Source organism: Crinia signifera, chromosome 19 (genome assembly GCF_055691185.1).
Source record: "Crinia signifera chromosome 19, ASM5569118v1, whole genome shotgun sequence".
Classification (NCBI taxonomy): Eukaryota; Metazoa; Chordata; class Amphibia; order Anura; family Myobatrachidae; genus Crinia; species Crinia signifera.
In genome coordinates, this window is record NC_139226.1 from 46,558,582 (window position 1) to 46,680,477 (window position 121,896).

The window sequence follows — 121,896 nt, forward strand, 5'->3', positions numbered from 1 at the left end:
GTTTGCTAACAATATTGCATAGAGGTGATTCAGTATATCCATTCAGCCTTCTGCAGCTATCTATCCTATGGCTTACAGGTAACTCCACTATTGAGCTCTTCTGTCTAGGCCACACACAGTAACCTATCACTGTTACCATAACAACACAGGTGTTCCGCCAATGCGTATTTCACTTTAATGGCTTTATCAGGGTCACACATGACCAGTAGCGGTGCCCGAACAGACCTTCTGAGAGCACAGAGGCTGAAGCAGCACTGACAGACCCCTACCCAAACTTTAGTATGGTACTTGGCAAGGCCTGATACACTTAACAGCATTAAGACATGTTATATTGCTATAAAAAACCCTGCCCCAATCTGCAAAGCGCCTCCCACTTTGGTAAAATATTTGCCCCTTTCAGGGTTGTAAATTGAGGCAGGTAGGAGATATGCTATTCTGCCCTTGCTTATACATACACATAGTCTAAAGGTGGCCATACACACTCAGATTTATCTTCAGATCTGGCTGCTTGAAACAAAACAATGGTTATGGATGAGAGCAAATGACAGTTTACCATTTGCTTGGAAATGTTGGAAAACAGACAAACTGTCACTCATCTATAACCATGTTTTTGTTCCAACCAGCCAGATCTGAAGATAAATCTTACTAGTGTATGGGCACCACTTTATTTGTATACATATCTGGCTGCTGCTAATACCTGTGTGATGACATCACAATGGCCCTGTGATGACATAACAGTGATTCTATGATGTCACAATGCCTGGTGAGCCAGGACGGAACACTAGGAATCATTCTGTTGCCTGGTCCCGACTTGTGCAGTAAGAGCTTTTGAACGTGTCTGATTATTCAGCGTTTTCAGTTCATATATTGTGTTTGGAGAGGAGCAAGGAGAGAGAGGAGGAAGGAGGAGACAAACGGGAGCAGCCCTGCGCTGCGTCCCGTTCTATAGTGGCAAGGTAAGTGCGCTTTTATTTCTATTCATTCTTTTTGTTTGAGCAATTGGGGTTCTTCATGGATTTCTTAAGGGGCGAGGCTCACCGGAAAGTGGGCGTGTCATAGCATAGAAGGCGGTTATGTCCCAATTTAGTGGGTGTTTCAGGGGGTCTTTGCCCAAATCTGAGGGGTTATTTATTATTTATATCACTGCCGGTTCCCAATGACCCCCAACATTTTTGGCGTTCCATATGAGCTAAAAGGGTTATTCGATTCCAGTGGGTTCGTGTCCCCCCCCCCCCCCCCCCCCCCCACACACACACACACAAACACTTTTTTATTTTGGTTTAAACCCTTTCTTTTTGTTGGTGGTTAAATAATCACAACTTGCATGTTACAATGGGCACCGATATTATGCCCACATTTCACTGCAAATGAGGTTGCTGATAAATGGGCTTTAAATAATAAAGCCCTTTATTTCCCCCATTACTCCATTATGGTATTGTATTCGCTGATACCTGCATATCTGTGGTCAGTTGTGTAACACATATTTATACTGATCCTACTAGCGGAGCATTGTGATTCCGGATTATAATCGTATGAATATGAAATGAATTGTAACATTGTGACAGGAGATCGGGGACCATATTCACTTTTTGCTTTTCATGGCGCCCAGAGAGGTTGCGTATAGTAGCGTAAAGGACTCGCTTGGCTGCCTATTTCTGCTGCCTATCAAGCAGGTAAACTCCATCCCGCCAAAGGCACGCCCACCCCGCCACACAAATACCCGCACTATGCTGCAAACGTGTACGCTTACACATTCACACGTAAGCACCCGCATCAAATGATTTTTCCTCTGTTCGTTGTGTTTCCGTCCATTATGACTAGAAGGGATATTTGTGTATAGCTTATTTGTTATTTAATATTTCTATTTTATCTTTAATTAAGGTGACGCAGTTAGTCAAACTTGCTACAAGAGGGGAAATGGCCCAATTGCCATCAGAGAGCCAAACCAAACAAGAACCCCGGGAGAGGCAGATGCCCCCGGCACCGCGGGTAAGACAGGCCCCACCGCCTCCCCGCGATAAAAAGGCACCACCGCCTCCCCGCGAGAGAAAGGCACCACCGCCTCCCCGCGAGAGAAAGGCCCCACCGCCTCCGTGCGAGAGAAAGGCCCCACCGCCTCCCTGCGAGAGAAAGGCCCCACCGGCACCGAGGGAGAGACAGGCCCCACCGGCACCGAGGGAGAGACAGGCCCCACCGGCACCAAGGGAGAGACAGGCCCCACCGGCACCAAGGGAGAGACAGGCCCCACCGGCACCAAGGGAGACACAGGCTTCCTCACCATTGAGGAATTCGACCCCGTCAATATCCACGGTGTGGCAAGAGCCACCGTCACGATCAATGGAATGGTATACGCCCCCATCACCATCCATGGAGAGGCAAGAGCCCCCGTTCCAATCCACGGAGTGGCATGAGAACCCATTCTCAATGGACTGGTATTCCGAGATCCCAGAAACATCCACAGAGTGGCAAGAGTCTCAGGAAGCATCCACGGAGTGGCAAGAGTCCCAGGAAGCATCCACCGTGTGGCAAGAGTCCCAGGAAGCATCCATGGTGTGGGAAGAGTCCCAGGAAACCTACACGGAGTGGCAAGAGACCCAGGAAACATCTATGGAGTGGCCCCCCTTCACCACCCACAGAGTGGTATACGCCCCCGTCACCATCCACGGAGTGGTATGCACCCCCGCCGCCATCCACGGAGTGGCATGTGCCCCCGTCACCATTTACGGAGTGGCAAGCGTCCCTGTCACTGGAGTGGCATGCACCCCCTATACCATCCAAGGAGTGGTATGCACCCCTGTCACCATCACGGAGTGGCATGCACTCCCAATGTAGAGGCGTCCCACTACATTTCAACTACTGTTAAATATGGAATATTGCACATAACAACCAATCAGACTGTATCTATTATATCCTATACGATACTAAAAAAATGAGTAGTCTAGATAATAGACAAATTATTTATTTAGTATTGTCTAGGAGATACTAGATAGAATCTGATTGGTTGTTATGGGCAACATCCCATCTTCAACAGAATTCCTATCTTATACCCCATCATGTGTTATTTCCAACAACAATTTGGGTAATAAAATGAGTGGTGAATAATACTGTATCTCTGTGGTTATTTCCTCATTTGGAGCGTCTCCATGCTGGGTGAATGCTTGGCGGCTACAGTGTCAGAATATGTCAAATAAAACATGTGTACATTTACTTTTTTAAATATGTCTACACACATCTCAGACGGTTCCTTTGTCTATGAGAAGACCTAGCCATTACCCGATAATTCTGTCTGCACACATCTCAGAGGGTTCCTTGGTCTATGAGAAGGACCTAACCATTACCCATGATTCTTCTATCTACATACATCTCAGAGGGTTCCTTGGTTCCTTTCTCCTATCTACAGACATCTCAAAGGGTTTCTTGATCTATGAGGAGACATAGCCATTACCCCATCATTCTCCTGTCTACACACAACTCAGATGGGTTCCTTGGTCTATGAGGAGATGCAGCCATTACCTCATCATTATTGTGTCTACATACAGGACATCTCAGAGGGTTCCTTGGTCTAGGAGGAGACCCCTTGGTCTAGGAGGAGACCCCATCATTCTCCTGTTTACACACATCTCAGAGGGTTCCTTGCTTTGGTCCTTGCAGTATTTAAAACAGCCATTAAAATCCTGTAATTTCAGTAATGTTACAAATGCCTGGGGAGTTCATACAGTAGGTTGCGGCACATTCAAAATATTACCTCAGGAAACAAAATGGCCACTTCACAAAGCGCTGCAGTGAGGCCCCTCGTTCACAGTGACTGATATTTTGCATCTTCCTAACAAGTTTGTGCTAAAATAATACACACAATGCAATATTAGCATTGCTGTCTGTCAAAAAGTGTATTAGTAGGTCGACGATAACTAGGTCAACGGTCATTAGGTCAACCACTATTGGTCGACAGTGAAAAGGTCTACATGCACTATGGTTGACATGGACTAAAGTTTGAGACAAGCAAAAGGTCGACGTGACTTTTTAAGATTTTTAGTGCCTAGGTCAACAACAGTCGACATAGACCCTCAATTAGTGTACCAAGTACCCTCGTATGGTGCCTCCCTCTGTGTGACGGCATATATCCAGTGTCCAGCGTGACATATATCCATTGTCCAGTCTGATGACATATATCCTGTGTCCAGTGTGACATATATCCATTGTCCAGTGTGACGACATATATCCTGTGTTCAGTGTGACATGTAACCATTGTGTGACGGCATATATACTGTGTCCAGCGTGACATATATCCATTGTCCAGTGTGACGACATATATCAAGAGTCCAGTGTGACATATATCCATTGTCCAGTGTGACTACATATATCCAGTGTCTAGTGTGACAGGGGCTGTGTCCAGTGTACAGGGGCTGTGTCCAGTGTACAGGGGCTGTGTACAGGGGTTGTGTCCAGTGTACAGGGGTTGTGTCCAGTATACAGGAGCTGTGTACAGGAGCTGTGTCCAGGGGCTGTGTCCAGGGGCAGTGTCCAGTTTGACGGCTGTGTCCAGTGTACAGGAGCTTTGTCCCGGGGCGGTGTCCATAGGCTGTGTCCATTGTCCAGGGGCTGTGTCCAGGGGCTGTGTCCAGGGGCTGTATCCAGGGGCTGTATCCAGGGTAACGGGCTGTGTCCATTGTCCAGGGGCTGTGTACAGGGTGACGGGCTGTGTCCAGTGTCCAGGGGCAGTGTCCAGTGTGAAAGCTGTGTCCAGTGTACAGGAGCTGTGTCCAGGGGCGGTGTCCAGAGGCTGTGTCCAGTGTGACGGCTGTGTCCATTGTCCAGGGGCTGTGTCCAGTGTGACGGGCTGTGTCCAGGGGCAGTGTCCAGGGGCTGTGTCCATTGTCCAGGGGCTGTGTCCAGGGTGACGGGCTGTGTCTAGTGTCCAGGGGCAGTGTCCAGTGTGAAGGCTGTGTCCAGTGTACAGGAGCTGTGTCCAGGGGCGGTGTCCAGAGGCTGTGTCCAGTGTGATGGCTGTGTCCATTGTCCAGGGGCTGTGTCCAGTGTGACGGGCTGTGTCCAGGGGCAGTGTTCAGGGGCTGTGTCCAGAGGCTGTGTCCATTGTCCAGGGGCTGTGTCCAGTGTCCAGGGGCAGTGTCCAGGGGCTGTGTCCAGGGGCAGTGTCCAGTCTCCAAGGGGTTGTGTCCAGTGTGACAGGCTGTGTCCAGTGTAAAGTAAGAAAAATAAATAAAAGTAATAAATAAAATAAAAACACATTTTTGGAGGATGATGGAGGAGGAAATAGTGGGAGATCAGCAACCTGATAGAAGTGCTGAAGCTGCTACCACCAGTCATGACAAGGCCGATACCTTTTTTGTATTTGCTCTTTGGAGCATTTCTCTTTTTTTGGGATAGTTTATTAAACTGCCACCCTGTCTGCCCCTGCAGTGCCGCTCTGCCAGGTTGGAAGTGTAAGGTCCACATGTATGTGATGCCGACTGCTGTCGCTTAGCTTAGTCATCCAGCTACCTCGGTATACCCTTTTGGCCCAACTACAGTAAATGAAAACAATTTTGTAAGCTGTGAAGTAATCAAAATTGACTAGAAATGAGTGGAAACTAATGTTATTGAGGTCAATAATACTTTAGGGGCAAAAACAGGCCCAAATTCTGTTATTGTAGCCATTTTTAGCATTTTTTCATAAAAATCCAGATCCAAAACCAAAACCCACAAGGGTGGTTTTGCCAAAACCAATCCAGATCCAAAACACGAAGGGAGATCCAGATCCAAAACCAAAACCCGAAAAGTGGCCGCCGCACATCTCTAATTACAGGGTGAGCTGCTAAACTTACACACAATATGTCAGTAGTTACTCACAAAGAGTCAGTAAGCCAGTGCCATACAGATAGGCTGCCATAGATACACACGATGTGTCAGTAAGCCAGTTCTATACAGGGTAGGCTGCTATAGATACACACTATGTGTCAGTAAGACGTGCTATACAGGGTAGGCTGCTATAGATACATGTAATGTGTCAGCAAGTCGGTGCTATACAGGGTAGTAGTGTTCCCGCTAGGCTTATTTCACGGGGCACTGCGCCCTGCCCCTTTTATAGCTGCCGATTTCCGCCCTGCCTGTTTCTGCCCGCCCTGCATAGTTAATAGCCGCTGCCGCGCTAGAAGTCTCCTCCCGCTGACAGTGTAAGCTGCTAGCGTGGCAGCGTGTGGACACTCCCCCCTCAGCCCTGACATGCCGCAGCAGCGGGGGGGACAGTGAGCACCAGGAGATCATGGGGCAGAGGCTGCTCTGTGCGTGACAGTGCGTCCCCTTGAAGGCACCAGCCCAGAAGCCTGCTGGTGGTGACACCTGCTGGCTGGAGTCAGTTCTTGGCCCCCAGGGCCGGTGATGGACAGCTGGGCACCCTGGGATATGCAGCCCTCTCGCTCCCCCGCCGCCGCGCACTTGTTGATGCGCCCGAGTGCAGTGTGTCGGGGGGGTCCCGGCTCATCTGCCCCCTCTCCGTAGGCCAAACGGACTCCTCAGCGCTGCCTCTGGGGGACTTTATGGGGGATATAACCCGCTCCGGAGAGTTACCCCTGCCAGAGGGCTGGGAGCAGGTCATGGACGTGGACGGCAAAGTTGATTATATTGATCACAGATAAGTGTCAAAGGTCTGTTTCATATGTGCAAGTTTATTTACATGTGCAATGCTAATAACCACCATTGTTGGCCATATAATATTGTCCAGTATACATAGGGAAGTTGCAGGAACCCAACTTTAACGTTTCATTTCCGGACGCATTGTTTGCATTATATTGATCCTCTCACATTTTCTGTAATCACTGTATGCATATTGCCAATCAAAATATTGTCCATAATAAATACAGGATGTGCCCAGGGGGTCTCAGGTGGTCAGAAGTAATGTACTCAAAGCCCAGCAGTATTCATAAATTTATCAGGTTTACATGGCTAAACTCAAGGAATTTGTGCTTGAACTAGGCAATACTTAATGGGTGCCAACAACACTATTGCCCATTCTCCATCACTGACATTCGCAGTACGAGTGCATTGCACATGCAAATTGATGGTGTGACACTCCGGTGTCACAAGATGGTTATATAGCATAAAAGTGCTGATGGTGTGACACTCAGGTGTCACAAGATGGATTATATAGCATAAATGTGCTGATGGTGTGACACTCAGGTGTCACAGGATGGGTTATATAGCATAAATGTGCTGATGGTGTGACACTCATGTGTCACAAGATAAATTATATAGCATAAATGTGCTGATGGTGTGACACTCACGTGTCACAAGATGGATTATATAGCATAAATGTGCTGATGGTGTGACGCTCAGGTGTCACAAGATGGATTATATAGTATAAATGTGCTGATGGAGTGACGCTCAGGTGTCACAAGATGGTTATATAGCATAAATGTGCCGATGGTGTGATGCTCAGGTGTCACAAGATGGATTATATACAGTAGCATAAATGTGCTGTTAGTGTGACACTCAGGTGTCACAAGATGGTTATATAGCATAAATGTGCTGATGGTGTGACACTCAGGTGTTACAAGATGGATTATATAGCATAAATGTGCTGATGGTGTGACACTCAGGTGTCACAGGATGGGTATATAGCATAAATGTGCTGATGGTGTGACACTCACGTGTCACAAGATGGATTATATAGCATAAATGTGCCGATGGTGTGACGCTCAGGTGTCACAAGATGGATTATATAGCATAAATGTGCTGATGGTGTGACGCTCAGGTGTCACAGGATGGATTATATAGCATAAATGTGCTGATGGTGTGACGCTCAGGTGTCACAGGATGGATTATATAGCATAAATGTGCCGATGGTGTGACACTCCAGTGTCACAAGATGGGTTATATAGCATAAATGTGCCGATGGTGTGACACTCTGGTGTCACAAGATGGTTATATAGCATAAATGTGCTGATGGTGTGACGCTCAGGTGTCACAGGATGGATTATATAGCATAAATGTGCTGATGGTGTGACGCTCAGGTGTCACAGGATGGATTATATAGCATAAATGTGCTGATGGTGTGACGCTCCGGTGTCACAAGATAGGTTATATAGCATAAATGTGCAAATTGATGGTGTGACCCTCAGGTGTCACAAGATGGTTATATAGCATAAATGTGCTGATGGTGTGAGGCTCAGGTGTCACAGGATGGATTATATAGCATAAATGTGCCGATGGTGTGACACTCTGGTGTCACAAGATGGTTATATAGCATAAATGTGCTGATGGTGTGACGCTCCGGTGTCACAAGATGGGTTATATAGCATAAATGTGCTGATGGTGTGACACTCAGGTGTCACAGGATGGATTATATAGCATAAATGTGCCGATGGTGTGACACTCTGGTGTCACAAGATGGTTATATAGCATAAATGTGCTGATGGTGTGACACTCTGCTGTCACAAGATGGGTTATATAGTATAAATGTGCTGTTGGTGTGACGCTCAGGTGTCACAGGATGGATTATATAGCATAAATGTGCTGATTGTGTGACGCTCCGGTGTCACAAGACGGTTATATAGCATAAATGTGCCGATGGTGTGACGCTCGGGTGTCACAAGGTGGATTATATACTGTAGCAATAACGTGCTGATGGTTTGAAGATCAGGTGTCACCATTTTGACCTTTTAAATTAAAATGTGCCCTCGCGAATGAAAAATGTGCCCTCGCGAAAAAAATGTGCCCTCGCGATTGAAAAATGTGCCGTTCCCGTGATCAGCACCCTGCCCTAAAAAATTTCTAGAGTGAACACTAGGTAGGCTACTATAGTTACACACAATTTGTCAGTAAAACGTTATATACTGTCAGGGGCGGGCTGGGCCGGGGGGCAGGGTGACATGTGCCCCTTGGGACACTCTAACAGGCACTGTTGCGGGCCGCCTTCTAGTTTACCTTCTAGTGTAAGGCAGCCCCCGCTACGGCTCCTACAGTATGCGTGTATATAATACATGCAGCGAGGGCTGCATGGTGCCGGGTGCCGGCGATCAGTAGGTGTCTTTGCGGCTGCTGGCGTGCCGCCTGCCGCTCCCGCACAGGCGAGTCGGCCGCGGCACGGGCGCCGCCATGACAGTCTCACTGTAACACTGCCCTTCCTTGATGGGCAGGCGGGCTGTCGTATGAGCGCGGGCTGAAGGGAGGGAGGGCGGGGGCGCGGCTTGGGACGGCATGTCAGTGGGAGGCAGGTTACTGTCTCTGCTTCTCCTACAATATACGTGTGACGTCACCACGTCACACGCTGGAGAGGCCAGAGAGGAGAGGAGCCGGGAACTGAAGCTGAGCAGGGAGGGAGCAGAAAAACAGTCTCTCACCCACAGTGACTTGTAAAGAACACAGGTGCGTTTTCATTAGCACCTATATAAATAAATATATTTAAAATAAGTATATATGTATATACTGAATATGTGTATATGTGTGTGTGTATATATATATAATATACACACACACACACACACACACACACACACATAGATCTCACAGTCTATAATATATATATATATATATATATACACACACATATACATACATCTCACAGTCTATTTGTATATATGTATATGTGTGTATGTGTGTATGTGTTTGTCGGGTTGATCCTATTAACCCTGAAGGTTGCGGATGATTTGCAGAGTGCGAATCATGACGACACCGGGTGCACTTTAGATGGGCTGAATTCGCTCCTTAGGGGTGTGAGTAAATTTCAGTGAATTCGGCACTGCGAAAGGTGCGAGTTAGGGTTAATTCGGGTGCCGTTTTCAGCGTGAAAACGGCAAATGAACGGCAACTCGCACCCTTTGGGGTTAATAGGATCGACCCATTATATATATATATATATATATCGGGAGGAGATGTTCTGCGTGAGCAAAAAATCAGAGTCGGCACTCTCCAGTAGAAGTATAAATTTTTAGTAAACGAAATACATCACAAATGCTCCAAAAATCATCAACGTTTCATGGCCCAACCGGCCATTTCTTCAGGATGTGGGCTGCGGGTAAAGGTGTGCAGGTGCCAGGGTAGTGCACCTGCACACCTTTACCCGCAGCCCACATCCTGAAGAAATGGCCGGTTGGGCCATGAAACGTTGATGATTTTTGGAGCATTTGTGATGTATTTCGTTTACTAAAAATTTATACTTCTACTGGAGAGTGCCGACTCTGATTTTTTGCTCACGCAGAACATCTCCTCCCGATATTGACTTTGTCAGTAAGGCACCCCCACAGCTGTTACCCTTCCTCCAGAGTGCCAAAGCTCTTTGTATTTATATATATATATATATATATATATATATATATATATATATATATATATATATATGCGCGACAACACCCACTGTTTATCCCAAACGGGCAGTGGGATTGAAAGGCGGCACTCCACAGGCTTAGAAAAAAATCAATTTATATATGTGCAAAAAAGTGAAACCTTAGGACAATGTTTCAAGACCAATGCAGTCTTTTCATCAGGTCCAGTTACATGAATGATGAGTGCACAGGCGATAAGCTTATCGCCTGTGCACTCATCATTCATGTAACTGTGGTTTCACAAATCCGTGGAGTGCCGCTGTTCATTATCGGGGAGCAAAATTTATAGTTACGCCACTGACCGCGGCTACAGGAACATGGCCGCCTCCTGCATGAGGACATGCTCACCAGCATGGGATGTGCAAGTCCCGGCCGGATTCCTGGCTTTGGTCTGCACACTACAGTGTGGCCGCGGCAGACGCCATGTGATGTCATGACACCGTCACTGCTGCCCCACTCGTGCGACACATACTCGGAGGACGCAGAGGCGGCACCGTAAAGTAAAGGCAAAGAGGGCAGAGGGAGCCACAGCAGTAGAGAACTGACCCGGGCCTATGGAAGGCAGGTGTCCTGTAACTATGTATTGAGTGTTATAATGGGGGCCAGGGAGCTGCCTGTGGTGTCCTCGTATAATTATACAGGGGGAGCAGCCTGTGATGTCCTGCCAAGACCCCACAGGCTGCTCCCCCTGTATAATTATACCAGGACAGTCTTGGTCTAATTAAACAGGGGGAGCAGCCTGTGGTGACCTGCCATAATTATACAGAGGGAGCAGCCTGTGGTGTCCTGGTGTAATTATACAGGGGGAGCAGCCTGTGGTGTCCTCGTATAATTATACAGGGGGAGCAGCCTGTGGTGTCCTGCCAAGACCCCACAGGCTGCTCCTCCTGTGTAATTATACCAGGACAGTCTTGGTATAATTATACAGGGGAAGCAGCCGGTGGTGTTCTGGTATAATTATACAGAGGGAGCAGCCTGTGGTGTCTTTTCAGTTTATGCAGAGGAGCAGCCTGTGGTGTCTTCTTGTTATTATGCGGGGGAGCAGCCTGTGATGTAAGGTATAATTATGCAGGGGGAGCAGCCTGTGGTGTCCTGGTATAATTATACAGAGGGAGCAGCCTGTGGTGTCCTATTCTGTTATTTGAATATAAGGGGGCAGCCTGTGGTGTCCTGTTATTGTTCCTATACTGAGGAGCAGCCTGCGGTGTCCTGATATTATACAGGGGAGCAGTCTGTGGTGTCCTGTTATTATACAGGGCAGCAGACTGTGGTGTCCTGTTATTATACAGGGCATCAGTTTGTGCTGTCCTGTTATTATACAGGGGGAGCAGCCTGTGCTGTCCTGTTATTATACAGGGGGAGCAGCCTGTGCTGTCCTGTTATTATACAGGGGGAGCAGCCTGTGCTGTCCTGTTATTATACAGGGGGAGCAGCCTGTGCTGTCCTATTATTATACAGGGGGAGCAGCCTGTGCTGTCCTGTTATTATACAGGGGGAGCAGCCTGTGCTGTCCTGTTCTTATACAGGGGGAGCAGCCTGTGCTGTCCTGTTATTATACAGGGGGAGCAGCCTGTGCTGTCCTGTTATTATACAGGGGGAGCAGCCTGTGCTGTCCTGTTATTATAAAGGGGGAGCAGCCTGTGCTGTCCTGTTATTATACAGGGGGAGCAGCCTGTGCTGTCCTATTATTATACAGGGGGAGCAGCCTGTGCTGTCCTGTTATTATACAGGGAAAGCAGCCTGTGGACTCATTAACCCCTTACCGACGCAGCCTGTTTTTGCCTTCCTGACAGAGCCCTTTTTTTCAAATCTGACATGTATCACTTAAGTGGGGATAACTTTTTTTTGCTTTTACTTATCCCAGTGATTTTGAGATTGTTTTCTCGTGACACATTGTACTTCAAGTTAGTGGTAAATTTTGGTCGATACAGTCTGTGTTTTTTTGTGAAAAATACCAAAATGTCGTAAAAAAATGGAAAATTTTGCAATTTTCAAAATGTTAAATGTTCTGCTTGTGAGACAAATAATCATACCACTCAAAATAGTTAATAACTAACATAGACCATATGTCTACTTTATGTTTCCATCATTATTTCAACCTCCTTTTAATTTTTTTGGACACTAGGAGGCTTAAAATATGAATAGCAAATTCTCAAATTTTCAAGAAAATTTCAAACACTGATTTTTTTAGGGACCAGTTCAGTTCTGATGTGACTTTGAGGGACTTGTATGTGAGACACCCCCATAAATGATGCCATTTCAAAAACTGCACCCCTCACAGTATTCAAAACAGCATTTTGGAAGTTTGTTAACCCTTTAGGTGTTTCACAGGAATTAAAACAAAGTGTAGGTGAAATTTCAAAAATTCATTTTTTTAGCAGATTTTAAATTTTAATACATTTTTCTAAGGAACACAGTAGATTTTACTAGAGAAATGTGACTAAAAATTGATTCCCCCAATTCTTTTGTTTTCATAAATATCCTATATGTGGCCCTAGTGTGCACGTTGACCAAACCACAGGCTTCATAATAGAAGGAGCACCGACTTGATTTTGGAGCCTCCTTTTTATGAGATTATTTTTTAGGCACCATGTAGGTTTCTAGGCACCATAAGATGCTAAAAGTTAGGAACCCCCCACAAGTGACCCCATTTTGCAAACTACACCCCTCAGGGAATTCATCTAGGGGTATAGTGTACATTTCAAACCCCCAGGGGTTTCACCAATTGTGGTACAACTGGGCTGTGAAAATGAAAAATTTAATTTTTTACACAAAAATGCAGTTCTGGCTCAAAATGTTTCATTTTCACAAGGAATGAAGGAGACAAAGCACCCCAAAATCTGTGCCCCAATTTCTCCCAAGTACGGCAATGCCTCATATGTGACCAAAAAATACCATTTGGGTGCATGGCAGGACTCAGAAGGGAAGGAGTGATATTTGGATTTTGCAGCACAGATTCTGGTGGAATGAATGGTGGGTGCTATGTCGCATTAGCAAGACCCCCGAAGCACCAATACAGTGGAACCCCCCCCCACAAGTGACCCCATTTTGTAAACTACACCCCTCAGGGAATTCATCTAGGGGTATAGTGTACATTTCAAACCCCCACGGGTTTCACCAATTTTGGTCCAACTGGGCTGTGAAAATGAAAAATTACATTTTTTTACACAAAAATGCAGTTCTGGCTCAAAATTTTTCATTTTCACAAGGAATGAAGGAGACAAAGCACCCCAAAATCTGTGCCCCAATTTCTCCCGAGTACGGCAATGCCTCATATGTGACCCAAAAATACCATTTGGGTGCATGGCAAGACTCAGAAGGGAAGGAGTGATATTTGGATTTTGCAGCACAGATTCTGGTGGAATGAATGGTGGGTGCTATGTCGCATTAGCAAGACCCCCGAAGCACCAATACAGTGGAACCCCCCCACAAGTGACCCCATTTTGAAAACTACACCCCTCAGGGAATTCATCAAGGGGTATAGTGTACATTTCAAACCCCCAGGGGTTTCACCAATTGTGGTACAACTGGGCTGTGAAAATGAAAAATTACATTTTTTACACAAAAATGCAGTTCTGGCTCAAAATTTTTCATTTTCACAAGGAATGAAGGAGACAAAGTACCCCAAAATCTGTGCCCCAATTTCTCCCGAGTACGGCAATGACCAAAAAATACCATTTGGGTGCATGGCAGGACTCAGAAGGGAAGGAGTGATATTTGGATTTTTCAGCACAGATTCTGGTGGAATGAATGGTGGGTGCTATGTCGCATTAGCAAGACCCCCGAAGCACGGTGAAATGATTAACCTAATAATCCATAGATGTGTGGTATATTTTAAAGCACTCCTTCATACATAGGCCGGGTTTGTCGGGGCAAGTTTCACAGTGGAAAATAGTTTGCTTTCGTATTCCCTTTTTATAGCAAACTTTGCACCTTTTTTGTGTCCTGCCCTTTTTTCCAGTGGAGGGGATTTCGTTAGGAAAATGCTGCCCTGATACAATACGGGGGCCAGTACTAGAAGTACTGGGGCCAGTACTAGAAGTACTGGGGCCCTCTGCCTGCTGGTTCCCAAATATTAGGCCCTTTATGACTTCCTCTTGAAAGTGCATAAATGTCCCCGTCTGGCTGGTAGAACGGAATAGTACGTAAGCGTTATACAGTGCCATCTGGATGATATACACGGCCAGCTTCTTATACCAGATTTTTGTTTTCCGCAGGGCACTGTACGGCTTCAGTACCTGATCTGAAAGATCCACTCCGCCCATGTACTTATTGTAATCAAGGATACAAATAGGTTTTGAGGTGTGGGTACTGGTACCTCGTACAGGGACGGAGGTGGTCCTGTCTCCGTGAATTGTTGTCAGTATAAGGACATCCCTCTTGTCCTTATATTTGACCAACAACATATTTTCGGTGCATATTCCCCTGCTTTCACCCTTTCTCAGTAATTGGGCAACGTGCGTTTTTGGGAGGCCTCTTTGGTTCTTGCGCACAGTACCGCAAGCTGCTGTACCTCTTGAACCAAGGGCCTTAAACAGGGGGATGCTGGTGTAAAAGTTATCCACATAGAGGTGATAACCCTTATCCAGGAAGGGGTGCACTAAATCCCAGACAATCTTTCCACTAACACCTACGAGGGAGGGGGGGCATTCTGGCGGTTCAATTCTTGTGTCCTTCCCTTCATATACCCTAAACCTGTGGGTGTACCCTGAGGTACTTTCGCACAGTTTATACATTTTTATGCCATACCTTGCCCTCTTACTGGGAAGGTACTGGCGGAATTTAACCCTTCCTTTAAAATGTATAAGTGACTCGTCTACACAAATTAATTTTTGGGGGATGTACATCTCAGCAAATTTGGCGCTGAAATGATCAATGACCGGCCTGACTTTGAATAGCCGGTCAAAGGTGGGATCATCTCTGGGTGGGCACTGTGCATTATCGTTGTAATGCAAAAATTTAAGGATTGTCTCAAAACGAGTCCGGGTCATGGCCATACGATGAAGTGGGGTGCTGTACAGAACATCTGTACTCCAATATTGCCTAATTTCTGGCTTTTTAACTATGCCCATATGTAACACCAGACCCCAAAACGTCATCATCTCTACTGCATCTACAGGGGTCCACCTAGCAAATGATGACGTGGGGTTTTGGGCAATAAACTGCTGGGCATATAAATTACTTTGGTCCACCATTAAATTTATAAAATCATCAGAGAAAAAGACTTTGAAAAAGTCAATTTCTTTGAGGCCTGTACTATCAAATTGGATTCCTGGGTTGGCCAAAAACTCAGGAACCTGGGGCTCAAAATTGTCTGGTGGTGGGGTCCATATGAGATCAATCATTGGGGGGGGGGGTCTCAGCTGCTCTACGGGGGCGTCTTTGAGGGGGTCCCTCATCACTAGAGGAGGAAGAGGAGCTTAAGACAAATGCCAATTCATCGCTTACTTCACTGGCTGTGTCAGTGTCAGAGGCAAGAAGGGCATATGCCTCCTCCGCTGAAAACAGTCTTTGCGATGATTGGGACATTTTTATTATTTTTAAGTGTAGTGTATAGTGTAGGGGGGGGTACAAACTTTATTTCAACACGGGGGGTATGTAGTGTGTATGTAGTGCTTTAACACGTGTAAGTTAAAAGAAAAAAAAAAAAAGCTCCTGCGCCAAAAATTGAGCACAGATGTTGGTCAGTAACGTCCGTCACTGATCAGCGCTCAGCGGGCACAGGACACCCACAAAAGCACCGTGGGTGTAAAAACAATTTAAAAAAAAAATCCCACAGCACTCTCCAAAAAAAAAAAATTTTAAAAAAAACTGCTGATGAGGCAAAGGCAACAGAAATTTGATAAAAAAAAAAAATATTAGATCAACCCTGTGCCAAAAATGCTGATCAGTGATGTACGTCACTGATCAGCGCTCAGCGGGCACAGGACACGCACAAAAGCACCGTGGGTGTAAAAACAATTTAAAAAAAAAATCCCACAGCACTCTCCAAAAAAAAAAAATTTTAAAAAACTGCTGATGAGGCAAAGGCAACAGAAATTTGATCAAAAAAAAAATATTAGATCAACCCTGTGCCAAAAATGCTGATCAGTGATGTACGTCACTGATCAGCGCTCAGCGGGCACAGGACACGCACAAAAGCACCGTGGGTGTAAAAACAATTTAAAAAAAAAATCCCACAGCACTCTCCAAAAAAAAAATTAAAACAAACTGCTGATGAGGCAAAGGCAACAGAAATTTGATAAAAAAAAAAATATATTAGATCAACCCTGTGCCAAAAATGCTGATCAGTGATGTACGTCACTGATCAGCACTCAGCGGGCACAGGACACCCACAAAAGCACCGTGGGTGTAAAAACAATTTAACCCCACAGCACTCTCCAAAAAAAAAAAATTAAAAAAACTGCTGATGTGGCAAAGGCAACAGAAATTTGATCTAAAAAAAAATTTTTTAGATCAACCCTGTGCCAACCCTGTGCCAAAAATGCTGATCAGTGATGTACGTCACTGATCAGCACTCAGCGGGCACAGGACACCCACAAAATCACTGTGGGTGTAAAAACAATTTAACCCCACAACACCCTCAAAAAAAAAAACTGCTGATCAGTGATGCAACACTGATTAGCAGTGAGGGGCAGCAGGCACACAACTGTGGGTGCAACCTGACAGGGTATATATAAAAAAACAAAACCCTGCACCCCAAAAAAGGTGCTGATCAGTTAGGTGAATCAGCACAAAAGGGAGGCAGCAGAGGGCAACAGATACAAAATTATATCACACAATTTCTGACACAATGACGCTGCTGCAGCAGCAGCAGCAGCAACACTCGCACCAGGAAGTCACAGGAGCTGGCAGCACGGATGCCACCAACGCTGATCAGGTCAGTATAGGGCACAGATGGGCACGGAGACCGCTCTGCACGCTGTTCCTGACCGGAATGGCGGCTGCAGAGCTGTCTCCAGTATTTTCTATGTGGTGTAATGGCTGTGATTGGTCCGTCGTTCCGACGGACCAATCACAGCCTTTTGGGGGCAGGTGGGGTGAGGTGGGGTGACACCAGTGTCACCCTTACACCCGGTGGTGATTGGTGCTGTACTTTACAGCACCAATCACCACCGATCCTTGTGTCACCGGCGAACGTTATTCGCCGGTACACAGAAAACGCTGTAATTGGCTGTTCACATTGAACAGCCAATCACAGCGATCGCCGAAGGGCGGGGGCAGTGATGCCCCCCCTGGGCAATGAGGGAAGATGTCTGCTGTCAGGGACAGTTAAATGGCATGACGTACATTTATGCCATGTGTCGGGAAGTACATCCCGACCATGACGTAAATGTACGTCAAATGTCGGGAAGGGGTTAAAATGGAGGTTTTTCGGTAAAAAAAATATGTATTAATAAAAAAAGATAATAATACCATGACAGGCTGCTCCCCCTGTATAATAACAGGACACCAGAGGCTCTGGTGTCCTGTTATTATACAGGGGGAGCAGCCTGTCGTGGTGTTATTATCTTTTTTTTATTAATACATATTTTTTTACCGAAAAACCTCCATTTTAATGATGCGCTGTTACTTATGGGCCAGTGCTCTGGACTTGCCCCCCAGGCTAAAAGTTGCCAGCCAGCCCCTGGTCATCTCTGTATCAGAAAGTGGACTGTTTGAGAGATTGAAAATTATTTTGCTTTGCTTTTCCCTCTTTTCTTGGTTTTTGAGGCCCTTGAGCCACTGGCCACCTCTTCTGATTGGTCGTTGGTAACCCCGTTCCTATAATGACTGCTTTTTAAATGTATGTAGCTATTGCTATCTACTTTTTTATTATGCATATACATATCAATAATTTGATTATCAGACCAACTACTAGCATCCAAGACTAAGTCTAGAAACAGCTTTATCCTGATCAATATTAGAAGTGAATTTTAAGTTGTAATCATTATCGTTAATATCCACCATAAACTCTTCAAATACAGACCTATTGCCCTGCCACACGATAAGTATGTCATCAATATAGCGTTTAAAGCATTTAATATGCTCTTTGTACTTAATTTTAATAGCTATATTATTTTCCTTCCATTGGCCCAAATAAAGGTTTGCTGAACTGGGTGCGTAGGGCGCCCCATGGCAACCCTACAATGTTTACTTTTTTGTCTATGTATATTTGTTCTTTATATGCTTATTAGTTATATTATGTTTGTGTTGTGTTTTTTAATAAGTATGTGATTATATATGTTTGCCTGCAATCAGTTTCTGGCACACATCATGCGAGCAGCCATCCTTTGGCTGAAGAAAAGTTAAGGAAGGGTATACAGGGGGCTGGCGCTTGGGGACGCCCAGCGTTTCCTGGGAGCGTGCACACAAAAAATAGTGGCTGCACCCATAAAAACGCTGGGCCTCCCTATGCGACCACAGGCGAGTCGATGCCTGCACAGGGCTAAACCACTAGCTTGAAACGACTACCACAAGTGACTACCACAAGTGACTACCACAAGTGACTACCACAAGTGAATTACTCTGCACTTCTGACTTGGGTGCAATTTGGGTGTGAGGGAGGTATAGAAGAGTGGAAAGGGATTGTGGCCCCAAAGGGATTGTGGTGCCTACTCAACTGTGTACCACATATGTGAAATGACCATTTTATATACAATCATCTCTGGAGTAGCGATACAAAGAGAAGAATTTATATATAAATCCTAATCTCATACATTAAATAAATTCAAGGGTGCATTTACCAGTCTTTGTCAAATATTCTTTATTTTAATCATCATAATGGCAGGAATCACATCCACATCTTTTTGGTCCTCTGGACCTCTGTCAAGATAAAGGGGTTATTTAATTTGATCTGTCCCCCGTGCGTTCGCAAGGGGGACCAATGTAGGCACAGTGAACTACACTGCGAACTACAGTGCGGGAGGCGACGGCGGTGGGGTGCATAGCCCATTGGAATGCACATCATTTCATGGGCGTTCCCATGGAAACACTGGGCATTCCCATGGTAATCAGCTGGTGATGCGGGTGCTGGGGGCGGACATCTGATGTTGTCTGATGTCAGCTGCCGCCTGCTTCCCGCACAGGGCGCTCGCAGAGGTGTCTCTGATCTGCGAGCGCTGGAGAAATCATATGATGGTCACCGCAGCTGTGCGAGGGATCGCGGAGTGCGAGGTTGGGGTGGCCGGCACTGCGAGCGGTGTTTAGTCCACATGCAGCGCTGCGAATTGTGTGTGAACCAGAATAAGGTCCAAGGTATCTTGAAATATTACGCTAGGAGGTTAATTAGCATATGACTACCTATGTGAGAATGTACCAGGGTGCAGTCAAGAGTCTCCCAGACCCCATAGTAATAAAAAGAGGTTGGGCCATGAGGCCACACCCCTTGCCACAAGGATATGCCCATTGGCATGAGTCCATGCCCTCCTTTTGCCAGCATACGTAGAGGGTTAGTTTAGATGAGCACCCCTAATCAGAATTTAGACAGTTGGGATACCAGGGTCGGTATTCTGACCAAGCGCATTCCGTAATGGCTCAAATTCAAAAGTTGGGCAGTATACGGCCGCTGAAATGTATTGTAAAAACACTCCCAACGTCTCTGCAACAGATGTTCCTTCACATGGTAAAATGCAAGAGAAATATAACTCATTAATACACACTTCTATGGCGAGTAGTAATGTAATAATTCTATATTCCTAACTAGGCCAGGTATCAGAGCAGAGAATTAGACAGGGACAAATCCAGTTAGAGTTGGGGCTCTTGCTCTATCCATGAACCATTATATTGTACAGTACACAAGGGACCGCAGCACGAGATAAGGTCGACCCAATGAAAGTCGACATACATTAGGTGTACCACTAAGGCCAACAGGGCTTAGGTCAACACCTGAAATAGGTGGACATGATTAAGGTCAACACAAGCATTAGGTCGACAATGGGAAGGTGAACAGTCAAAAGGTTGACTTTTTTTTTTCACGACTTGCGCCAACAGGTGGTATCTCATACCCTACCATCCGCTACGGTGTGGAGGGAGAATATAATAGTGTGCTGAGTGCAACGAGGCACCATGCCATAAGTATGGTGAGCGCAGCATCTCCGCGGTACACTTAGGCGATTTCCATGTTGACTACGTTGACATTTTGTGAAAAATCATTCTTCACCTAATTCTTGTGTCATCCTTCCGACCCTGTCGATCTTAGCCATGTCCACCTATTTCAGGTGTCTACATAACCCTTATCGACCTTCAGTGGTAAACCTAATGTATGTATGTATGGCCTTCACTGAGTCAACACTATGACCAATACCCCACAGAACAGCAGCGCAGTAATTATTTGCATAACAATCATCGGGAGCGAAACGATGTGTGTTTTGATCATGTCCAAGCAGCAGCAGCAGCTCAGCTCTATGAGAAGTGGGCGTGATCGCGCGTCACGTCACGGTGTGGGCGGAAGCGTCGACATCTTGTTGCAGCTCTGCCAGCACTCCATCTTCTTCCTCTTGTTCTGCATCCGGAGGTGAAAGGGCGTAGGCTCCGGGGCGTCTTTTGCTGCTTGCTGCTGCTGGCCGTATAGCGGGGACACCAGAAGGGAGGCCCTGGCCGAGTCAGGCTGAAGTAGAGGCCGCCACCATAAGTGTCAGGAAGCAGGGGAGGGACTGACAGCTTCCCCAGCCTGCTCGCCGCCTCACACACAGGACGGAGCAGCAGCTGTGAGGTAACAGGATAGTGTCTGCCAATCATTGTGGGCTTCCCCTGTATCTGATGTATGAGCCCTGCTTAATTCTAATGCTCACAGATCTGTCCTACTAATGCTTCCCAAGGCTGAGCCCAGATGCACCCGCATTGCCTGATCAGTGGCAATGTCAGCCCATCGTGCATGTCCCCAGCCACACAAGGAGTGTCCCCACAACCTCCTCCTCCCTGCATACACCTACGCCTGCTGCTGCAATGGTGCATATGACAGGCAGGGAGCCACCAGCATCCATGCTGCCTGCAGGAAGGCAGATCACATACATACATACATGCAAGCACACATCTGTGCATGTAGTATGGTAGCTGTGTGAGCCTGCAGATGGGGAGGCGGTGTGATCTGTCAGAGCTCCTGTCCCACCCAACATGTGCAGAGCTGCCAACATTGGATGTATATCATTCCTGAGCCTGAGGGCTCTTTGCTGAGCTCCACTACATTGATTATTATCATTTATTTATATAGCACTAGCAAGTTCGGTTGTGCTTTACAATTGGGAACAGTGTAATTAAACAAGCCTGGGTATTGACAGGCAGATCTGAGAGGGAGGGCCCTGCTTGCCAGCCTGCAATCTATAGAGCACACATTCAGCCCAGTATGAGACACCAACCGTAAGGCGGATATGATCAGATCTTAGTCATGTTACACATAATCCACAATATGTAATGCATCCCGCAGGATACAAGCCAACAGCTGCCATGAGAGTAGTTATATGTATGTTTGACAGCAAAGCAGAATGCCAGGCCCAGGCGGTGCTCCATGTAAATAAGGTATTGTTGGCAAATCCATATGGGTTGTCTAATTCATAGCTCTTTCGCTGGGTACATAGTGGAGCGACAGGGATTCTTTCCAACATTGAAATTAATCCCCATCAGCCCAGGTACACACTGGATCGTTGTTAATGGAGGATGAAAACGATCACCGTTCCGATGCGCCTGGATGTCATATCGCTCAGTGTGTACCCAGCTTTGCTGTAGCTCTGTACGAACATTTATTTAGTTTTGACAGACTTTTGTTGGGTACTGTAGATCTCGTCTCTAGCAATGCATTGCTCAGCAGAAAACAAGGATTGCAGGAAATGGGACTATAGCTGCCCGTTGGACAGAATTCTATGTGCTGGCTTGGATTGCATCATGTGGTTTTAACAGCTATTGGGGAAGGACATTTAAAATGTGTCCTGCAAATAAAAGTACATGTGCTGGTGCACTTAGATTTCTGATTGTAGACATGTTTCTTTTTTTATATATTTTATTTAGCTTTTTTGCATCTGTTTAGAATTGATTATATTTACTTTTGGAGATGGATAATGGTAACGGGTATAGCTCTGGACCATGGTGTTTGCTTCCGGTCCACATGCCCAAGCCCCGGGAGTGAACGATGAGTTTTACACTCGCTGGGGCGTTCACTCCAGGATAGGCGGGCAAAGAGCAGACACGGGACCATCCAGCATTCTAAGGGCATGCCCACAAAAATGCAGGCATACCCCTGCGATCACAGGTGTGTCCATGCCGCCTTGCGGCTGATGTCACATGACGTCGGCACCCGCCACAATTTCGGCCCATGTCCTACCAGGATAAAAGTAAGTATAGACATACTTTATCTACAAACGGAGGTAATATCCATCGATGGTGAGTGACCATTGATTGATTTTTTTTCCCCTCTGTTTGGCGCATGCAAGTAGATGTGTAAGCGTACATATCCACTCGCATGCTAGTGCTCAGTGTGCAGTGGGTGGGGGGGGGGGGGCCTTGGATGTGGCTGGGGGGCAGCATTTACTTGCTCTCTAGGCAGCGAATATATGCTGCCTAGCGAACAGGTCTGAATCGGGCCCCATGTTCTGTGCATTAATCGGCTTTTAGTTCTGTGGTTATACTGAAGGTGTAGGGAATATAGTTGTCTGCATTTATTTATAATTCGAGAAAACTAGGGGTTATTGTTACATGGTATGAGTTAGAGTTGCTCCATGTTGCCTGAGACCTCTGTATTGGAAGCTCTCTAGGGAGCTGATTCTGAGTCGCATCTTTTGCTAAGCTCGCGTGCACAACTTTATGCCAGTGATGGTAAAAGCCCCTCCCCTTGTGTACAAGCGATCGTCTCACTGTGCAAGCCCACTATGGGTGTGTCTGCAGTCACGACCAATGGGATGTGCACCAGCCACATGTCACTGCAGAAACTCCATCACAGTATGGTCTCCAGTGTACACAATTAAGTATCTGAGCGTGCAAACTCACAACCTACCCATCATACGTGACCTCTGTGCTCCTATTTAGTCTCCTCCCCGTGCCCTCAGCCAAAAAGGTCATGCGACTGTAGGCAGACCCTGTCAGACGCACGCACTGCGCCGGTTTATGTGCAGTTGAATGCAACTCCCAATAAGCCCCCGCTTGTCTTGGATTTTAGGGGTGATTCAGGTTGGTTTGCAAACGCCTTCTTTAATGGACAAAACCATGTGCACTGCCGGTTGGGCAGATGTAATGTGCAGAGAGAGAGTTACATTTGGGGGGAGTTATTTGTGTCTGTGCAGGGTAAATACTGGCTGCTTTATTTTTACACTGCAATTTAGATTTCAGTTTAAACGTACCCCACCAAATCTAACTCTCTCTGCACATGTTACATCTGCTCCACCTGCAGTTGCTTTTTGCAAGCCAACCTGTGTTAGGCCATTTATCCTGTAGACTCAACCTGAATAATTCTCACAATGCACAGGCAGACTTTACTGCAATAATCTAAATCCCTCAGGTGTTTATACATAACTAAATGTAGTCACATGGCATCTGATTATCTACTCGCTTATTCTTTACCAGCAGTACAGCGGTAAGTCAGGATAATGTGTCTATATACTGTATATCTCCGGAAGGTTGATTGAGGGATACAAAGGTCTAATTTTTGTAGGTTACTGTACTACTGCCCCTGTCTCCTAATGTTCTGCTAAAGTGCTTGGTAACTTCCAGTCTTTCATGCTTAGTGCATCATTGTTGGCTTATCAGCGATTCCCTGTATCTGTTAATGTTCCATTTAACATGAGGGTAATATATCTTATACTGTCAACCTTATCGCTGTATATTTGCATTTATTAACAGGAGTGGGTGCTGCCACATTATTATATGTATTAATGATCTTTCAAGGATAAAATTAAATAACAATAATTTCATGCATTTTGCAGATGATATAACAATTAAAAAAAATTCTAGTGTTCATTCTAGCACCCTGCACATTTCAAAACCCACGCAATTTCTCTTTCCTGCCTGGGGTGTCGCTGTCTGCTGTGGTGTCTTTATCACATTGTGGCCTGTATCTCGGTACAGGGCAGACTGTGCAAAAAGCACCAAAGCAGACAGCGACACCCCAGTCAGGGAAGAGGTACTGCACCGGATTTCCCATTTCATTGTTAATGTGTTAACTCAGGAAAACGGGGCAGTGGAAATGGGGACATTTCAGTGGATACCCACCAACATCCCAGGTATGAATTTTTGATGGGAAAAAGGTATAAGCGATATTGTTTAAAGTGTGTACACTATGAATGGTGTGTACACTATGAATGATATAGGCTCCCACTGTCGTCATCTGTAAATACAGCTCGATTTGATTATATCAATGACCGCGTGAACCCAATGTCACAGAACAATATCGTTAAGCATGTATGCACTATATAGTTTGTTTGTAGAATGTTCTCATTGGAGATGGCCTCCCAAATTGATGGATTGGGTGTATTAAAGGGTTCACACGAGCATGGTCATCCCGATCTGTCCTGTATCACAACATCCGCAGTACGGTTGGTAGAATTGGCGCCTCACAGCACTGATGTTATGTATATTCTCCCAGTGCTTGCGTGGGTTTCCTCTGGATAATCTAGTTTTCTTTCACAATCCAAATATATACTGGTAGGTTTAATTAGTTCCCTACGGAGAAAAAGAATGAACCCTAGTGTGTACAGGGCAGACTAGATGGTGGTTCTTATCTGCCATCAAATTTTATGTTCCAGTTGTCCAATATATGGTGTGTACCCAGCTGAAGGAAGGCTTGGTTGTTATGACGTAGCAAGATTAGAAACTGGAAGTCAGTGCTGTTCTCTCTCCATGATACATGCAATAAGTATGTGGTTCATTACACAGTCTCTCCAAAGTGTTACAAGATAACATGCTCGCTGCCCTTTTGTATAGAAGTCTGCTAACCACCAGGTCCTGCTAAGCGTTGCCTTATTTGTTGCTGGTAACCCCGCTCGAAGCAAATGCTTTGAAAACTAGTCTGCTACCTTGTGATTGCCTCTGTGTATGTACATGTGTGAAAGAAATGTATTTTCACACGCTGCCAACAGATGGCAGTGTTTTGGAGATACACAAACTGACACTAGACATATATATAGATTACTATAATGCTGGGTACACACCAGAACGATTTGGGCTCAATTCCCCCAATTTCGATGCATTTTCAACTGATTGTATTTAAAATAAGAAGAATTGAGCATGTTTTCAATGTGCTTCCGATCTGATGCGCGTCCCCGTTGGTTGTTTGGTCGCTTTGGAGATTTTAGCTACTGCACTAAAGATTCATCAAGATCATGAGCAGATCATATGTTCCAACAAGATTGTGCGACCATCGTACGATTGTCTCACGATCGTGGTCGTTCTGTTGTATACCCAGCATAAGGCTTCCCTACCTTCCCAGGGTTTGCTGCTATAGTATGTTGCATTACAGAACCAATTTGTTTACTGAAAGAAGTTTTCTTCTTAATTGTAAAATGTCATCTTTTTACTTTCAGTTTTGCCGCTGCCCTTGTGTCGACAATCATTAGGTCGACGTGGGGTTAGGTCGACACAAGCATCGGGTGGACAGTCAAAAGATAGACATGGGGTTTTTTGAGCCGACAGCCGGTATTTTATGCCCTACCATCCACTAGGGCTTGGTGGGACAATAAAAGCATTGCGAGCGAAGCGGTGCACTGGAAACTGTTTCCATGTCGACTATGTCGACATTCGGGTAAAAAAACCCAGTGAAAAACCCCATGTCGACCTAGACCCATGTCATCCTAACGGTGTTGACCTAATGACTGTCGACCAACTTGCTGTAGACCATACGATCCCAACCCGTACCTACTTCCCCACTTTTGGTATAATGTATGTGCAGTGGGCAGCTTTGATAGACCCAGTGTGTGTGTGTGTGTGCAGCTATTGGGTCTTATTCAGGCCCGACTACCCCAAAAAATAACAATGTTGTGTAATTAGTGCCTGTGTTGACATTTGACATCGTATAAGTAGACCGCGTCCCCTCACCTGGCTCGCTGCGCTCAGCACACTATGTTCTCACTCTATGCCCACTGGGATAGTAAAGTAGGAACCAAGTTGGTCTAAAACACTCGCATAGGCCTTTTGAGTGTTGAACTTAAGCTTGTTTGCGACACTGTGATTGTCGACCAGTCTTAGGGGTCAAACCAGACATTGTCGACCCAGGGTCCGGATACCATTTGGAGAATGAGGCGGCGACGGCAGCCATTTCACAAGTGTCTTTGCGTGTGAAGGATAGGGTCTTCATCTTCCTTTGGCGATTTCCTGGCGTCTTAGACGGAGTTGCGGTGTTCGACCTGTTTGAGCTGATGGGTCACACAGGCAGCAGATAGTGTCGCAATTGGTCGATTCAGCATCCTTTACTGGGTCACATGCATGCAAGAGGTACCTACTTCTACCAGATTCCTCCTGCTACATTACCATATCTGTGTCTCAGTGCTGCTTCCAGATCATTGCTCTGTCCAAATCCAGCCCATTGCATCTCTATGTCTGTAATTGCCACTGTGAGGGTTCCTGATTTATCTCTGTTGCCTCAAAACACATTAGATTGCTGTTTAGTGTGTAGGTGGGGCCTACACACTGTGCGATTCCAGGGAATTTTCAAAGTGATCTGACTTATGGTGCCCATACACTTGTGAGATATAGGGTACAATCTTGCAATTTCAATATATCGCAGCGACACATTGAATGTATCGCACGCCAATCGCATATGTCACCCGACACGATGCACGGGCTTTTGGTAGAATCTCGCATCTCAAGATATTATGTGCTGCACATAATATTTATCGAATCTCATGTGCGATGGAAGGTCGATTTTTCAACACATTCGAGTGTGATCTGTGCTGTTTTGACATCATTTCCTGGATGCTTTCATGCCAGAAGAAGCTGGACATACACAGGCACACAGCTCCAGATGTACGTCGAAGGGAAAAAAGCACTTCAGATGTGTTTTATTGCATGAGGAGCTTCAAGGGAAATCGGAGCGAGGTATCAAATCAGGCATCTGATCGCACAAGTGTATGGGCACCATTAATTTAACTAGGTTGCTTAGAAAAATGCTCTTACATTGCTCCGCGTGTAAGGGCCATAGTGCTAGCAATACTCGTCCGCATCGCCCTGTGATTAAGATCCAGCATGCTGGATAAATCCGGTTAGATGGACGGTCAGGAACAGTGTTCTCACCGGAGAACAGTTGCCCTGACAGGTCGCTGAGCACACACCACTGTGCATAGCTTTATGCTGAGCTATCCCTACGTGTGTAGGCCCCATAACTTGTCTCTGGAACAAACCACACATATTAGACCGCTTTAATTTTAAACAGCAATTTTGATATCCGTTTGATTACACCCCACCCAAATCTAATCTCTCTGTACATGTTACATCTGCTCACCTGCAGTGCAGCATTGGCTAGTTGCTTCCTTTCTATTTTTTTTTTTTTTTCTTGCTTTTATACCTCAGTAAGGCTTATGGTCTGTAGCTAGGCATATGCAGCTACGAGCGGTTCAGACTTATGCATTTGCCGCCTGGCACTTGCTGCTGTAATTGGGCACCATTTCCGGGCTATCGTGATCTGGGCACACGCAGTGATCAGTTTGAATTCAGACCAGGCACACGGATTAGACTGTTGCACTTCTATAATGCTACAGAATAGACTGATAGTTCCTACAGCGACATTGATACGTTCAGTTCCTCAAGCAAATATCCATGTTTATGTCCGTGCACCCAAAGCAGATGCAATTGGTGCTTACTTGCTAGTGGAACAGTATTCCACCAACAAAATTGATCAAATACAATTGACCCAATTCAGCAACAGTCAAATCCTGTATGGTGAACCAAAGTGGCTAGAGTCTGCAGCCCTGCCTGCTGGTGGCAAGGAGACCCAGATGGCGTCTGCACTTGGGCTTTGTCTGCAAACTGCCACCTCAAACACCTCCATACATCACCCTTCTGGACTCACTGGCAGTTAATGTGGTTCCTCTATTTGAGTTGTGGACTGTGCTGCAGCCCTACCGCAGCATAAGCCACTGTCAAGGAAGTCCTGGAACAGAGCATTTTGTACCTGGTGGAATGGGTCATATTGGATGGTTTGCTACTTGGTGTAGCTGACGCCAAATTGCAATCATGCAGTTATATACAATCTAGCGCGTATAGTCATATATTTTTAATCACATTCCTACAAGTCCAATGACGGATGTTTCCCTTCTAAATGATCACATTCAGGCTGCATTGTCAGGCAAGGTGCCCAGTTTCAGAGTGTAATTCCAAAATGTACCTGATAATAATCTGATCTAAATGATTACTATTGCACGAATTAGCCAGGAAATTACAGATTCCACGAGTCATCTGTGCTATTGGGTCAAAGTAAAAGGGGTGTTTTTTTTTTTTTTTTTTACCAATTACAATGGCCGACATGTTACTTACGTGTGTTCCCCTCAGTGTAGATGTCAGGCTTATGCTGTCCAAGCACTTATGCGACCGGATTCGATGCAACATCGAAGTGCGATGTTCATCGCTTCCGATTGCGTCTTATGGTGCAAAAAGTGCCCTTTTTCAGCACCCGATGTCGCATGCCATCTTGCGCTGACACAGGTGCTTAAAGAGGGCGGCGGAGTTGCATATCGCTATGCAGAGGCCTGCTAGCGCTCCTTCACGGCGCTAAAGTATCTAGACCGGCAACGGTCCCTCCGGCCTCCTCACCCCAAACTGAAAGAGTTCTCTCCGCCTCCCACCTGCGGCCGATCACGTGGTTAAAAACCACATGTGATCACTCCTGCAATTCAATGGTTATTATGTGCAGGACGTATTATCTATCGATGCAACATTTGATGGTGGGCCAGAGCATCGCATCGCATGGTCCCTAAAATGTGCATACAGTCATTCGATTTATGGAACAGATGTGGTAGAAATTGAGTGATTGCATGCATTATCTCACAAGTGTATGGGCTGCATTACTGGCTTGCAGCTAGTGTATGTCATACATTGTGTGTCATGTCATCACGTTATCTAATCTAAGCACTCTGAACTTTGTCTTGTCCACCAAGGACATGCTAGGGATAAAGGTTCTGCTGCTTCTTTCAAGTCAGTGGGCTCTTCCCTATGTAAGCTAAAAAAAAATTGTTTAGCTCACCGTAAACTCATAAGGTCCATACACACTGGGCGACTATGCCCAGCGTGTATGGACGGCGATGATGACAATCACAGCTGCGGGGGAAAGCCGCTCAGTGCATACACACTGAGTGGCTTTCCCCCTGCCCGGTGCCGATGGAGGGGGGAGGGCGGCTTTCCCGGCGATGTTGCGGGAGCGCACAGCAGCGCTCATCGCTGGGGCAAACACACTGGGCGGCTTTGAGCCGAAAGCCGCTCAAACAGGCTGTTTTGAGCGGCTTTCAGCTCAGTCGGCCAATGTGTATGGGCCTTTAGGCTTTATACAAACTGAGCGACCCTGTCCGCGACCGATATTGGCCCTAGGCGGACGATATTGAGTGGACACACTGAACGATATCTGTAAATGATATCGGTTAGTGCCTCACCGGGATCCGCTGAACATGCGGGTCATTTGGCTATATAGCCAAATTGACCTTCATGTTATCGTATGGGAGGGGTTGTTACCAGAAAGCACCTTTCTGAGCGATGTTTTACAATATCCTCTAGTGTGTATGGGGCATTAGGGCCAAATGTCCTAATCTTCAAAAAGTTATAATGTAGAGTGATAAACTACTAGCCAATCAGCTCCTGTCATATTTCAGACACAGCCAATAACCCGACAGTTAGGAACTTCACTTCTCCACTTCATTCTATTTTGAAGCGTAATAATCTAGCCCAATATATTTTGAAATAAATGTATGCTTTTTGTCATTTTTATGTACACTGATACCAGCATTTAAATAGAAATTCATCCAACCTTTTATGGGCAACCTACTGTTCCTGCATTGTAGCCGTGTAGCTGCACTGGTTTTTCTCCAGCTGAAACACCTACCAGCACTCACATGTTATTGCGGTGGAGAATTATTAAAATCTAAGCAGTATTTCAGCTAAAAGCACAACAGTTATAGATGACGTTCATTATTGCTGAATTATAAGATAACATTTAAACCGCTATGAAACGAACATGGCCATTCTCAGAACTAAACTTGTTTCTATGATCTTTACTACTGATTCGATTGTGGCCTAAAACAGTTATGCATGCCAAATAGTAACTGTGAGTAAAAAAACAAAGGGGCAGATGTATTAATCCCGGTGAAGTGATAAAGTGGAAGGTGACACTGCGCCAGCCAGTCAACTCCTAACTGCTATTTTTTCAAACACATCCTATTGGCTGGTGTGTTATAACCTTCCACTTTATCACTTTACCAGGCTTAATATGTCGTCCCCATACACTCTGGACCAGTGGTTCTCACCCTCGGGGGCAGATTTATTAAGTTTGGTGAAGTGATAAAGTGGCTGGTACTTTATCACCGGCCAATCGGCTCCTCCCTATCATTTTTTTAACCCATGCCTGTAACTACACAATGGCTAGCTGATTGGTCGGTGATAAAGTACCAGCCACATTATCAATTCACCAAGTTAAATAAATCTGCCTCTTGGTCCTCAGGATTCTCAAAGGATTTTCCAGGTCTCCCGACAGGTGCACTCATTATTCACTGACACATTTTAAAAGATCCACAGGTGGGGCTAATTACTTCACTTGTGATTTTCTGTGTGGAGACCTGGAAAATGTGAACTGTTGGGGGGGCACTGCGGACCGAGATTGAGAACCACTGCTCTAGATGATCTACCGATCTAAACTAAAAATATGTATTGTCCAGTGTGCGCTCAATATACTTAACGATGTGCGCTCCTCTGGGACATTAACGATGACTACTGTCCTCTGTACATGCAGGTCAGTGTTGACTAGATCGGCAATGGCTTCATGTTAAAGTAAGGGCCTGGGTGACGTCACTGCACGATATTGTTCAGCGTGTATGCACTATATCGTATGTCCGGGAGATCCGCTGATATCGCTCTTATCAGCGTATCGTCTAGTGTGTAAAGGATCATTCTGACACCTTTCTAATATGTTGTGATACATCTTTAAACATTATACATCTGTTTTGCTTTTTACTTGTAGGCATTGACACAAGATTCACAAGGAGCCGTCAGCCTTTCATGTTCCAGAGCAAGTAACCTGTATTTACTATTTGTCGGTTTCTTCATGACTTTTGGAAAAAGGAAAAAAAACTCTTTTATCTGGATTATTGACCAAATTTTAACAGTGTGAAGAGGTCGGACTCTCCTGCACCCCCCCAGACTGTAGGCATTGTATGATGATGTAGGATGTGTTCTCATTAACATCATAGGATGCATCCGTTCATTGGAAAGGTAAGTGCACATTTCATTTTTCATTGGTGAGCGAAAGTAATGTACTGTGTTGTAAGTGTATTTGCTACCTTTTATTTGTCATTGTGCTTTTTATAATGAATTCATAGTCTGCTGGTAAGCTATTGTCCTCACACACTATCAGGAACTGTATAATGGTAAGGATGAGTTTAGTCCCTCCCATCTTCCACGTGGTGTGGACCCTTTTACAATACTGACGCTGGCATCAGGAAGGAGGGAATCCTGACAGGGTTCAGGGGAGTATACTTACACTTAGGGGGATATTCAATCTCCGGCGAGCACCTCCCATCGGGGGAGATGCCCGCCGGGCCCTATTCAATGCTTTCTTCCCCGACAGCATTGAGCAGGGTATCTCGGCAGAACGAGCCCGACATCACTAGCTGTCGGGCTCGTTCTGCCGGGAAGTGACGAGCTGCCGGCTGCAGCTCGCCTCTTCCCGGGCGCAACTCGCGGCCACGCCCCCCTTTCGCTCCCCGGCAGGCGGGACATTGAATCCCGCCTGCGTGTTCTCGGTCGAGCTGACCGAGAACGGGACTGGGTCGCGGCGGTCGAGCAAGCTCGACTGCCGTGACCCTAACATTGAATACCCCCCTTAGCCTGACTCTAACCCTTCCCACTAGGGCCTAACTGCCCCACATTGCAACCATAACCTTTACCTGTTTGATGTACTTCCATACACGTTCTCTTGGATATAGGATAGGCTTCCAGAAAAGGGGGTAATGGTACTTCCAAACTGCCCAAAGTCTGTTTGATTTAGGACAATTGTAATTGTCTTATTATAGTCTACTGTGAGTATTCAATCCCGGATTCCAACCGTCAAAGGCCCAGCAGTCGGAATCCGGGTTGTTTTTCATTCCTTCTGACAGGAACTCAACAGTCTGTATTCAATGTACCGAGTGTTGGAAAGTCTGCAAATCAGCAGATTGTCGTAGAACGGCCGTGAATTGGACAATCGGCGGCCGTTTCTGACCAAACAGATCCGACTTGTTTTAAAGTCTTATATCTTCTTTATTGTGGTTTCCTATGTTTTCTCCTAAAGCATATGTCTCTCTTGATGCACAATATATACATAATTATTATGAATATAAATATTAGTCAACATTTTTGTGTTGGTGATTGTTGCCTATTGGGGCAGAGCAGCTGGAAGTAAGTTCCTAGTATTTTATTTGGCATATTACTGGCAGGTACAGGACATTTCTTTCCCTGTGTTTTTTTGCGCATTAATATTCTATGGAATTCCTTCTCCTGTGTGTAATTGTGCACATCAGTTTGCACCTTTAGGCCTACACAACCAACACGTTACTGTCCAGCACTAAATCTCAATGGATGGAAAGTACGGCCATGTAGAGGAACTTTGCAGCAGTTGATATGTAACTACTAAATTGGAAAGATATACTGCACGTACATTACAAAAGGTTACATACAGCACCATCTGTCTTCCTTCAGCAGGCCAGGTGTATGTAGCCAAGACTGCGGAAATCCATGAACCAGGTAGCCACGACCACTAAATGTCTTTATTGATACAAATGGGTGCAGGTGTTGTGTAGCTATTTGAGCACAGTGTTACATTACATATCATCTTAATCCCTGGTAAAAGATGCTGGGCACGCACTATCCGAAATACATGATAACATTATCATTAAGGATATTATCGTGCTTATAGTTTAAGTTGGGTGGATACTATGCGGTTTTAGCCAAGGATATTATCTAGCATTTCTTTCAATATGTACCCACTATATCGTTAATGATGAACGCTCCCACGGGATGTTAACGATACCCCTATCGTCTGAACATATTAATTCTGCAGCTGCATTCTCTCACACTACTGCAATCCTCTATTGTGAGTCTGAGCAAATTGTATATTGTAATTGTGAATTTATCAGGTACACTACTTGCTGCTTTATTGTATACTCCCATTCTCCGATATAGGTGCAGAATGCAACGTCGATTCTCAAATGTATCTTTGTGTTTTTACACTGCGTTTGCACAAGAGATGGGTGTACTCAAGTTTAGGTGAAGCGGGGTCTTGCACAACTCTAATTCAGGGATGTACACAACCTTTTGTACATTGCGATGCTTGCAAGACCTGCCTGTGGCAATGGTCGTGGTACCTCCTAAGCCACAGCGTGGATGATCTGCGGATTCCAGTGTCAGTTCGTCAGCCCTACCTTTCTGGGCAAGCCGAGGCCAGTGGCGGCATCCTTGAACCCTTGCAGAGTGAAAACACAGCCATCACTAGTTACCTGAGGGTTGGTCAGATGGCCAAGGTTTCTGCAGATGGTCCAGTGCCGTGTCTTCAGGTGCAGCAGCGACTCGCAGAACCCAGCAGGAGGCATCTACACTACATGGAAGAAAGTCATTGGACACCACATGTCAACGGAAACCATGCGTTTATATACAATCAATAGGGGGTTGGTCCACCTTTTGCAGAAATAACAGCAGCTACTCGTCGTGGTAAACTTTCCACAAGTTCGTGTAGCACACATAGGGGGATATTGTGCCATTCCTCCTGCAGTACCGTCACCAACTGTGGTAGTGTAGTAGGGCGAGGTGATCGCTACCGCAACCTGCGCTCAAGTTCGTCCCACAGATGTTCTATGGGGTTCAAATCAGGGCTTTGCACAGGCCACGCTAGTCGGGTGACACGATTTTCATCATACCACTTTTTGTAGCCCTCGAAACATGACACGTCGCATTGTCGTCCTTGTACACACAATCCTTGTTCCCATAGAAACACCACAACGTAGGTAACATATAGTTGTTATCCAGAATATCTCGTTATGTGGCCGATGTCATGTTCCCATGCACCTGTACGAGTGGGCCCACGCCATGCCAGCAGAAACAACCCCAGAACATGATGCCTCCACCTCCCAAATTTTACTGTTGGCACTACACATTCGGGTAACAAGCGTTCTCCATTCAATCACCATATCCACACTCTCAACAATGTAAAGCGTGATTCATCGCTCCATAGGACTTGTTTTCATTGCTCCACCGTCCAGTTTTTCCGCTCCTTACACCAACGAAGTCTCTGTCGTGTGTTGGTTTTTGTGATCAGAGGCTTGTGAGCCGCAGCTCGACCATGATAACCGAGTGCGTCTCGTGTCTTTCATTTTATCAGCAAATCATCTGCTACGACGCTTGCTTCCATATTTATACGTGTAGGAAGAGTCCATATTCACTTTGTCAGGAAGATGCCATTATTTCAGAGTTAAACCAGGGTGTCCAATGACTTTCTTCCACATAGGGTATATACACAAGAGCCCAACTCTTGCATTATCCAATTCATACAGCATCTGCATACATAGGACTTGGGCTCTCGGCTGCATCTCTACTTGTAGATGAAGGCGTGTCTTTATGTAGGCCAATTTTACACAGGGTGCGCTAAAGGGATTGTGGAATATTTTATTTATTTATTTATTTGCAGTTTCTTATATAGCGCAACAGATTCCGTTGCGCTTTACAATAGTAAACAGTGATAAAACAAACTGGGTAACAACAGACAGACATGGAGGTAGGAGGGCCCTGCTGCAAGCTTACAATCTATAGGGATATAGGAGGGAAACACAAGGACAGGCACCAGTAATAGCATAGCAGTCCCAACAAGTTACAAGTCCAGAAGGGAAGCTATATAATACATAAGTGCCTCGGAGGGTTATGCATGTAGAACTTAAATATGATAGGCTTGCCTGAAGAGGTGAGTTTTCAGGGAACGCTTGAAAGTTTGGAGGCTAGCGGAGAGTCTAATTGTGCATGGAAGGGCATTCCATAGGATGGGAATATGCAGTGTTTCTTTTCAGGCTCTTTGCACCAGATAGGACTGGCACGGGTGCATACTGCTAATGGTGTTGGCTGTGTGTCCAAGCCAGTGGCATAGATGCATACTAACCTGCGGTTAGTTTTGTGCATGCAATGCAGCATGACTGTATCACACAGAACACAAACCACATTTATTGAAGTATTTTTGGATAGTATCTGGCTACTTTTCTCTTAATGACCTCTAGAAATGCAAAGGTTTCTAGACCTCTCAGTAGTTTTTTTTTTTATTTATTTATTTTATATTCTCTGTCCGTAACTGAGATGAGTTACGCGTCCTGACAACTGGGGTGCCAAACAGTGACTAACCGGGGTGGGTTAGCATTACCCTGAAGATAGAGGGGTTGATTTAGGCAAAAGGAGGAAGGCGGCTCTTGGGGGGGTTGGGAAGGTTAAAGGTAGGCTGTGGGGAAGGAGGGTTAGGCACCTAGAAGGGGGGGGGGTTAGGTGGCGTGGTACAGGTTTGTAGGGTTAGGCTGCCGGGAAAGGAGGGTTGGGGGGCAGGAGGAAGGTAAGTAAACTTGCCTAACCCCTGTTGCAGTCCGTCCCTCAGGTTGCCGGCTTCTGTATTCTTACCGCGGTCATCCATAAGTATCCCTCTAAATTATACTTCATTGTGCCTGCATGATTAACAAGTGTATCGGGCTGCAAGTGTCTTTTGACCACTACACTAATGCTGGGTACATGAAGTATCAGCTGATCTGCCGACATACCTGGTGATTTGTAAGTGCGTTCCTACCATCACAACTGGGCAGGTGAGCATTTAAATGATATTACTCAGTTGAGGGTGTCGGTTACTGGTGATCTCTGCAGCAAGTCCGACCGCCTGTATGCGCTACCAGGCGGCCTGGTGTATTTGCAGATCTATCGACCATTGGCTGTGCAGCAGAGCCAACATGATAATGTATGTGAGCAATGTACAGGCATACCAGGGGTACGCTCCTGCCAACAGGCCCACCGTACAATGCCCATTTTCAAAGGCTTGGGAATAGTTGGTGGGCTTTATCGTGATAGGCCGAGATTAACAGGAAGTGTTCTCATTGTCCTGGTTTGGCCAGAGGTTTGTAGACAGCCCAGTGCTAAGTACCAGCACTCATGCCTAGCCCCAAAGCCCAGCTCACATCTACCGCCTCTTTGCTTGCGCTCAAATCAATTGAATCCCCCCCCCCCACTGTTTCCCATATTGAACAGTAGTGTATGGTTTTTCTTGCACGGAATAGAAGATGCTTTTAGGCAGTTACTTCCTTTGTACGGCAGCTACCAGAAGAACCCTCTGTAGAGAGAGACCAGGAATGAGGATACGGGAAGATTATCTTTATAGATCTACAAACAAAGAGATGATCTAGTTAATCATTGTATTGTAATGCAATCTGGGTTTAGTAATTAAATGTAATACTATTTTTACTTCCTATGCTCCTTTTCCCGGAGTTGCTATGGACAGCTGTCTCCCACCTCCTCATTTTCCCATTACCATCTTTCAGTTGTTGCTGGCCTGAATTCCTGGTGTAGCTGTAATGTAGCATGTGGGAAGTCTGCTAGATCAAACTGGCCAAATGGAACATGGGTTTTTATTTTTCTTCAGTGCTGTTATTCAGCATAATGTTCTCACAATGAAACTAGTTGGGCTTTAGGGTGTTTTTTTTATATAGAGGTGTACCTTTTGTTTAATAGGCAATTAGGTTGCTGTTGCTTATTTTGTAAATGTGGAAAGTAGGATATATAAGCGAAATGTTTGCTGCAGGTGCTAATTTGTGCCAGAATTGTATCATGATTTCATCTATTTATTTTATTATTATAATTTTTCAAATTACAATTTAATGTAAAGGGCCGAATGTTATAGGGTGTGTGTGTGTGTGTGAATCAGAAAGTGAGAGCTTTTGGTAGAGTTTGCCCATTTTTTTTTTTTCTTTTTAAAGCGGCAATTAATTACATGGCAAAATCATTTTTTTTTTTTTCTCCTTGTGTATAAATGATTGCTGCTTTTAAAAGAAAAATGTGAAAACTCTCCCAAAATCTCATTCTGAGTCTCACACCCTATTACATTTGGCTCGGGGTCTACTATTGTTGAAAGTCTTGGTTGCATCTAGAAACTTACTCTTGTGTACTGATGCATAGAATCCCAACAGGGGCACTGTAAGCAACCTAACCCTCTACCCCTACCCCCTGTTCCCTCCCATTTAGCCAGCGGTGTAGCTAGGTGCCATGGTGCCCGGAGCAAGGGCATATTTCGCGCCCCCCTCCTCCCGGTAATGAATTGGGGGCATGGCTAACTTGTGTTGGCATGTTACATTTGAAATATATAAGACACTGTAACGGAATCTGCTGCTCTATATAAGATGCTGTAACGGAATCTGCTGCTCTATATAAGATGCTGTAACGGAATCTGCTGCACTATATATAAGACGCTGTAACGGAATCTGCTGCACTATATATAAGACACTGTAACGGAATCTGCCGCGCTATATAAGACGCTGTAACGGAATCTGCTGCGCTATATAAGACACTGTAACGGAATCTGCTGCGCTATATAAGACGCTGTAACGGAATCTGCTGCGCTATATAAGACGCTGTAACGGAATCTGCTGCGCTATATAAGACGCTGTAACGAAATCTGATGCGCTATATAAGACGCTGTAACGGAATCTACTGCGCTATATAAGGTGCCGTAACGGAATCTGCTGCGATGTATAAGACGCTGTAACGGAATCTGCTGCGCTATATAAGACGCTGTAATGGAATCTGCTGCGCTATATAAGACGCTGTAATGGAATCTGCTGCGCTATATAAGACACTGTAACGGAATCTGATGCGCTATATAGGACGCTGTAACGGAATCTGCTGCGCTATATAAGACACTGTAACGGAATCTGATGCGCTATATAGGACGCTGTAACGGAATCTGCTGCGCTATATAAGAAACTGTAACGGAATCTGCTGCGCTATATAAGACAATGTGACGTTCCCCCCCCCCCCCCCCCCCCTGGCATTTTGGTAAGACAAATACAGCACTGCACTTTATTTATCTATATATATATCTAGACATACATACATACATACATACATACATACATACATACATACATACATACATACATACATACATCCATCCATCCATCCATCCATCCATCCATCCATCCATCCAAGGACAGGGCACTCACCAGACTTTCTTACAGAGTTCTATGCCAGGGGTTACCGAGCCCAGCGCCGATCCTCTGTGTAAATCCCAAGAAGAAAAAAGCAGCCCAGTCACCGCATAATTCCAGATATATCATAAATCCGCTGTGAGCCCAGATCCTTTCCCCAGTGATGGGCGGCGAGTGTGTGCAGCTCGCTCCAGCACTTGCGCTATGCAGACATATCTGCGTTGCCGCCTCCAGACGCGCAGTGAATGCTCCAAAGTTCATTATTATTTGCAGGATGCCTGGTCTGTACCCAGCGGAGCCTCTGGGAGGGATTACTGCACTGCCTGCTAAAGTCTTCACAGCCGGGCAGAGAGCTGCCAGGCTGCATTCATTCAGTGTCAGGGAGGACACTGCAGCAGCAGCACTAGATCCCTACTCCCGGCTATTTTAAATCTTGCGCTGCTGCAGTCACCTGCTGGGTCCGCGAACCAATCAGAGCTCGCTTGTGGCCCGGCAGCCAATCAGGAGACCCCACTCCTGATTGGCTGCCGGAGCGCTAACGAGCTCTGATTGGTTCGCGGACCCGGCAGGTGACTGCTGCAGCGCAAGATTTAAAATAGCCTGGAGTCGGGATCTAGTCTAGTGCTGGTGCTGCTGCAGTGTCCTCCCTGACACTGAATACAGCCGGGCAGCTCTGTGCTCGGCTGGTGAATTCTTTCGGGTGGCGGCGGAAGGCAGCTAAAGTAAAAAAAAAAAAGTGTCAGAAATGGGGCAGGAGTCAGGCGCCGGGAAGGGCAGGCGCCGCCGCCGGCACACGCTGCCCACAGTTGGTGTATGGGAAACATGCAGGGATGATTTGCGGAGGGAGGGAGGGCGGGCCGGCGGCGCCATTCCACCAATCGCCGCCCGGAGCATGAGCTCCGGTGGCTCCGCCCTCCCTACGCCTCTGCATTTAGCAGCCTAACCATACCCTCCCCGTTACTGCCTAACCCTATGTCCCGCCCCCTGCTAGTGCCTACCAGCTCCCTAATCAGGCTGTCTGTATTCCAGCATCTGCATCCTGATGCTGTTCAGGGATCCTGTGCCAGTATCCTTATAGCAGTCTGGATGCTGGCGTCCGTATACTGAACGTCTCATCCTAAACGCTGGGTTGCTGACCACATTCCCATTTTAGGAAGTAGGTAGCAAAATGCTTGGCCTTGGGTGCACTACCCTCTACTTCGCATGGGTTTAGCTGATTTACAATGAACACCATTAGTAATGGACACATGTGGCACTCGTGCCTTTCTGCAAAACAATTGAATACCTTTTTGTTGGGGGGTTCCCATCACAAATTAAATTCTCTCCTATAAATGAATAATGATTAAAGGAATTGTTATGACCTCTTGCAGAGGTGTCCTCATACATGTAGCCCCAATACACTACGCAGTGGGAGATGCCTGCTGCGACATGCGATTTAGCCCCATTAATGAGGGTTTAAAGGGGTGTTGGCCTTGGGCTTTATCATTTAGGAATATTTAATTGCAGACCCTTTCTGTACCCGAACCCCTTTTTAACACCTGTTTAACAAACAGAATCCTTGAAAGTATATAGGAAGTAATATCGGTACTTATGTATTATCTGGGCTCCCGATTTTTTTTTCATTGAATGCCACTACTTAAGGCATGCAATGCAATGCGATTTTTCATTGTAAAGACCTGATTTTTTATTGCGCTTGCCACACTATATAAAATCAACTCCATGCGTAGTTGGATAGTGGGGGTATGAAATCACCCATGGTTGACTATACAATTAAAAATTGGGTCTTTACATTGAAAAATTGCATTGCATTGTATGCCACTATATTGCATGCGATGCAATGCAATAATCGGACGCCCAGATAATACATAAGTACCGTAATATCTTCTAATTATATCTAAAGTTCATCCTGTAGATGTTGTCCTGAATTACTGTGCGTTTAAACCTCCCACATACTTCGCTGTGTGTATGTGGGAGGGACCCGTTTTATCTGATTTCCATGTTTACCATTGGTAGATGGACAAAGGGCATCTATGTGATATTGGTCTGGGGTTTCCACGCATTGTGTGGTTGGCCTTTACCCCCGCAGTTCCAGGCACAACCAATTAGTCTATTACTATGATTCATCACGAGAAACTCCTGCGTCTCTTGTGCCTTCTCTGCGGCGTATGTCCTGCCAAAATAAAAAAAATAACAAAATGTTCTACAATGAAATATTTCAGTAGTATTTTTACTGCAGTGTGGGTTTATAAAAGTGGAGTTTTTTTATCCCATAAGTTGCCAACCCATAATATTCTACCTGTCATTTATCCGGAGTCTGATGGCTTTTGGCACCTCTCCACTTCTATTAACTCACATTTTAGTAAATATGCCCATACGTTTTCCAGTAGTAGTCTGTAATGTGGTTTGGCGTATTGTATGTAGGCGAGCGTTCTTTTCTCTGTGTGCCTCATTTAAATACTGTTCCCTAGTTTTTGAATGAGTGAATCGCACTCCAACGGCTTGTGAATAATGTGTGCATGCTCCCTCCTCGAAACTCCAAATACTCCACAGTTTCAGAACCCCCAACACCCTATTTCTGACCCATAAAAAGAGATGCTTTACTAATGGGACAACACGTAGCGATCACTGGCCATTTTCTAAGCGATCTCACTAGAACGCTTAGAAAATGCCCCTATGTCGCTCCATGTGTAGCAGCCATGTGCATCCCTGCACGATGCTATCGCCCTAGCGATTTAATATCCAGCATGCTGGATGAATCTAATTGCTGGCGTCAGGGCCTGTGTTCTCACAAAAGAACACTGGCCCTGACCAATCACTCAGCAGCGCATTGCTCAGGACGCTCATCTCCCTGTGTGTAGGACACATGATGTATATGTGACTCTCTATATTTGTAGGGCAACGGCACAGCCTGCTCGGTGTAGCCTGTTCCTTGTAGGATCGTCTCAGTCTGGTGCTCGTTAATCCCCCCGTATTCAATGTGGAATTCATGTCTCTGTATGTGAAACTACATATAAATATGGTCATAGCGTTGTAGTAAAATCTCCTAAGCAACTTTTAAATTGTTTTCTTTATTACGCTACTGTTCATTGTTAATCTTTCTTGCAAACCACAGTAGGAAGGAAGGAAGGAAGGAAGGAACGACTACCAATAGCAAATATTTCAACACATTGCTTTCCTATCAGTTACATCCCTTTAAACCTTTCTGACTGGTCAGCTTGGGAAGCATGTATACATAAATGGTATCCGGATGGCTGACCATGTCTAGGTCAATGCTGACAGAAGATCTACACATGAAAATATCAATGTGAGGGTTTGGTGTGGGGGGGGGGGGGGGGGTGTTTTCTAATTCATATATATATATATATATATATATATATATATATATATATATATATATATATATATATATATATATATATATTTTATATTATTATTGTTATTATTAACTTTTTTCATCTGTAACCATCTACTTCAGGCATTCCCAACCACGGTCCTCAAGGCACACCAACAGTGCAGGTGTTAGTGATATCCAGGCTTCAGCACAGATGGTTTAATCAGAATCCCTCAGATACTAATTAAGTCACCTGTGCTCAAGCCTGGATATCTACAAAACCTGCACTGTTGGTGTGCCTTGAGGACCGTGGTTGGCAATGCCTGATCTACTTGGACTTTTGCAATGGTAAAGTGGCGAGCGTAGCAGTTTAGTAATTGGGGGTCCACATGCGCAGGTATTGACATTTCACGCAATATAGATTGTAAGCTCCGCTGGGGCAGAGACTGATGTGACTGGCTGAAATACTCAGTGTAATATGTGCGTGTTCTATATAATTAATATTAGTAATTTTGCAGTGAAAGGGGATGGCACGTGGGTGTTTTTTATTGGTCTATTGCCTGTAGTTGTGATAGTTTTACTGCTCGAGCATTTTTTTTTAAATTGAGAGAGAATCGGCTGATCTGATTTATCTAATGATTTAGTGCGACTGCCAATGCACTGCATGATGTGCCCATATGTCTGACCGTATTTGTTCTAAGAGATATTGCTGCCACACGCCACCTGATGATATTGACCATCCAACCAAAATATATATAAGGCAGTGTGTACCCAGTAGGGATGCCCCCCCCCAAACCATTGGCACTTACCCGGGCGGTGGTGTGGGAGCCTGCTGGTGGTGAGGCGTGAGAAGGGCTGTGCAGTGTGACCCCTGACATCAGGTCATGCTGTGTACAGTCGAGGTCAGGAGGTTTTTTTTTTTTCTGTTCTCAATGACTAAGCTTGTGTGTTCGTTACTCCACAGGTTGATAATGCAAACTGTGTTTTTTCCCTTCCTCAATCCCTGTTATATGAATGTGTGCCTAAAGGCGACTAGAAATGTACCCATCTTCTCCTACTGACATAATCATGGGTGTGGCAGGTTGCCATTCATCTGCCACCCTGTTCATTAGGCTTCCTCACCGGCACCTGGAACCACTTACTTATGGGTGTATGGTACAGCTACAGAAGCACCGGCCCGCAGGGACTGCAGCTGGTTCCACCTGACCGATTACTTATGGTTAGGGCAGCAGGCAAAGCTTTAAATCTGGGTTCAGCATAGGACACCCAGGAAACAAGTGAGAAGGGTGAGTCCTACCTGCAGCTGACAGGTTACAGCAGGAACTTACAGTAGGCTCAGGCAGAACCTTAATGTAGAAAGATATGTATTCACCAGTTAAAGGCCTTGGTTATAATCCAGAAAATGTGCAACATGACACGCAAACAACACATGCATATATACACACACACACACACACACACGCTGTACTGCTCTGATTTGTTCTATTTCACATATGTAATCAGCCGCTGGGGACACCAGGTCTGCACTTTTTGTGTTATCTAATAGTATTAATTAATGTATCACAAGAACCAACGTATCCTCTGAACTTGGATGCACACCGCAATCTGCAGTTCATTACATTAACTTTTTATAAATGGGATATTTTCACATAAACTTCATACACTGACACAGAAGATATTCACCCCCCCCCCCCCCCCATATGTTCGTTCAGGCTATAGAAATGTATTTGGCCTCAAGCCTATTTCTTAATTAATATGGCCTCCTATTCTGAGCCAGAGTATTATCTCTAACATATCTGTAAAACAAATACACCTTTCACATTTACAATAATGTGCCTCTTTATAAAAAAAAAAGTGTGTATGTGTGTGCGTGCGCGCTGTAACAACAGGCGGCACTCTTGGACTGTATTAGGATAAGGGATACCAGACTCCCAGATGTGTTCAACGTTCCGATTTATTCAATCGTCTTCAGTAACAAGTGCAAAGGTTATAGACAGGACAGAAAACCATGTGACCAAGAAAATGTGCTGTGCCAGGTGATGTCAGCCTGTAACAGGTGCATAAAGTTATTTAAAATGCAGCAGCCAGTTTTCATCTGATGAAACAGCCGTTTGGTCCACCACAGCGTTTATTGCCTATGATGTTGAATGGGAGCTGTCAAATCTAGACATTCTACTTTTCCATAGCTGCAGTGCCATACTTGGCATTCAGACATTTGAGAGGTCTGCTTCAATACTTTAAACATTCACATTCTTCTTTACAGTGTGCACATAGGGGGTTATTCTGATTCACTCGGAAAGGCACAATCACTCTCTAATGGACAAAATCATGTGCACTGCAGGTGGGGCTGATGTAACATGTGCAGAGAGAGTTAGATTTGGGTGTTTTATTGTTTCTGTGCTGGGTAAATACTGGCTGCTTTATTTTTACACTGCAATATAGATAGATATCAGTTTGAAGTACACCCCACCCAAATCTAACTCTCTCTGCACATGTTACATCAGCCCCACCTGCAGTGCACATGGTTTTGTCCATTAGAGAGTGATTGTGCCTTTCCGAGTGAATCGCAATAACCCCAATAGTGCTGCTGCTTCGTGCATCAATTGTACATTCATATTCATCTCTCAATACATTTTTTACTTAAGATGCTTATTTATAGTGAGCATTGAGCTGGGCGGTTACCCCCTTCATCGCCACATGACTGGACATTCAAATCTGGGTGAAAGGTGTTCATTGCCCATGATGCCTGAAGCACACGGATCAATCTCTTCTTCATCCATTGAATTTGTGCATGAGTGCTCGCTACCCTTGTGCAATATTGGCTTGCTGTACAGTGCGGCAATTGGCATCGGCAGATGTCTTCATCCGTAATTGAATCCCCCAACTTTGCTACAAAAAGTACATGAAAAAGTGGGAAAACCACACTCTAGACTCCAAAAAGTGGCAACTGGAATAGCAAGATCATATATAGAAGACTATTAGTGGCCATGGGGAAAATAATGGCAGTTAAAAGGTGTCTAGTATGTGTTCTGTTTTTTTTATATTTGTGTGTTTTATTAGAGGTGGGTTAAGACCTGTACAGACTACACAAGTTTTTAAAAGATTTTTTTTTTTAAAGTCCAGTGTTAACACCCCCCCCCCCTTGCCCTGTTTGTGCATGCAGCTCAATCTCGCTATATTGTCAGTGAACCAGTGACGCCATTGAAATGATATCGATAGGCGATATTGTTAAGTCTCTAAATCGACGGTGCCGCTAGTCGGCTAGTGTGTACATGGCTTATGTAGTATCCAGCAAGTAGTGTTCAGCAAATTTAAAATCTTTGCATCATTTTCGGGTGTAGAAAAATGTGTTTTATGTAAATTTTGACAACGCTATTAGAAACTATAATTTATGGAATCCTATTAAAGGCAAAAGGAGGGAGCTGTTGTTGCCTTGACTTTTAAATGCCGACAATGATACCCGATCTTGCACCCTTCACACAGATTGTCTGCTGCCATATGGGCCAGGGAACAGATTCCTACCGCTGTAAAGTGCGCTCGCTGCTGCAATTATTCACCTTCGCATAATAATCACATTTAAAAGGATTGACCCCGCCCTACAAGTTCAGGAACACCTTTTACCATTAATGCAGGACCTCCTCACCTGCACATGAGGAGCGAGAGGGCCCTGCTCGTTAGAGCTTACATTCTAAAGGATGCTAACAAGTGCATTATCATTCATTGGGACAGGTGTACCAGGGGTTCTGCAATGGCACATTTTACCTTTTTTTTTTTTTTTAAATAAAGATTTGCTTTCCGTTTCACCTACTGAAGAGGATGAGCACAACCCCCCCACCCCCCCCCCACCCCCCCCAACAACAATGTTTTTATTTTTTTATTTACCAGCAAACTGCAGTGAGATATTGAAATTGACTTACATTCTTACAGCTAATTTGCATTGCATTCGTATCCCGGACCCAGCTTCCTCCTAATTAAATTGACCCCATATAAACACTTTGATAGTAATGTATCGCTATGCCTGTACATCTGTGTATTTGCATCTATCTCTTTCATGTCGACTCACAAATCCTCCTCCTTTCTGTCTTTCAGATGTTGCTGTAGTGCGCTCACCATGCCCAGAGAGCACATTGCTGGGAAGTCTATCAGGACACCTTAGCCCACTTGAAACAGGAGGCAGTCTTCTTCGTCTTGGATGCCCTGAACAACGCTATTTCCCCATTTGTCCAGCTGCTGGCTCTCTGCTGATGCTGTAGGCAATCTTCAGCCTGAGAAGGTTTCCCTGCAGACTATAAAATAGTATTAGGTGTTTTTTTCTTTTCTTTTTTTGTGTGCGTTTTGCCACCGTTAATTTGACCAACATGTCTACCTCGTCGCTGCGCCGCCAGATGAAAAACATCGTCCACAACTACTCCGAAGCTGAAATCAAAGTGAGGGAGGCCACTTCAAACGATCCATGGGGCCCATCCAGCTCTCTCATGTCCGAGATTGCAGATCTCACCTACAATGTTGTGGCGTTCTCTGAAATCATGAGTATGATTTGGAAGCGACTAAATGACCACGGGAAAAACTGGAGACACGTCTATAAAGTAAGAGAATCTACACCTGATGCTATAGACTTTGACCAAGCGGTTTGTCCTTTGTACAGTAGAGCTGCTGTGTCATGTGACCTGGTAGAACCTTCGCCATAGTCACACCTTCTAGATTCTGCTGAACAATGGAGATGTTATTGTGTATAGTGACATTGATTCTTGTGGGCTTTAGTTTAGGAACCAAAACGTAGCCCTGAGAGGAAATGACTAGTGAGTAATTCTTCACTTACTGTACGTTATTGGGAAAGTACCATGACCACATTACACACAAACCTTGCAAATGAATGTTAGACACGGTTGATATAAATAATCAGGGATGGGGAACTTTTGGTCCTCCAGCTGTTGGGCTACACATCCCAGCATGCCCTGCTACAGTTTAGCTATTTGGCCATGCTAAAACTTCTGCAGAGCATGCTGGGATGTGTAGTTATACGCAAAGGCTCCCCATCCCTATAGATAAATAGCTATAAATATTGTGCTTTCTTTTTCTCACTTCTTGTAGGTCAAAGTAGAATTACTTTGGTGTAAAAGTCAGCGTTTCATTCTATAGTCTTACTTTTGAAGAATAGCAAGTGATGGAATAGCCTCCCATCAGAGGTGGTAGAGGCAAATACAGTAGTACAATTTAAACATGCTTGGGATAGGCATATTGATATCCTTACAAAAAATAAGGATCAAATATGGTTTGAGATAACATGTTTAAAAAAGGGGCAGACTAGATGGGCCAAGTGGTTCTTATCTGCCGTCAAATTCTGTGTTTTTTTCTATGATGTATTGCTGCATTTAAACAGGGCCGGATTAAAGCAGGGGCAAAAGGGGTCTTTTTTTTTTTTTTTTTTGCTAAAGGTTTTATGCATGGAGTGGGGTAGTGCTGCAACTTCACCTATCTGCCAATGTGACAATGATTAATAGTGCTGAGCATGGGGTGCCAAGGCACACTGTCTGCACAAGTGTGCAGTACATTAATGAGAGTTGACTAAGTTCCAGGACACTTTGCACAAGATGGCAGAGGCTGAGAGGTTTATACTGAGCTCTGATTGGTGGAGCTCATTACATGCTTCTCAGGCCCATGGAGGACAGCAGCAGCAGCCTAGTCTTGGGAGGGTTTTTAATCAGAGGCAGCACTGACACTGTGAGGTCTCCTACAGAGTAAGCAGTTACCCATTGACCAAGTTTATACTGTCTTTACTCTGTGTTTTGACATTATACTATTCTCTCATGCAGTTTGTGGCCAGTAATGACAAGTGCAAGGGGGCCCCCGAAGGCTTAATCTGACACTGCATATAAATAAAAAGTAGCTAGAGCCAATCGGAAGACCAATCTGAACAAATAATTATATAATTGTAATTCTGCGCCTCTACCATTTCTAAGGGGCCTACACACAGAGATTTTGCTGACCGATGCTAGATTGCTCAGCACGCAGAGATGTGTCACTGCTGTGTGCTGAGCGATCTGTCAGGCCAGTGTTCCCCGCTGAGAACATTGGCCCTGACTGGGGATTTAAGTAGATTTATTCTGCATGCTGGATAGTAAATGGCAGGCGATAGCGTCCATGCGGAGATGCGCATCTCTATGGCCCCAACACACTGAGCAATGTATGGGCATTTTCTAAGCCTGGGGTGGGGAACCTCCGGCCCACGGGCCATAAATGGCCCCTGTAGCCAGTCTGACTGGCATGCCCACATGCCCGACTGCTTCTCTGGCAGCCAGTTAATTAGCGGCGGCAGCGCTGGCAGTGGATAGTGGGGTGGAGTCATTCTGCCTACGGGACGGGTGACGGAATTTTTAAGTAGATATTTTATATATGGCCCCCGAAGGATTTTTTTACATTACAAATGGCCCTGGCCAGTAAAAAGGTTCTAAGCGATCTAGTCAGATCGCTTAGAAAATGCCCTGAAACTGCTCCGTGTGTAGGCCCCATTAGATATACTTGGTACTCTGCCTAGTAACTTCATGTCCTCATTCTGTACGCACATTTCCCAGGCCCAGTACTTTAATTTCCAACCCAATGCATAAACCATGACTCTGATCCTGGTTCATCCATCCTACATATCAGCCTGTCTCTGAGTATATCACAAACCAGATCCGCTAGATCGTGTATGATGCGCCCCATGCATGTGTTTGTGTTATACTCCAGCATGCAAAGTTCTGCTGCATTCTCGGCATATTTGATTTTGGGAACATAATATGTCTGTCTCCACTCTCCTACTATTCCCCATAGCACAGAGTAAAACCACGTTATTCATGGCACGGCTGATCAGCTGATAATGGGAACCGCTTTGGGGGGAATGTATGTAGCGGCAGTCATTTGCCACAGTCTGGTTAATGTGACAGGGCCAGTCAGTTATCTCCGAAGTTCTAGCTGTGCCTGTGTAATCCCGGCACTAGAACACACGTCTGCTTAATGTCTATTTTCATGGTTTTCTGTGTGTTTGTATATTGTGACATCTTGCCGTAGGCTAAATGATGAATATATACCGCCTGATTAACTACTATATATGCTGCAAACACCTGTCGTTGTTGTTTTTTAATAGTTTTTTTTTCTCTTTTAACTCATTTTGCCAGTCTACTATTTTATTGCTTACCAAATAGTAGACCATACCTTGAACACACCATGGTAATGGGGATACGGTCATTAGTTTGACCCCATTTAGGTCAACATGCATTGGGTTGACCATTGAAGGTTGAATTGTTTGGAAGGCTCACCAGCATTAGATAGACAATGGCACGGTGGACAGTCAAAAGGTCGACATGCATTTTCACGGTTTTTGTAACCGCAGCGGTACAACATGTCGACATTCGAAATAAAAAATGTGACAAACTCACTTCGACCTTGCCATTGGCGACTTATACCCCTTTCAGACCGTACTTATTACCCGGTATTTTGCAGGTAATATGTGCGGTCTGAAAGGTCCAGAGTGATTTTACCGTTTTCAAATAACTGGTATTTTAAAACGGTAAAAAGCAGGGTCCTACCTGTTTCAGACCCGTTTTTTTTTTTTGTACCCAGGCAACAGTGAGCACTATTGGTCCCGCTTCGTGGATATTTAATGAGCGGGACCAGCACAGTGCTTAGTTAATGAGCGGGACAGCTCATTAAATATGCACATATGTAATGAGCCATTCAAAACATATGCGCATATGTAATGAGCCGGAGCAACTGATGCTCAGGCCCCCTACCCTAGTGTTACCCTTAGCACAGTCCCAGCATCCTGCAGCTTGTGACTGGTCTCCATTCATAGCCTGCAGTCCCGGGATTATCTCCTTCCTGCCTCTCATCATGCTGCTTTCACACCACAAACCTGCTTTAGACCCTGTATTTACATACGGTGTAAAAGGGGTTAAACTTGCTCTGACCCGTGGTGGTGGTAGACCCGATGCATGTTCACCTAATTTGGGTCGACCCAATGACCCCCTACCCATGGAAATGTATTTTCTCAATACTGTTCATCTGAATGATGTTTGGGTATATTTTATGTTTGATTTCTCTGTAGGCTATGACTCTAATGGAGTATTTAATCAAGACTGGCTCCGAGCGGGTCGCACAGCAGTGCAAAGAAAACATCTATGCCATTCAGACACTGAAAGATTTCCAGTACGTGGATAGAGATGGGAAAGATCAAGGCGTGAATGTCCGAGAGAAGGCGAAGCAGTTGGTGTCTCTACTGAAGGACGACGAGCGGCTGAAGGAAGAACGAGCACATGCCCTAAAGACTAAGGAGAAGCTAGCGCAGACCTCTACATGTACGTACCAATAAGTGTACCAGTCACATCATTGCGTTCATCTCCGGAGAAGGCATGCAGGGCATAGAGCGTTGGGGAACCGCAGATGATCATCCTGTAATCCTGCAGAGGGTTCCGTCACTAGTGTAGGGAAGTGCCTGATCACGTCTGTGTCGCGGCTGCGGGGACTTGTTCTGGGTATGGATCATTAGGTCACCACAATGTTGGTAGAAAGTCATAAGGTCTACACCACTAGGTCGACGTACAGGAAGGTTGACATGAGTTAGGTTGACAGTCAAAAGGTCAACATGGGGTTTTTCACATTTTTTTTTGTCCCGAATTTCGACAAAGTTCACATGGACACTGAAATGTAGCACCGCGTCCGTTCGCTGCGCTCGCCATGCTTCAGGCACGCTGTGCTCGGCACGCTGTTCTCCCGCCACGCCCTAGTGGATGGTAGGGCATGAAATACTGCCTGTCGGCACGTCAGCTCAAATTATTTTTGAAAAACCTCATGTCGACCTTTTGTCGGACAACCTGCTGGTGACCCAATGACCTTGTTCTGATGACTGTTTTGTGCACCTGATGCTTTGCTTCCATAAGCCATTATGCAAAGCATTAAATATGCCGTCACATCCACTTGCATACAAATGCGGGGAGTGGAGGTGGCCTTTTGGAAGGAACGAACGTTTTATCTGCTTTCTCGGCAGCCTAGCAAACGGCTCTGAATCAGGCCCTATGTGAGAGTCTGCTATATATGGCTGCTTCCAGTAAGGGATAGTAAATACATGCAGAATGGCAGAGACTCCTACATTCCTGTAAAAACTAGATCCATTGCAGTACAAATGCAGGCTGTGAATAATGCCGCACGTCTCCTCCACCTCACTGCTGTGGGCCGGCTGATTGCCGATTCATCTCTGAACTGTTCAGTGCTTTTTTCATTGTTCATGTTCTGTTTCCATTAGTAAGAAACCATAAACCATTTGCAGTTTCCCTAAATCTGCCATGTGTACTACATCTGTGTGGTATAATCTGTGAAAATAACTTGTTGAAAACATTGGTGTTGGTGTATGTGACGCGTCTTATCTAGTGCTAGTGTAGAACCTCATGCATATTCTTCTGTTCTTCTGTCAAAACTATGGTTCTGTACATCCGGTCTTAGAGCTGTATTTACTGAAGTTTGATTTTGGTTTTTAGTCTATTTTAAGGTGGCTTGGTGTATTCAATAATCCCGGTATTACTAAAAGCAAAAATCCCCTAACAAAACAGAAATTTGACTTGCACACAAATTGAACTTCAAATAGACCATCGGTACTTTACCATAGACCTCAATCGGATTAGTTCGTTTACGAACAGTCGGTTTGAAAATAGAACTTCCTAGTTCTAGAAACAATTAACCAAAAATCACCATTTACAATAGAACCGCGAGAAACCAATTTTTTTTTTATTAAATTTATGTGGAATTGTCTGAAACCTCAATGGTTATGGTATAAAACATCTACAATGTCTAGGTCTACAATCAAAATGGTTGACCACTATTGGTCGATAGTCACAAGGTCGACAGGGCCCAAAGGTCGACATGAGTATTTAATGTTTGTAGGGCGTCTAAGTGTACCGCGTCCCCTTGCAAGGCTCGCTGCGCTCAGCGCACTGTTTTATTCTCCCACCACGCCCTAGTGGATGGTAGGGCATGAAATACCGCCTGTCGGCTGGAAATTTAGCACAAAAAAAGAAACATGTCGACCAAATGACTGTCTATCTACGGTCATTCTAATGTAGGGTACACACCACGACGACCCGCTCACGGTGCACATTGTGAGCGGGTCGTCAGTGTTTCTTCAGACCCGCTCACGATGATGCGAGGGGGCACGAGCTGCTCACGATGTGCACCGTGAGCGGGTCCGATCCGATGGCGACCCGCACCCGGCAGTATGGTCGTTATTCAGATCCTACCTGCAGCAGGTAGGATCTGAATAACGACCGACCTGCGGGACCGCACATCGGATCGGTATCGGTCCACACCAGAACAGAAAAGGGCCCAATCACCACACAATCTACATCCAATTGGTTGGAATTGGATCTAGATTGAGGGGATCGGGCCCTAGTCGTCCTGGTGTGTACCAGGCATTAGATCAGTCCGGATACCAACCTCCAATGTGATGGGAAAAACCTAGGATAGAAGCATGTGGGGCACTGGTTGCATAAACCATGGCTTTATAAATGCCCAGCAATGCTTTAATAAATCATTGTATATGTAAATTAGCCCAGGAATGAAGGGATTTGTGGGGAATACAGTAAAGGTGGCTTGTGTTGACCAATCGGAATGCTTTTGTATACTTTTTATATGGTTTTTGAGTCCATTTTCAGTCTATTTTTGATCTGTTGAGGGTAAAAAACACACTTAGAATTTCAAGTAGAAACCAGTGCACCATCAAAAGCAGAATGATTATGTGGGGATGTGGATTCTATTCTGATCAACTTTAAAGGCACCCAAAATCGACTTTTAGGAAATATTACCAGATTTATTTTTAAGAGATCGCACAGAAAGGTCCTTTCTGGGAGATATCATTTGGCGGTGGCTTCTTCCCTTTGGTGTGCCCCCCCCCCCCCCCTATATATCTCTGCTGCATGTGTGTGTATTGTAGTGATGTTCCTGCTGCTGACTGGCACTGGCAACAAGCCTTCACTACTTTGTGGGGGGTCTGTGTGCAGGGGAAAATGTCCTGAAATCGCCCCATGCGTAGGCCCCATTACACTTTGTGGGTTATTCTGGTTGATTCTCTTAGATGCGACTTTGCATCCTTGCGAGCCAACCTAACCCCGCCTTGCGAATGGCGGTACGCCGGCCCACCATTCGCAAGGTGCGGCCCTTCACAATGGGTGTTTTACATAATCATCCAGCCTGCAGGGGCTCACCCACATCATTCGATGGTCGGCGGCCATCGAATGATGTGGCTGTGCCGGTGTTCTCTGAGACACCCTTACATATGCATGCACGTTCAGAAGGAAGTGGGCGGGCAGCTGACATCCGGTGATGTCAGCAGCCCGCCCTCGGTGCCCACATCACGGCCTCATTAGCACGAGAATGCCCAGCATTCTCATGGGAACACCCATGAAACACTGGGCGTTCCAATATGCTAATTGGGCCACCCCACGCCCATCTCGGCCTGCTGTCCTGGGTGCGTGCAAAACTGTGGCAAGGAATGATGGGACTTGTAGTTTCACAACAGCTGGAGGGCCATAGTTTGGACATGCCTGGTGTACATGTTCTATTTATTGGATCAAATTCGATATTTCCTTGCTTGCAAAATCTGTATTTCTTTTCGATATAGAGAAAACGGGAGTGCGAATCGAACGTGTATCGAAAGCGTCTTAAAAATCTTTCTATATGATTTTGCTTCTATATGCAAAATCGAAGCGCGTATACACCCCTTAAAGAGGTATTTGTGATGGGCCACTGCACTAATGGTGTTACATTTTACAGAGCAGTTACCTAATTACTGTGTAATAAGAGGTAGTTACAAAGGTTTGAACTTACGGTAACAAGGCATTCAGGGGATAAGAGATCATCATCTGTAAATGTGTGTTTTTTTTTTTTTTTTGTTGCCTGCAGAGGAAGTTGATCATTAATATGAGTGTTTATTACGCTCTGGACGGCAAATTCACCTGCTGAATGAAAGCTATATTATAAATGCAATTAGATGACATTATTGGTATGGTTAATTTGCTAATTTGTGTGGGTTAGAGATTTTTTTTATTTTTAATGATTTTTGTGTTCTCCTACAGTGCTAGACTGATTACTGTGCTCCAGTGTTTTTGTCTTTTATTGCAACTTTTTTATTTTTTTGCCCCACCCTGCAGAAAGATCTTTAACCTCTCTTATCTAATCTCAGAATGTCTTTTGTTTCTTTTTCAAACCTATAAAGTATTAATGTTTTCTGGCTGCAGTCCTGGGCACTTTCTTTTTTGTGCCCTTTTCACTACATAGCACTGCGGTTACAGATGTAGTAGTTTGGGGATGTGTTTAGGGGTGGAGGGAGGGTTAGGGTTGTGCTTTTTGAAGGGGGGGTTAGGTTTAGGCAGCGAAGTACAGGAGGTAGGGTTAGGCATTAGTGGGTAAAGTTAGGGTTAGGGGGCAGGGGGAGGGTAAGTTTCCTTACCTGACCCATGATGTGATTCTCGGCAATGGTATTCTGACCACTGGCTTCCCAAAACGCCAGTCATCAGTTTGTATCCCAGTATTTTTGTGTAGATCTTCCATTGGTTTTTGTCTTCATTACCTCGTGTTCGTGTACTGCAGAATTTTATTCAAAACCTTCCAGTGCTGTTGCTTTTATACATTTTATAATTTGAAGGAGAACCTATAGCATATAAATATAGCTCTTACTGATGCACTTAGATCATTATCATAAAGGTAAAAGGCTGAAGACAGAGGTCCTACCCCTTAATATATATAATATATAAAGGATCCATGCCCTTAATATATATAAACTCCACACAGAATGAAACTTATGGTTAAAAATGTATGGTGGATGTTCGTTGCACCGACGGCTGCATTGTTGATGTATGTCTACCATCGTACTGGCATGGAATTGATGGAGAAACTAGAAGATGGCTTTTGATGCACCGCCATGTGCTTAATGTTTATTAATCCAATAAATGCATTATGTCCCTTTTTCTATGTATACTGGCCTGGCTTGGTCAGCAGACCACCATCACAGTGGGACCCACATAATTTGGGTTGCACTCCCACAGACTCTCTAGCCCCACATTGCACAATGGTGCTGACGGTACTTGGACACAAAGGAACACCCTCGTCACACACCTCCCTGTTACTCCTCAGCCACAGGCAAAGCACCCTGACTGCAGGTTAGCCCAGCCGTCATACACAGCCAGATGATGGGAGTCCTTGGTTGATGAGCCAGGAATCCCGATGACGCACAAGGCCCCGCAACTGTCAGTCAGTCCAGACAGGGATGTTGACGTATGGTCCAGCGCTGATTTTGAATAATGTTGGTGCAATTTCTGTATATGTATCGAGAGTTCTCAAGAGTGGAAGAGTTGCTCTTAGTAACATATCGTAGTATAGAATGCACTTTAAAAAATTATTTCGTGGCACATCTGTGAATCATGAAGGATAAAGTTTCCCTTTGGGGTAACTTATTATTGCAACCGTTATACAATGTTAATGTTTTTTCCTTACAGCGTCTTCAGCATCGTCAACGGTCAATCCAGCAACAGAAGCCGAGCAGGCCTGGCCACAGAGTAGCGGAGAAGAAGAACTACAGCTCCAGCTAGCTCTGGCCATGAGCAAGGAAGAAGCGGAGCAGGTAAGAGCAAAGGTAAATATAAAGGGGGGGATCCTGGGTTAAAAAAAAAAAATGTTTTCATAACTTGCTGATTGCTTCTAATTTAAAGACTTGCTTTTTTTTCAAAGAAAGTGGTGTTTGTTTTTTATTGTTTTCGTATCTGTTAGAGAACAGAAGTTCATCATTTATTTTATGTTTTTTACCTTAATTGGGAACCAATTTTCTCTAAAGAAATGGGTCACAATTAAGATGGTAACAATACTCAGAGGTGCAAATCTTCTCAATCATATTAACTTATCAGACGTGATCTAATTGTCTAAGATAAACCTTGATGGTTGCTATGGCTTCTAGCTAACATTTGCACACTTGAGGAATGTCCATGACTTTCATAATCAATGAGGTTCATAGAAATGTATGTTCCGTAATAATGCAAAAAGACCCCGGTAATCTAGTGTTGGTGTTTTACTGAAGGTTTTTTTATTTTTTGCATTCTTTACGAGATGAAAAGCCGCACTACAGTGAGACGCACCCTGGTGTTCCATTCACAAATAAAAAAAGTTTTTCTTACCCAGAACATTTATGTGTAAAACCTTTGCTGCAGGTAACAGCGGGACTTGTAATCGTACGTATGTCATGTGTTTTGCACCTAAACAAAAATTTGGCATAAAACCTTTTGATCGAGACAAGTAGGCCACACATGGAGATCAAAGAAAAGGGCACTGATGGCATGCATTGGAGAGCGCAAAAGGCGGGAAATGGGCCTCCCCGAAAGAGCTTTCATATCAAGGGGAAAGGCTGGATATTTGGAAAGGTGGTCTGGGAATAAGAGTTTATTGTGGGTAGAGTGCTGTTCGGAGCACTGAGGTTTTAATGAAAGTTAGATGTGAGGTATCAGTGGGATCCAGATGGGAAGGGAGGTTGGTTCAAGATGGTTTGATGGCTGTATGGGAAGGCCACAGTAGAAGTTAGGTGGAGGGACGGGTGGGAGGGAGTTTGGACAGACTGTGGAGTGAAAGGAGCTCAAGAAAATGGGTCGAGTGGCATAATTAAGGATAGTATTTACATTTCTTGAAAGGTGTAAAGGAGGCTAGAGAGGAGGAGGTTACAGTAGCCAGATGAGACATAAATGCATGAACTACGTTTTTTTATTTTTTTTTTATTTTTTTTATGTGGCATCAGTGGTGAGTGAGGACCTGATATTAGAGATGTTGCAGGGGTCAAAGTAGCAAGACCAAGTGTATGTCGGAGGGAATGAGCCCGAATAGTGGAGCTCCTGTTGGGAACAGCAACTTCAGTATTGCAATGCTTAATTTTGGAATGCTCCGGGTCATCCAGAAAGAGATGGCAGAAAAGCAGTTCGAAACCTGAGAGAGGTTAAGGCATGAGATTCATTTGATGATAATAATCATACAAAGATGATTGTAGACTGGTGTAGATGAAGAGGTTTGCAGGAAGGAAAATGTGGGGTAAGAAGAGGAGGGGGGACAAGAACCATTGGGACACATGTAGTGGTGTAAAATATATGGAAGGTAGAGTTTGAGGTCAAAGCGGAAACTGAGCTGGTAGAGCGGTAGTCATTTAACCATGAGATGACCATGCCTCAGAGAATGGTGGACCCGAGAATTTGAAGGTTGTCCGCCGTATAAAATGCTGCAAATAAACCAAGGATGATGAGAAATGAGAAGTGAGTCGAAGTTGGCGGTAAGAAAGTCATTGGTGACCTTGATGAGAGTTTGGGGAGGTAACCCTCAAACCATATGCAAGTATCAACACTGCAAGCTCCAAACACCGATTTTATTATTTTCACTTTCTTCTATTTGATGCTTAATAATTCCTTTCAATGTACCAACATTGTTTTGTTTGTACAGGATCTGTTCTCAAGTTATCAAGCATTATCTTGATTAAATCTGTATTTCTTCTGTGTAAAGGTTTTCTGCAGATGATTACCATACAGTAGCTCCAGCTGAAGGTCAGAGTCTCAAGAGTTGTCCACATAAAGAACCTATTTCATTTTATACTAGGTTGGCACTACAGCACACACCTAGCTGGAAGTTAACTGTAGAGTTTGCCCAATTAAAAAAAAATATCATGGTCTTCCTATTTTGGACCAATGAAGGGGACCACCTACCACACTCAGCTCCACCCAGTATCATGAACTTTGTGTCCTTCTCCCTTACCTCCCATTGCAAGCATGTGCCATTCGTTGCTGAGATTTTATTTTTTTTCCCCCCTTTTTCTCGGTTTATATTTTAACAGGTTTTATTCTTGGTTCTTATTAGTTGGTTTTTATGGCCACAATATCCTCCGCTTCAGCACATTTTAGTTTTTTCAATGCATTTTGCATTTAGCACACTTGTGTGGTTCGGCAGCATGCAATATTCTGGTTATGGGAAAAACAACGTCGTCACTGGCCGTGTATTTATTCTGGAGAACCCGGTTTAAATATATAATGCCAAGGCTATAATGCTCTATTAGGGTAACCATTCACAAGAGTTTGGCTGTTTTTAAGACCGTTCTATTTCTCTCCGATATATTCTGATGAACTTGCCGGAAAATCTGCATTTCATGCAATGCAAAATGGAATGCCGATATTGGCTATTTACAGTACCTCTGTAAATTAGATTTAGTCTATAACTCTTATATTCATATTGGGATCTGAAGCTGTGGTGTATATATGGCTGGATATGGTCTTTTATCTCTTATCTGTCTTCATCTGCCTTCCTACCGTCCATGGTTGTGTTTTTATTTATTTTATTTTTTCTTTCTAGATTTTTTTTTTTTATTCTTCCCCCTCCCCCTACCATGCTGGTGTCTTGTGCTTTTATTTTGTTTTTCTTTCCCAGCCCCCTCCTGCTGTGCCCGAAGAGGAATTGCAGCTTCAGCTTGCACTTAGCTTGAGCAAAGAGGAACACGACAAGGTAGAGCTGATGAGTTTTGTACAAAGAACAAAACTATAATTATAATGGCAATTATAACAAATCACTCCCTTGACAGCAGTCCCTTTTGTCTTGCTGCTTTTTCTGCTGTATTTTTTTAATTTATTTTTATGAGGGAGAGGATGAAGGTGGGGTGCTAATTAACCTCCACTAACCCTTTCTGCTTCATTATGCTGACCAATTTGCTTGGATTGAGAGTTGGAGAAGAGATCATGATTACCATTGCCCAGTAAGACATATCTTCTACTGGATTTCTAGAAGTTCTCCATTAATATATCCTATAGATTCAAAGTATAGATTACCCGCCTATACACTTTTTCTTTCGTTCCTTGTTTTTTTTTTTTTTAAAGATCGTTGGCGTTTTTGAAAAAACATCACATTGTGCTTTTATTTGGAGTGGAGCATAAAATGCGCTTCAACTAAATCAAAAAGATGAATCACATTTTGTAAGTTATACACAGTTGACCATAAAAGCAAGTTCCACGTAGGAAGAAAAAGATAAGTGTATTAACTGTGCATGTGATATTAAAGGTGGTGCACTTTCACTGTGTGCATAAAAGGCTCTAAACAAATAATGTACACTATTAAAACTCATTACAGTAAATGATCGGAGTAGAATAACACCAAAATAGCTTGTAGTTTATTACATGCAAATTGAATGATGAAAAATAAAAAAATAAGGTACACCAAGAGAGAAAAAAAAAGTTGTGGCCAAAAAAGCTGCAATTTGCATTAATGCCCAACTCTGAACAGGGTCCATGGTCTTTTATATGAGGAAATACATATTTTTAATATTTAATTGCACGTTTATATTTTGTCAATATGATAAAAAAATTAAATTACAATTCAACTACCATTATACATTAATTTGTATTAGGGAAGTAAAATGTAAAAAAAAAAAAAAATTTATATATATATATTTGTATGTAACCTCCGTTTTTCTACATCGATAAACTATTGCATTGTCAGACTTTTTATGCCCATTTTAACAGACTTTGAGCATACTTCCAAAGTAATACGGACTGCCCTTTGCATTAGCCTTACTTTAAAATGATATGGATTTTTTTATTCTCCAGCCCCCAAAATAGCTCTGCTTTGTCGTCTTGGTTTTTTTCTTTTTCTTTTTTTTTTTTATATACTTTTAGATAAATGTGCCATTGATTTGCTGTATATTGCACCTTTTTTTTTTTTTTATCATTTTTTTTTCATCACCATTATTTTTTTCTTTTACACGTCTACACCACCTAAATTCTGTGTGTGTGTGTGTACCAATTAATCCTTAACCATTCTAACATTTTTCACCTTTCTCACTTCAGAGTAATATGTATTTAATATTTTGGCTTCAGCCGGTCAATAATTACATAGAGTACAAGGTTATGTTTGGAATCTTGTTTTTTGATGTATGTTCTCAATGGGTATTTAATAGTCCGTATAATTGTTTCTTCCTTTTTCAATGTAATGGTGAATTCAAAACAAAAATGGTCACTTGTTGATTTTAATGATTTATTGACATAATCTTAAAACTGTGCTTTTAAATTTTGATTTCTTGATTCTGGGAAAATGGCATTAAAAGGTAAGTATAAAACCGTGTAAATCACAACACATTGCCAATGCTTACCAATTGACAGGTAAGAAATCTTTGCAATTCATAGAAGGGAACCTGTTTTTGCCGTTTATTTGAACATGTTTCACTTTAGTAATTTATTCAAAAAATTTAAGGTTTAATTGTTTTGCTTTTTAAAATCAGTTTTTTTTGTATTTGGTACAATGCTGCATAAATGTGCTTGGGTTACTAATAGTGGTTCATGAAGTTTTCCTTTTTGCTCTGAGGAATCTTCATATACTGTACAGTAGTTGTGTTAAATAATGTGCATGTTGATTGAAATAGTCTGTAGAATTTCATTTTGGAGAGAACAATTAAAACACTCTTTTCGCTTGGTCACGCTAAAGACCGTACATGTTTCCTAAATCCTTCTGCTGTCTGGCATGCGTTGATGTTAATTGTTACCATCATTCATCCATCATAATACAAAGCAATTGGCTTTATTAAATAGAAATCTTAAACTTGCATATGACACCACAATTTTCCCATGTGATGGGAGTTATCTATCGCTGCTATATGACTTTAAGGTCCTCTGTGGCTTCTCATTTGCCCCCATTGCGGTCCCTACATAATGAGACTTGCTTGTGTTACATAGAGTTGTGAACTAAAGAATACAAGAACAAATGTTGTCCAGTCATATCTCTTGCATCTATACATATTTTGATGTTTCGATTGGCTATTAATTAAGGTTCATACAGATGAGAGCCGATAGAATGTTAGAATTCTACCATTTATTTAAAGAAGGAAGAAAAACTGGCAGCACGTTGCTTTGTGTTCAGTTGGATCTACAGTCATGTGAAGAATATATGTCCATTTGTCTAAACGTTTGTATTTTATATAAGACTGTACCTCTGCAGATGTATATGTTTTGGGATTTCCATTCTTATATAGTTGCATAACTTCTTTTTTTTTTTCTCCTGTTGTTCATACTGGTGTATTAGTTGTTTTTAATCCACAGTCCTGCTAATACCACTGCGCTTTGTGCGCTTGTCCAAGTTACAACAAGCAATGTTAATAGGAATCCTGGTGCATAATCATATGGAACATTTTCCTACAATTTGCCCCTGGTCTTCTAGGTCTCCTATTGCAGCTAAAAATAACATGCGTAACCACTGTCCTGTTGTTTCCACTACTTTTAAGCATGCTCTTACTGACGAACTGAGACGTGATAGTACAAATGCAGGAACATTGTTCAGATGCCTAACAACAACATTAACCAAAGTTAGTCTTTATTTTTTAAACCACTATCCACTAAGCTCTATTATAGGACTAAGAAAAGTGGACAGTGGCCTTTATAACTCATGAGTTTTGACACCTAGTTATCATCAAGTATATAATTCTCCTTCAGAGCTTGCATTTTTGTACACCCTTAGGCTTCCATAAATGCTGTTGAGTTACATACCAAGCTTATAAAGTGTTTTAAGCCTCTCCCTAGTTTTTATATAAAAAATTCAACGTCTGGTTCAAAGAAAACCATACCTAATGTTGACTTGATTTGTTGAGTATAAAAAGTTTTTGGTCTATAGCAAGATTCTAAACCAGTCGATCCAGATACTCCAATTCACTATTAGGTTAGTAGGATTGCTGCAGTCCAGATTTGGTCAAGTAGGTCTTGTTGCCATTATTTGTCCATATTGTCACAATTAACCAGTTGTGGCTTCATTATAGTTACCATTTTTGTGTCACTTTTTTCCTTTTTTAAAATATATTTCATTGTTAAATATTTGCTTGTATTCTAAATAGGAGGAGAGGATCCGGAGGGGAGATGACCTCAGGCTCCAAATGGCCATTGAAGAAAGCAGGAAAGAAGCACCGTCTAAGCAGGAAGAGGTGACCTCTAATTTGTCCTAAAACTTTTATATGATGAGTAAACTGTGGATTTAGTAAAGATCATTCTAGTGTTGGTCCCAAAGGAGCAGATTCCACACATTTTGGTGTGAAATAATTAATCTGATGATGTTGTCAATATCAAACAACAAAACGCATCGATACATGTCTTTGGGACAACTAACAAATCCTCGTGTTGGTGAATAAAAATCCCTGTATTATGCTGCCAACATAGAACTTAACCCCTTCCCTGGCATTCTCGAGAATTTTCTGGGCTATGCTTCAGTGCCCAGACTATGAAACCTGGAAAATTCACAGGATTGGCGGGCAGCGCCGCTGAACTCTTCTTCTATTTTAAAGGGGCAGACTAGATGGGTCAAGTGTTTCTTTTCTGCCATTCATTTCTATGTTTTTATATAATAACCTATTATGCTGCACATTTAGTTGATATTACCGGCTGGATGTAACCTCATCTGAGCCATGCTGGTTGCCGTCTGAACTCTGACTTTTTTTTTTTTTTAAAGGGATGATCATTTACAAGGCAAAACAATGCCTTGTAAATGATTGCCCTTTAAATAAATGTCCAAGCTGGGCCCGGCATTCTTCACAGCTGCCGGACTCTTACATCCAGCCTATAATATCAAAAAAATATGCAGCATTATTTTATTTTATATTTTTAAAGTTTAGTTCAAAAGTTGCATACAGACTACTAGATAATGTGGAACTGATACTGACTATATGCCTGGTTACATAATACTAATGAAATCATAGGTTCTCAAACTCAGGGCCCCAAACAGTGCTGGTCTTCCAGATTTCTTCACAGATTCACAAGTGAAATAACGAACTTCACCTGTGGATCTTTAAACATGTGCCAGTGAGTGATGAATACACCTGTGCACTTGCTGGGTGAACTGAAAAACGAGGGCTGTTTTGGGGCCCTGAGGACCAAGTTTGAGAACATGCGAGTTAAATTAAAGACCATCAATGTGCGTGTGTATTTTATAGTTGACTCGTATATGCCTGTACATGCGTTGCAGCAGTGCGCTTAGGTATGGTCATACAATGTAATTCCAATGGAACGCACGTGCCCACCTGCTTACTGCTACAATGTATTCACAGGTGTGATGAGGGCTGCTACATCTGTATTTTGCTGGTTTAAAGTCCATATAGCCTGCATTTTGTGCCCATCTTTAAAAAGGGCAAGGGATCGGGCAACGGGGAAGTCTTTTTGTTATGTAGAATGTGCCACTTAAACCAACAGTTGTTTTCTTTTTTTTTCTTATTCCTGTTGATTTTATCTTAAGTATTAGGGATGAATACTTTTTATCTAAAGTTATCTTCCTTGGTTGTGATTGTACCTAAAATAGTTGTGATATACTCTGTGAAACCTTACTTTTATGATAATAATCATGATCTTAATACAATATTATGTTTGTGCTTTAGTCCTCCTTAATGGACTTGGCAGATGTCTTCAGCTCTCCAGCTCCTGCGGCCGCTGCTTCAGACCCGTGGGGACCTACAGCTGCTCCACCATCAGATCCGTGGTCCGGAGCAGTCGCCCCTTCTGCAGCGCCGGTTGTCTCTGATCCTTGGGGAGGTCCGCCAGTGGCTACAGGTGCTAGCACCGATCCGTGGGGAACTGGCCACCAGGCAAACAGCGCTCCCAGCGATCCCTGGACCGGGACCCCAGCCGTTTCCTCTGTAGATGCAAAGTCTGTCTCTGACCCGTGGAATCCAGGTGGTAGGTTTGTTTTATTCTTGTGAGACTGAATCATTGTCTTACCTAGTGGTCCAGAAAGACAGAGTTTGCTTTTGTAGGGATAATCATGTTCACTAGATCAGCCACACAGGTTTCTTAGGTTTGTATGTTCACGTTAAATTACTGCAATTTTGCTTTTATCTAGTCAACATTAGTTGAGTCACTCTGTGCAAAATATTCCCCTCCTAGTGCAATATGCCCCTTACACATTATGCCATATAGAATGAGACAAAAATCACATTATGCCACACAGTATGAGCAAAAATCACATTATGCCACACACAATTATTTTTATACAGATGGAGGGGGAAGGGGGAACATAATAGATACAATCTGATTGATTGCTATAGGCAACATCCCAACTTCAATAGAACGCCCGTCTTAGTAAATGTACCCCTTAGGACGTCTACAGCCAGTCACTTCTTCTGGAGCACTACAATGCATCAAGTTTTTTTTTTTCCTGGAAGATTGTTATTGTACAAAGCTGGCTACACCGTGACTGGATTATCAGTTGATCTATCATGGACATGTTGGAAGCAATATGTCGGTTACCTGTAATGCCTGCAGTGCATTACAGGTAATGGCCAATATACACTGCTCAAAAAATACAGGGAACACTAACATAACACATCCTAGATCTGAATGAATGAAATATTCTTATTAAATACTTTGTTCTTTACATAGTTGAATGTGCTGAAATCAAAATCACACAAATTATCAATGGAAATCAAATTTATTAACCCATGGAGGTCTGGATTTGGAGTCACCCTCAAAATTAAAGTGTAAAAAACACACCACAGGCTGATCCAACTTTGATGGAATGTCCTTAAAACGAGTCAAAATGAGGCTCAGTAGTGTGTGTGGTCTCCACGTGCCTGTATGACCTCCCTACAATGCCTGGGCATGCTCCTGATGAGGTGGCGGATGGTCTCCTGAGGGATCTCCTCCCAGACCTGGACTAAATCATCCGCCAACTCCTGGACAGTCTGTGGTGCAAAGTGGCATTGGTGGATGGAGCGAGACATGATGTCCCAGATGTGCTCAATTGGATTCAGGGCTGGGGAACGGGTGGGCCAGTCCATAGCATCAATGTCTTCGTCTTGCAGGAACTGCTGACACACTCCAACCACATGAGGTCTAGCATTGTCTTGCATTAGGAGGAACCCAGGGCCAACCGCACCAGCATATGGTCTCACAAGGGGTCAGAGGATCTTATCTTGGTACCTAATGGCAGGCAGGCTACCTCTGGCGAGCACATGGAGGGCTATGTGGCCCCTCCAAAGAAATGCCACACCATTACATACCCACTGCCAAACCGGTCATACTGGAGGATGTTGCATGCAGCAGAACGTTCTCCTTGGCGTCTCCAGACTCTGACTCTGTCTCTGGCTCAGTTGAACCTGCTTTTATCTGTGAAGAGCACAGGGCACTGGTGGCGTATTTGCCAATCTTGGTGTTCTCTGCCAAATGCCAAACATCCTGCACGGTGTTGGGCTGTAAGCACAACCCCCACCTGTGGACGTCTGGCCCTCATACCACCCTCATTTTGCAGGGCTCTGGCAGTGCTCCTCCTGTTCCTCCTTGCACAAAGGCGGAGGGTAGCAGTCCTGCTGCTTGGTTGTTGCCCTCCTCCTGATGTACTGGCCTGTCTCCTGGTAGCGCCCGCATGCTCTGGACACTATGCTGAAAGACACAGCAAACCTTCTTGCCACAGCTCGCATTGATGTGCCATCCTGGATGAGCTGCACTACCTGAGTCACTTGTGTGGGTTGTAGACTCCGTCTCATGCTACCACTAGAGTGAGAGCACCGCCAGCTTTCAGGTGACCAAAACGTCAGCCAGAAAGCATAGGAGCTGAGAAGTGGTCTGTGGTCACCACCAGCAGAACAACTCCCTTATTGGGGGTGTCTTGCTAATTGCCTATAATTTCCAACTGTTGTCTATTTCATTTGTACAACAGCATGTGAAATTGATTGTCAATCAGTGTTGCTTCCTAAGTGGACAGTTTGATTTCACAGAAGTGTGATTGAGTTACACTGCTCAAAAAAATAAAGGGAACACCTAAACAACACAATGTATTTGCAGATCTATTGGCACATTGTGCTCTGTAAACACACTGCTGCTGGTGACTGACATGTAAATGCCTGACACTTAGGGGGGTATGCAATACCCGCCGCTATTTCCAATGGCCGGATCTCGACAATTCACAGCCGTTTTCGCAGACACGCCCCTTTTCACCGATCGGCAAAAGATAAACTGGCGAGTGGGTGGTAAACGTGCCAGGGTCCCGACTGTCGGGACCTATCAACAGTCAGGACCTGGGATTGAATACCCCCCATAGTGCTCATTCTACCACTCTGCTTCTTTAAAAACCCGTGCAGTTTCTTATTTCTGCCTGGTGTCACCTTGTCTGTGGTGCTTCTTGCACCATGTGGTCTGTATTTCTGCATTGAGGATTCACTTACAACAAAAATACTAATCCTAAGTACTTACTATGTTGTTTATCGGTTCATGCACGAATTTAGGAAAACGCTCTGCAATCTGGGTACAAATTAAATAGTCGCTGGATTTCATCACACAATGGCCTTACGCCAGTGTACTATGGGCCCTGCACAGTTTATCAGGCCTGCGAGCTTGCAGCTGTGTAATCAGGAGTCTGAATAACCCCCTCTGCTTTATGACTAGTGGAAATCATAACATTACTTAGTGTTAGTGTTTTATTTTTGTACTACTATTCCTGATATCACCTTGTTCTTCCTGTGTAGGAGCTGCAGCTACCGGTGCCCCACAGAACCATGATCCTTGGTCTTCAAGCCCGTCTATGGCCGCTAAGCCAGCTACAGACCCTTGGGCCCCAGCTGCAACGTTTTCTGATCCGTGGGGAGGATCGCCTTCTAGGCCAAGTACAAATGGGACCATGGGTACGTTTTCGTTCTATTAATCACTTTTGTGCAAACAAGTGTGTTGGGATACAGTCATTAGGTTGACCCTGTTTAGGTCGACATGCATTAAGTCTTGGTTTTACTTTTTTTTTGGCCCAACATGCGCCGACAGGTGGTATTTCATGCCCTGCCATCCACTACGGCATGGTGAGAGAATAACAGTGTGGCGAGCGCAGCGGCACACTTAGCCGGGGGTCTATTAGTAGCAAAAAAAGTGAAAAAGTCATGTCGACCTTTTGACTGTCATCCTTCCCTTTGTCGGCTTAATGCTGTGTCAATTTTCCAGGTCATCAAACATAGCCCTGTTGACCTATTTCAGGTGTCTACCCAAGCCCTGTCGACCTTTTGTGGTCCACCCAATGCATATCAACCTAATTGGGTCGGCCCATTGTGACCCATACCCAATGTGGGTACTTGTGGAGTATCACGGCTCCCATCGCATGCATGTGATGGCATGCGATGCGATTTTGGCCGTTTTTTTACAAAATCGTATGCGATCGCATACAATTTTGCACTGAAAAGCATCCAAATGCATTGGAATTAGTATTAAACATGTTCAATGGCCCCCAACTGGCGTTTTTGAGGCTGTACTACCCCCACTATCAACGCGAACCCGAAGCGTGGCGAGCGGCGGCGGTACGCGTCCTATGACCTTTTCATACCCCCACTATCCACGTCGGCATGGAGTTAAGAATAGAAAGTGTGGTGAGCCACCGAGCCCGAAGCGTGGCGAGCGGACGCGGACACCTGTGAAGCCCGTGAGGGGATGCGTATACTCGCCACGCTTCGGGCACGGTGACTCGCTGCGCTCGCCACACTTTCTATTCTCAACTCCACGCCGACGTGGATAGTGGGGGTATGAAAAGGTCGTAGGACGCGTACCGCCGCCCCTCGCGGGCTCGCTGCGCTCGCCACGCTTCGGGCTCGCGTTGATAGTGGAGGTGGTACAGCCTCAAAAATGCCAGTTGGGGGCTATTGAACATGTTTAATACTAATTCCAATGCATTTGGCTGCTTTTCAGTGCAAAATCGCATGCAATGCGATTTTTTTTGGCATACGATGGCCATCGTGGGAGCCGTGATACTCCACAAGTACCCCAATGTGTTCTATATTTGTATAAGTAATATATTGTAATGTGATGTTTTTAGATTCCAATGTGCTGTGGTGTGTGTTTGTTTTTGTTTTGTTTTTTAAATGCCACAAATATAGAGAGTTTATTTTTATAACATTCATTGACTCTTTATACAAGGCACACTTTTGTTATGACCAATATAATACCTGTACACATACCGCTGTAACAGAATGCAGCTATATTTATACCGTTACAGCTTAAATACGCATCAGAGCCACCAGCGCCCACTCTCTCCCGGCATTACTAGCTATGGCAGTAGCCTTTGCGCCAGAGGGAAGACTGTGGGGAAATATTGGCAGGCGGTAGGTGCAGTCTATATAACAGAGGACGGGGTAGCGAAAATTGTATGGAGGCAAGCGGTAAAGACACACTGTGTATATACATATAAAGGAGGACAGGAGAGGGGCAATATGGCTGGATGAAGAGGCAGTATGTGTATCGCTAGAACAGGAGAAGAAGTTTCGGGAGAACTATTATGACGGGACTTGGCCTTAGCCCATTGGGTAAGATGGGAGAAGGACTGTAGTAGAGTAGCCTGGAAGGAGGAGAAGAAAAGTCGAGGAGAGCATTCTGAGAGTGGATGGTGACAGCTGCACATTACTAGCCGGGAGAAGGTTATAGGGTACTTGTTTCCTAGCAGGACGCCACCGATTTTGATTGTATTGATCGGGTCGGAAAAATCGCGTCAATCGCATGCCAACCAAATCACATGCGATGCGACCGACCCGATTTTTACATTGGAATCAATGTAAAATGGTCCCTGAGACCCGATTTTACATTGATTTTCAATGTAAAAAGCCCCCAACCCCCCCCTGATGGTTGAAATGGCCCCCCATTGTTAACGCCACCCCACTATTGACGCCGACCTTTTCATACCCCCACTATCCACGTTGGCGTGGAGTTGATTTTATATAGTGTGGCGAGCCACCGAGCCCGAAGCGTGGCGAGCGGACGCGCATAACTTCACAGGTATACGCGTCCCCTCGCTGCGCTCGCCATGCTTCGTGCTCGGTGGCTCGCTGCGCTATCCACACTATATAAAATCAACTCCACGCCGACGTGGATAGTGGGGGTATGAAAAGGTCGGAGGACGCGTGCCGCCGCCGCTTGCTGCGCTCGCCAAGCTTCGGGTTGGTGTCAATAGTGGGGTGGCGTTAACAATGGGGGGACAGTAACCATACTTTCTAACCCTATACAATGAGAAATGGGCCATATTGGCCCATTTCCCATTGTTCCTTATGTAAAATCGGGTTGATCAACCCGATTTTAACTTTAAAAATAATTTAACATTATTCTCTATGGGAAAATCGCGTTGGTCGCGTCGCGGCCCATTATAGTGGGCCGCGATGGACCCAATCAACGCGATTTTGTCTTTCACTGGCAAATACACTGGTGATTGACATAAAATCGGGTCCATCGCGTCGATCGCATGCCTTAAGTACCTTAAACTTAAGGCATGCGATCAACCCGACAGGCGCCGCGCTAGGAAACAAGTACCGGTTATAGTATAATGGTGAATAGGTGCCTGTGACCAGCGACGATGGTCCAGTTCTCTGTCTGGAGGCCCAGCAGCTTCCAGGGTGCCATAAGATGTAGCAATGGAGGCTGTTACATATGGCAACCTTGGGTTATGTGAAGCAGCCTGGTTCATACTGGCTACTTGTGCCAACATGAACAGTATCGGCCTTCAGGACGGCAAGCCTCATTGGCTGCTGCACGTCTACTTCTGCAGCAGCCACGATATACCTGTCAAGTGTCCACGGTCAACGCTGTGGGCATTCCTGACCTATGGGATTATCCTGATTCCAAAAGAATCTTATGAGACCGTGCTGTCATATTATACCCACATGTGCTTTCAGAAGAATATAAAGTAAATAATAACATTGGTTATTCGCAGTAGTGCCATATCTTGGAAGTAATTGAAATAAATGTACAGCATTATTTATGACACGTGATCTTTAGAGAGAAGGAAAGACAATCACCAATTAATAAGTTATGGGAATCTGTCCATGCCACCACTTTACTTCCCCTGTACATCAACTTACGGAAAATCTATTGGCACAGAGGAGCGTTATTTCATATATAATAATGTACTCAACCATGTATAAATGTTTGTATAGGTCACTTAATATAATGGAAGTATTGAATTCATTTTAATCCTTATTTCTTTGCTACTTCTTCTGGCAAATCTTGCTCCTGCTAATTGCTGCATATGAGCGAACAAAGAAATGTATGTAATTTTCTGTACTTGGTGGTTAGACTTATGGTGCTTCGCATTCCCTATGGTAATATCTGCCCCCCCCCCAGAATAGGGATTACATCTTACTGTATATTTTACTTTTACAGTACCTGCTAATTAGTCAAGATACAGTAAATTACTATTCTCACGCCACTGCCAAGAACAGCTGCATCAGATAGAAAACATTATAGACGTATCTATACCTTTTTTACCCATATGAAAAAGGTATTAAGAGTTATGGGGTCAATTAATTTAGGTGCGAATTGCAAAAGTTTCCATAATGAAGCTCTCATACATGGTATGAATGTGCACACTCGGGAAATACTAGTTTTGGTTAGAAATGTGCGGAACTCACAGTTTTGGTGTGTAACTCGTCTGCAAAAGTGCATGAAAAAGTGGTGGACCATCCTGGGCAGCCAAACAGTGGCAGCTGATTGCAGGACCTTACAGTATATGCACTAGAGGTTCTTAAAAGGTGTCAAAGTTCAGCTGTTTGCAGTTTTTATTTATTTTTATTTTTACATTTTTCATTTTTCATCCATTTAAATTCCTTTTACGCATTTTGGGGTACAAGTCATTTTTCAGTGTTGAACCCTTTGAGTGCCAAGCTAATTTGTCACAATAATGCGGCTTTCACACTGCCAAACCTGCTCTGACCCAGTTTTTTAAATGTTTCTTTAACCGGGTCAGAGCAAGTTTAACCCCATTCACACTGCATGTTGTAAACGATATATTACTGGTTAATTACCGTTTTTGTACCTTTCACATTGAACCCGTTGTGAAATGTACACGGTAATTAACCAGCAATATACCACGCATTCACCAAAACAAAGCAAAGGGACCCCTCTGCCGGGCATTAGAGCTGCAACGCCGGCAGTAGGCAGATTGGGTTCAGGGGGCGACCTAGGGGAGGCAGCCACAGGTGTTGGTAAAGCAGCAGCCCCCCCACACACACACAGCACCTAGTAACACCCCCTCCCTCACCTGGTACTGGCTGCAGATCCAGGCAGCACGGTAGACAGCATGCGAGTGCATATGAATGAGCCGCTCATTACTTATGCGCATATGAATGAGCCAGTCCTATCACGGTTCAGAGCCGTTCACACTGCATAAAAAAATGGCTCTGAACCGTGTAGGACTCTTTTTTTTTTTACCCGTTTGCAATAACCGGTAAATGCAGACTGGCGCATTCACACTGCAGCTCTAAACGGTTTAAAAGGCTAAAAAAAAAAACATCAATATACCGGTTAAGAGCTGCAGTGTGAAAGGGGTATTAATGTGAAAATTGCTAAGCAAACTTTTTGATTTTACCCTTACAGTGCCACTGTTGCTGTGAGAGATCATCAAAATATCCATTAAAAATGCCAGCGCCACTCACAGCGACTCTTCTCTTTTTGGGTGCAATATTTAACTGAATTTCAGTTAATTGACTTGGCTGTATTGGTATTTAATTACACAAAACCGTCGCTTTGAGCGATGCTGGCATATTTAGCGGATATTTTGAGGATTGCTCACCGTAACGTTGGCGCTCAAAGGGTTTAAAACCATTTTGTAAACCGTTGGAATTAACCCTTTTGCAAATTTTAAAAACCCCTGTCCCATCAGTAACACACTTTTTAGAGGAATTCACCTGAAAATGGACTTGTCTTTATTGGCCGAAGTTTGTCGTTTTCCCCCACCATTGAGGGATTAGTCATTCTGAGGGTTCACTAGAGGTTCCGCACTGTCTTCACATTTTACCTTTATGTAAAGATGTAAGGAGCCTGTCCAGCAATCCTTCAGTCAACTTCTTTTGTTGTCTTCATTCAACATTTTTTTGACCTGGGAACAAAAGTGATTGTGTATGGCTTTCAATGGAGTTTGTATATGGCGTTACACAACACTTACAGCTACACAACTGAATGATGTCTACACGGCTGGCATTGTGTCGGCGGCACACAACGGAATGATGGAACGATTCCTTGTTCTGTCCATCTTTAAACTACACTGGATACAATGCGATATCTTGTCATTGGCTGTACAGCATAGCCAACCAGAAGATATTTCATACGACTACAGGAACGCACAATCGTGATATACGCTGCCCAATATATACATCAAATGTCGTTCTGATCCTGCCTGAAAGGATTGCCCCAAAAACTGCATACCTAAGGTACCTTGGCATGTGTGCAGTACATGCACCAATTTTGGTAAGCATGTATGTCCTTTTTTTCTATTACATGTACTTTGTAAAAGCGCTGGTATTTTAGCTTAATATTAGAATAAAGGTTAATTTTTATTTAACTAAGATATCCATTATCTTTAAAGTGTGCCCCAAAAACTCAGTGTTCCTTTTGTGATCCTAGTCACTCATTTTTTCAGTTTTAGTGCTGAACATCTTTGGGAGCACCACCAACCGGACACCGCTGGTGATTACTGTCAAATGCAGTATTGATGTTGGTCGTACCTAATTAATTATTTCCCTGATTCATATCCCAGCCAGTGCCTATCGGACACATCTTTTTCTTTTATTAGAAATTTTGATTTATGATACTTGTTTGGCTATTATTTTTACTCTTGAGGTGTCTCTAAAGACCAGCACCATGTTGCATTGTAATTCAGTTCCGACCTACCTAGGGCTACCAGAATTCCTGCCCATGTTGCAGCTTTACAGTTGCATCTGTATCCTAACGTAATAGGGTAACCACCTGTTGGAGAGGTCATTCACCTTCTCAGTTGTTTTGATGCTGCTAGCAAGGGGCGGTGCTACCAAACCTTTTGCAAATAATGGCAAGCTGGTTGAGTTTAGTAGGGCAGGGGCTATACCATGAGCAATGTGTATTTACTTTATATAAGGATTTTGTCCTTTTTTCTTTCACTACGTTCATTAATGCATAAAAATGCACACTATATAAAATCAACTCCACGCCGACGTGGATAGTGGGGTATGAAAAGGTTGGAGGACGCGTACTGCCGCCGCTCGCCAAGCTTCGGGTTGGTGTCAATAGTGGGGTGGCGTTAACAATGGGGGGACAGTAACCATACTTTCTAACCCTATACAATGAGAAATGGGCCATATTGGCCCATTTCCCATTGTTCCTTATGTAAAATCGGGTTGATCAACCCGATTTTAACTTTAAAAATAATTTAACATTATTCTCTATGGGAAAATCGCGTTGGTCGCATCGCGGCCCATTATAATGGGCCGCGATGGACCCGATCAACGTGATTTTGTCTTTCACTGGCAAATACACTGGTGATTGACATAAAATCGTGTCCATCGCGTCGATCGCATGCCTTAAGTACCTTAAGTTATGGGGTCAATTAATTTAGGTGCGAATTGCAAAAGTGAGTTTCCATAATGAAGCTCTCATACATGGTATGAATGTGCACACTCGGGAAATACTAGTTTTGGTTAGAAATGTGCGGGACTCACGGTTTTGGTGTGTAACTCGTCTGCAAAAGTGCATGAAAAAGTGGGGGACCATCCTGGGCAGCCAAACAGTGGCAGCTGATTGCAGGGCCTTACAGTATATGCACTAGAGGTTCTTAAAAGGTGTCAAAGTTCAGCTGTTTGCAGTTTTTATTTATTTTTATTTTTACATTTTTCATTTTATTTTTCATCCATTTAAATTCCTTTTACGCATTTTGGGGTACAAGTCATTTTTCAGTGTTGAACCCTTTGAGTGCCAAGCTAATTTGTCACAATAATGCTGCTTTCACACTGCCAAACCTGCTCTGACCCAGTTTTTTAAATGTTTCTTTAACCGGGTCAGAGCAAGTTTAACCCCATTCACACTGCATGTTGTAAACGATATATTACTGGTTAATTACCGTTTTTGTACCTTTCACATTGAACCCGTTGTGAAATGTACACGGTAATTAACCAGCAATATACCACGCATTCACCAAAACAAAGCAAAGGGACCCCTCTGCCGGGCATTAGAGCTGCAACGCCGGCAGTAGGCAGATTGGGTTCAGGGGGCGACCTAGGGGAGGCAGCCACAGGTGTTGGTAAAGCAGCAGCCCCCCCCCCCACACACACACACACACACACACACACACACAGCACCTAGTAACACCCCCTCCCTCACCTGGTACATTACTTATGCGCATATGAATGAGCCAGTCCTATCACGGTTCAGAGCCGTTCACACTGCATAAAAAAATGGCTCTGAACCGTGTAGGACTCTTTTTTTTTACCCGTTTGCAATAACCGGTAAATGCAGACTGGCGCTTTCACACTGCAGCTCTAAACGGTTTAAAAGGCTAAAAAAAAAAACATCAATATACCGGTTAAGAGCTGCAGTGTGAAAGGGGTATTAATGTGAAAATTGCTAAGCAAACTTTTTTACCCTTACAGTGCCACTGTTGCTGTGAGAGATCATCAAAATATCCATTTTGATTTATGATACTTGTTTGGCTATTATTTTTACTATTGCTAAAGACCAGCACCACGTTGCATTGTAATTCAGTTCCGGCCTACCTAGGTCTACCAGAATTCCTGCCCATGTTGCAGCTTTACAGTTGCATCTGTATCCTAACGTAATTGGGTAACCACCTGTTAGAGAGGTCAATCACCTTCTCAGTCGTTTTGATGCTGCTAGCAAGGGGCGGTGCTACCAAACCTTTTGCAAATAATGGCGAGCTGGTTGAGTTTAGTAGGGCAGGGGCTATACCATGAGCAATGTGTATTTACTCTATATAAGGATTTTGTCCTTTTTTTCTTTCACTACTTTCATTAATGCATAAAAATGAATAGAATACATTTAAAATTATTGTATGGTTCCTGCACTACAGATGTGACCGGCTTTTTCTTTGCCGCCAGCAGGTCGCGATTGCAATGTATGTGTGAGCAATTCCAGCGCACATTCGAGGGCATGGTGGTCGTAGCAAAAAACTTGTCCCAACTGTGTTCTGTAAATAGAACTTTAAAATATTATTTTACTTCTGCACTTAACCTCCCATAAAGCCATTAGATATTTACAATTTTTATTTATTGCCTGGTTTCCACCATATATTGCAAGTATGTAAAAGCCATGTTTTACATACAGAATAGGTATCCAACTCATTCTGTACAAAAAATATCCTAAAAAATACATCAAGTTTGGATGGGGAAGAGTCCTGGCAGAATAGACTTATTGGCAATGTGATAAAATGCCACATCTGCTTTTGGTGCTAGTGGGGAGTGGCTCTCTGACCAGGGGGTGGTGGCTCTCTGACCAGGGGGGGGGGGGGGGGGGGGAGGGGGGAGGGGTTGCTCTCTGGCTCCCTGGTAGTGGGCCCTGGCTTTCTAGCAGTGAAGTCATTTAAATGTTTTTCTACTTGAGACTCCATGGCAGACCTGAGGTGAGGGTTACATCTTGGTCAGCTGAGTAACGATGGGAAACGTTGACAACCCCTGGAGGTATATACCGTGACTCTTCCTGTCACTGCTTGTGGATGACACAGAAGTGGAAATAAATTGGGTGTACTTTTTCCCCTGTAAGGTTCTTTGGAGCAAAGTGCTTTTCTTTGCTCATAATACATTTGGCTGCATGTACCTCCATCTGTATTAAGCTCCTAAGTGGTCAGTACATGTACCTGCTACATATTAGTTTTATAAGACTAGTAAGCCCGAAAGCTAGTCTGCTACCTTCTGTGTGTTGTGCATGTGTGAGAGAGAGATGTAGTTTCACTCTCTGCCAGCAGGTGGCAGTGTTTCGGAGACTCATGGACACTAGACACATATATAGGTGATATACCTACTGGCAGCTGTACCTATGTTTACCTAATTCTAATACACTCCCTTCCTGTACCTACATGCAGCTCCCCTCCTATGTTTCATCCCTCTGGTCATAAATGTAGATACAACTCTTCCTCAGCCTCCTGGTCTCTTTCCTGTTTCTACATCTGCGCTAGTTAGAGTAGGGCTACTTCTGAGAGGACTCACCTAGGACAAAAGCTGCAGATGGTAGATGTCCCACCAGGACAAGGGTTGGCTCGCAAGGGCTGTTCTCCACTAACACATGTAATAGACCTTGCGTACAGATATTTTTTTAGAACTTTGGAAAGGCCTGCACTAAGCAGCTATGGCCTAGAGCTGTACAACTACAGTCTGTGCTGCTGGCTTCATAAGGGCAAGTCTGCGCTCAGAGCAAGATGTCGGAAACCCATTAGGCCGGCTACATCACAGGCTGCTGCCTAGGGAGCCTGCCCAATGAAGCTGAAGGGCATCCATTCTCGGTAAGCCCAGTGGATAGATTTAAAGCGTACCCTTGAGTGACTCGCATCGCTTGTCATGATTCATGCAAAGTTCCTTTTCCAGATCCACATGGATGTTCAAGTATGAAAAAAAAAAAAAAATTGTGAACAGCTTATGTCAACCTTTTTTCGTGTCGACTTTTGCCATGTCAACCCTTTGACAATGTTGTCCTAAGCACGTCGAGATTTTGGTATTGACCCATTGACTTTTGGCCTATACGTGGTAGACCGATCATACAGATCCCAAGCCCCTTCTAGGTGTGTTTACTATTTTATTTATTAACCGTTTCTTATATAGCGCACACATTCTGCAGCACTTTACAGAGAATATTTGAACATTCACATAAGTCCCTGCCCCAGTGGAGCTTACAACCTATATTCCCTACCACATGTACACGCACACACATTTCTAGGGTTAATTTTGTTAGGAGCCAAATAACCTACCAGTATAATTTTAGATTGTGGGAGGAAAACTGAGAACCCGGAGGAAACCCACGCAAGCACCAGTAGAATATACAAACTCCACACAGTGAGAGCCATGGTGGGAATGTAACCCATGACCTTAGCGCTGTGAGGCAGTAATGCTAACCATTACACCATCCGTGCTGCCCAATAGAGGTTTCATTTATTTGTCATTTCCTTCTGTTACTAGTGTTTAGCCTGTCAAGGGGAGGAGAACCAGCAACACTCATTACTGTGTTTGATTACGTATTGGCTGCATCCCTGTGAAATACTGTGCTGAAGTACTGTAAACCTCTCAAGGGGATAACAAGACAAGACACCGATAGATGTGAATTATATAGAAAGCCTTTCCTCAGAGAAATTCATTTGAAGACTAGAATAGTGGGAAGTATAAATAGGTGGGGAGAACATTTAACCCTGAACTAGTAGATGTATTCTTTAAATCCATTAATCAAACCGAATATGCATTAATAATACAGTATATGTTTTCTACATGTAAAATACAGGATTATTATTTTTCTAAGTAAAACGTTACATCTAGAGCTTTATTGTACATACTGGATATGGAATGTAATCTGTTGGAGAATTGTCCAACTACCGTATATACTCCAGTATAAGTCGACCCAAATATAAGCCGAGGCACCTAATTTAAAACTGGGAAAAATGAATGACTCTGGTATAAGCCTAAGGTGGGAAATGCAGCAGCTACTGGTAAATTTCCCTGCTGCGGCTGCTCCCACTGCATACGACACCGCAGGCTGCTCCCCCTGCATAGGACACAGCAGGCTTTGCCACTTCTTTCCCTGTACAGATGCTATTATTAACTGCTCCACCGGGGGGTTTGCGGTTGCCGCTGACCGGCTCCACGGGGGGAGGGGGTGTTCGGCAGCAGCTGACCTCCTCCTGCGGCAGCGGGTGACTTACTACACGGGTTGCGGGTACCGCTGCCCTGCTATGCTCTGTAGCGGCCAGGCCTCCTGCACTAAGTCCTCATGTCCTAAGTGCAGGAGGCCGGCGGCCATGTTCCCTAAGCCGCAACCATGTTATTAAAGCCACTGACTTGAGTATAAGCAGATGGGGTTATTTCAGAAGAAAAAAAAAAAGGGCTGAAAAACTCTGCTTGTATGTATATACGGTAATTTCAGAAGATGAAGCTATAGGTTTTCCTTCAAGAGCATGAGAACACGGATTCTGACTACGCACAAAGTATATTTACGGAAGCTCTGTAATCAGCAAAATTGCTATACAATTACAGGACGGGGGTAATTTTATCAGCAAAACCACTCTACAGTTACAGGATGGAGGTCTACTTAAAGATCCTAGGTCAGAAAAGATTTGTACTGATTACATGTTTCCATGGGTAAAACAAGTAACATGGCAAAGATGCAGAAGTTGCATTGACAATATGTATAATATTTAATAAAACTAAAAAAATGATTTGAAGACTAGAAAATGGACTGGCCCTTTTTAAAAAAAATTAAGACTATTAGGTTTGAGGCTCAGAGTGCATAGTTACAGTGGGGGCAGCAGATCAGCAATTTTAAATACAAGATGACTACTGTAATCTGTCCATTGAAAGGTTTCTGAAATCGAACTGGACATGGTGATTTAAAGAGGTACTGAAGATGGTACACATTGGTTATCTGTGGTGGAATACAAAGCAACGACTCAAGAACGCCAGTGCCCATCACTTGGCTTGATGGTGACCAGATAATTCACCACTTTAGCCCGTTCTGTCTCTGTGAAGTGTCGGGAATGAAAGCCTGACCTGAAGAGGGATCAATAAGTTGTGAGAGGGGGCGGGCTTTGAGAGAGGGTTGGGTGTCAATCTTTTGTTTCGGAATTTGCTTCATTCCTGCATGCTTGAACAGTGATGGCGAGATACCAGTAGAGGAGAGCCTACAGGTTTTAGTTCAGGTTGGAATGTGCGTGGGAGGCGGATCTTTACTTATTTATATGGATTTAGGATCTAGAGGGTTCAGTTAGGAAATTGAACATTAACACGTGTGTGTGTGTGTGTGTGTGTGTGTACATGTGGTAGGGAATATAGATTGTAAGCTCCACTGGGGCAGGGGCTGATGTGAATGACCAAATATTTTCTGTAAAGCGCTGCAGGATTATGTATGCCCTATATCCGGGGGTGTGGTATGGGACTCCGACAGTCGGGATCCCGACAGTCATTATGCCGACGTTGGGATCCCGACTGGCCGGAGTCAGACAGCATGGCGAGTGCAAAAAAGCCCCTTGCGGGCTCGCTGCGCTCGCCACGCGAGCCACCTATTCTATCCTCCCTCTATGGGGGTCGTGGTCCCCCACGAGGGAAAATAGCGGGTGGCCGTTGGTCACCCGGCTGCCGGCGTTTTGACAGTCGGGATGCCGACGTCGGGTAAATGACTGTCGGGAACCCCTCCGGCACCCATATCCGGGTTTCTCAAACTCTGTCCTCAGGACCCCCCAACAATGCACATTTTCCAGGTCACCCGGCAGGTACACAGGTGCACTCATTACTCAGACACATTTTAAAAGATCCACAGGTGGAACTAATTATTTCACTTGTAATTCTGTGAGGAGACCTGCAAAACATGCACTGTTGGGGGTACTGAGACTGAGATTTATTAAGCTCGGTGAAGTGATAAACTGTCTGGTTTTTATCACCGGCCAATCAGCTGCTACCTGTGAAGCTACAGGCTTGGTTTGAAAAATTACAGGTAGGAACTGATTGGCCGGTGATAAAAACAAGACAGTTTATCACTTCAACGAGCTTAATAAATCTGCCCCTGAGAAACGAGTTTGAGGACCTGTGTCCTATATAAATAACTAGTGGTAAGCCATGTCTAATTGAGACATGGGTTATTATTACAATAGAGTTGACAGTCGCATAAAACTCTGAACAATTTATGTAAAGTATCATTGAAGCGGCCTCACTAAAACGCCCAGGCTCAGTGAAACCTGTGTGTCTATGCGGCCACCTGCCTGAGGCAAGTGAAACAAAATCCCAGATAGGCAGCTACTTGCGTCGGCTTAGTTAGTTAATTCGATAGCCCCCAGGAATGCAGTTACCCATGGTAAATTGCTATACTCCTATAGTATGACTGAACCCCCCCCCCCCCCCCCTAGTTGGTGAGTATTTGGAGTAAGGAGATGCTGCCATTGATGAGTCCATGCTATTTGTTACATGACTTGGACTTCAGATGTGCCCTCATACACCTATCCATGGAGAGATTCCCGTCTTGCTTCCTCACCGTTATGCCTTAGTATGGATTTAGTGTACTAGTATTGTCTACTTTTGCTTCAACTTTGCTATATTTTTTTTCCTCTTGTGATTTTTATGAAAAAGTAGCACAATGGAGACAAATTAATTACCTCAGTTTTCTGTCTGTTCATTTACAGGGCTCAATCCAATTACCTGTGAAGAGGGAGAGTTGTGAACACTGGCAAGGCAATTTGTCCCACCCCTATCTGGCCTGATCTCCCTCCAGACTACGTTTTGTACACAGCTCTATGGGGCTGTGAATGAAAATCTGCGAGTCTGGCTGTGGCGTAGGTGCTGCATAGTGCCGCACTTGTACCGCAACTTCATCACAGGTAATTGGATTGACCTCATAGGTGAAGTACCACTAGAAGCCACATGACGGACCAAATTACTCCTTTGTGTGATAAAGGATGTCCTAACAGAAAGTGAAAGCAAGTTTTGCAGGGACACTGATTTGTTTCAAACTTGCTGGATATGTAGAGAGGGAGCTGGGAAGACTGAGATTGGAGGTAGGAGCAAATGGTGACTGGGGGTGGAGAGTTTGGGCTAAAAACTGTCTCCGCTCAATGTGAAAGTACATTGTAGAAGCCGTCATTTTGACAAGCTTTTTACTAGTATTTGATAGCATAGTTGATGGCGTGCTAAGCGTATCGGTTTGGCGTGATTGAAAGATAGGTGTACTGGATGTGGACACCGCAATATAGCCTAATTGGTAGCAGTCCTCTGAAACGGAAACACTGGATTGGCCTGTTTGCTGGACGCCTTAATGAGGGAAATATCTGCCAAAAACAACACATTATTATTATTATTATTATTATTATTTTTGTTTCCACAGGAAATATTTGACATTCTGTTTTTGTTGCCAGAATTTGGTATTGGTCACTTAATCTGTAATGTGCGGTGTACCCGTTTGGTGCAAATCGGGCGATCATTTTCCTTCATTGTTTTTAATATATTGACTGTCCTTTTTGTGGAGTTTGTTTTGTTTTTAACATGTTTGTCTTTGTGTATGTGCCTGTCTCTGTCCGCCCCACCTGCCTCCTTAGCCAGTGCCACCTTTGACCAGTTCATCAGTTCTGCAGATAAGGATGAGTTTTCGGATTTTGACAACCTGAGGACTGCCCTACCCCAGTCAGGAAGCAGCACAGGTTTGGGAATGCTCTCTTTCCTACCTGCTTGCTTACTGTGATTCCCTTTTGCCGCTTGCTTTATTGCTTTGTGCGTGTCTTCAATATATTGCTCTATGCTTCTCAAGGCTTTGGTTTTGTGTTGTTTTTGCACTTTTTATGTTTCAAATCCTCAGGGACCAATCTGTAAGGAATTAATGATTTTTTTTTTTTTGTATTTCGCTTGTTTTTTTCTTTTCTATTTTCTTCCTTTTAAAAGGCATGCAACATGTGCATCACATTCAATGCTGTTCAGCTTTTAAGAGCCATATTTTGTTGATTTCACACATTCTGCTAGATGGTATTTTAAAATAGGTAAATCTTTCTGGTTCCTTTTGTAAAGCTGTGCGCAAAATTATAATTATTATTTAGCTTTATGTGTATGGCGCCGCAAGGGATCCCTAGCACCCAATTACAGAATACATAAACGAATGGTACTTGTGTAATATCTGGGCGCCCTCGCTGCGCTCGCCATGCTTCGGGCTCGCTGCGCTCGCCACACTATATAAAATCAACTCCATGTGAAGTTGGATAGTGGGGGTATGAAATCACCCATGGGTGACTTTACAATGAAAAATCGCATTGCATGCCTTAAGTAGTGGCATGCGATGAAAAAATCTGGCGCCCAGATAATACACAAGTACCAAACGAATAAGCAAATCAGTGACTGACAGTTGAATACAATAGAGGACAGGTACAGGGTACAAAACCATAGCTGCATCAGCGGAGGACACTGGAATATAAGTATCAGGGTTGCAGAAACCCGCAGGATTTGGTGCCATCGATGGTTTAAGTAATAGAAGAAAAAGCACACGAGGGTCCTGCTCGTGAGAGCTTACTGTGTTACCTAAAGTTAAAGTAGGCCTTTGATCTTTTACAGCCCGTTCTTATTGGACAAGATATAGGGCCGGATGTGTTGTGGTGTGATGCAGGCCGAACTTGGAGGTTCTTTTAAAGGGGATAACCATTTGCAAGGCAAATTTATGCCCTGTAACTGACTGCCCCTTAAAATAACTTGGAGCCCCCTCATACCTAATTATACACCAACCCAGAGCACCTTCAATGCCAACCCCAAGTCTTTATGCCCTATATGCCTGCCTGGAGACCACCTTTATGCTCATTTTTATTCCAGCCAAAACCCACTATCATATGCAAACCCTAAGACCCCGGATGCCCCAATACGCGTTCTTGATTGCAAAATATCCTTCCTGTGGCCTGTTTCACCTCTTCAACATTTCTTCCCTGGCTCGGCGTGTCCGTCACTCTGTAGTCCTGACTGAGTTGAAGATAGCAGGCCAGATGATGGTGCAGACTTACATAGGCCATAAATACTTTCTACAAGCAGGCAGACCACATGGGGGTGCACAGATGCCCACAAATTTCACACACCATTCTTGTGGGGTGAGTAAAGGTGCCCATACACTAGTAAGATTTATCTGCAGATCTGGCTGGTTGGAACAAAAACATGGTTATGGATGAGTGTCAGTTTGTCAGTTTTCCAGCATTTCCAAGCAAATGGTCAACTGTCATTTGCTCTCATCCATAACCAGGTTTTTGTTCCAACCAGACAGATCTGCAGATAAATCTGTGTGTGTATGGCCACCTTAAGACTTTGGCCATTTCTGGACTGTCCAGACAGGATAATAACCATATCTGTGATTGTAGCTTATCTTCATAAAGTAGCAGTCACGGTTTGTGTGTGTGTGTGTGTGTGTGTGTGTGTGTGTGTGTGTGTGTGTGTAAAGCTGGCCATACATCAGAAAGATCGATCTTAAGATCGATTGCGCTCATGATTGTGTACAATTTCCCTTGAAATCCCCGGCAGTCCTTGGTGGTTTTTGGACACACAATCTACTCACAATCCATCATACAATCAGTCATACAATACATCTGCTGCATGATTGTGCACACAAGATGTGCACACAATCTGCATACAATCCATCTTATGATTGATTGTATGATTGTGTACACAAGATGTGCACACAATCTGCATACAATCCATCTTACAATCGATTGAGATTGTATGATTGGGTACAATATCTTTCTGATGTATGGCCACCTTAAAGAATGGGTACCCCAGACTGCACACTCTACTAGGGTCCCCTGTTAGGTGGGATCGAAGTTTTAGAAATGCAGAAAAGGGTTCAGAGGGCGCTCCAAAACAATGAACAGTTTTTTAAAACCTAAATTTAATAAAATATTAATAAATAAAATGTTATTCAGTGTAACAATGCAATGAAGTAATTTTGTTCACAGATGTCAACATGTGAACGAATGCGGACCAACGCGTTTCATCACGACCGTGACTTCATCAGGGGCAATATAAGCAGAAACCACTGCAAATTACAATAAGCCATAATGAATCATACAATACAATATTCATAATATTTACACAGTACTTTCTAAAATGTGAATACACCACTGATAATTGAAAAGGAGTATTTGGAATATTTGTCTAAAGGTCTTATGAATAAGCTACATATCTAATTAAGAAGGGTATGCTACTCATGAGACCTTTAGACAAATATTCCAAATGCTCCTTATCACTTCTCAGTGGTGTATTCACATTTTAGAAAATACTGTGTAAATATCATGAATATTGTATGATTCGTTATGGCTTATTGCAATTTGCAGTGTTTGATGTTTATATTGCCCCTGATGAAGTCACGGCCGTGACGAAATGCGTTGGCCGCATGCGTTCACATGTTGACTCTGACATCTGAACAAAATTACTTCATTGCATTGTTACACTGAAATTTTATTCATTGATTAATATTTTATTAAGTCTATGTTTTAAAAAAAACTGTTTTGTTTTTTTGTAGCGCCCTCTGAACCCTTTTCTATATATATACAGTGTGTGTGTGTATATATATAGGTGTGTGTGTGTGTGTGTGTGTGTGTATAGATAGATAGAGATATATATCTATATCTATATATATATATATATATATATATATATATATATATATATATATATATATATATATATATATATATATATATATATATATATATATATATATATATATATATATATATATATATATGTAATGTCCTGCGGCCAAGCAACTCCACCAATAAGTCCTCTAGGTCCCGGTGCAAACCAATAGCCTGTTCACAGGCATATGCAAGTCACGTCCCACTGTCGGTGCAGTGAAGGCAGCACACGGTCAGAATATAAACGATAAGGCAGGAAACACTTTCAGCAACGTTTCGATTTTATTTTCAAAATCGTCATCAGGCATAAAACATAATGACAAGTGCTCACCTTATATCCCCCACTCCATCCTGCACGCTCCAGCACGTCTCCCGCCGATGGACTCACGCATCACCAGTGCGCGCCAGCGTCGCGTCCGTCGCCATGGTCACGTCGTCAAACGTGATTCCCACACCATGGCAACCGGCGCTGACTGCTAGCGTCACACCTCGTTCAGCGGAGAACCAGCGTACGGGCTCCAAAGTGACATGCGCACAAATTTAAAAACAAACATAGCGGAAGTGGTGATGGACATAATAGTAAAGACACGGAGGCATATCAAATACATATTACAATCAAAATAATAATTGTATAAACATCAAATGACGGTAGTATCAATTCAAAAGAATAACTCTACTGTCAAAATACACAATCGAATAAAAAACATACAAAACACATAAAAATGCAAAAAAATCCAAAACAGAAAAATCTCACGGTAACCCAATCAACCCTCATATACTAGAGAATAGGTTTATAAGAGACAGTTTATAAGAAAGCATGTAGCCCTAAGTGATCGTTCAAGCCATAAGGGACCATGGTTCTCAAACGGTGTATCCACCTGGATTCACACCGGAGGAGAGCCAATGATCTATTGCCACCTCTGAGACGCGCTGGAATGTGGTCTATAATTATATAGTGCAGGTTTGCCATACTGTGACCGGCTAGGGCGAAGTGCCTCGCCACCGGCTGGTCACTAGTACCAGCAAGAATGGCTGCCCGGATGGCAGTACGGTGTCCAGCCATCCTATCCCTAAGATTTCTATCAGTTTTGCCTACATAATGAAGGCCACACGGGCAGGAAATTAAATATACAATAAATGCAGTTGTACAGGTGACTTTGTCGGATGGAATAACGTTTTCCTGAAAATGGATGACAAAAACTATCCCCCACAGTCATACTTCTGCATGTAATGCAATTTAGGCAACGGAAGCATCCGTTGCGTCTTCCCAGAAAGGTGGTAGCCCGAGGCATGGTGACAGAAGATGTAATGTCTGTCCGTACCAGCCAATCACGGACATTTTTGCCCCGGGTGTAACATGGCATAAGTGACACATCCGTCAATCCCAGACTCTCATCGGTGCTCAGCAGTGGCCAATGTCGTCTGGAGATTTGGCGGATAGTATCACTCGCCGTACTAAAATGATTCACCCATGGCATCTTTTTGCGGGTCTCTGCATTTTTAACCTTCGGTACCAAAAGTGCTTCTCGTGGCTGAGACAAAGCTTTGTTTTTAGCACTCACCAGAAGATCATAATCATACCCACGTATAACAAAATTTCTTATCATATCATCAATCTGTAGGGCGGCCTCATCCCTATTAGTGCATATTCTGCAAGCTCGAATAAACTGGGAGTAGGGCAACCCAAATTTAAGTGGTCTGGGATGATGACTGGCTGCATGTAAGATCGTGTTTCGATCAGTAGCTTTCTTAAAGAGGGAAGTGGTCAGTATCCCATTATCCAATTGCACTGCTACATCCAGAAAATTGACTTTTTTAGGATGAATCTCAAAGGTAAGTTTTAATGGAGATGTCGACTGATTGTGTCGCCCTATCATGTCGACAAATTCCATTTCAGTGCCCGTCCACATGAGAAAAATATCATCGATGTATCTGACATAGAAGAAGATCTTGTCAGATACATCGTGATTGCTGAAGAAAATTTGTTCCTCTGCCACAAACATATACGCATTGGCGTACGATGGGGCCACATTGGACCCCATCGCACAGCCAGAGCGTTGGAGGAAGAACTTCCCATCATGTATAAAAAAATTGTGTGTGAGCAAAAGCTCCAACAGACTGCAGACAAAATCAATCGAGGGTCCAACATATGACATATTACCATCCAGAAGTGATCGTACTGCCCGTATACCATCATCATTGGGGATGACCGTATATAGGCTGGATACGTCAATAGTGCATAGCAGACATTTAGATGGAATATTGATCAAGGCAGATAATTTGTTAATAAAGGACGTAGTGTCCAACAGATATCTCTCATGCTGTACAATACAAGGTTGCATTAATGTGTCTAAAAATACAGCACTGTTTTGGAACAAAGAATCATTAGCGGCTATGATGGGCCTACCAGGTGGTGTACTGGAGTTTTTATGTATCTTCGGGAGCGTGTACATGACCGGTACCACCGGCCATGCAGGGATAAGAGCATCCCCCAAAGATTTCCCTATGACCCCATCAAACATAGCCTGATCAATCAAATTTTTAAGCAAGATTTTGTATGGACCAGAAGGATCCCTCTGCAGTAACATGTATACCTGTGAATCTGAGAGCTGGCGCTCAATCTCAGCCTTATACGTAACAAGATCTTGTATCACTATTGCCCCGCCCTTATCTGCGGGGCGAATAGTGATATCACGGTTCTCAGATAGTTTCTTTAAAGCTCGAAATTCACATTCTGAAAAATTGCTATTAACATGTTTATTAGTGGCAGAATTCACAAAAGTCTCGACATCATGGTTCAACATTCTAGAGAACATTTTTATAGACACATTGTTGGTTAGGGGGTCAAATTTAGAGCGAGGCTGCAACTTTCTCAATTGCATGGGGATTTCATCAACCCGGGGCCCACCCCCAACAATAGCAACAGTGTCCCTTTTAGCAAAATGTTCATGTAAACGAAGTTGCCTGTTTAATCGATATTTCTCGATCTGCCAAGTAAAGTCATTAAACCGTGTCGTGGGTACATAAGATAAACCCTTACTTAGAACTTTAATCTCATCAGGGGATAAAGAGTAGGAAGAGAGATTGAAAATTACCGTGGCCTCCTGTTCAGTGGAGGCCTGCCGGGTTTTCTTCTTTCTCTCCCTCTTACCGCCTCTTCTGGTCTTGGCTCGGGGTCGCTGAGCAGTTGATGACGGGTACGCACCCCTAAAGGGGCCAGAGGCCTAGATGAGGGTCCCCCCCGTTGATGATGCTGTTCATAATCCGAATCGCTCGTGGTATAATTGTCCTGAGAGCGGCCGGCACGGGAATAGGGACGGCGGTATGGTCTTCTATGACCTGGGAATTGTCCTCTATTGCTGTTGTTATCGGATTTGGTCCAAGCATAGACTGTGTTGTTGTCATAGTCGCTGGCTACTTTCTCCAATTGAACTGTCTCTTATAAACCTATTCTCTAGTATATGAGGGTTGATTGGGTTACCGTGAGATTTTTCTGTTTTGGATTTTTTTGCATTTTTATGTGTTTTGTATGTTTTTTATTCGATTGTGTATTTTGACAGTAGAGTTATTCTTTTGAATTGATACTACCGTCATTTGATGTTTATACAATTATTATTTTGATTGTAATATGTATTTGATATGCCTCCGTGTCTTTACTATTATGTCCATCACCACTTCCGCTATGTTTGTTTTTAAATTTGTGCGCCTGTCACTTTGGAGCCCGTACGCTGGTTCTCCGCTGAACGAGGTGTGACGCTAGCAGTCAGCGCCGGTTGCCATGGTGTGGGAATCACGTTTGACGACGTGACCATGGCGACGGACGCGACGCTGGCGCGCACTGGTGATGCGTGAGTCCATCGGCGGGAGACGTGCTGGAGCGTGCAGGATGGAGTGGGGGATATAAGGTGAGCACTTGTCATTATGTTTTATGCCTGATGACGATTTTGAAAATAAAATCGAAACGTTGCTGAAAGTGTTTCCTGCCTTATCGTTTATATTCTGACCGTGTGCTGCCTTCACTGCACCGACAGTGGGACGTGACTTGCATATGCCTGTGAACAGGCTATTGGTTTGCACCGGGACCTAGAGGACTTATTGGTGGAGTTGCTTGGCCGCAGGACATTATACATTGGTGGGCTCCGATGCAGGAGAGGAGACCATTTGGCCGATAGCACCCCAGAATTTATCTATCGATTCCAGGACTTCATTCATCTTTTGATGTTATTGGACATTGTCCATTGCTTTTAAATTCCATGGCGGAAGGAGGGTTTAGTGAGGATGCGGCCGGAGGATGCATTAATTTGGCCAAACTCACACAAGGTATCCTGATTACATTCTCTGAGTCGGAAGCTGATGATATGCTTTTCAAAGAGGTTGGTGATGATATGACTGCCAAGACTCCTGAAGCCATCTACCGTGACCTACTTAAGCTTAAACAAAGGGAATTGGACTATTTCTATCATGGCGTGACCTTGACTAACTACTACAAAGAAAAACAGATACCCCGCGGCTTTAGAGTCAAAAATTGCCCCACTATAGTCCGACAGAATCTGGCCTTCTGCAAAAGGTGGATAGGGGTACTTAATAAATGTAGTTTTGACCTAATGCTTCTTGTCATCGAGGAAGCGGGTCGTGAACTTAAAGAGGTACGCAATAAGATCGCCAGCTTTGAGACTGAACACAAACAATTGCTTGAGTCTGCGGCTGAACAGTGTGAGAAGCTTAAAGGACAACTAGCATCTTACAAAAATGATCTCCTCCAGTTTAAAAGAAAGAAATTGGAGAAAGTAGCCAGCGACTATGACAACAACACAGTCTATGCTTGGACCAAATCCGATAACAACAGCAATAGAGGACAATTCCCAGGTCATAGAAGACCATACCGCCGTCCCTATTCCCGTGCCGGCCGCTCTCAGGACAATTATACCACGAGCGATTCGGATTATGAACAGCATCATCAACGGGGGGGACCCTCATCTAGGCCTCTGGCCCCTTTAGGGGTGCGTACCCGTCATCAACTGCTCAGCGACCCCGAGCCAAGACCAGAAGAGGCGGTAAGAGGGAGAGAAAGAAGAAAACCCGGCAGGCCTCCACTGTACAGGAGGCCACGGTAATTTTCAATCTCTCTTCCTACTCTTTATCCCCTGATGAGATTAAAGTTCTAAGTAAGGGTTTATCTTATGTACCCACGACACGGTTTAATGACTTTACTTGGCAGATCGAGAAATATCGATTAAACAGGCAACTTCGTTTACATGAACATTTTGCTAAAAGGGACACTGTTGCTATTGTTGGGGGTGGGCCCCGGGTTGATGAAATCCCCATGCAATTGAGAAAGTTGCAGCCTCGCTCTAAATTTGACCCCCTAACCAACAATGTGTCTATAAAAATGTTCTCTAGAATGTTGAACCATGATGTCGAGACTTTTGTGAATTCTGCCACTAATAAACCTGTTAATAGCAATTTTTCAGAATGTGAATTTCGAGCTTTAAAGAAACTATCTGAGAACCGTGATATCACTATTCGCCCCGCAGATAAGGGCGGGGCAATAGTGATACAAGATCTTGTTACGTATAAGGCTGAGATTGAGCGCCAGCTCTCAGATTCACAGGTATACATGTTACTGCAGAGGGATCCTTCTGGTCCATACAAAATCTTGCTTAAAAATTTGATTGATCAGGCTATGTTTGATGGGGTCATAGGGAAATCTTTGGGGGATGCTCTTATCCCTGCATGGCCGGTGGTACCGGTCATGTACACGCTCCCGAAGATACATAAAAACTCCAGTACACCACCTGGTAGGCCCATCATAGCCGCTAATGATTCTTTGTTCCAAAACAGTGCTGTATTTTTAGACACATTAATGCAACCTTGTATTGTACAGCATGAGAGATATCTGTTGGACACTACGTCCTTTATTAACAAATTATCTGCCTTGATCAATATTCCATCTAAATGTCTGCTATGCACTATTGACGTATCCAGCCTATATACGGTCATCCCCAATGATGATGGTATACGGGCAGTACGATCACTTCTGGATGGTAATATGTCATATGTTGGACCCTCGATTGATTTTGTCTGCAGTCTGTTGGAGCTTTTGCTCACACACAATTTTTTTATACATGATGGGAAGTTCTTCCTCCAACGCTCTGGCTGTGCGATGGGGTCCAATGTGGCCCCATCGTACGCCAATGCGTATATGTTTGTGGCAGAGGAACAAATTTTCTTCAGCAATCACGATGTATCTGACAAGATCTTCTTCTATGTCAGATACATCGATGATATTTTTCTCATGTGGACGGGCACTGAAATGGAATTTGTCGACATGATAGGGCGACACAATCAGTCGACATCTCCATTAAAACTTACCTTTGAGATTCATCCTAAAAAAGTCAATTTTCTGGATGTAGCAGTGCAATTGGATAATGGGATACTGACCACTTCCCTCTTTAAGAAAGCTACTGATCGAAACACGATCTTACATGCAGCCAGTCATCATCCCAGACCACTTAAATTTGGGTTGCCCTACTCCCAGTTTATTCGAGCTTGCAGAATATGCACTAATAGGGATGAGGCCGCCCTACAGATTGATGATATGATAAGAAATTTTGTTATACGTGGGTATGATTATGATCTTCTGGTGAGTGCTAAAAACAAAGCTTTGTCTCAGCCACGAGAAGCACTTTTGGTACCGAAGGTTAAAAATGCAGAGACCCGCAAAAAGATGCCATGGGTGAATCATTTTAGTACGGCGAGTGATACTATCCGCCAAATCTCCAGACGACATTGGCCACTGCTGAGCACCGATGAGAGTCTGGGATTGACGGATGTGTCACTTATGCCATGTTACACCCGGGGCAAAAATGTCCGTGATTGGCTGGTACGGACAGACATTACATCTTCTGTCACCATGCCTCGGGCTACCACCTTTCTGGGAAGACGCAACGGATGCTTCCGTTGCCTAAATTGCATTACATGCAGAAGTATGACTGTGGGGGATAGTTTTTGTCATCCATTTTCAGGAAAACGTTATTCCATCCGACATAAAGTCACCTGTACAACTGCATTTATTGTATATTTAATTTCCTGCCCGTGTGGCCTTCATTATGTAGGCAAAACTGATAGAAATCTTAGGGATAGGATGGCTGGACACCGTACTGCCATCCGGGCAGCCATTCTTGCTGGTACTAGTGACCAGCCGGTGGCGAGGCACTTCGCCCTAGCCGGTCACAGTATGGCAAACCTGCACTATATAATTATAGACCACATTCCAGCGCGTCTCAGAGGTGGCAATAGATCATTGGCTCTCCTCCGGTGTGAATCCAGGTGGATACACCGTTTGAGAACCATGGTCCCTTATGGCTTGAACGATCACTTAGGGCTACATGCTTTCTTATAAACTGTCTCTTATAAACCTATTCTCTAGTATATGAGGGTTGATTGGGTTACCGTGAGATTTTTCTGTTTTGGATTTTTTTGCATTTTTATGTGTTTTGTATGTTTTTTATTCGATTGTGTATTTTGACAGTAGAGTTATTCTTTTGAATTGATACTACCGTCATTTGATGTTTATACAATTATTATTTTGATTGTAATATGTATTTGATATGCCTCCGTGTCTTTACTATTATGTCCATCACCACTTCCGCTATGTTTGTTTTTAAATTTGTGCGCCTGTCACTTTGGAGCCCGTACGCTGGTTCTCCGCTGAACGAGGTGTGACGCTAGCAGTCAGCGCCGGTTGCCATGGTGTGGGAATCACGTTTGACGACGTGACCATGGCGACGGACGCGACGCTGGCGCGCACTGGTGATGCGTGAGTCCATCGGCGGGAGACGTGCTGGAGCGTGCAGGATGGAGTGGGGGATATAAGGTGAGCACTTGTCATTATGTTTTATGCCTGATGACGATTTTGAAAATAAAATCGAAACGTTGCTGAAAGTGTTTCCTGCCTTATCGTTTATATTCTGACCGTGTGCTGCCTTCACTGCACCGACAGTGGGACGTGACTTGCATATGCCTGTGAACAGGCTATTGGTTTGCACCGGGACCTAGAGGACTTATTGGTGGAGTTGCTTGGCCGCAGGACATTATACATTGGTGGGCTCCGATGCAGGAGAGGAGACCATTTGGCCGATAGCACCCCAGAATTTATCTATCGATTCCAGGACTTCATTCATCTTTTGATGTTATTGGACATTGTCCATTGCTTTTAAATTCCATGGCGGAAGGAGGGTTTAGTGAGGATGCGGCCGGAGGATGCATTAATTTGGCCAAACTCACACAAGGTATCCTGATTACATTCTCTGAGTCGGAAGCTGATGATATGCTTTTCAAAGAGGTTGGTGATGATATGACTGCCAAGACTCCTGAAGCCATCTACCGTGACCTACTTAAGCTTAAACAAAGGGAATTGGACTATTTCTATCATGGCGTGACCTTGACTAACTACTACAAAGAAAAACAGATACCCCGCGGCTTTAGAGTCAAAAATTGCCCCACTATAGGCCGACAGAATCTGGCCTTCTGCAAAAGGTGGATAGGGGTACTTAATAAATGTAGTTTTGACCTAATGCTTCTTGTCATCGAGGAAGCGGGTCGTGAACTTAAAGAGGTACGCAATAAGATCGCCAGCTTTGAGACTGAACACAAACAATTGCTTGAGTCTGCGGCTGAACAGTGTGAGAAGCTTAAAGGACAACTAGCATCTTACAAAAATGATCTCCTCCAGTTTAAAAGAAAGAAATTGGAGAAAGTAGCCAGCGACTATGACAACAACACAGTCTATGCTTGGACCAAATCCGATAACAACAGCAATAGAGGACAATTCCCAGGTCATAGAAGACCATACCGCCGTCCCTATTCCCGTGCCGGCCGCTCTCAGGACAATTATACCACGAGCGATTCGGATTATGAACAGCATCATCAACGGGGGGGACCCTCATCTAGGCCTCTGGCCCCTTTAGGGGTGCGTACCCGTCATCAACTGCTCAGCGACCCCGAGCCAAGACCAGAAGAGGCGGTAAGAGGGAGAGAAAGAAGAAAACCCGGCAGGCCTCCACTGTACAGGAGGCCACGGTAATTTTCAATCTCTCTTCCTACTCTTTATCCCCTGATGAGATTAAAGTTCTAAGTAAGGGTTTATCTTATGTACCCACGACACGGTTTAATGACTTTACTTGGCAGATCGAGAAATATCGATTAAACAGGCAACTTCGTTTACATGAACATTTTGCTAAAAGGGACACTGTTGCTATTGTTGGGGGTGGGCCCCGGGTTGATGAAATCCCCATGCAATTGAGAAAGTTGCAGCCTCGCTCTAAATTTGACCCCCTAACCAACAATGTGTCTATAAAAATGTTCTCTAGAATGTTGAACCATGATGTCGAGACTTTTGTGAATTCTGCCACTAATAAACATGTTAATAGCAATTTTTCAGAATGTGAATTTCGAGCTTTAAAGAAACTATCTGAGAACCGTGATATCACTATTCGCCCCGCAGATAAGGGCGGGGCAATAGTGATACAAGATCTTGTTACGTATAAGGCTGAGATTGAGCGCCAGCTCTCAGATTCACAGGTATACATGTTACTGCAGAGGGATCCTTCTGGTCCATACAAAATCTTGCTTAAAAATTTGATTGATCAGGCTATGTTTGATGGGGTCATAGGGAAATCTTTGGGGGATGCTCTTATCCCTGCATGGCCGGTGGTACCGGTCATGTACACGCTCCCGAAGATACATAAAAACTCCAGTACACCACCTGGTAGGCCCATCATAGCCGCTAATGATTCTTTGTTCCAAAACAGTGCTGTATTTTTAGACACATTAATGCAACCTTGTATTGTACAGCATGAGAGATATCTGTTGGACACTACGTCCTTTATTAACAAATTATCTGCCTTGATCAATATTCCATCTAAATGTCTGCTATGCACTATTGACGTATCCAGCCTATATACGGTCATCCCCAATGATGATGGTATACGGGCAGTACGATCACTTCTGGATGGTAATATGTCATATGTTGGACCCTCGATTGATTTTGTCTGCAGTCTGTTGGAGCTTTTGCTCACACACAATTTTTTTATACATGATGGGAAGTTCTTCCTCCAACGCTCTGGCTGTGCGATGGGGTCCAATGTGGCCCCATCGTACGCCAATGCGTATATGTTTGTGGCAGAGGAACAAATTTTCTTCAGCAATCACGATGTATCTGACAAGATCTTCTTCTATGTCAGATACATCGATGATATTTTTCTCATGTGGACGGGCACTGAAATGGAATTTGTCGACATGATAGGGCGACACAATCAGTCGACATCTCCATTAAAACTTACCTTTGAGATTCATCCTAAAAAAGTCAATTTTCTGGATGTAGCAGTGCAATTGGATAATGGGATACTGACCACTTCCCTCTTTAAGAAAGCTACTGATCGAAACACGATCTTACATGCAGCCAGTCATCATCCCAGACCACTTAAATTTGGGTTGCCCTACTCCCAGTTTATTCGAGCTTGCAGAATATGCACTAATAGGGATGAGGCCGCCCTACAGATTGATGATATGATAAGAAATTTTGTTATACGTGGGTATGATTATGATCTTCTGGTGAGTGCTAAAAACAAAGCTTTGTCTCAGCCACGAGAAGCACTTTTGGTACCGAAGGTTAAAAATGCAGAGACCCGCAAAAAGATGCCATGGGTGAATCATTTTAGTACGGCGAGTGATACTATCCGCCAAATCTCCAGACGACATTGGCCACTGCTGAGCACCGATGAGAGTCTGGGATTGACGGATGTGTCACTTATGCCATGTTACACCCGGGGCAAAAATGTCCGTGATTGGCTGGTACGGACAGACATTACATCTTCTGTCACCATGCCTCGGGCTACCACCTTTCTGGGAAGACGCAACGGATGCTTCCGTTGCCTAAATTGCATTACATGCAGAAGTATGACTGTGGGGGATAGTTTTTGTCATCCATTTTCAGGAAAACGTTATTCCATCCGACATAAAGTCACCTGTACAACTGCATTTATTGTATATTTAATTTCCTGCCCGTGTGGCCTTCATTATGTAGGCAAAACTGATAGAAATCTTAGGGATAGGATGGCTGGACACCGTACTGCCATCCGGGCAGCCATTCTTGCTGGTACTAGTGACCAGCCGGTGGCGAGGCACTTCGCCCTAGCCGGTCACAGTATGGCAAACCTGCACTATATAATTATAGACCACATTCCAGCGCGTCTCAGAGGTGGCAATAGATCATTGGCTCTCCTCCGGTGTGAATCCAGGTGGATACACCGTTTGAGAACCATGGTCCCTTATGGCTTGAACGATCACTTAGGGCTACATGCTTTCTTATAAACTGTCTCTTATAAACCTATTCTCTAGTATATGAGGGTTGATTGGGTTACCGTGAGATTTTTCTGTTTTGGATTTTTTTGCATTTTTATGTGTTTTGTATGTTTTTTATTCGATTGTGTATTTTGACAGTAGAGTTATTCTTTTGAATTGATACTACCGTCATTTGATGTTTATACAATTATTATTTTGATTGTAATATGTATTTGATATGCCTCCGTGTCTTTACTATTATGTCCATCACCACTTCCGCTATGTTTGTTTTTAAATTTGTGCGCCTGTCACTTTGGAGCCCGTACGCTGGTTCTCCGCTGAACGAGGTGTGACGCTAGCAGTCAGCGCCGGTTGCCATGGTGTGGGAATCACGTTTGACGACGTGACCATGGCGACGGACGCGACGCTGGCGCGCACTGGTGATGCGTGAGTCCATCGGCGGGAGACGTGCTGGAGCGTGCAGGATGGAGTGGGGGATATAAGGTGAGCACTTGTCATTATGTTTTATGCCTGATGACGATTTTGAAAATAAAATCGAAACGTTGCTGAAAGTGTTTCCTGCCTTATCGTTTATATTCTGACCGTGTGCTGCCTTCACTGCACCGACAGTGGGACGTGACTTATATATATATATATATATATATATATATATATATATATATATATAATCACACACACTTTGAGAACTAGGCGCATGTGTTGACCGCTTGTGACCTCCAGGGGTAGCTCGGAGTGTCTGGAATCATCTTCTATATATAATGTTCATAAATTGATTAATGCCTATTTATTTATTGTTTAAAATGCATACCGCACATGAACAGTACTGTATAGGCATGCTCTGCGACTTACAGAATTTCTAAGCTAGCATTCCGTGGTCTACCTTTTATATAGGAAATATAATCTATCTATACACATTTATTATTAGAATAACAAATGTGAGCGACGCTGCCATTTTTTTTTTTTTTCAAATCCTGAGCATTTCTCGCAGATGTTGGCATTCAAAGGTTTCTTTATATTTGTATGTTTTAAAGAGCATTGGACATTGGCATATCCAAGTAAGGCTGTAATGGTGGCCATTTGGGCGGTTTCGGAACATTGGGTGGCAGTTTATGCAAAGTCCTATATATTTGTACAAAGAGCAAAGGATCAAATAATTTTAAGGTTACCAAAAATGTTAAAGGGGCCGACTAGATGGGTCAAGTAAGTGGTTCTTATTTGCCGTCTGTTTGTATAAAGCATTGATCCTATTTTAAGATGTCAATGACAAAAATAAAAATAATGTTCATATAATGTAAATATCCATAATAAAAAGGGTTAGTAATGATCTCTTCTAGAAATATTGTAGATTAACCCCTTCCCGACATTTGACGTATATATAAGTCATGGCCGGGAAGTACTTCCCGACACATGACGTATATATACGTCATGGCTTCAAACTGTCACTGCGTCTAGAGACGCAGTGACAGAGGGACGATGTCTGCTGTCCCTGACAGCAGACATGTCCCTGCGTGCCCAGGGGGTGCTGCGATGCCGCCCCCCCGTCGGCGATCGCTGTGATTGGCTGTTCAGTGTGAACAGCCATTCACAGCGTTTTCCTGTGTTACCAGCGAATCAGACGCTCGGTAACACAGGTGTCAATCACCGCCGGGCGTCAGGGGACATGAGGGGGTCATCGGTGATGACGACACCTCACCCCACCTGCCCCCAAGGCTGTGATTGGTCCGTGGGACCCACGGACCAATCACAGCCAAGGCGCGACATTTAAACTAACGGTGACTGCGCTGCAGACGCCATTCCGGTCTGGAATTGCGTGCAGAGCGGTCACCGTGCCTATCTGCCGTGATACTGACCTGATCCTTGCAAATACTTACCTGATCCTTGCAAATACCTTACCTGATCACCTGATCACTGCTTGTAGCGTGCTGGATGCTTCCTGGATCTGACTTCTTGTGACTTCCTGCTGCTGCTGCAGTGTGATAGAGAGAGATAGAGAGAGATAGTGACAGAGAGTGCTATATTTTGTGTCTGCTACCCCCCCTTTTTGGGGGTGCAGGGTGTTTTTTTTATATATATATAACTGTCAGTGCTGCTGCTGCAGTGTCATAGAGTGATAGATAGTGATAGATAGTGAGAGATAGTGATAGAGAGTGCTATATTTTGTGTCTGCTACCCCCCCTTTTTGGGGCTGCAGGGTTTTTTTTTATATATATAACTGTCAGTGCTGCTGCTGCAGTGTCATAGAGTGAGAGATAGTGAGAGATAGTGAGAGATAGTGAGAGATAGTGAGAGATAGTGAGAGATAGTGAGAGATAGTGAGAGATAGTGAGAGATAGTGAGAGATAGTGAGAGAGAGAGAGAGAGATAGTGATAGAGAGTGATAGAGAGTGCTATATTTTGTGTCTGCTACCCCCCCTTTTTGGGGCTGCAGGTTTTTTTTTTATATATATATAACTGTCAGTGCTGCTGCTGCAGTGTCATAGAGTGATAGAGAGAGAGAGATAGAGAGAGATAGAGAGAGATAGAGAGAGATAGAGAGAGATAGAGAGAGATAGAGAGAGATAGAGAGAGATAGAGAGAGATAGAGAGAGATAGAGAGAGATAGAGACAGAGAGTGATAGAGAGTGCTATATTTTGTGTCTGCTACCCCCCCTTTTGTGCTGATCAGTATATCTGTGCTGATCAGCAACTTTTTGGGGGTGCAGGGTTTTTTTTTTTTATATATACCTGCCAGTTGCACTGTCAGTTGCACCAAAGGTTGTGCACCTGCTGCCCCTCACTGGTAATCAGTGTCGCATCACTGATCACCTTTTTTTTTTTTTTTTTTTTTGAGGGTGCTGTGGGGTCTTTTTTTAATTTTTTTTGATCAAATTTTTTTGATCAAATTCCTGTTGCCTTTGAGCGCTGTTCAGTGACGGACGTTACTGACCAACATCTGTGCTCAATTTTTGGCGCAGGACCTTTTTTTTTTTTTTTTTTTTTTTTTTTGCACTACATACACACTACACACTACATACTACATTGAAATAAAGTTTGTACCCCCCTACACTATACACGTGTTGAAACATTTCACTACCAGAAACACAAAAATAAAAATGGCATCCCAAATGTCATCCCAAATGTCATCCCAAATGTCATCCCAGTCATCCAGAAGAATGTATTCAGCGGAGGAGGCATATGCCATGCTTGCTTCTGACTCTTGACACAGCCAGTGATGCAAGCGGGGAATTTGAAGGATTCGCCTTAAGCTCCTCTTCCTCCTCTGGTGATGAGGGACCCCCTCAAAGACGCCCCCGTAGAGCAGCTGCGCCCCCCCCCCCCCCCAATAATTGATCTCGTATGGACCCCACCACCAGACAATTTTGAGCCCCAGGTTCCTGAGTTTTTGGCCATCCCAGGAATCCAATTTGATTCCACAGGTCTCAGAGAAATTGACTTTTTCAAATTATTTTTCTCTGATGATTTTATAAATTTAATGGTGGACCAAACTAATTTATATGCCCAGCAGTTTATTGCTCAAAACCCCACGTCATCATTTGCTAGGTGGACCCCTGTAGATGCAGTAGAGATGATGACGTTTTGGGGTCTGGTGTTTCATATGGGCATAGTAAAAAAGCCAGAAATTAGGCAATATTGGAGTACAGATGTTCTGTACAGCACCCCATTTTACCGTATGGCCATGCCCCGGGCTCGATTTGAGACGATCCTTAAATTTTTGCATTACAACGATAATGCACAGTGCCCACCCAGAGATGATCCCACCTTTGACCGGCTATTCAAAGTCAGGCCGGTCATTGATCATTTCAGTGCCAAATTTGAAGAGATGTACATCCCAGATAAATTCATTTGCATAGACGAGTCCCTTATACATTTTAAAGGAAGGGTTAAATTCCGCCAGTACCTTCCCAGTAAGAGGGCAAGGTATGGCATAAAAATGTATAAGCTGTGTGAAAGCACCTCAGGGTACACTCACAGGTTTAGGGTATATGAAGGGAAGGATTCAAGAATTGAACCGCCAGAATGCCCCCCCTCCCTCGTAGGTGTTAGTGGAAAAATTGTCTGGGATTTAGTGCACCCCTTCCTGGATAAAGGTTATCACCTCTATGTGGATAACTTTTACACTAGCATCCCCCTGTTTAAGGCCCTTGGTTCAAGAGGTACAGCAGCTTGCGGTACTGTGCGCAATAACCAAAGAGGCCTCCCAAAAACGCACATTGCCCAAGTAATGAGAAGGGGTGAAAGCAGGGGAATATGCACCGAAAATATGTTGTTGGTCAAATATAAGGACAAGAGGGATGTCCTTATACTGACAACAATTCACGGAGACAGTACCACCTCCGTCCCTGTACGAGGTACCAGTACCCACACCTCAAAACCTAATTGTATCCTGGATTACAATAGGTACATGGGCGGAGTGGATCTTTCAGATCAGGTACTGAAGCCGTACAGTGCCCTGCGGAAAACAAAAATCTGGTACAAGAAGCTGGCCGTGTATATCATCCAGATGGCACTGTATAACGCTTACGTGCTATTCCGTTCTACCGGCCAGAGGGGGACATTTATGCACTTTCAAGAGGAAGTCATAAAGGGCCTAATATTTGGGAACCAGCAGGCAGAGGGCCCCAGTACTTCTAGTACTGGCCCCCGTATTGTACCAGGGCAGCATTTTCCGAACGAAATCCCCTCCACTGTAAGAAAGGGCAGGACACAAAAAAGGTGCAAAGTTTGCTATAAAAAGGGAATAAGAAAGGAAACTATTTTCCACTGTGAAACTTGCCCCGACAAACCCGGCCTATGTATAAAGGAGTGTTTTAAAATATACCACACATGTATGGATTATTAGGTTCATCATTTCACCGTGCTTCGGGGTTCTTGCTAATGCCACATAGCACCCACCAACATTCCACCAGAATCTGAGCTGCAAAATCCAAAAATCACTCCTTCCCTTCTGAGTCCTGCCATGCACCCAACTGGTATTTTTTGGTCACATATGAGGCATTGCCATACTCGGGAGAAATTGGGGCACAGATTTTGGGGTGCTTTTTCTCCTTCATACCTTCTGAAAATGAAAAATTTTGAGCCAGAACTGCATTTTTGTGTAAAAAAATTTAATTTTTCATTTTCACTGCCCAGTTGTATCAAAATTGGTGAAACCCCTGGGGGTTTGAAATGTACACTATACCCCTAGATGAATTCCCTGAGGGGTGTAGTTTGCAAAATGGGGTCACTTGTGGGGGGGTTCCACTGTATTGGTGCTTTGGGGGTCTTGCTAATGCGACATAGCACCCACCAACATTCCACCAGAATTTGTGCTGCAAAATCCAAATATCACTCCTTCCCTTCTGAGTCCTGCCACTTTTTGGTCACACATGAGGCATTGCCGTACTCGGGAGAAATTGGGGCACAGATTTTGGGGTGCTTTTTCTCCTTCATACCTTCTGAAAATGAAAAATTTTGAGCCAGAACTGCATTTTTGTGTAAAAAAATGTAATTTTTCATTTTCACTGCCCAGTTGTATCGAAATTGGTGAAACCCCTGGGGGTTTGAAATGTACACTATACCCCTAGATGAATTCCCTGAGGGGTGTAGTTTGCAAAATGGGGTCACTTGTGGGGGGGTTCCACTGTATTGGTGCTTGGGGGGTCTTGGTAATGCGACATAGCACCCACCAAAATTCCTCCAGAATCTGAGCTGCAAAATCCAAAAATCACTCCTTCCCTTCTGAGTCCTGCCATGCACCCAAATGGTATTTTTTGGTCACATGTGAGCAGGGCCGGTGCAAGGTTTCGTGACACCCTAGGCAAAAAGTCTAACCTTGCCTAGTGGTGGCGCCGGCCCTGCATGTGAGGCATTGCCGTACTCGGGAGAAATTGGGGCACAGATTTTGGGGTGCTTTGTCTCCTTCATTCCTTGTGAAAATGAAAAATTTTGAGCCAGAACTGCATTTTTGTGTAAAAAATGTAATTTTTCAGTTGCACAGCCCAGTTGTATCAAAATTGGTGAAACCCCTGGGGGTTTGAAATGTACACTATACCCCTAGATGAATTCCCTGAGGGGTGTAGTTTGCAAAATGGGGTCACTTGTGGGGGGGTTCCTAACTTTTAGCATCTTATGGTGCCTAGAAACCTACATGGTGCCTAAAAAATAATCTCATAAAAAGGAGGCTCCAAAATCAAGTAGGTGCTCCTTCTATTATGAAGCCTGTGGTTTGGTCAACGTGCACACTAGGGCCACATATAAGATATTTATGAAAACAAAAGAATTGGGGGAATCAATTTTTAGTCACATTTCTCTAGTAAAATCTACTGTGTTCCTTAGAAAAATGTATTAAAATTGAAAATCTGCAAAAAAAATGAAATTTTGAAATTTCACCTACACTTTGTTTTAATTCCTGTGAAACACCTAAAGGGTTAACAAACTTCCAAAATGCTGTTTTGAATACTGTGAGGGGTGCAGTTTTTGAAATGGCATCATTTATGGGGGTGTCTCACATAAAAGTCCCTCAAAGTCACATCAGAACTGAACTGGTCCCTAAAAAAATCAGTGTTTGAAAGTTTCTTGAAAATTTGAGAATTTGCTATTCATATTGTAAGCCTCCTAGTGTCCAAAAAAATTAAAAGGAAGTTGAAATAATGATGGAAACATAAAGTAGACATATGGTCTATGTTAGTTATTAACTATTTTGAGTGGTATGATTATTTGTCTCACAAGCAGAAAATTTAACATTTTGCAAATTGCTAAATTTTCCATTTTTTTCCGACATTTTGGTATTTTTCACAAAAAAACACAGACTGTATCGACCCAAATTTACCACTAATTTGAAGTAAAATGTGTCACGAAAAAACAATCTCAAAATCACTGGGATAAGTAAAAGCAAAAAAAAGTTATCCCCACTTAAGTGATACATGTCAGATTTGAAAAAAAGGGCTCTGTCAGGAACGCAAAAACTGGCTCTGTCAGGAAGGGGTTAAGGGGGCTGACCTCTTGTAGGTTATCAAAGCAAATAAGTTTGGTACTTGTGTAATATCTGGGCGCCCGATTTTTTTTTTTCATTGTATTGCATTGCATGCAATATAGTGGCATACAATTCATGCGATGCGATTTTTTTTCATTGTATTGTCACCCATGGGTGATTTCATACCCCCACTATCCAACTACGCATGGAGTTGATTTTATATAGTGTGGCGAGCGCACACAGAATACATGTAAAGTAATCCGCGCCCCCTCGTGGGGCTCGCTGCGCTCGCCACACTATATAAAATCAACTCCTTACGTAGTTGGATAGTGGGGGTATGAAATCACCCATTGGTGACTATACAATTAAAAATCGCATCGCATGCCTTAAGCAGTGGCATGCGATGAAAAAATCGGGCGCCCAGATAATACACAAGTACCATAAGTTTATATAGGGTTGGCCATATCAAGTACTATGACACTAGGGGTAAATTTACTCACCGTCCGTTCAGTTAAAAAACTAATGGAAATCGAGTTTTGTGTATTAAAAAAAAAAAATGTGTATTTACAATGGAGGGTATACGATCTCCGCTGATCTTTCCGCCAGGTAGAAATATCAACAGTTTTCAACAAGAATAGGTCTACTTTATATTCAATCTATTCATTATCGGCACTGTTTTTCCGACTCAGAAGTTTCCGACAGCCGGAAAGTCCGCACATCGGCGAAAAACTGCATCACATTCGACGTTCCAGCGGCTGTTTTCAACAATGCAGTTCTGCTTTTTGACAAAGTTGAATCTGCATAGGCGAGTCTCGGTCGGGATTAAATACTGGTGCCTGGTGGAAATACCAGCCAAGATTGAATACCCTTTGTCTGTTTGCAGTAATAATTGAAAACTGATTGCAGTGTAGGTCGGTTTTAACCTTTCCAATGAAAATAGAGGACAAAATAGACCATGAATAGGCCAATACTTCCTTGCGGTTTACTAGGGTGCCAAATGACTGACTATCGTTTTTCCGACATCGGAATCCCGACTTACATGGGCTTTTTTCCCTCGTGGGTGTCCACGACCCCCATGGAGGGAGAATGGAATAGGTGGCGAGTGTAACGAGCCCGCAAGGGGTAGAGAGTGTTCGCCCCCCTGCCGGGCTTCTGACAGTCAGGATTCCGATTCCTGGCATGAGCTGGTTGGAGATAGTTGGTGTTAGCTGTGATTTTTAAAATTCTGGAAGTCCTCTTGTCATTTGCTGCATATTCTAGTCTCAATCCCCTTGCATACGAGGCGATTAGTTAACCGTATCGACAGTGGGCAAATCATATAGCACATACCCACACTGTACAATATTGTTTCATGGGATTGTTCATTGATGTCACCAGGTCCGCCGCTGTGCATGCATGTTGGTCGTTAACGATATTGACCATACATACTAAAGATTTTTTTTAAAACCCCCTCTGAGCAATATAGTTTATAAACTCGTCTAGTGTGTATGGGGCTTTCATTTAAATTGGTCTAACTGTCTGCGGTTTTATTTTCTTCTACATTCCCCATGGCAGCCTACTATGGGATATTTCCCTTTTCCTAGTTTCAGACAGGTAGCACTTTTTTTTCATACAGGAAGGACCACCCCCTTTAGGTATATAGCTCAGCTCCACCCTTCATCCTGTGTCTTTTTTCCTGTCTCCTTAGTTAGACAGTGTAAGGTAGTTTGTTTGTTTGAGTGCTTACATTAGAAGGCATGGGGAAAGGATTATATGGTAGCCAGCCCTATATGGTTTTCTGGCATCATAGTATGTCCCAAGGCTTTATCCCCGTTGGCAGGCCTGGGAAAATGGCTAAGGTAATATGGCCAAAATGTCAGATTTACCTGGGTATGTTGGCGCTTGTGGTCTGGAGGCTCAGGAGGAAGGGTCACAGATCTGGACACGGGAGCAGAAAGTTACAGGCGCCATCTTGGTGCACCACTATGTATGGGGATGACCGGAAGTCCTCCAGCTAGCGTCAGAAGTGAGGCGGAGGAAGTGGTGGAGGCCATCTTGCTCCTCCATATATAAACATATGCTGTACTATGGCGGACGCCATATTGCTACACCCAATACTGCAATGCTGAGCAGGTGACTCATTTTCTCCAGGTATTTATCATAGTGCCAGGCAGTGGGGTCCCACCAAGCAGTGGCAGCAGCTGGGAACTTGTAACGGCATTTTGCCGGGTGGCTGGCTGGATGCGGCTGATAAATGTTTTGAAATTGAAGATTCGTGTTTGGTACAATCGCACAAGACTGTGTTTGATAGTTCTAAATGATCTTGAGGCCCCCTCTTTGAACTTGTAGAGACCAAGACAGAGCAATGAGTTCAGGGGTGTGCTACTACTGACAAATTAGAAGTCCTATTCCATATTTGCGCATTTTCGGAAGCAGACAGCAAAAATGCACGCTCGGCACCTTCAGCCGCACGGGCGTGTTGTGTGTGTGTGTGTGTGTGTGTGTGTGTGTGTGTGTGTGTCTGTCTGTGTCCGTGTGTGTATACATTAGATCAGACTCTCAGCGCTAGCCCCTGTCGGGGCTGTAATACATGTATTGCACAAAAAGTCTATTCATGCCTCCCTCTCTGCCGAATGTCTGCCTTATATAGGTGCTTGATAATAGGCTATGCGGTCAAATTCTTGGTGATCGGACGCTGGAATCCTGACCGGCGTAGTGCCGGCACTTTGTACCTCGATGGGTGTCCACAACACCCATAGAGGGACAATAAAATAGTGTGCCGAGCGCAGCGAGCCCACAGGGGGGGGTGTGTGAGCCACGGCCCCCCTTGTCGGGATTCCGGCGCCGGTATTTCGACCGTCGGGATTCTGACCGCTCGGATTTCATTCTGATCCCGATAATAGAAGCAGGGCACCCTAACACTGCTGGCTATTAACCCTATGATTTCTGGCTAGGCAGATATCAATAGGCAGCCTTGCATGGCAAACAGGATACTATATAGAGCTTGAGAGCCGCATCTAATACACAGAGATTTAACTGTGTGTATTAACCTGTATTATTGCCTAAATTCAGGACTGCATTGTTAATTCTGCCACACATCTATGAAATATGATCTCTATCAGTGCCATTAAGTGGCCTAATTAACCCATGATTTATGCTTATATTGGATGTGTTCCTGTTTGTGAAACTGGCTGACAACCTAAATACTATTATACACTTTGCACCATATAGAAGCACAATTTATATGCAATATACTTAATTGTTCCTCATTGACACAGTGACTTAGAAGCAATTATTATTATTATACCGGCAGAAACTTCACTTAATAATTGTTTCATGTGTCTACAAAGGGATACGAAGTTTTGTTTTCCTTTTAACAATCAGTACTGATATTTCTCCTTAGCTAGTGATACAAAGATATCCCTGCAGGGAATAATCACATACGAGCTAAATAAGAGGAGAGCAAGAAACATTATTTAAAATTTGTATTCATATATTACAAAAGCTGACTTGAGTGCTGTACAACAATAGTCATAACAATTAAACACACACGGCCCGCCCGCATGGGCAGTTTTAAACACACACCATCTTCACTTGTTTGTCTATATATATATATATATATATATATATATATATATATATATATATATATATATATATATATATATACACACACACATAAATAAAGTTTTTTTATATTTTCTGTCTGATTTATTTACTTGGTGCACCACACCATGACAAATCTGTTTCTTCTTCTCTGTGGAATATTTTGAAATGACTGGCTGGACACTGATTGGCTAAGATAATTCTCTCAGCCAATCAGTGGCCTCCCATCTGATTGGCTGAGAGAATACTCTGAGCTAATCAACGCCCATCCAGTCATTTCAAAATATTCATCAGCCACATCCTGCCGAGCCGCCTGGCAAAATGCCGTTACAAGCTCTCAGCCGCTGCTTGGAGGGACCCCGCTGCCCAGCACTACAAGCTGCCCCCCCCCCCCCCCCACCACCACTGCCAGCTGGCCAGACCTGGCCACTAGGAGCTGCCCGCCCCCCGCTGCACGGACACCACTGCTGGCTGCACATAGGTGTGTGCCAGCGGTGCTTCACCGCTGGCACACACCTAGTATTGGACCAGTCCCATCGCGAGTGCTAAAAAAAAAAAACGCGATGTGCCACTGATGGGTCCGATTGCGAAACATTTTATCTTCCGCCGGTGCAACCACACCGGGTCTGATGCGCACAGACCCGACGACATGTCACACACAGCCGATTTGGTCCGATTTCACGACCTGATCCGTCGGCATCGGACCAAATTGGCTCCGTGTATGAGAGCGTTTACTCGATGACTGCGATAGAATCAAGCCGATCAGGGCCAAACCGGACGTCACATGACTTTCCTTCACATGCCTGGGCACACCGGTTTTTTTTCCTGACACTCCCAGAAAACAACCAGTTACCACCCCGATAATCCCGGCTTCCTGTCAATCAACTTGCGCATACATACCACAAGCCGTAGACCTGCGCAGTATATTGCCACTTATTATTTTTAGAAGTTTTAGAAATGTATGCCTAGGTATTCGGGAACACATCTGTTTTATTGACCATTTTTGTTTTAAATAGACCAAATTAAAGTTGGTAAACAGTTTGGGTAAAATGTTTATCTTAATTGTGAATACATTTTAGCAGAGTGGTATGAGGGAGAACGAGGAGATAAGGGGGCACATTTTTCAGTGAGTTTTAGCTATTTAAATCTCATTGCATATGATAAATATTGCTGCTTCCAATCATCGCCTAACTCTTAGTGGTTCTCAAACTCAGTCCTCAGACCCCACACAGGTCACGTTTGTCAGGTCACCTGACAGGTGCACTCATTACTCACTGACACATTTGAAAAGATCCAAAGGTGGAGCTAATTATTTCACTTGTGATTCTGTAAGAAGAGCTGCAAAACATGCACCGTGTGGGGTCCTGAGCACCGAGTTTGAGAACCTGTGGTCCAACTCGTTTACAAATGCATGACAGAAGCTCATTGGCTGGGACACCATTGATCATCTACAAAAGTTTTAAATAGCTAAAGCTTGTTACTTTAGTAATTGGGCTTCATAGCATTTACTGGGAGAATCTCTGGCTGCTTTATATATGGAGAGACAGGGGAACAAAATAGTTCCTAGTGTTTCCGGGTTTATTTTTTTGGTACTTGTGTACTAGCACGGCGCCCATCGCATCTCAGGCCATAAGGCATGCGATGGTATGCGATGCGATTGCAGCTGATGTTATACAATTTTAAATTGTATACCATCAAATTGTATGGCATTATATCGCATATACAATGGTATGCGATTTAAAATTGTATAAGCACCCTAAAGGGTTTTCCCATGTTAAAAGTGGCCCCTATAAGTTAATTAAACGTGTTGGGTGCTTACTATGTTAAAAGCACCCCCACTATCAACGCCAACCCGAAGCGTGGCGAGCGGCGGCGGTACGCGTCCTACGACCTTTTCATACCCCCACTATCCACGTCGGCGTGGAGTTGACTTTATATAGTGAGCGCAGTGAGCCACCGAGCCCGAAGCGTGCCGAGCGGACACGGAATACAGGTAAAGTAATACGCGCCCCCTTGCGGCGCTCGCCACGCTTCAGGCTCGCTGCGCTCGCCACACTATATAAAATCAACTCCACGCCGACGTGGATAGTGTGGGTATGAAAAGGTTGTAGGACGCGTACCGCCGCCCCTCGCGGGCTCGCTGCGCTCGCCACGATTCGGGTTCACGTTCATAGTGGGGGTGCATTTTACATTGTAAGCCCCCATTAGGGTGCTTATACAATTAAACATCGTATAGGGGGCTTATACAATTTTAAATCGCATTGCAGTGCATCGGGTGTATGCCATGCGATGCGATTATATGTCATGCGACCAAATATCGTGGGCGCCGTGCTACAAGTTCCATTTTTTTTATTGTTGCATTTGTCTAAATGTATGCGTAAGGCCATCCATCATTATAAAGTCTAGTTTAAAATGGCAAGTGTCATTTAGAAATGTGCGTGTATAGCTTATTGCAAAATATTATTTTCTTGCCTTTATTTTGGATTGTGTTATCCCAAATGCTGGGCAGCTTTACAAAGCTACTGCTACCCTTGTGTACATTCAAATACACACCCACTCTCGCTATAAAGTCTTCATGTCAAAAATGTGTTGCATTATGGGAAAATGTGTGCATGACACTTTGCATTTCTTTGGCTGTGTATTTGCATCTTCGATGATTTGAACCTGGTGAGATCAGTATCCGGTCATGGGATCTAAATTGTATAGATCGACCATGTTATGCTTGACCGCGCTTTGTCGAACCTGTCTAGTTAAGATAGTCCTCTGCATCTAGATCGACCGTAACAGAAGAGCGACGGGAGCATTAGAGCGACGGGAGCATGGTCGACATGAGTTATTTGTGTGTTTTTTTTTGGGTTCCGGCTGCCACAGGTCGACTCTGTTCATACCTTACTATCCAAGTGGACATAGAGGGAGATTATAGTGGTGTGCCGAGCCTAAAGAGGCACTGTGTCGACCGCGCTCCCGTTGCTCTAACGCTGGCATCTAACTTCCATTACTGTGCATCTAGAGGCGGTGGACTTTGTTTAGGCGTCTAACTAGACGGGTTCCACTAAGGGTTGTGGACCATAACATGAACGATCTAGACCGTGTCGATCCGCTGTACCGTAACCATTCTTACGGCCTTATGCGGCTTTTGCTTTACTCTTCCATTCCATAGCAAATCATCTGGTACTGTAAGTAATGCGGATCAGGTGCTGTCTGAACTTGCTGCATCCTACATTTCCCTCCATCAAGTATTTCCCTGCTACTCTTGGATTACTGTGCTAGATCTTTGATGGCGTGTTTTGTTTTTATTTTGTTACTTCATGGTACACTTACTGTATATACACTGTGGGTATGTTTTTTGTTTGCTACCAAGGTTGCTGTAATCATTTACTAATTGTTATCCCTGGTTTCCCCCCCTCAGGTGAGCTGGATCTTCTTGCTGGGGAAGTCCCAATGTCGCGTTCCCTTGGATCCAGAAGCCCAGATGCCTTTGACATGGCAGCAATGAGCGGGTCACTCTCTGAGAGCAGCAAGTCTACACGGAAAACACCTGAGTCTTTTCTGGGGCCTAATGCCGCCCTGGTAGACTTGGACTCTCTAATTTCAAAACCCACCCTACAAAACACAAAGACCTCGAATCCCTTCCTTGTAACAGGTGACTGACCTAAAGACCAGTAACTTTATTAAAATAGATGTACTGCCTCATTATAATGATACATAGGAAAGTATATTAGAAATGCTTATATGGAACGGTAGTGCAAGAAAAAGTTGAATGGTAATGTCTTACCTCTAAGATCAGTCTTCTCAAATAGAACCATCAGTTTATCCCAGGTAGGCATTTTTTACACTCACCTCAGATCTCCATGGAAATACACTCCCTTGGGGCAGTAGGTACACTTTGATTAGCACAATGCTCTCTGTAGCCAATCACCCTTCAGCTGATCTGGTATACTTGCAGAGAGGGAGGGACAACTTATACAATGGAGCCACCGGTGGTAGAACAATGGACTGTCTTGTACAAGCTAGATGCTGTCTAGGTTTAGGAGCACCCATATTGCAATACACCATTGCTCAATGTACACCTGCCAGGCCCGGCAACAGAGGGAATGGCCGTCTCCGGTACCCAGTAAAGTGACTACCGTCTGGCGCCACCATCTGCACTGTGGCTGCAATAATATGGGACATCTTTCCAGCAATACTCCCACCTTCCCTCCCTTGCTCCGCACCACTACTCCCACTCTCTCTCCCTGTTCCACACCACTATTTGTCAGCCATATAGGATGTGAGATACGTGTATAAAAAAATGGGGGTGACCTTCCTGGACCACAGAACAGTGACCACTTTTGACTGGTGTCAATTGGCCAAATTGATGTGGAAAAATGAGGAAAAAAAAAAGTTGCTTGTGGGGCAATCGGTGACTATTTTAAAAGGGGGGGGGGGGGGTCAACCAATCAGATGCACTGTATAATTTTATATAAATGCAGATTATAGATGGAATAAGGTGGAATTTGTGAACCAGGCATTTTCCTGTGTAAATCAGGTATCCGATGAAGCATTTCAATGTTTATTTAGTGCTTTCTGGTTAGATTCTGGATAATGTGTAGCTGCCGCCTCCTGTACATCCTCCGCATTTACCTATCTCATCCTATGCTTTATCTTAGGAGTAGCCAGTTCAACCGCAACAAATCCATTCCAACCCAACCAACAGTCATCTCTAACCTTGAACCAACTTCGTTCCAGCCCTGTGATGTCATTGGGACAACAAGTTACGCCAGCTGGACAAACACCTGCAGCAATTCCTTTTAGTTCTGTCTCACCAATGGTGTCCGTGTCCCCCCTGGCACCGGGAATTCCTATAGCCAACGTGTCGCCAATGGTTGGGATGCAGCCTGGAGTGAGCTTGCCTGCAATGATGGCACCGCAGCAGTTAGTAACACAGCCACTAATGCCCAACCTGTCCGCACAAGCTGTGACGAGTACCACCAACCCTTTCCTGTTATAACAGCCTGTGTGATCATTGAGTTCATAATGGTGATGACCGGGGTGGATGGGTCAAAATGGTATCTCTATGCTACTACCACAGAATGTTCCTGTACCCTTCATCTTTTGTGGCAAACCTATGTTGGCAGTACACGTTATCTCTGGTGTCTGCTTCCTCTTCACTGTGCCTCTGAATACCAAGAAATAGTATTTCGCCCTCCCTGCAGTACAGGTAAAGGTGTTTTTAGCTAGAAGACCATAGGTTGACTATTCTTTTCTGCAGGTTGATTGATAATCGGTAGTATTTTGCCAGACGTTGCTGTCCGTGTTCTTTCAGTTCGTCCGCCCCTCATCCTTCTTGCATTAATTAGCAGCACTTCACAGTATGGATGGTTTTGTTTGCTTCTGCATAGTAGCAATCCAAGGGTTATTCCGTTGTGAACTAAGTGATATTTGCTTTGATCATCTATTTTTTTTTTTCCCCCATTTAAATAAGTGTTACTTACCTACACTGTTTTACCTGCATTTCCAGCCCAAAACCTCACTGAACGTCGTCCCCTTACTCCTCCCTCGGTTGTCCCACATGTAAATACAGCATATTGCTCTAGCACCTCTGTGTTACTGGACCACCTTAAAATATTGCCCTATTTAGACATTTCTATTCATAAAACACTAAAAACAAAAAAAAAATTAAACTAAGCTCTTTAAATGCCAGAAGCGGTTGTTTGGTGTGACGGGGAAAATTGCCATAATCGCAGGACGTTTCCTATTTATTACAATGAATTCATGAATGCTGATTTAAGTGGATTTTTAACCCTTGAGTTTATTGCAATTCTTTCCTATTACCATTACAAATCAAATATGTGATAATGACCTGTTTGATAACCACTTAATAAACTGATGGCTTTGCTTGGTGTGCTGTCCATCTGGTTCTATCACGTCTGTATTTGCAGAAGCGTTTTCTCTCCTCTAGAAAAGGAAACCGATCAGACGAATCAGGGGAAGCTAGATTATGCTTTTCCTATTTGTTGGTTTTAAAGTGAATAAATGTCTTGCAAATGACTGACCACCATTGAAAGTCTTGTCGTGTATGAAAGTAATGTAAAACTTTTAAAATGAAACGTTTAAAATTTTTTAAATCTGTATATTTTATCTACATGAATTCGGTTCTTCATTTAAGGGAAAACTGCCAACCTAGTGGCGCTTGACTATCAGCCAAGAATGTTGTGGAACCGTAACATCGTATGTGGTGTAAACGGAATGCAATTCAATGCTGTTACCTATTTCCATAGGAAATCTGCTCTTCAGGTTTCTGTATGCTGACTTGTTAGTTAGTATAAATCCCCGTATCCCCAGGAAACTTCCAGCTCTTCTCACATGGTGCCAGATTCAGAGATTGATGCAAGGCCGAAGCCTTGCATATGTCTCGGATGTTCTTACATGGGCACATGCGCTGTAGATGTACTCCGCATGTGCAGAACTCTGCAACAATGGTTGGGGGTTGGGGCGTCCAGTTCCTGCATAACTGAAAACAGGATGTCGGCCTAAACACCGCTTTACTGGCACTGGCTGTGCTAAAACGTATTTTACACCTAGGGGTAGATTTACTGAAAGGCCAATTTTGTTCAGTTTAAAGTGATCCACCATCTATTAAATCGAATTGATCTGAATTGATGATGAGCTTCCAGGGCTAAAACTCGTTCACTGATATTTAAAAATCTATTTAGAATTTTTTTTTGTTAATTAATGTGTGTTTTAGCCCTGGAAGCCCGAAATCATTTAGGATGATATATATATATATATATATATATGCGGTACTTGTTTCCTAGCACGGCCACAACGATTTAGATCGTTGTGGTCGTAAGATAAAAAATCGGATCGATCGCATCGCATGCGATTTGGTCGCATGCGATGCGACCGATCCGACCGACCGATTTTTCACCCGATTTTTTTTTTTTTTTCACCTGATTATTTTTAATTGCCCCCCCAAATGTTACTAAGTGGGCTAGACCCCACGATAGACGTCAACCCGAAGCGTGGCGAGCGCAGCGAGCCCGCGAGGGGCGGCGGTGCGCGTCCTCCGACCTTTTCATTCCCCTACTATCCACTAGGGCGTGGAGTGAGAATAGAATAGTGTGGCGAGCGCAGCGAGCCACCGAGCCCGAAGCGTGGCGAGCGCAGCGAGCCCCGCGAGGGGACGCGTATAACTTCACAGGTATACGCGTCCCCTCGCGGGGCTCGCTGCGCTCGCCACGCTTCGGGCTCGGTGGCTCGCTGCGCTCGCCACACTATTCTATTCTCACTCCACGCCCTAGTGGATAGTAGGGGAATGAAAAGGTCGGAGGACGCGCACCGCCGCCCCTCGCGGGCTCGCTGCGCTCGCCACGCTTCGGGTTGACGTCTATCGTGGGGTCATGGCGGGCACATAAAAAATGTGAAATGGGTCATATTGGCCCATTTCACCTTTTTTAGCATTTTTCCCTATGTGAGATGGACTTAATCAAGTCCATCTCATCTTGTGCCATTATAATGGCACAAGACCGACAAGATCCTCCCGATTTCAATGTTAAAAGATTTTTTAACATTGAAGTCTATGGAAAAATCGGGTCAATCGGTCGGTCGCATCGCGGCCGATTTTAATTGGTCGCGACCGACCGATTGACCCGATTTCTGTCAATCAAAGGGAAAAAATTGTAAAAAATCGGCCACATCGTGAGGATCGTGTCCCTTAATTAAGAGCCACGATCACTCACGATTGTGGCCGTTCTAGGAAACAAGTACCATATATATCTCCCCTAGAGCAGGGGTAGCCCACTCCAGTCCTACCAACAGTTCACATTTTCCAGACCACCCAGGTGGTGCACAGGTGCACTCATTACTTACTGACACATTTTAAAAGATCCACAGGTGGAGCTAATTACGTCACTTGTGAGTCTGTGAGGAGACCTGGGAAATGTAATCTGTTGGTAGCTCTGGAGTTGGCCACCCCTTCTCTATTTGCAGAAATGGGAAAGATAATTGTTACTAGAGCACAGGTTCTCAAACTTGGTCCTCAGGACCCTACACGGTGCATGTTTTGCAGGTCGACTCACAAGTGAAATAATTAGCTCCACCTGTGGATCTTTTAAAATGTGTCAGTGAGTAATGAATGCACCTGTCGGGTGACTTGGGAAAACGTGAACTGTGTGGGGTCCTGAGGACCGAGTTTGATCTGATCTAGAGTAAACATCCACGGAGAAGCACCAATGCCCCTATTTTCTGTGACTTTCTGTGGTAAGTCTATTACTGATATATTTTCATCATGAAATATAATATAATTCAAATTGTGTTCTAATCAATAAAAAATGTTTTATTACTCTTCATTTTTCCAATGCATTTAAAGGGATTCTTCCCCTAAGGAGAAAAAAATACCTGTTGGGTGTAAAATGTATTCATTTACTTGCAAATAAATGACCGTAACCCTAGTACAGGCTGTAATTGGCTTACTGATTATGGCACAGTAGCTGCAGGCGTGAGACCACTAGCAGGTGTTAAAAAGGAGACTTTTTTTTTTTTTTCTTTTAAGAGAACATGGGAGGAGAGAGTACTGTTATTTCACCATGCACTGTATTGTCATTGTAAATGATTGGCTTTGTTTTTTTGGTGGGATAAAATAAATCTGAAGTCTTCAATTTTAGCGCACTTTGTTATAATTGCAAACATAGTGGTAATAAATTCCTTATCTAATGGCTTCTGACTACTCGAACCAAGGACACTGTTCAGGTTTTCTCTTCCTCTGTAGCACAACAATGATAGAACGTATATAGGTAACATTCTCTGATCATAGCAGTGGTGGGATAGAGTGCATACGAACTATGCACAGTGATTTCAAAGCCATAGAAAGTCTGCATCGGTCTTGACGTTGTAAAATATTTTAAAATAAAGTTTACAGACCTTTTATACAGTAGTCCACTATACTTTAACCACTAATAGTATCTGAACCTGTTGAGTGCCAACATCTCTGATGCTGCTTTCACATTGCAAGCCTGCTTTCAAACCGTTTTTTTGTAACTGTTTCCAAAAACGGGTCTAAAGCCAGTTAAACCCCTTCACATTTCATCTTCTAAACGGTAAATTACTGTTTCAATAAAGTTTTTGGTCCATTCACATTCAACCTTACCGGCTCCTGCAGTCTGCTGGCTGGACCTGCGGTGGAGAGCAGGACTGCTGCATGGTCTGGCCAGCGCGCGGGTGGGGCAGGCTCTGGCGCTTACTTGCTCAGGGAGTCTGCTGGCTGGACCTGCTTTGGGGAGTGCGAGGGGGCAGGGTGTCCCTGCGCCGGATGGGCAGATATCGGTGGGGTCCTTGCAGACCACTCTGCACACTGAATCTGCTCTGAAAGGGGTAGGACACTGCTTTTAACCCGTTTTCAATGACTGTTTTTTTTTTTAAACTGGTAAATTGAGAACGGACCTTTCACATTACAGCTAGAACCCTTTTAAACCCCTTACAAATCGTCAATATACCAGTTTTTAGCTGTAATGTGAAAGGGGTATCAAAATATCTGCTATAAATGCCAGTGTCGCTCATATTTGTTATATACATTTTCACACCAATTTTGACAAATTCACTTGGCACTCAAAGGGTTAATAACAAAAATGTGAAATCAAGGATTTAATTTCACATTTGGATGTAGGATGGGGAACTACATTACAATGTGTTAGTACACTGGGTGATTCAACGACGTTCTTTAAATCATTGCTAAAAAATACATAGAATTGTATAGTATATATTGTACAAGTAGTGTCCTTGGTAACCTGTTATATGCAATTAATACCCCTTTCGCATCGCACCTAATTACCGGGTTCATGCCAGTTCGACCTGGTAATTAGTGCAATGTGAAAGGGGTTACCAGTTATGGCTAACTGTAGCAATACGAACCAGGTAAAAAGAACGGTTCTTACCGGTTCATTGCTGTGCAGTGTGAATGGGTTAATCGGGTCGAGGGACCCCTTTCCTGTTCACACTATGGAGGAGGCAGCTCTTGGAGAAGCGCCAGCTGTAAGCGCAGCCTCCACCCCCACCCCCACCCCAGATGATGTCAGCGAACCAGCTGACCTCATCTGGGATTTTTTTTTTACTTTTTTTTTTAATCAACTATGTCCTTATGTATGTTACTGTAATATTTGCACATAGATGAACCCATGGAATTTACAAACCTTGTAAAAGAAAATAAACCAAACCTTAATCAACATTTTAGTGGTGTTCCTACAGCCACATAAGGTGGTGATTTTTTTATTTATTTCATATTGCTGGTTGTTTTTTTTTCCTGACCTATTATTTTTGTTTCATGGAGTGCACCCACTAGATATTTAGGATTTGTAGGGTAATTTTCACCACTATAAATGTTGACTCTGCATCAGGAGCAGCCAGCCCTGGTCCTCAGGAGCTACCAACAGTTCATCTCCAGGCCACCTGTGGATCTGTAGGATGTGTTGGTTAGGAATGAATGCAGCACATGCTTAGAATTGTGATGGTAATGAGAACACCTGTGGTCTGCAAAACCTAAACTACCATTAATCGACATTGATGTTCACTTGAAGGCAAAAAAAAATCTTTATTGATAGACCAATATAATATGCAGATTTTGTAGTCCAAAGCCTTGCTGGAGAAACAAAACTTTCCTACAAGTCATCTTTCCCTTTCTCATCCTCCCTGGATGACTAAGAAGGTGACCATCTAGTTTACATACCAGAACGGTTGAGGGGGATTTCCTCATCAGAGAGTACCATGATATTGGTGGTTATGGTAGATCTACTCTTGCCATCACTCCCCTTGCATGTGTGGGCCAACACTTGGCGGGCAGTGTACAGTTCAGTATGAAATAGCTGGACCTTTTTTTTTTTTTTTTTTGGGGGGGGGGGGGGGTAGATGTAACATGTGCAGAGAGATTTAGATTTGGGTGAGTTATTTTGTTTCTGTGCAGGGAAAATACTGACTGCTTTATTTTTACACTGCAGTATAGATCTCACTTTGGAGTAAAACCACACCCAAATCTAACTCTCTCTGCACGTTAGATCTGCCCCTTCTGCAGTGCACATGGTTTTGTTCATTTGAGAAGGAATTTCCCTTTGAGTGAACCAGAATAAAGGCCAAAGTGCATCAGTCTCATGTAAACCCTGGGGTTAGTTTTGTGGGCTGAACCAAAAGTTAGAGCAGTGTAGCATATTAATTAGATTGCATTTAATCCTCTCCGAAATTGACTGCCTCTAGGTAACTAGTAAATACATAAGGTTGCTTGCTTGCTCCTTGCATTTTAACATTAAGAACTGAAGCCAGATAATATGTAAACATGCATTAAGGTCAACGGGGCAGATGTATTAACCTGCCCATAAAGATTGTAAAATAACTGGTACCGTTTCTCCTGCATAACTAAGAGAAGCAGGCACCTGTTATGGCCGTTTGTATTAACCCCTTCCCGACATTTGACGTACATGTACGTCATGGTCGGGAAGTACTTCCCGACATTTGACGTACATGTACGTCATGGCTTCTAACTGTCACTGCGTCTATAGACGCGGTGACAGTTAAGAGATGTCTGCTGTCCCTGACAGCAGACATCCCCCCTCGCCGCCCAGGGGGGGCAGGGGTGCCCCCCCCGGTCGGCGATCGCTGTGATTGGCTTTTCAAATCTGAACAGCCAATCACAGCGTTTCCTGTGTTACCGGCGGCTAAGCCGCTCGGTAACACAGAAAACGGTGGTGATCGGTGCAGCACCGATCACCACCGAGCGGCAGCACCCCCCTCCCACCCACCGGCACTCACCCGGCAGCTCCGCCGCCCGGAACAGCAGGCTCACCCGGCTCCCCCAGCGCACGCAGCGCTTCCCCCCTCCCACCCCCCCCCCCCCCGCAAGCTGCAGCAGCAGCAGTAAATAATAAAATGTGTTGCAGTGAAATATATATATATATATATATATATATATATAAATATATATATATATGTGTGTATGTGTGTATATATATATATATACACATATATGTATGTGTATATATGTATATATATACACACATATATATGTGTATATATATATATACACATATATATGTGTATATATATATGTGTACATATATATGTGTATATATATGTATATATATATATGTATGTATGTATGTATGTATGTATGTATGTATGTATATATATATATATATATATATATATATATATATATATATATGTATGTATGCGCTTCCAGACAGATATTCCCGACATATGACGTATATATACGTCATGGTCGGGAGGTACTTCCCGACCGAAGACGTATATATACGTCATGGTTTTATAAACTGTCACCGCGTCTATAGACGCGGTGACAGTTTGGAGATGTCTGCTGTCCCTGACAGCAGACATCCCCCCTTGCGGCGATCGCTGCGATTGGCTGTTCAAATGTGAACAGCCAATTGCAGCGTTTTCTGTGTTACCGGCGGCTAAGCCGCTCGGTAACACAGTGATCGGTGGTGACCGGTGCTGTTAAGTACAGCACCGATCACCACCGATCGCCAGCCCCCCCCCCCTCCCACCCGGCAGCCCCCCTCCCTCCCACCCACCCGGCTGCCGCAGCGCCAGCACCCCTCCCAACCCCCCACCAGCCGCAGCGCCAGCCCCCCTCCCAAAGCTGGTGACCAAAATGGGGTCACATGTGGGGGGGTTCCACTGTATTGGTGCTTCGGGGGTCTTGCTAATGCGACATAGCACCCACCATTCATTCCACCACCAAAAATCACTCCTTCCCTTCTGAGTCCTGCCATGCACCCAAATGGTATTTTTGGGTCACATATGAGGCATTGCCGTACTGGGGAGAAATTAGGGCACAGATTTTGGGGTGCTTTGTCTCCTTCATTCCTTGCGAAAATGAAAAATTTTGAGCCAGAACTGCATTTTTGTGTAAAAAATTACATTTTTTTACACAAAAATGCAGATCTGGCTCAAAATTTTTCATTTTCACAAGGAATGAAGGAGACAAAGCACCCCAAAATCTGTGCCCCAATTTCTCCCGAGTATGGCAATGCCTCACATGTGACCAAAAAATACCAGTTGGGTGCATGGCAGGACTCAGAAGGGAAGGAGTGATTTTTGGATTTTGCAGCACAGATTCTGGTTGAATGACCCCTGAAGCACCCATACAGTGGAATCCCCCCACAAGTGACCCCATTTTGCAAACTACACCCTTCAGGGAATTCATCAGGGGGTATAGTGTACATTTCAAACCCCCAGGGGTTTCACCAATTTTGATACAACTGAGCTGTGAAAATGAAAAATTTAATTTTTTCATTTTCACAGCCCAGTTGTATCAAAATTGGTGAAACCCCTGGGGGTTTGAAATGTACACTATACCCCTAAATGAATTCCCTGAAGGGTGTAGTTTGCAAAATGGGGTGACTTGTGGGGGAGGTTCCTAACTTTTAGCACTTATGGTGCCTAGAAACCTACATGGTGCCTAAAAAAAAATCTCATAAAAAGGAGGCTCCAAAATCAAGTAGGTGCTCCTTCTATTATGAAGCCTGTGGTTTGGTCAACGTGCACACTAGGGCCACATATAGGATATTTATGAAAACAAAAGAATTGGGGGAATCAATTTTTAGTCACATTTCTCTAGTAAAATCTACTGTGTTCGTTAGAAAAACGTATTAAAATTGAAACTCTGCAAAAAAAAAGAAATTTTGAAATTTCACCTACACTTTGTTTTAATTCCTGTGAAACACCTAAAGGGTTAACAAACTTCCAAAATGCTGTTTTGAATACTGTGAGGGGTGCAGTTTTTGAAATGGCATCATTTATGGGGGTGTCTCACATACAAGTCCCTCAAAGTCACATCAGAACTGAACTGGTCCCTAAAAAAATCAGTGTTTGAAATTTTCTTGAAAATTTGAGAATTTGCTATTCATATTTGAAGCCTCCTAGTGTCCAAAAAAATGAAAAGGAGGTTGAAATAATGATTGCAACATAAAGTAGACATATGGTCTTTGTTAGTTATTAACTATTTTGAGTGGTATGTTTATTTGTCTCACAAGCAGAAAATGTGACATTTTGCAAATTGCAAAATTTTCCATTTTTTCATGACATTTTGGTATTTTTCACAAAAAAACACAGACTGTATCGACCCAAATTTACCACTAACTTGAAGGACAATGTGTCACGAGAAAACAATCTCAAAATCACTGGGATAAGTAAAAGCAAAAAAAAGTTATCCCCACTTAAGTGAAACATGTCAGATTTGAAAAAAATGGCTCTGTCAGGAACGCAAAAACTGGCTCTGTCAGGAAGGGGTTAAACACCCCCACCCCCTTTGCCGATAAGGACAGCTGTTATGCACAGCTTTATCGGCGCCCCAGGCAGCCCTGCAAATGCCCATTTAAAAAAACCCTCCCTCTCTCCCCCAGGCCTGCTCTCTGGGTATGCATGAGATCTTGTGCTCAGCCCAGAGCCCGCAGCAGGGCTGGTGTTGTCCCTGCAGTGGGGATAGGACAATGCTAGCCCTGAGCTGGTGAAGCAGCCAGGTAGATTAACGACTTGAAGGCTGTTAATACATCGCCCTGGCTGCTAATTACTGGGGAGGATTGCAGGGGACATCGAGTGTTGTGCGGCTGGCTGTCCGTAGAGCATGTTAGGTGCACTAGTAATACATATATAAAAGAAACGTAATCCCCCCCCACCCCCATTAACGAGGCGTTAATTTTCCCAACTTGGGCATGCCTACATTTATTCACACCTGCATTTTTATTGGCACTCCCATTCCTAGGTGCCGATTTATGTTTTTGCTGGTGGGTGCTCAAGCCAAAAATATAAGGGAGTGGCTTCAAGGGGAAGGGGCGTGGCCACAAAATAATACCAGCACGCAGCATAGTTGTCTCCAATATTCAAAATACGGCAACAGTGTTCCCCTTTTTACACATAACTTGTGGACCTGCGGCTGTTTCTCTATGATAACCGTACGTACCCCCATGCACAGGAATGCCGGGAAGATGCTTCTGTCAGCTCTGTTAATGGCGCTGGGCAGCATCTTTTATGCGGCAGCCGCCGAGTCACTAATGAATGGACTGAATAGACTCTTCCCGGCATACTGTTTGCCAGGTGGCATGGCTGGCGATGCGGGTGCTGCAGCTGCAAATTAGCAAGTTAATATGGCAGCCCAGCAGCGCGACTCGGGCCCGTGGGTACAGAATCTGCACCTATGCTCCCATTAAATGACCTGTTACCGCCCCCAGACACCGTCTTCCTGTCAATCACCTTGTAAACAGCTAGCAAAGGGAAAAAGTAGCATGATTTCTTTATTAGCAGGCGTTGCGCATCGTGGCTCATATGTAGGTGATAATTGGCCACTGTGAGAATTTGCACAGTAGCAATCAAGCCTGAATTGGACTCAATATCCATTTGGACTACAACTGGGGATATTAACCCATGGTGAGTGAGCCACCTTCCCTGAAGCATGGCATGGGTACACGTTTTCACTGGCAGCACTATTTTTTTCTCAGTCAAGCATTTATACATTTTGATTTTTATTTATTTCTTAACCGTTTCTTATACAGCGCTCCAGTAGACCTAACAATCTATATTCCCTACCACATGTACATGCACCAATCTATCTGGTGGGAACAAAAAAACTGAAAATTTATGGGAGCAAATGACAATAAAAAAAATCTTCCCAAAGGCTTAAAAACAGACCGTGATCAGTCAGACAAATTGTTTAAATCATTCTGATAGAACAAATTTATCAAAGCATATATTTTTTTCTGTTTTCCTGCATTTGGGTGGAAATCTTTGATTGTCCTATGCTCCCATACATTTCCAGCTTTTTGTTCCCACCAGATAGAACAGTCAGAAAATCTGTAGGTGTGTACGCACCTTAAGAGCAATGGTGGGAATCGAATCCATGACTTTAGCGCTGTGATGCAGTAATGC

The 121,896-nt window shown here is 44.0% G+C and overlaps 1 protein-coding gene across 8 annotated transcripts; it reads left to right on the top strand.

Annotated features, from left to right (window-relative positions):
- The first annotated feature begins 20,782 nt into the window (after nucleotides 1–20,782).
- Nucleotides 20,783–112,030, top strand: LOC146042478 (epsin-1-like). Of its 8 annotated transcripts, XM_083162474.1 has the most exons (14): nucleotides 20,783–21,009; nucleotides 31,432–31,682; nucleotides 46,080–46,576; nucleotides 50,074–50,323; nucleotides 55,508–55,644; nucleotides 58,455–58,529; nucleotides 61,291–61,371; nucleotides 61,894–61,980; nucleotides 63,421–63,718; nucleotides 66,502–66,657; nucleotides 81,033–81,134; nucleotides 109,400–109,633; nucleotides 110,640–110,805; nucleotides 110,842–112,030. In XM_083162474.1, the coding sequence occupies exons 3-14, from the start codon at nucleotides 46,349–46,351 to the stop codon at nucleotides 110,978–110,980; spliced, it is 1,953 nt and encodes a 650-aa protein (XP_083018600.1). In that variant the 5' UTR covers nucleotides 20,783–21,009; nucleotides 31,432–31,682; nucleotides 46,080–46,348; the 3' UTR covers nucleotides 110,981–112,030. The 8 variants fall into 8 exon arrangements, with proteins under 8 accessions (XP_083018600.1, XP_083018599.1, XP_083018603.1 ...); XM_083162473.1 differs by having other exon boundaries at nucleotides 110,640–112,030; XM_083162477.1 differs by lacking the exon at nucleotides 81,033–81,134 and having other exon boundaries at nucleotides 20,784–21,009; nucleotides 110,640–112,030.
- The last annotated feature ends 9,866 nt before the right edge of the window (nucleotides 112,031–121,896 follow it).

What these genes read in the sequence shown, in the direction of transcription:
- LOC146042478 (XM_083162473.1), top strand. Translation starts at nt 46,349, where the DNA reads ATGTCTACCTCGTCGCTGCGCCGCCAGATGAAAAACATCGTCCACAAC. An exon ending in TAACAACAACATTAACCAAA is followed by an intron (nt 61,372 to 61,893) that starts GTTAGTCTTTAT and finishes TATTCTAAATAG; the next exon opens with GAGGAGAGGATCCGGAGGGG. An exon ending in TGACCCGTGGAATCCAGGTG is followed by an intron (nt 63,719 to 66,501) that starts GTAGGTTTGTTT and finishes CTTCCTGTGTAG; the next exon opens with GAGCTGCAGCTACCGGTGCC.